The sequence below is a fragment of the Punica granatum genome, chromosome 7, assembly GCF_007655135.1.
Source record: "Punica granatum isolate Tunisia-2019 chromosome 7, ASM765513v2, whole genome shotgun sequence".
Classification (NCBI taxonomy): domain Eukaryota; kingdom Viridiplantae; phylum Streptophyta; class Magnoliopsida; order Myrtales; family Lythraceae; genus Punica; species Punica granatum.
In genome coordinates, this window is record NC_045133.1 from 18166221 (window position 1) to 18308064 (window position 141844).

General features: G+C 38.6%; 13 protein-coding genes, 2 long non-coding RNA genes, 1 other non-coding gene and 1 pseudogene across 22 annotated transcripts in view; 8 read left to right on the forward strand and 9 right to left on the reverse strand.

Moving 5' to 3' along the window:
* The first annotated feature begins 6825 nt into the window (after nt 1–6825).
* Nucleotides 6826–12814, forward strand: LOC116215096 (serine carboxypeptidase-like 25). Its single transcript, XM_031550670.1, has 8 exons — nt 6826–7214; nt 9005–9208; nt 9751–9926; nt 10013–10303; nt 10479–10612; nt 10757–10852; nt 11012–11117; nt 12337–12814. The coding sequence occupies exons 1-8, from the start codon at nt 6950–6952 to the stop codon at nt 12478–12480; spliced, it is 1416 nt and encodes a 471-aa protein (XP_031406530.1). The 5' UTR covers nt 6826–6949; the 3' UTR covers nt 12481–12814.
* A 422-nt stretch (nt 12815–13236) lies between these two features.
* On the forward strand, nt 13237–13310 carry TRNAN-GUU. The gene has a single exon. It is a non-coding gene; the product is annotated as a tRNA-Asn (tRNA).
* Nucleotides 13311–18140: 4830 nt separating this feature from the next.
* On the forward strand, nt 18141–22829 carry LOC116213673 (ribosome biogenesis protein WDR12 homolog). Of its 2 annotated transcripts, none has more exons than XM_031548697.1 (14): nt 18141–18509; nt 18917–19017; nt 19306–19412; nt 19502–19537; nt 19630–19715; nt 20148–20206; nt 20288–20398; nt 20497–20622; nt 20862–21005; nt 21120–21228; nt 21347–21483; nt 21605–21640; nt 21739–21832; nt 22394–22829. In XM_031548697.1, exons 1-13 carry the CDS (start codon nt 18347–18349, stop codon nt 21829–21831), a joined length of 1308 nt encoding a protein of 435 aa, XP_031404557.1. In that variant the 5' UTR covers nt 18141–18346; the 3' UTR covers nt 21832; nt 22394–22829. The 2 variants fall into 2 exon arrangements, with proteins under 2 accessions (XP_031404557.1, XP_031404556.1); XM_031548696.1 differs by lacking the exon at nt 22394–22829 and adding an exon at nt 21930–22349.
* Nucleotides 22830–23006: 177 nt separating this feature from the next.
* Nucleotides 23007–25306, reverse strand: LOC116213674 (ninja-family protein AFP3-like). Of its 2 annotated transcripts, none has more exons than XM_031548700.1 (2): nt 24367–25306; nt 23007–23930 (listed from the first exon to the last, which is right to left on the reverse strand). In XM_031548700.1, the coding sequence occupies exons 1-2, from the start codon at nt 24914–24916 to the stop codon at nt 23599–23601; spliced, it is 882 nt and encodes a 293-aa protein (XP_031404560.1). In that variant the 5' UTR covers nt 24917–25306; the 3' UTR covers nt 23007–23598. The 2 variants fall into 2 exon arrangements, with proteins under 2 accessions (XP_031404560.1, XP_031404558.1); XM_031548698.1 differs by having other exon boundaries at nt 23007–23936; nt 24367–25281.
* A 7484-nt stretch (nt 25307–32790) lies between these two features.
* Nucleotides 32791–34860, forward strand: LOC116215290 (transcription initiation factor TFIID subunit 8-like). 3 transcript variants are annotated; one of them, XM_031550938.1, is made up of 3 exons: nt 32791–33126; nt 33475–33811; nt 33920–34860. In XM_031550938.1, exons 2-3 carry the CDS (start codon nt 33580–33582, stop codon nt 34600–34602), a joined length of 915 nt encoding a protein of 304 aa, XP_031406798.1. In that variant the 5' UTR covers nt 32791–33126; nt 33475–33579; the 3' UTR covers nt 34603–34860. The 3 variants fall into 3 exon arrangements, with proteins under 3 accessions (XP_031406798.1, XP_031406796.1, XP_031406797.1); XM_031550936.1 differs by having other exon boundaries at nt 33475–34860; XM_031550937.1 differs by having other exon boundaries at nt 33478–34860.
* A 1610-nt stretch (nt 34861–36470) lies between these two features.
* LOC116214747 (endochitinase EP3-like) lies at nt 36471–37688 on the reverse strand. Its single transcript, XM_031550187.1, has 2 exons — nt 37235–37688; nt 36471–37000 (listed from the first exon to the last, which is right to left on the reverse strand). Exons 1-2 carry the CDS (start codon nt 37635–37637, stop codon nt 36594–36596), a joined length of 810 nt encoding a protein of 269 aa, XP_031406047.1. The 5' UTR covers nt 37638–37688; the 3' UTR covers nt 36471–36593.
* An 8262-nt stretch (nt 37689–45950) lies between these two features.
* On the reverse strand, nt 45951–47274 carry LOC116214746 (endochitinase EP3-like). Its single transcript, XM_031550186.1, has 2 exons — nt 46824–47274; nt 45951–46571 (listed from the first exon to the last, which is right to left on the reverse strand). The coding sequence occupies exons 1-2, from the start codon at nt 47224–47226 to the stop codon at nt 46165–46167; spliced, it is 810 nt and encodes a 269-aa protein (XP_031406046.1). The 5' UTR covers nt 47227–47274; the 3' UTR covers nt 45951–46164.
* A 2964-nt stretch (nt 47275–50238) lies between these two features.
* Nucleotides 50239–51612, reverse strand: LOC116214454 (endochitinase EP3-like). Its single transcript, XM_031549857.1, has 2 exons — nt 51003–51612; nt 50239–50834 (listed from the first exon to the last, which is right to left on the reverse strand). The coding sequence occupies exons 1-2, from the start codon at nt 51610–51612 to the stop codon at nt 50428–50430; spliced, it is 1017 nt and encodes a 338-aa protein (XP_031405717.1). The 3' UTR covers nt 50239–50427.
* Nucleotides 51613–55051: 3439 nt separating this feature from the next.
* LOC116214748 (endochitinase EP3-like) lies at nt 55052–57116 on the reverse strand. 2 transcript variants are annotated; one of them, XM_031550190.1, is made up of 4 exons: nt 56613–57110; nt 56197–56362; nt 55716–55975; nt 55052–55614 (listed from the first exon to the last, which is right to left on the reverse strand). In XM_031550190.1, the coding sequence occupies exons 1-3, from the start codon at nt 56992–56994 to the stop codon at nt 55924–55926; spliced, it is 600 nt and encodes a 199-aa protein (XP_031406050.1). In that variant the 5' UTR covers nt 56995–57110; the 3' UTR covers nt 55052–55614; nt 55716–55923. The 2 variants fall into 2 exon arrangements, with proteins under 2 accessions (XP_031406050.1, XP_031406049.1); XM_031550189.1 differs by having other exon boundaries at nt 55716–56362; nt 56613–57116.
* Nucleotides 57117–64550: 7434 nt separating this feature from the next.
* On the reverse strand, nt 64551–65815 carry LOC116214745 (endochitinase EP3-like). Its single transcript, XM_031550185.1, has 2 exons — nt 65347–65815; nt 64551–65156 (listed from the first exon to the last, which is right to left on the reverse strand). The coding sequence occupies exons 1-2, from the start codon at nt 65747–65749 to the stop codon at nt 64750–64752; spliced, it is 810 nt and encodes a 269-aa protein (XP_031406045.1). The 5' UTR covers nt 65750–65815; the 3' UTR covers nt 64551–64749.
* Nucleotides 65816–75992: 10177 nt separating this feature from the next.
* Nucleotides 75993–83468, reverse strand: LOC116215464 (2-(3-amino-3-carboxypropyl)histidine synthase subunit 2-like). Of its 2 annotated transcripts, none has more exons than XM_031551182.1 (10): nt 83336–83468; nt 81673–81890; nt 80338–80446; nt 79533–79887; nt 79257–79326; nt 79026–79093; nt 77949–78064; nt 77665–77771; nt 77076–77215; nt 75993–76643 (listed from the first exon to the last, which is right to left on the reverse strand). In XM_031551182.1, exons 1-10 carry the CDS (start codon nt 83420–83422, stop codon nt 76402–76404), a joined length of 1512 nt encoding a protein of 503 aa, XP_031407042.1. In that variant the 5' UTR covers nt 83423–83468; the 3' UTR covers nt 75993–76401. The 2 variants fall into 2 exon arrangements, with proteins under 2 accessions (XP_031407042.1, XP_031407041.1); XM_031551181.1 differs by lacking the exon at nt 81673–81890 and adding an exon at nt 82775–82991.
* A 7072-nt stretch (nt 83469–90540) lies between these two features.
* On the reverse strand, nt 90541–94759 carry LOC116215371 (pentatricopeptide repeat-containing protein At4g01570-like). Its single transcript, XM_031551053.1, is given in 5 exon segments — nt 90541–90960; nt 91077–91178; nt 91726–91882; nt 92172–92821; nt 92824–94759. Coding segments are annotated over 2 exon segments (2385 nt in total). The 5' UTR covers nt 94634–94759; the 3' UTR covers nt 90541–90960; nt 91077–91178; nt 91726–91882; nt 92172–92246.
* A 1129-nt stretch (nt 94760–95888) lies between these two features.
* On the reverse strand, nt 95889–97842 carry LOC116215361 (cytochrome P450 81E8-like). The gene is made up of 2 exons (XM_031551043.1): nt 96946–97842; nt 95889–96777 (listed from the first exon to the last, which is right to left on the reverse strand). The coding sequence occupies exons 1-2, from the start codon at nt 97840–97842 to the stop codon at nt 96148–96150; spliced, it is 1527 nt and encodes a 508-aa protein (XP_031406903.1). The 3' UTR covers nt 95889–96147.
* A 796-nt stretch (nt 97843–98638) lies between these two features.
* On the forward strand, nt 98639–99853 carry LOC116215362. The gene is made up of 2 exons (XR_004158456.1): nt 98639–98890; nt 99091–99853. It is a non-coding gene; the product is annotated as an uncharacterized LOC116215362 (long non-coding RNA).
* Nucleotides 99854–105400: 5547 nt separating this feature from the next.
* Nucleotides 105401–107778, forward strand: LOC116214455 (pentatricopeptide repeat-containing protein At1g63330-like). The gene is made up of 2 exons (XM_031549858.1): nt 105401–105717; nt 105797–107778. Exons 1-2 carry the CDS (start codon nt 105401–105403, stop codon nt 107583–107585), a joined length of 2106 nt encoding a protein of 701 aa, XP_031405718.1. The 3' UTR covers nt 107586–107778.
* Nucleotides 107779–128027: 20249 nt separating this feature from the next.
* On the forward strand, nt 128028–130719 carry LOC116215065 (annotated as a pseudogene).
* Nucleotides 130720–138935: 8216 nt separating this feature from the next.
* LOC116214842 overlaps nt 138936–141844 on the forward strand; it is a 3258-nt gene continuing 349 nt past the window's right edge. The window contains exons 1-2 of the long non-coding RNA XR_004158363.1: nt 138936–139093; nt 140672–140725. This is a non-coding gene — a long non-coding RNA (uncharacterized LOC116214842). The remainder of the gene's footprint in view (nt 139094–140671; nt 140726–141844) is intronic.

A 141844-nucleotide genomic window follows, 5' to 3' on the forward strand; every position in this document is an offset into this window, starting at 1 on the left:
AATATACGCATGGAAGATGTGGAAAACAACATCAACGTTTTCATGAGCAAGGCAGGTTCTCTTTGTGGATTTTGTCTTGAAAATCAATGCAAAAACAGAGAACGGATAAAAATGATGAGAGAGGACATGTTAAATTATCGAATATAATTATTGAGCCAAACGGAGGGAAGAGAAAAGAACTAAAACACATGCTCTTTCTTGTGTAAAGAAATTAAAGACGATGGGCAACAACACAAGTCCAAAAACTCTCAAGAAAAAAGGCCCAAACACAGTATCCTCATTACGTACAACCATCCACCACAAGTTATGCTATAATTTATGCAAGATCACATCGTAATGGCCTCCTTATAAAACACAAGTTCTGTATCTACTAAAAGCACTTTACAGATAGGGCAAGATTATATCTGAATGGGTATACTCAATTAATAGATTGAATATCTTATGAACTTATTAAAATATAATGAAATATTCTTTTTTCCCAATTTATCCTCCAATAGGGGCGAAAAATTTTGTATCCCGCATAAGGATAAGATATGAGGATTTTGTCTGAAGACCCACTTGTTAGTATTTCATAACTCGATGAAGATAGAGTTATCTAAACACCTTTGAGCTATTAAGCAAGACTAGATAATGAATTAATTGTTGTTCTCGAACGTTAAGCTTGTTATTAACATAATTAATGCGTTTAATTATATCCCTTAGTTTTCATTTTCTTCCATTCGACCGCCCAACTTTTAATTTGCTGTTTATCAATTATGAGACATGATATTGCAATAATATAGGGGACTCGGACGACCATAATATAGGGGACTCGGACGACCATAATAGCGAAGCAAGGGGGCCATTGCAACTGCAAGGGAAGCCTAGCTCTCAGAAGATCCTTGCAGTGGCGCGCCGGTAGCACGAGGAAATTCGTGTTGTAGCAGAGCTCACCAGTGTCGCGGCAATGAAGCCTACAAGTTGGAAAGATTTTCGGTGAATAATAGCTAGTATCATCAGCCTATAACTAGCTGAGGTTAATTCCATCTAAGCGTCAGCATGGGCTCTGATCATGAGATGTATTCAGTGCCTTGACACTACAAGATCCGTCATCAAAAATTCAATTTACTAATGAATCACATTCTTATGATTAATTGGAATTTCTTTTTTAAATAGATGCTTTCACACTGTATTTTTTCCTTTTCTGAAAGTTCAATCCTATATAGATGTGTATAATAATCCATATCATTCTACTGAAAAGAAAACTTATTAATTTTAAAATAGTATTTCGTTCATGTTTAGGATTGGCTTTTAAGATTATGTAAGTTCTTACAAATTATTAATCTACGTTCAGATGTTGACTTACTCTGATCATGGAATGAAATAATACATTTTTTTTTGTAAATAGCGTAAAATTTTGAAATGATCACAATTGTCTAATAAAAAATTAATTATATCAGATATAAAATTATTTTATTATTTATTTCTCAATCGCCAGAAGCGATATATCTATATATATATATGTGTGTGTGTATATTGTCAAGTCAATTACCCTTTCCCAAACTGGGTCAATGTTAATTAAATTATGTCGACGACTTATTGACCAGTCACTCCACACATGGGCATTTCTTGAGTGCAATCTCCACTACCGATTTGTGCTGGGATATACATATCAAAGTTTGAACCGCCAACAGTGTCATCACTAGATGCTGATGGGACTATAGTTGGTAAAGAGTCCTAATAAATCATGATGACTTGCAGCACCACGAGAGTTTCAATTGATCGCAGTCGATATTAGGAAAACTCTGCAGCTCTTTCTTTTTTCGGCTTCAATATTTATTCGGAATCTAGAAGGAGCGGTGCCTCGGGGTAGAGCATGAGTCCCTTTCAGTGTTGAGGTGATACTGTCTTACCACTTATTCGGTTTTCATTTATTGAAGTGCTATGAAAATGAAAATTGCCTCCTATTAGTTTAGCAGTTTTTAACTAAAATAATCTGAAATTCGATGAGGAAATGCTTCATGCATGCCAAGGAAAACAACAAATCGAGAGCAAATGCTTCCGTCGGTCAAATCTAAGCAGTTAAAGATACACATGATAATGACATAAATCATTTGTTTGATAGTGGATTAGTTGCAATTTGACTGATAATGACTAAACTCACCCGCAGCCATAACTGCTACATCTATATGCATTTATAGTTCCCTTGAGATGTATATATACATACACTAGGGTGAAAACACCCCGTGAGATGTCGCGGGTTCGAAATATTTTTCATTAATTTTTATGAGTTTGTGTAATAAAGATTGCAATTAAAACTAATGATAAAATTACTTATATACAAATATTATGAAGTAAATGATCAGTCTTTTTAAAAGATTGTACTAAGTTACATTTCATGGCATAAAAACAAACATTTCTTTTTGAAATTTATTCAAAAGACCAACCAACCCACACATTTACACCCCTACTACTATTAATTAGAGTTATTAATAATTATAATTAGAAAACCGTAATCACAATATAATATGACTTAAATAACTCGCTAATTTAAGTTGATAAACTTTACTTGTAATGAGGGTTCGATATCAGTAAAAGTATCTTGTCATAACAGTCAAGAGAATACCTAAGAGAAAAATGATCTTAATCATTAGGATGACACTTGTGGTTGAAGAAAATTCATGGAGAATTTTATCCTTTAATCGACTGACCTCACTCAAATAAATTAATCGAATTTGTTGAGTTTTCCCAAGTCACGTTTGATGCGCATCGAAGAAAAGAAAATTTTATATTTTGAAATTAAAAAAAAACTAAAATTAGAAGGAATAAAAGAAGAAGAATGCACGGTGGGTCCCCTGCCATGGGAAATCCCACCCCATTTGTTCCTAGACTGCAATAGACCTATTTTAATAGCGTATTTAATTTTAGAATTGAGTTGAGTTGAGTTTTAATTTTAATTGGTTTGTAATGATTGTGATGTTGAATTATGAGAAAAAATTGTGAAAAAGTAATGAATAGTTGAAAAAAAGTAATGATTATATTGTTTAATTGTTGAAAAAGTACTTAATAATTGAGAAAATTTATTATTAAAAATTGAATTGAATGGTTAAAAAATTGAAGAAAAATAAAAAAATAATAATTGTGTTGTTGACTTTTGTTGTTAGTGAATAGAGTTAAAGTTAGAGTTAAAATCTTAAAATCAAATTGCGAAATCAAACGGGTAAATGTCTTAAAAAAAACATTTGGAGAGGGAAAAAAAGGGGTTCTGAACTCGCAAATCAAAATTTTAAAAAAATTACATATATCTTAATTTGTAAATTTAATACTCTAATATGAGATGTCTTCCATTTTTTAAAAATAAAAGTTGGGAGAGAAATATTTTTGGAAAATAAGTAATTCGATTGGAACGAAATTCTTCAGATTTTTGTAAATTAAATTGGGGGAGTAGTATTTTTCAGGAATAATTGTTCCAACTGTAATGATCAAATTATTTGGCGTAACGGGTTGATCGAATTATGCGGCACCTTATTTGGTCAGATTTGGAAACAATGGAAAAAAGGGAGAATTTTAGGGGATAAAAAGAAAAAAAAGATGGGGTAAATTTTAGAAAAAGGGAAAAAAGAGGAGACGAGTGGGGAAAGGTGCCAACTCGAAGAAGTGTCCAACTGTAACGATCGGATTATTTGGCGTAACTGGTCGATCGGATTATGCGGCACCTTATCTAGTGAGATTTGGAAACAATGGGAAAAGGGGGGATTTTAGGGAAAAAGAAAAAAAGAAAGAGGGGGTAAATTTTAGGAAAAGTGGCAAAAATGTTCTCACTTGCGCCGCCGCTGCCCCCGCCCCCGGTCAACCATTGACCGAGATTTAAATTATAGTATATAAAAATAAAAATAACTATAATATATAATATAATATAATATATAGTATATTTACTTAGTAAATATATATATAAATATAAAAGCATATAACAAATATAATATTATTCTTCATTTTTTTTACTCGAGTGTTCTTCAATTGCGCACGGAGTAATATGTCAAAAGTGCTTTGACAGCTTTAAAAGATTTCGAATCCGCGATCGGGTGAATAATATGAATCTTTATCTTGAATTCAATGTCCATCGGTTGAGCATCGGTTGACAATAAGATTTTCATTCCGAAGCATATCGAATTCAGGTATCTAAAAAGACTCTTTTATGGCACCGGAATACACGGAAATAAGAACACCAAATCTGAATTATTTGAAGATATACATTAGTACTTTAGATAACATCTCTTATCGTTCTACAGGACCAGGACTTAACTAGGTGGATCTTGGGATCCACCAATCACATTATTTCAATAGCTCCGAATGACATATGTAAGTGATGATCGCTTAAAATGACACTAGAACAACCCGGACTAATCGACGTGTTATTGATTGCGGCCGCAAAAAGATGCCCCTTAATGGAAACATGTGAGGGGCCAAAAATTATTGACATCATCATCATCACCCTTTGAAAAATAAAACAAAATTAATTGGTGCCAAGGGCAGGGAATTAAGCATTATACTATCCCAAGAGAAAACAGAAAAATCCAGAGAACCAGGGGTTGTGCGATTGAATAGGACAATGGGGTAGAAGCGGACGGGATTGGATAAAGGCCAAAAGCCAGTGCGGTCTGGAAAAGGACGGTCAAAGTCTGGCATAGATGAATCCAAAGAGGAATTAATGGAGGATTTATAGGGACTGTTTGTTGTGAAAAACCATGTCATTTTCATATTTCCCATCAAATTAATACATTTTTTTATCAATTATAATATCTATAAATTCAATTGGATCTCGATTAATCTAGTTAAGTTGGGTCAGCCTACTAAAGGGTAAAATTCTCATAGCGAGAATTTTTTACATTCACAAAGATTCAAATTCGAGACATTATTTAAGCGAAACAAACGTCGAACTGCTTGAACCAAGTCACGTTGGTAATTTTTTCTTTTGTTTGGTAGTATGATAGTGTTCGGATGTGCTCGTGTGCAATTTGACTAGTATACTTTGGTCAATCAGTTAAAAACGGACCATCCATGTTCGATCTAGACAAATCCTTGCAATTTAACCAGACAATATTTACAATTATTCTTAAGGGGTCCTTAATTCGAGTATTGCTAAATTGCATGCGAAGATTATAGAAATTTTTTTAATTAGGCAGCCAATTTCTTTAGATTGTACGCAGAAATTTGAGGTTGTTTGATAAGTATAATGAATCACTAGAAATAAGAATGATATTATGAAATATGTTTTAATTTTATAGAAATAAAATGTGAGTCCCTATGACTGTAATCAGAGAATTTCATGTGTTCCGTAAAAGTGATTCTCCACCACAATTGTAAAGTTTTAACTCGAAAAAAAGAAATATAATGCTTAAATTTATAACATAATGTTTGTGAAATACGATGCAAAATTTGAATTTTATGAGGTAAAAGCTCCACTTTACATCCAGATAAGTGCTTCTTTAATCATAGGACCAAATTTCTTAATAATGTTTAATTATACGGGTTCTTTGGCTCGAAAAGATTTGCTATACTATTATTGCCTGCATGGAGAAGAAACATATTTAATTCCAAAGAATGAATTATTAATCGTTCGTTGGATAATGAATTTACGGCAAATACCACAAATAAGCATCAAAACTGGATAACATATAGAAACTTGATATTTCTTCTCCCATGACATCTGATGTCGGCTCCTGATTTTTAAGTTCTTCCCCTTGAATTTGATAAATTTTCTCGCACCTATGACCTCAAGAATATCGTAAACGATCTTACGGTACGATTTTCCCATACTCAAAAAGAGAACCTCACTCGCAAGTACGGAGATGAAACTTTCCAACTTTTTTTTTTTTTCGCATTCTCGTCTCATATGACCTAGTAAACTTGTATCATTGGATCATCTAAGGTTTACACATCATTGATACACAGAAGCGTGCAGCCGCTGCGATCAGTTTATGCGGTACTCGAATATACTAATCACTAGAGGTGTGCGGGTCTAAGTATCTTTTTTTTCACAATATCCGAACCCTATCATATAAGGGACAGACTCCAAGATTTTGAAATTGAACCCTACCTTGTTGAGTCTTAAAACCAGAGCCTATCCTATTGGAACTTGTAAATTTTTTTCTCGCTAAATAAAACTGAAAATGTTTCATTCATAATCAATAATCACATAAAACAGAATGTCAACATGGATTTAAATTTTTTTTAATTAGTAACTATATTTTTTAAATATATGAATATATGAATATAATTATATATATATATGGGGAAATTATTTTTCGGCTAAGGGTATCGATTTCGATTTCGATTTTGGCATAACCTATATGCAAGAACCGAAATCGGAATCAGTTTTCACCAGTTCCGTATTTTAATACCCAGAGTCTATTCTATTTTTAATACGAGTTATTCGGACCCTACTCTAACGGGTAGGTTCTGATCGGTTCCGGGTATACCCAGTATTCATGCACACCCCACTTATCACAACAATAATGAATAATAAGAGCTTATCCAGTCCTTTTAAATAACCGTTTCGGCTCTGTGCAGACCACTAAATCAACTTCTATTAGGGGACCACATAAGAAAAAGTTAATTGGATGACACTTACAAGCGCAAGAGAAGTTCATTTGCATAGACTCATAATTTTCCTTGATTATTTTTTCGAAATGGAAAAACAGCATTATGTATTGAATTTTGGAATTTCTTTTCATTTTTAGATAAAATTACCAAATGTGTGTTATAATGACCTGACTCATCGTGTCCATCGTATCAGCGGTAGACTGAATGACGCGACTCATAAATTTCCCATTGCACACTACTTCTCCACACCCTCCCCCTATTTATTGATCTTCTCTGTCTCTCTCTGAAGGAAGTGTTAAGAAGAAACCGATTGTTCACTTTCTACTTCACGCAAAACACATTCACTACCTCCTCACACTCTCCTGCCATGGCTCCATCAATTGAAAGAGCAATGCTTATCTTTAAGGCCTCCGTGCTATTGTTCTTGACGGGGTGTTCGAGTAGTCGTGGTGCCGATGGAGGCGAAGGAGGAGACCGGATCACCGCTCTTCCCGGTCAGCCCAAAGTCCCCTTCCAGCAGTTCTCCGGCTACGTCACCGTCAACCCCGCCGCCGGCAGAGCCCTCTTCTACTGGCTGACCGAGGCCTACGGCAACGCCATATCGAAGCCGCTTGTCGTCTGGCTTAACGGAGGTTAGACGACGGTTACCAATCCCTCTCTTCCCTATCTCTAGTTCTAACTTCCGTTAGCCTCTCAGCTGCCATTTGGAATCATATTCAAACAGTTACATAAAATGCCTGATCAGTGTTCGAACGGAATCAGTCTCAGTCAATAATAGTCCGAGAATATTTTGCAATCTCACTGATTCACTACTTACGGAAAATTACTGTACATTTTTTAAAATCATGTCTCTCGTTTGGGCATCGCTATGCTAATAATCTTGACATATGAATCTATTGCGGGTGTAGACGAGTGGATCGTGAATTCCGGTGTTAGCCACTAGTGGAACATGCTACATCTTAATCATACATTTATGGCCACTTTCCCCTTATTGAAGATGCATGACCATATATATATTTAATTTTTTTTCTTAGAGTGAAAGGCTAATATCTATAAGTTCAAGGAACTCCGACTAATCCAGTTAATAACATCTACTCAATAAAAAGTAAAATTTTTTCAATTAAAGATTTTTTTCATTTATAAGATCATATTAGTTATGTATGAGATATTTCATGTGGTCATCATCAACTATTGTTTCACACATGGGGGAACTATTGGATGTGAATATCGGATGACGACTCAAACACTTAGACATGACGCCCCGACAAGACCCCCTAACGCGCACGCTCGAGGTCTCCACCCCACCACTAATAATATATATATCACGGCCCACCACGACTAAGATGAGTTTTAGGTACACAAATTAGGAGGATTATGATCTCAAATTAAGTATAGGCAAGAGATTTGTATGTATATGAGTATATGTATTGGAATTGGTGTGGAGTGATCAGAAGAGAACTGAATGCTTTGAAATAGAAAGCAACGGCTGGGAAACGAGAGATGAACAGCTAAGCAACGCCCCACCCCAGAGTCTATATTTATTAGGGGGCCGGACAGGCCGTAGTCTGATGATAGTCATCCATACGCCATAAGAAAAGGGCCTTAGCCTGCAGGTTTTACGGTTACCGGCCATTAATGTCAACATTTGTAGAAACACACCTCCACATACATTAATTATACAAAAATACTCCTTCCATTTCCCAAAGAAAAATATTAAATAGAAAATTCCAGTAGAAATTTTGGGTTTTTCTGAAAATTCTTTTTTAACTATGGAGGCGCCTACAACAAGGAGAAGGGAAATCAAAGGGTGCATTAAATCCTCCCGCCAATAAGAATCGGATTCAAAACCTCTTAATTACACTACACTGCGTACTATTGTTTTGTAGCCTCCTTGGTATTGAATAGAGAACCCCGTGTTTTCCTTCTTTTTTTTTTTTGTGGGGGGCAGCAAAAAGAAGACGAACATATATAATTTCTTCTAATAAAAAGTTGAAAACTTGTCCTTATCTTCCAAAAATAAATAAAGAGAAAATGAAACTAGAAAGGGATGTAAATTGCGTGAGTTCTCAATCATTACATGAAAAACTGTACCGTTTAATACATATTAATCGATACCAACATCAATCGATTAATGCGGTTCAATATTTGTTTCGTTTTAACAAGATCTCGAGTTCGAGTCATTGTAAATGCGGAAAATTCACGTTGGGAGAGTTTTACTTCTAAGTGGTCTGATCCGGTTCGATTGAATTAATCAAGACTTAATTAGGCTTACAAATACCAGATCCATGCAAAAAAAAAAACATATTAGTTGGTGATATATTGAAGTTATTTTCCTACCCATTGTGAATAATTAAAATCAACATATTATTAGAGATTAATGACTGGTTTATTGGAATAACCTGCCACCGGACCGGGAGAACAGGTCCAGGTTGCTCGTCGGTTGCGTACGGGGCATCAGAGGAGATAGGGCCATTCAGAATAAACAAGACGGCCACGGGGCTCTACCTGAACAAGTTCTCCTGGAACACCGCGGCCAACCTCCTCTTCCTCGAGACCCCTGCTGGCGTCGGCTTCTCCTACTCCAACCACTCCTCCGATCTCCTCGACACCGGCGATCGCCGTACTGGTAAGCAATTTCATGGCAATTAATTAATTCAAATTTTTGCTGAGAGATTTTAGACATGAGTCTGAAACTGAACTGATAGAGTCATTCTTTTAAGGAATTATATCCATATTCTGTAAGCCATTAACTTTTTACGGTGAAACTCAATATCACTAAAAATTGATCTGAGATGGAGGAGTATAAAATATGATTTGTTAAGAGAGAATTTTCCGAGCTTATAATGTCGGTCTTCCATAAATGTGCCTTTTGACTTGACTTCATTAATTGCATTATATTATAGTTTCGATGGTTCACAGCATCGGATTAGGATGAAACACAATGGCCAAATTCATAATTGCAACCTGCCATCTCTCATGGAATATTTTGTCCACTTCCATCATGAGAAACGCAAGATATTGGGATGGGCACAAATTTTTCTTTTTCCATAAACTGTATTTTTTTGGAACCTTTATATATATATATATATATATATAATATACATATATATTTTTAATATACTTTTGGTAAAGTTTTTATCATTAAGCTTCCCTCTCCTTTTCAAACAGCTGAGGATTCACTGGAATTCCTAGTAAGATGGCTAGATCGATTCCCACGATACAAGGGCCGAGAGATGTACCTAACCGGAGAGAGCTACGCCGGCCACTATGTCCCCCAGCTTGCTCGGCAGATCATGGCGTATAACCTTAAGTCGAAGCACCCGATCAATCTCAAGGGCATAATGGTAATTATCCCATTCCCTTCCCGCGGTGTGTATGTATGTTGAGCACTTAACAAGTTCATTAAGCAAAAGTCGTGAATATAACGCAGGTGGGGAATGCAGTCACGGACAACTACTATGACAACTTGGGGACCGTGACGTACTGGTGGAGCCATGCGATGATATCGGACAGGACATACGGGCAGCTGATAAACACGTGCGACTTCCGGCGGCAGAAGGAGTCGGATGAGTGCGAGTCCCTCTACTCATACGCTATGGACCAGGAGTTTGGCAACATTGACCAGTACAACATCTACGCTCCCCCTTGCAACAGCTCCGATGGCGCGGGGAGCATTGCCTCCACTCGCCAGGGCATGCGCCTGCCCCACCGGCCTCGCAAGGTACAGGTTCCCTATCTATCGGACAATAATCCTATTATGGAATTTCCATGTTTGTAGTTTTTACCTGTTTTAATATGGTGTTATGTACAATGATAATATAGTTTTCGTAGACAAAAGATTTGACCCGAGGATGTCTTTTTCTTAACTTGCTTACATGACTATTTCATTTTGGTAGGTTAATTTCAGGCGGATTTCCGGGTACGATCCCTGCACTGAGAGGTATGCGGAGACTTACTACAACAGGCCCGACGTTCAGACAGCTCTCCACGCAAACACAACAAGAATTCCTTACAAATGGACAGCTTGCAGGTGACTTGCAGCTAAACAGATTTGCCACCTTTGATGTGTACTTTCGGATAGGAGAAAATCTAACAGACTAGCTAGCTAGCAATCCGTTTTAGCTAGCCATATGTTTGTTCATATCTTGATTCTTCAGCTTATCATTGAAAACAGCGAAGTTTTGAATCGGAACTGGAACGATACAGAAGTTTCCATCCTGCCGATTTACAGGGAGCTGATTGCCAAAGGCTTGAGAGTTTGGGTTTTCAGGTAAATCTTCCTGTCTTTACCCTTCACCAGTAAAGAGCTTTCCAAATTTCTATTTTCAGCCTAAAACGAAATAACTTGAACAACCAAAACACGCTACTTGGGAAGTCTATTGAGATTGTGCTGCAGTTCTGCCTGTACGAATAATGTTTTTGTGTGCAGTGGGGATGTGGACTCCGTGGTGCCTGTGACTGCCACGAGATATGCTCTTGCGCAGCTTAAACTGGTCACCAAAATTGCTTGGTACCCTTGGTACGTCAAGAAGCAGGTCAGTCTCTTTGTTCTTGTTGTAACAACACGCCCAAACGAGATTCGAATAACTATAAATCGAATATAAATGACACCACATATACGTGGTAAAACCCTCAAGGCGAGGGAAACAAACATTGTAGGGGTATCCATTAGATCGAAAACAAGAGATTACAAAAGAGATCACATTCGTGTTTTCAAGTCCCCTTATAAGATCCAACTTGAGAAGAGTCTCCAATCCTCTTAGTCCTCACAACTCTCTTACCTATGAATCCTAGAGCCTCCAAGACAATAACTCGAGGACTTCTCAAAGAAGATTTACACGTGATTCACCCAACATAAATTGTTTTCCAAAACTTCTCCCATATTTATAGTTTACAAGGTCCACATCCATAGTAGGAAATATATACTAATATATCCTAGAATATTTATCTCTAAGAATATACAAGATCACCTTGGAATATTTTTCCTTTTGCATGAATTCTAAGTTGTAACGAAATCGCACCGAAACGCAAATCAAATCTCGAGATCCTCTTGCTCTCGGCCAGCATTGCCGCAGCAAATCACAAAATTGTCATGGCAATTCTGGTACATTGTCGTGGCAATTTTTACCGATTGCTCCTTCCTTTTCTTCGATCGAGTCTTCATTCTCATTTCCAAGTCTTTGTATCTTCGGGTCTTTGGGATCTTATGGGCTTGATGCGAGACATTTCTAATGGCTCTCTTAAATTTCCACCTCTCGGTTAATGTTTTTCGGGAACTTGCATTAGAAGTAGCAAAAGATTCACTGATGATTAAGCAGGGGACATCGAAAACTTGAAATCTTGGAGGGTTAGTCATATCAAAACATGTGAAGAAACAATCCATGAAACTTTTGTAATCACTTTAAGTGACTGCTGCTTTGATTCCACAACCAAGGATAAGTTAGAAGTGAAGCTGGTCCCACTATGTAAAATGATCTTAGCCATCGAATCACTTTAATAAATGAAGTGATCATAGAATTTCCCAAATATAATAAAATGATTTAATGGTAGATCTCCCCGAAATGTTGGGTCAAGGGGGATGGCTGTCATTCCTGTTGCATTTCCTGTCACTGCATAGAATCGCCGTGAAAGGCCGTTTGGTTAGGATTGTATGACCTAGGAGACTTCTCCGGTCATCATGGGCGATCTGATCTTGTTATTTTCCCGGCTTTCTCGATTTAAAGCTTCGGTTTGTTTCATGGCTTGTTGGACTAGGTGGGAGGGTGGACAGAGGTATACGAAGGGCTAACCTTTGCAACAGTGAGAGGGGCTGGACATGAAGTCCCACTGTTCAAGCCCAGAGCTGCCCTTCAGCTCTTCAGGTCATTCTTGAGAGGGGATCCCCTTCCAAAGTCTTGATGGACACAAGAACATCCTTGGAAAATTTCTCGTTTCAAATGTAACTGTAACGAGTTAAAGTCAGTAGGACGTTACGGATCCGGCAGCATATTTGTTGGACATGGTGTCGACTAAGTGTACAAACACCCGGTAGAGGCAACAAGTAACAGTCTTCATTTTGAACTGTAAGTTATTGTTGTGGTGGCTGCAAGAAAGGAAGAAGTGTAATTTTCAATTGTGTTGTCAGTTCAAATCTCACCAGAAAATTTGGGACGGTTGGGTACTACCATAGGCCGGTAGCATATTCGTTGCGTCGACTTTGCAAATTAAATAAATTTTCCGTCCAATTATGCAATCTGAATGCGGTGTTTCGGGATCGTTCCACAACTCTATAGATTGTATATGTCAAGGATTAAACATAAAGATTTACGGGCTTCATCATAAACTCGATTTTGAACTAAAACTTGAACAATTTGTTTTATTAAATTATCCTCTCCACTGTTTTGCCTTGGATCTTTTCATACACTCAGCTTTAAGATTTTTGGATTTTCTAGAATTTATGAACTTATTTCCCAAAATGCAATTTCACACATAATCAGGCAAACGACTTAATTAAATTTAAGATGGGATTAATTAGGATAGTGGGGGTATAATTAAATAAAATCACGAACTTGGAAGGGCATAAGTGCGATGTTTCAAACTTAAGTATACAAAATGAATCCTGTTTAATTGTTGGGGTGCAAGATCAAATTTCTGCCATTTGTCGGATTAAAGGTTGCTGGAATAGCTCAGTTGGTTAGAGCGTGTGGCTGTTAACCACAAGGTCGGAGGTTCAAGCCCTCCTTCTAGCGAAATTAATATTTTTTTTCACAAATTATATTTTTGGCATTTCCAAGAATCATAATAACTAGTTGATCCTCACGCATTACGAGATAATTTTTCATATTTCTACAAAATAGATAATCAGCACATGTGACTTATCAATGAACATATAAAAAGGCAGCCACCTAAGTAAAACTATGATTACAATAAACAAACACGTACATTAGATATATAAAGTGAACAATATGCCTATAGAAAGACCGTAATCTTGTAATATGTATAAGTGTTTAAAAAAAGCATAGCTAATAGAAATACAATGGATAAGATGAATTTTGTCTGATATTTATAGATAATTTAGCACATTGAACTTCAAGTATATTATGTATTTTGATGAGCTATTTTCGATTATCAAAAAACTTTAAAATTTTCAAAAATAATTTATTATATATTATTACATGCAAATAATATGGATAAATCTTTAACATTCATTGAATATAACGCCAATAAGATAATTTCATTTAACTAAACATGTACTCTAGAAATAAAAAGCGAATAATATGCTTATGGAAATACCGTAATCTTATAATATGTACAAGTGCTTAGGAAAAAATCATAGCAAATAGAAATATAATGGATAAAATGAATTTTATTGGGTATTTATAGAGAATTTAGCACATCGAACTTGAAACTTATCACATATTTCAATAAGTTCTTTTCGATTATTGAGAAAACTTTTAATTTTTCAAAAATAATATATTTATATATTATTACATGCAAATAATCTAGACAAATTTTTAACATTTGTTGAATATAACGCTAATAAAATATAGTATAAGTTCATTTAACTAAAAATGAAAAAGTCAATTCGCGTAGAGCGGAAGGTTATCAAATGGAGTGATTCGACAATTAATGACATCTTACCAGGAGCTGAAGGTTCTCAAATGAAGCTGTCACGGTTCCGCTCTTCCACTTTTACATATTATTAAATTCAGACCCATGTGTTGCTCGGGTGTGTAAAAAAATTAAATAAAATTGAGCTTATTCAACTTCTATGGAGAAATGTTTTAATTTATTTAGAGATTTTTTATAATACTTAAATTTTATGGGAAAATGTTTTAATTTATTCAACTTCTTGAAATTTTTTACATTTTTTTCAAGAAATATTTAATATTTATTCAAAAATCAAGATGTTTATTTCACTTTCAATATAATAATTATTATAGTTGGGTAGTTGAAAAGTCACTCAATCACAAACTGAGAGTATTAAAAAAAAGGCTAATGTTCATTCTCCCACTTCCTTCCTCTTCGAATTCGCGAGGGATGGAGCTAACCAAACCTTGGGCAATTGTGGGTTGTTGCACACCAAGCCCTAGTCATTGTGGGCAGAAGGACACTCGGCCAAAAATCGGGAAAGCTTAGGTTGGGCTTTGCAGGGTGGCGGGTGGGACCACAGGGTGGGAAACTTGGAAAGTTAAGGGGAAAAAAAGGAAAGGAAATATTTAGTGCGAGGGAATATAATACTTGAAAAGGGAAATTAATCGGCGGAGATGGATTTATATAATACTTCAAGCATATGAAGAGGCAAATAATCACGACTTGAGGGTTTGCAAACACAAGCGTTTTGGAAGCACTTTTCGGCGCATATATATATATATATATAATAGAATAGATTTCTTCCGGTGAATTAAATTCACTTCTATGGACTCTTAATAGATCAAATTGATCCTTCAATTGGGCTCGATTTTACTGATTGAAATCTATTAACAATTAATTATAAAAATGTGTAATTTTGTTTCACAAATTATTGTTTTTTACATTTAAAAAATCGTAATAATTTGTACAGTGAATTTAATTCACTTTTCAATGGACTCTTAATCAATCTAAATTGATCTGTCAATTGGGCTCACTAATTTGGAATCTATTAAGTAATTATAAAATTATGAAATTTGGTTTCACAATTACTTTTTAGCATTTCCCAAAGTTATAATGATATGTTCAGTGAATTTAATTCACTTCAATGGCTTCTTAATAAATCAAATTCATCCTTCAATCGGGCTTGGTTTCACTAATAGGAATCTGTTAAGTAATTTTAATAATATGAAATTGCAGGCTTCTCAAGGGTCGCCAAGGGTTAACCCCGTTTGGCAGCAACGAATCCCCCCAAAAGATATCCCAATTTGGGTGTCCTTTTCTAGACCGGTGCTTCCCCATCCCCATCCCCCCTCCCCCCAAAACCCACCCACAAAAAGACCGGCATGGTCTCCACCAAGGAGTACCAAAAACCGAACCCCGTCTGCAATTTTTTCTCCTTACTTTCATTATCACTTTTTTGTCTGGTTTCATTACCATTATTAAAGGAGAGATTCTTATGTGATTCTACTTCACTACGTGACGTGAGAAAACACCAATAAAATGACAATAAATAAAATAGTGAGTGTTAATCATTTGATTAATTGTGATAAATATTTTTAATTGAAACAATTTTATTAATTTTTTCTCAATACATCATTGTGAGGAAGGACCATTTAAAATTTCTCTTATTGAAGTCATCCGTTTTTTGAAAGTTCTCTTCAATCAATTTCTTCACTTCCCCAATTCATCATTTAATCAAGTTACCATACTTCATAAGCCTAACCATATTAGAAGGTAAAAGAGATGCGGCTTTCAAGGGAATTGAGTAAGAAGTGTGTGTCATTGATATATATATATATATATATAGGTAAAAAGTTAGGCAAGAGCGATGACAATCTTGCCACCCCTGCTACAAAATGTTAAGACTCTTATTTTCAATCGCGAATATATCAGACAAATTGAATAACCAACGTAAGCACCGTCTTTATCGGCGTAGTATCACCAAAGGCTTAATATAGTACGCAGAAACATATGTGTCCCAAGCTCAAGTGAAAACCACACTTCTAACAATTTTTTTCATACAAAAGAATAGAAGGGATTTAAATCCGGAACATTGGATTACTAAACCTCATGGGAATAAGTTTGGAATTACTAGACCACTACCCTTGGTGGTGTACGTCATTTCTTCTCATGGAGCAAGAGTTATTCCAGTTCAACCTCAACAAGATAGGTAGGACCATATGCTGAACTAGTTTAGAAAAAGTTTAGCTGCCTTATTGAGGAAAATGCAATTTGTCCCCCAACCTTGAGCCTAGTGGCCCTCCGAACTTCAAAATTTGCACTCTACTACCCAATCTATTAAACGAAAGTAAAGTGCCCTTGGATTGGAAGATAAAAAGGGACTTCTAATGCGGAGGAAAGGGGAAGTAAAGACAGGGTCCTCTATTTCGGCGGACTCGGCTTTTATATATGTGCTCTCTACATACAATGGGAGAGCTAAAAAATAGTGGATGAAGGAGAGAAGGGAGACCTGGTCGTCGCCCCGACTGGGGCTGGTGGTCACCACCGGCCCTCCTCTCTCCCTAAAATTGTTATGTTCTGCTCTTCCCTTATTTTTCTTTATTTTTTATGTTTTTATTTAAAATTTTTTGAAATTAGAACTAATATTAAAAATTACTTTTGGGACATAAAAATGTACCTTTTAACAAAAAAAAGTGACGTTCGGATTATATTAGCAAAATGTGAAAGGCTGAGAATGAAAATGATAACAAATAAAAAGGACAAAGTTGTTCGCCTCATAAGAAAAAACGATAAAAAATGAAATCGAGCAAGAAACTAATTTTTTGAACTAAATTTAAAGATTACCTTAGTTGGCTGAACGTCTTTGATTGTGCTATTTATAATGTTCCACAATGAATTTATAAAAAATATAATACAATTTTTTGATAATTTCAGAAGATTTTATAACAAAAAATAATTTGACCATATTGCCCTTAATTGGAGATCACCATAGTATTCAAAAGATTTTTTTTTTCTGTATTTTCGTTTTTTTTCTAAAATGGAATATTATAACCAAAAATAATTTTGAAAGATTTTGTTGATAATTTTATAACCGAAAATAATTTAAAATTTCCTAAACTCAAGAAAGGAGAAAATTCTATTCGAAAACCGAGCGATGTGAGGCCATTTGACCGGGCCAAATTCAAAAACACCTCAGTTAGCTGAACGTCTCTAGTTGTGTTATTTATGATGTTCCACAAAGAATCTATAGAAAAAATATAATCTAATTTTTTAATAATTTCGGAAGATTTTATAACAAAATAATTTGATCATATTGTCCTCAATTGAAGATCACCATAGTATTTAATAGATTTTTTGGTATTTTCAGTTTTTTCTATAATGGAATATTATAACTAAAAATAATTTTAAAAAATATTTTTGATAATTTTATAACCGAAATTAATTTAAATTTTCAAAAACTCAAAAAATAAGAAAATTTCATTCGAAAATTGAGTGTCGTGAGGCCATTTGGCAGGGCCAACCTTGTTCTTGCCTTTATATATATATAAGATTAATAATGAAAATAAAAGAAAAATTACCTATATTGTGAGGATTCCATATCTATAAAAGACAAAAGGATAAGAAATAAAATTCTATTTTTTCACAAAAGGATAAAAAATAAAATTCCACATCTATTTTTAAGTTTTTTCAAGCTAAATTTAAAGAGTAACTTAGTTGGCCAAACCGCTCTGGTTGTACTATTTATAATGCTCCTCAAAGAATTTGTAAAAAATATAATATGATTTTTTTGATAATTATGGAAAATTTTATTAAAATAATTTGATCATATTTCCTTTAATTGGAGATTATCCTAAAATTCAAAATGTTTTTTTGGTATTGCCGTTTTATTTAAATGAAATGTTATAATGGAAAATACTTTTAATGATATAAATAGATATAGATATATATATAAATATATATAGATTATAAATATTTCCCAATTTCAAATTTCAATGAATTGCCCTAGCTAGCCGCCTCTGTGCCTTTTTCGTTACTGATGCCCCAGTAAACCTAATTTCTTCCCTCGCTTATCTCAGAGCCGCACCGGCATCTCCTTCCTCATCCTCACCCAGTGATTTCTGCTTTTGAAGCCATAGCCGCAACACCAACACAGCTTATTCTTCCTCCACTCGGTTTCAGTGAAGCTGCGGAGATGGATATCGATGAGACCAACGAGGAGATGTCGAGGAGAGTCCAAGTTCGGTTCGTCACGAAGCTGGCGGCTCCATTGAAAGTTCCTTCAACTTCGATTGCCATTCCTGCCAACCTCACTCGATTAGGGCTCTCCACCATCGTCAACAGTTTACTGCAATCGAGTACGCTTGACCGCCTACAGATTTCCCTCTCTAGCTCTTGCCAGCGGTTGATTTATTGTTCTCGCATTTCCTGTGTCTGCGAATTGGAAAGTTCAATACTATCATAAGATTGTCAACTTTGTTGGACGAATGATCGATTCTGTCGTTGGAGCGTATAAAATGTTGAAAAATTACCATTTTCGTGACAAAATCGATGATTTTGATGATAAATTACCGTTGAATTTAATGCGGTGAGGTGAATATCCATTATGTTGAAAAATAGAAACAGAAGATATTCGGTTTCGATTTGAAATTGTATTTCTAGGATCACTTGCTTGGGGCTCTCTTGCTATTTGCTGAACAATTCTTGTGTCAAAGAGAGTATAATTCTTTTCATTTCCTCTGTTTCTGGTGGTGGTTATGAGCAGAGAACTCGGAGCGGGAATCTGAGCCTTTCGATTTTCTGATTGATGGAGAACTTGTTCGGATGTCACTTGAGCAGTTCCTTCTGGCGAAGGGCATCTCTGCGGTATTTATCTCATTTCTTTCTGTTGAGCTTATTCTAGTAAAATGTTCTGTTGTTTCTGGGAAATTGAATGGGAGATAGTAGAAGCATTGAAGAATTGTTTCTTGATAAGTCATCCTTGAGATGATCGTCACTTCTGTGTTGGTATGATGGTTTTGTGTTTAATTCGTAACCAAAGCAGTGAATTAGATGCTAACTTTTAAACAGCAAGGGAGTTAGCTTCTGCAATTTTTGGTGTACTTCAACCACGATTGTTTTAAATTCCTTACTGGCTTCATTTTATTGTTACAGGAGAAAATTTTGGAGATAGAATATATAAAGGCTGTAGCTCCACGAAAGGAGGAAGAGCCTTCTCTACATGATGATTGGGTTAGTGCAGTTGACGGTTCTAATCCTGGGTAAGCATGTTGGTCATGAAGCTGGCGCGTGAATTTCCAGATCTGGTCACATGACTTCTCAAGATACACTCTGTGTCTCTATTTTTCAGGTTTGTTTTGACGGGCTGCTATGATGGTTTAGGAAGGTAAATTTGTTTTTCTCAGCTCAATCTTAAGTCGTTGCTTAATTTCTCAGTGCTAGGAGCTTAATTTAAAATTGTCTTTTTTTAATGCTTAGGGTTTGGAAGGCTGCTGGATTGTGCACGCATATATTAGAAGGTCATAGCGATGCAGTTACTTCTGTTAGCGTCATCAATCCGGAAGGTGTGAAGAAGTATTTGCTACGACTTTTAAGTGATGGGTTCTATCGTGAAAATAGTCATATCAAGTTTGTAATTGCTAGCTCTTCTGATATTGAAAATCAATTGAGCTTGGTAATTCAATAACATGATTAATTTTCAATCTTCAGAGCTTTCTTTTATTAAATTCTCATTAACCATACATTTGAAATATTTTGGAGGCCTATGTCTCTGTCTCTTCACTTCCTCTTCTTTCCATCCTCCTGCTGATGTTGGGAAACCATTCTGTCTGACCTTTGGTATTTGATGTAAAGTGGTTGATTTCATCTACTAGTCATGCACTGAGTTTTCTAGACAGCTTCTCTACTGGTGTATGGGTTGATTCATAGTTGGGACCATCCATGGTTGTTTCCTGTGCTACCATTTTTTCTTTTGTAATGACTATTTACATGTTCAGGAGAAGAAAGCATTACTGTAGCCACTGGATCGAAAGATAGGACTCTGAGGCTGTGGAAGGTACGTATTCTGAATCGTTTGTTTTCAGCATATTATCTCTATTCCACTCTAAGACTTGTATATTCATTCCCTTTGTTGCAGATTGATCCTGAGAGTGATGCTGATCTTCCTGGGAAGATAAGGGCCTTTAAAATTCTGCAGGGGCATAATGCGTCAGTACAGAGTGTTGCAGCAGAGGCTAGCGGTGACATGGTCCTTTAAGATTCTTGTACTGTTATAGTGGCATTTATCTATAAGACCAATCTTTAATATTAGCTCACTGAACCTTGCATCCCCTGCATATTTATTAGATTTGTTCTGGTGCCTGGGATTCTTCTATTAAGTTGTGGCGCACTAGTGCAGTGGATATGGATGGTGAGCAAGTGTCAATAAAGAAGAGGAAAGTGAATAATAAAGATGAAGAGAATCAGATGGAGGTATGTCATGTTCCTTAACATTCCATAAGGAACATACTTTTCCATGTGATATTTAAGATGTTAAATTCATGTTTGGTCTCTCTAAAATAGCATCCTAAGAGGAAGAATACCGATAAGTTGAAGTTCAATGCTGTTTGTCAGTGGTTTTTTCTTAAAATACAACCTTTTCTCTGCTTTTGTAAATCCAAGTGGATTTTTTATTTTTTTGAAATAAATTTGTGTGGATATCTTTCTCATAGGAGGAGGCGGTGGCTACATTAGTGGGGCATACACAATGTGTATCTTCTGTTATTTGGCCTCAATTGGGAACAATCTATTCCACATCGTGGGACCACTCTGTTAGGAGATGGGATGTTGAGACAGGCAAAGACTCGTTGAATATAGTATGTTTCTTCCCCCTCTCTCTCTCTTTTGTGTGTGAAAAGCATAATTTTTTCCCCTAAATATCCTTCTTTTTTCAATAGTTGATGTATGATTAATATTCTTATTCCTTGCAGTTTTGCGGAAAGGTTCTGAACTGCCTTGATGTTGGAGGTGAAGCTTCTGCTCTCATTGCTGCTGGCGGTTCTGATCCCATCCTAAGGATATGGGATCCCCGTAATCCAGGTCTGATACATGAGTTTTCACTTTGGATTCCTCTTTCTAGATTTGTGTAACCATGAGTTCAGATGAGCTCCCTCTCCCTCTCCCTCTCTTTTTATAATAGAATCTTTCCCTCTTGCAGGAAGCTCAGCTCCTGTATTTCAGTTTTCATCTCACACTTCTTGGATATCGTCTTGCAAGTGGCATGACAAATCCTGGTTCCATCTACTTTCAGCATCTTATGATGGGAAAGTAATGTTGTGGGATTTAAGGACCGCGGTATGTTGTTTTAATGATCTTGTCCTAAATTGACAGATATATATATATTAAATATATATATATATATACATATATATAATTTATATAAACTGTTCTGATTGTCAAACGTTTCCTGCTGCAGTGGCCTCTTGCTGTCATTGATTCGCACAAAGATAAGGTTGGACATTTTGACTTTGTTGCCTTCATTAATGAAATATACCAGAAATAGAAGACTCACCTGACTGAGTCATACTTTCTATACTGTTTGGGTTGTAGGTGCTATGTGCAGACTGGTGGAAAAGTGACTGTGTGATCAGTGGTGGGGCAGACTCGAAACTTTGCATATCATCTGGAATCCCAGTGCAATGAGGTACAATATTTTGTGGTCTTGTAATATACTGGCCTCTATTACGAATACAGATCGACCACTTGGTATTCAATGTTCTGTTCTGCTGTTGTCTCTGCAGGGTTTATTTACATCCCACAATTTTGTCTCAGCCATCTGTTTCCTTCTTCCTGTAAATTTAGTGATAGCATGGGGCTTCGGTTTCCTAGCAAGTGAGATTTTCTATTAAGCTTTACCTAGGGCGAGGCCGTTTGTCGCCGAGTAGTTGAGCTGTTGATTATGTGTTGAGCTGGAATGCGAATTGTTTAAAGCGGTAAGGAAGTATCCAACCGAGATACAATATGAAGTTATATCTGGAGGAAAGATGAGCGTTATTGATTTTAGTATCATTACATGAAGGATAAGTGTATCTTATTTCGCTAGATCGACATGCACTTATGCATGGTACTATGGTTAATTCCTATTGTACATTTTTTTCTCGGATGTGGATTACGAAATTGTCCACGTGAGACTAATTGTTGTGATTAATTGTTGGAAACAACCATACCCTGATTGACTGAGGTTCTGGATCGTGTTTCAATTCAGTTCATGGCTGCTTGACTGGAAGATGAGTTCACTGAGTGCCAAAACCTTTTGCCGAAAGAGAAACAAGCATGAGTTGTACGCGGCAATTGATCGTGAGGATTACATGATAATTTTATGCATTATGATTGTTCTAGACGATGAGATGAAACATTTGTGTAATCAAGGAGGGTTTTGGAAGCCTCATTTGGCTATCCTGCTTGCTCTTTTCCCATGTCTGAGCTACCAAATGTGGGCTAGTTTTGATCGTTTCATGTGCCGTCATCCGGTTCATGGAGCTGTTGGAGGCCGATGAGGGCTATCAACTGGCTGGATCTAGCCGCTCGCCAGTGTTTGTAATGGCCAAAAGAGGCTGCATACCACTTGTATTGAGGGTGAGAATCCAAGATTATGAAATCTGCCAGGGTCATTGGGCCATAACTTGTGGGCTTAATGGAAACTTCGAGCTTATCAAGACTTCCATGAATGGTGATTCGCAGATTGGCAGCCGAAATGATCAAGCACTTATTTACCAAAAAGTTATGTCTAATCAAATTCTAGCACCGTGGTATTTGATGGACATTGTCGAATGCATGCTGCTACATCCTTCTCCTAGTCAGAGGACCGATAATTTTCGTCATCGAAAATTGACACCGATGTATTCAACAGAGTTTAGCATCCATAGGAACAGGCTCTCACATCAGTTTGGTGTAAATAGTTCCTAGGAACATTAGTTCTAAAGTCGGCAAGAAATTGATAAATACATCATTTAACAGCTTCAGCTGCTTAGAGAACTTAAAAAGACACCCACACCTAAATATAAATATATCTTTTATAGCTAAGACAGTTCATTTACTAACGCAAAACAGCTATATATGCAGGATCAGATGACCTCGAGCTACCTTTGTTTTAGCCTTGGCATTCATCTCAACCTTGTTGCTGGCTGCATTGATGCAATTTACAACGGACTCCGGAATATTACTCCATCTTCTGGTTCTTGTAAGACTTCTTCTCGGATTGATTCCAATTGCGGGAAATGTTAACCGGTTTGCTTCGTAAGTTATTACCAAGAATGCCAGGAATCACTTTCCAGGGAAGGGCGAATCTAGCAAAGCATGGTACTAAAATCGATTCATCAAGCATCAAACAGCGAGATTCTACCATCTTCTCCTCACTTTTATATTGAATAAAAAGTTCAGCGTTCCGGCGGATCATCAATAGGATGATCACTACAGCAAAGAGCTGGGGAGCACGACAATGTGTCTCATCGGGTGCGTGACGTCACCGCCGCCAGCATGCCTCACGAACTCGGCCGGGCTAAGGAAACTCCCGTGGCAAACGCAGACTATCCTCACCTCATCCCCCTTCCTATATCGGTATAGGAACCCTTCTACTCTCTTCCCATCAGGCCCACTCCCTTTGGTAAACACATAAGGCATTTCTTCCAGCACATTTTTCCCCATCCCGGCACCCCCTTTGGCGGGTGATCTGTGGCCGTTCGTCGGCATCGAGCCCTTTGGAAGCGGAGGTCTCTGTACAGCCGGTGATTTGGATTCACTCTCTGCAACTGAAACCCGAGTTTTTAGCATAAAAACCTAACGTCAATCAAGTTCAGCGTTTATGATCTTTCAATGTTTGCAATTATGATTCAACTTGCAAGTGTTCAGAGCCATAAAGCACAATGTCCAAACATATCTAAGAAAGCACTCTACCGCAGGAGCACATCTCCTCGCTTAGGAATCCTGAGATAATCTTGATTCTCATTAGACTACCTGTGTTCCTTTATTTAGTTTTCTGTTTCCATTTACTAGACGCATAGGCCACGATGGTAACCGAAAAAGAAACGCACTCTATATCTAACAGAAGATCAGCGACAATTCGGAATAGTATCTTGGAAGCAATAAACGTGAATGGGAACGTCCCGTGTTAATGTCCCCGAGAAGTCAATTTCCCGACCGGAAAAGCTCGAGATGGAAGAGCAAAAGGGAGCCTCGTACCTTGGATTTGCTGCTGCATATCGGAGTCCGATGAAATCCCAGAAGAGCCAGTGCCACTCCCCTGCGACCCAACTGAGCCCTGCTGCGACAGAGTCCGAGGTTGAAGATGAATCCCATTCGTTCCCTCCTCCATTACCGAATTGCCATGATCCCGAATCGAGCAGGAATTCTGCTTCTGGATCCGTTTCCGCTTGGCCTCCAACCTCCTCAGGCTCTGAATTTCCCTCCTCTTCCTGCAGTCCTCCTCCGTCTCGGCGGGCAGGGAGCAAGTCCTGACGAGCGGCGGACCGAACACCATCCCCGTCGCCGATGACGGGTTCACGAAGTCCGGGATCGAAGACGACCGGCTGATCTTCCTCTCCGCCCTCCTCGGGTCCACGCCGAACCGGCCATTCAGTGAGAGCCCGAGGCTGAGCTCGACTCCATCCCCTGCCTCCTCCACCTCTCCCTCCTCTGTTTCTCCGACTTCCTCCTCGAGTTTCTGCGATAACCCGTGTAAAGGGGGGAGGCTGTGCAGGGCATCTCGTAGAAAAGATGACATCTTGGACATGGGAATGGACGAGTCCGGTGCTTTTAAGGATACCCAAGATGGGAAATCTCTGGTCGGAGGGTAGAGTTTAAGCAGGGGAACTGAGAAGACGAGCTGTCCTCCCTGTGCCTAGTATGAAGCTTGAATGCTTCACGTACAATTTGATCAATCAAGTTGAGGAGAGAGCATTCAACTTGCTTCCTCGACAATGTCAGATTAAGAAATCACAGAGTAAAAAAATGGAGGACCAGAAAGAGACCAAGTGAACACAGCAAGCTCGAGACAGAGAGAAACACAGAAGAGAGAGAAGAGGAGAGAGGAAAGACTAAACCGAGGCGAGAAAATCAACTTGGGTTTTTTTTTTAATAAAAAAAATTCTTTTTTCTTTTTATTTTCATGTACTCTTTTACGGTATCTAAAGCCAGAATGACTATTCCAATTCGAATCGCCTCGGCCTATTAATAAGATAAAATTATCCAGAAATTTTTAGTACTAGCGGGTAGCAATTCATGTCCTCGTACGAAATGTTTTTTGTACTACATTTCGTACTCAAAGAATAATGTTTTGTATATGTCATTTGAGTTACATACAGTCGATTGAAACACACATGCAGTTGACTGAATTCAGATAATAATATTTTGTATAAAGTACAAAACGTTATTATCCCAGTACGAAAACATTTAGTATGAAAACAGCTGTTGAATATTCAGCTTCTGAATTAAAAAATTATCCAAAACTATCATATCATAGATTTTTCTCTTATTTAAAGAGTAGAATTGTTAAACTATTTGAATCAATCTATGTTGATTGAAGTTTTTATTCTTTATTAATTAATTTTGATTTTGGGGGTTAAGCAAGATTTTTTTGTCTACTCAATTACACTTCTGTTCGCTAATCAGGAGTGATTTACGAGGTTTTGCTAATATCTGATATTTCACATATACACAATCACGTATCATGAGCATATGCTTGCAATGTTCTATCCATCATTAAACCGATAGTAAATCGGGTGAAAAATAATCTTCAATGGCACTGCCCCGAAAATGACATGATTTAGATATGATATGATATGATTAGTCTAAATAATCACGTTGACAGCATATCTTCGAACTTGATTGGATATATTTATGACCGCCTCATAGATTCAAGTTGGTGAATCATCATACCATAAAAACGAAAGATGACTAATTTTATGTTGTAGGGCCAGGAATATTCTAAAAAAATGAACTTCACGGTTTACAATAAACTATTTTTCCTCCACTTCAAGCGAAAAAAGAAAAATTATTTTTGTTTTACGAATAAAATGACATCCTTTTTTGTTTGTTTTCTCTATAAGAGAAAAGAGAAGCCTGTGGAACATGAGAAGGAAATGATGCATGATTCTAATTTAAAAATTAAAATATGTTTTCATGGAAGACATCTGTAATTATAATGTCCCTTTTCTCCGTAGAATAAGTCTTTCGGTAAAAATTTTGTCACGATGCACTTTGTTTACCTTAGGTTTTCTTAAATTATCTACACACCTAATCCCTATGCTACTATAAATAGGAGAAGATTTCGTGAATCTAACTCTAAAGTAATGTTTGATAATACAAATTAATTGTTGAAATAAATCATTCCACAATTTTATTTAGGTTAATAACAAAAACAAAAAAGTACAAACTTTTCAAATTTTGACAATTATAGCATGAATTTTTTTAATTGTATAAAATTTCGATTTGATAACAATTCTAATAAGGTGTCAATTTTTCCCTTAATTTGGACGAAATCGAGGCCACATAGGGCGTTGACGACCACAATCGAGAGGAGGGCGCTAGCGATCCAAATTGGGGGGTGTTGGCTGAAATTGAGGTTCTCACCCCTCGAAATCGAGAGAACCCTCAAACTGGGGATTCTCTCCATTCAGGAGGGTGGAGCCACGACTCCAGTCATTATTTTCTTGATTGGAGTAGTTGGCGTCCTCTCCCTGATTAGGATCGCATGTACCCTCTATGGCCTCGATTCCGTTCAAATTAATAAAATATTTAATTTCATACTATAATAGTTATCAAATCAAAAGTTTATTTATTTTTAGGTTAAACAAAAAAATTCGTACTAAAATTGTTAAAATGTAAAAAAATTGTGCTTTTATTATTATTAACCCTTTTGATTCAACTTGTTTGATGATAAACAAAAAGGACTTAACGTAATGAGTCAAGCCAAAAAAACACTTAATCGTTAAGTAGGCCGGATATTACTCAATCATTCGGTTAATTTTTTTTCTTACCTAAAAAATTCTCTAAAAACTTCTACCCTCTTCTCTCTCCCTTTCCCTCTTAGTTCCTCCCCTTTTTCTTTTTTCAAAATTTCACTTCGTTTATTTAATCAGTTTCAATTTTCAAACTAAAATTTCTATATTTCCAGTAGTCAGAGTATTAATAAGACTTTTAATTAGAATAAATGATCGAACTTATGTCAAGTTCGTCAAAAGAATATAACAACATGAACACGATAAAAACATATTTATCTGACAAATTTCACGCATAGTGCTTGTGTGTGTATCTAAACGTATATACAATTACAAAGGAATATTGTGAGATATTATAGAAGCATATGTCATAATCGCCGACGGCTCTTGGTGCAGTAATGCCCTAAATCGAAATAATTCTTGCCGAATCTGCCTTATGAAACTTCGTTCTTTTATTGGATGGTTACATGGCGTCTAATATTTGTTGCACTATGAACAACGCACCTTCTCAAGTGAGTTAAAAGTATATCATTATTTAGATTCCCTTAAGGTAAACCTCTCTTGTTCAACCCTAGAAGAATTTGAACATTAAAATCTCTAAAGCAGAACTTAACAAGTAGACGAATCTTCCAAGGCAATGTATTTATGTAGAGAAAATATTAGATGAAACTACACGTATACCGTAATATATAATTCTTCAATTAGAATTGGACAAGTTATCTTAAGAGACGAAAAATACCTCTTTTCCTTTACATTATTTTTTTGAAATTTGATCTGAATTTACACGTATCCCCTTGATATGTCAATGTTAATTAACTAATGTTTTTTTTTTCTTTTTCTTTTTCGGTTACAAACTGGTGTTTTCTCATTCTGGCAACCTTTCTCTCTCTATTTTTTTCCCCACATTTCTGGCAACCTAAATAACCAGAGTTCGGTAGAGATGGAACTCAAAATCTAATAAATGGATAGAGTGGACCTATGAAAGCACGACACGTGGGGCACATGACGAGCCTTCTCAACGACACAGACGTGGAAGTCTGGAAGGAAGACGACTCCGAGGATGCGGTGGACGCGCGTCTCATCCTCGTTGGTTGCAAGAAAAAGCTGCCGTACCGACAATCAGTCTCAGACTTCAAAGGACGGCTCACGTGTCCTAGTATGATGTGGAGGTGAGCCTGGCTGACACGTGCCCAGCCCTGCAATCACTTTTTCTTTTTCCTTTTCTTTGCCTTTTTAATTTTTTTTTATTGTTAACTTTTTTCTAATACCTATTGCAGCTTGCAAGTCCTTTTGCCTCTCACATGAGCTGCGAATGCGAATGCGATTGGAGCCCTTTTGGTGGAATCGGACACCGCCACGTGGTATAATTACATTGGTTGTTGCCTGATTTTATCTATGAAACTGCACATTCCAATAATTTTATTGCTGGATACACATTTCAATAGTTAGTTGCATCCACAATGAATCGATCCATTAAAAGCACTTCATAATCACGGTTAATCGGCATCCATATGAGATGGAGCCAGAACAATCGACCTTATCATCATTTGATAATCTTCCCTATCAATAATTACTAATTAGAGGAATTTTCTTATATTTATATGTGTAAGATAATCGTAATATTTGCAGTCAATTTTGACTACAGCAGGCTCAAACTCAATCTTGTATTATCGAATTTCGCATTCAAATTAATTAGGATTGTATAACGCGGCGATGGAGATGAAAATTTTCTTTATGTTTTTACAGAGTATAGGGTCAAGTATAAGAACCGTGTTACCCTGTATTCATTGATAAAAGTATTAGGGTCATTTAGTCAATAGAGGCACTTAATTACGCGTAAGAGTCGTATGTTTAGTAGGGATTATCATAACACGTCGGAGCTATATGACTAGACTACACATTAGCGTCCATTTGCCCACATGAGCATGTTGATATAATCTTTTTATATAGTAAAGGATAACAAGGGTTGTGATTAATTTAATTAGGTTGAGCTTGTGGGAAGCCCAGAGAAGAAATATAATTTTTTTTTAAAAATCTCCAACTTGCATGAGATTAATATAGAAAAATCAATACGCACCCTCTCCAAGCATATTATTATTCGATTTCCATCTTTTCGGTCAAAACGATGCTGCCTTATAATATACCGAATTACTATTTATTTATTAGGCCTTTTTACGTATTTTTTTTAATAATAATACTATGTTAATGAGGCAGTCACTAACCATAGTGTTTATAATCATGAAATATGTGCACGTTTCGCTTAGGACTAGCTCGAAATCTGACCTCGGGATTAAAGTATATGATCAAGTTGCAAAAATCATGCAATCAGAAAACGTGGCGGGACAAGTAACAGTGAGGTGTCATGTCATGTCAAACGTTGTAATATCGTGTTGAATAAGAGCTCGTGTTAGTTAACAAGTATTCAATAAATTAGAATTGCTATATAATTTTTTTGAAATCATGAATTATTCTCAATTAATTAGTTGAAATTAATTTTCGTTTGGGTACCGATTTAATCTTGACACTGATCGAGGTGCTTCAAAATGAGTTTCTAATCTCTACAACATCGTAAAAATAATTACTCATGGAAAGTTATATTTACCCTCGGTTAACATTCCCATGATTAAATCGTATAAACAAGGGTCGAATAAGAGCTCACGAGATGTTCCAAAATGAGCTCCCAAACATATGCGCTGTCATAAAAACTTGCTCATAACGAGAAGCTGAATTTATCACTGAAACACGTTCTCGTAGTTAAGTCGGAGTAATTATTCACATCAGATGGTCACAAACGATGTAAGCAAGCCCATTAAAATACGAGGGAGATTTTAACATTCTGTCAATGGTATGGTGCCATTTGCTTTATAATCATCGGAATGAAAAATAAATTAAATGTCGAATTCTTATAAAATCGGCTGTATCAAACCGCTAGTAGGATGCGAAAAGCTCCCTAAAATAGGGACAGTTGCGTCCAACAAAAATCAGCGAAGGAAAAGGAATCTCCGTAGGAAACGCAAAATGGGCAAAGGAAATCTCGGAGGAGATCGCGAATGGAGGCCAAGAGGGCCAACTTGCCAGTATAATTTTCTTGGAGGTCAGTGATCTGGGTGTTGGCCACGTGTCCATGAAGTTGCTGCATGCCACGTGTCGCCTGCTGGTTGCAGGGAACAGCTAAGCATGGGGTGCAAGTTGCTGGATTGAGAAAGAGATTGGTTATTAAATGCCCTGCCCTCTGCTAATAATTCAACAAAATCAAATCACCAAAAGGATTCTATTCTATTCTATTCTATTCTATTCTATTCTATTATATTCCATAAAAGTATCTACTTATTCCATAAATAAATAAATAAATAAATCAAAGGAAGCTCGTCGTATATCTCCATCTCATGTCAAAATTATAGTCCAATTCACACGTCATTTGCTGTTCTGAACAGGTTAGAATTGTCTATACTAGAATATATTCATTCCATGTATGTTTATCTTGTATCGGGACACACACCTGTACACAATCGTGTCTATATATACAAAATACAATGATCCAGAGAGGTCGAGCCATGAATTATCTACCGATTGGGGTTCAGATTTTTAGTCGCGGCGAGTTTTTATTGTCCGGTGACGACGTCAGACGAACAATAATTTTACTTTTTATGATGGGCACGCGAGACCAAGAAAAGTTTGTGTTCGCGGGGAGGTGATGGGGAGGGGACGTGGGAGGCTTTGCCAAGGTGACCAACTTGCAGGGGCAAAAGCTGATGCCTCCTGTAATTGTTCTTTGTCTGTTTGTCTGTTTATATGACCATACGAACATCTTTCGATCCAATTGGGGCCTTCTAATCAAAAGCAAAAAGGAAAAATCTCCTAAGAATACTTCCTTGCAAAAGGCAAGTTCATAAATTATTTTTCGGTTTTCCATGACATTGTCCGACGTCAAGTATCTGCGGATCTTCGATTAACTAATAATAATATTAGTAGGTGAATTCATTAACAAATTGACACGATATAAAAGAACAAAAGGTAAATCCTCTTGTTCGGACGTTGATTTATCCTGATCATGATACATTTTTTGTAAGTTTTGAACCCATACGTTATATGTAAAATTTGTCCACTGAGAACGTAGTTTGTCAATTAATCACGTTTTCATGGTTTATAAAGTTCTACTTCGAACTCTCTATAAATGCACTTTACATGACAAGATGGAGATTAGCGAAGATATAGGATTGGAAATAGTTACCGGACTGGCCCAAAAGTCTGACATCAACCAAGCAAAAGGTAAAAAGCCCATTTTGCATAAAAGAGCTATTCGGCCCACTCAGCCCAAACTCTTTGCCTGCAAAGATTTTGAGAAATTGTCAGTATATTCCCCAAGTTTTGGGGCCATTGGAATGTTACCCACAAACTATCACTATGACAGTTCCTTCACAAACCATGGTGGATGCAGATGTCTCCAAAATGACCCCCCTATCAATGATTTTGTCAGAGTGACAAAAAAAATCCCAAAATTGAAAATAGATTTATGAATTTGATATTAATAAGAAAAGAAAATCATATCATATTGGTGTTGGCAAGTCGGAAGTTATTCCACCTACGGGGCTGGATATTTATTATCACAAATGGATTTTATTAGACTTGAGGACTCTCTCTCAAGTTTCGTGGCCCATTTGAGAGATATGATGTTTGATTTGATATCTCAAGGAATCGCTTAGTCTTCATGCATTTAGCAATCTTGATGAGGTTGAGATTCAGGCTGAGTTAGAAAAACGACTAATGATTAACCATCTAAAGTGGAGCTTCTTCAAATATTTCTATGTTCTAGTTAGACTTTTTTGATTGGAGAAATCATTAACTCTGTTTGGTTTGTGAGTTGTGTTTTTAAAATTTTAATTGTAACTTTAACCATATTCACTACACAACAAAAATCAACAACACAATTATTACGTTTCCATTTTCTTCAATTTTTTTAACAATTAAATTCAATTTTTAATCGCGATTCCGAAACCAAACGGAGCAACGCTTCTACATTGTCTTCAACTTTTGAGAGTAACCCATTTTAAGTAAAAACTTCTATGCTTCTAAGCAGTCTCTCCATCAGTATTTAAAATTTTGTCATGAAAAATTTATTTTATGAATTATTATGCTTATTCCAAAATTATCCTACAAAAATAGAAAATTAAAATTCCCTATCAAGAAGTTTATGGTGTGTTTGATTTTAGAGTTAAGTAGAGTTGGGTTTTGATTTTAATTGATTTGTAATGATTGTGTTGTTGAATTATTAAAAAAAGTGTGAAAAAGTAATGAGTAGTTGAGAGAAAGTAATGATTGTGTTGTTGAATTGTAGAAAAAGTAATGAATAATAGAGAGATACTACCCAATACACTACACAACAAAACTGATGGGGTCCACAAGCTCTATATATTTTTTTGTATTTTTTCACAATCAAAATCAACGTTGCAAATTTAAAACTTTAACTTTGAAATCAAACGCACTGTTAAAGTTTGGGAGTGATTTTTATTTCGACATGTTTCCACTATAGACGCATATCACATTGCTCATCTAAGTCTACTACATCAAGGTCTCGATCGAATAAACAATATTCATTCATAGACACAACTCAAAGATAATGACTTGGCGAGGACTAAAACCAAAATTACAAAGCATATTTTCGCTGTTTAGTCTTTGACAAGCGTTGACCCGAAAACCCTCGAAGCACCGTCTCTCTCTCTCTCTCTCTCTCTCTCTCTCTCTCCTTCTTCCCCGACACTGTACCGCAATCGTCCCTCTCAACATCTCGAAGGGTTTAACGAGGGTTTAGGGTTCAAGAAGCCCAACACTCGAACCCCTTTTGCCCTTCTTAGCAGACCCGCTTGCGATTTTCCTCACCAGCGAGCGCTTTGAGCTGAATCAAATTCAAATATTGAATTGGAGATCCCAGAAGAGCTTCCGTCCCTGCTTCATCTGTTCCCTGGAGTGGCACTGTGATGCAATTTGGAGACAGTAGAAAGCTATGGTAAGTCAAGAGCAATGAATTCATTGCGTGATTGTTGCTTAGTTGGTTAGGATGGGTAGGAATGACGGTGTTTTAGTTGTGGTATGGCGCGAGAACGAAGTCTAGGGTTTGCGCTGTTTTATCGCCTGGCTGTCGATTGATATCTGGTTTGCCATGAAAATGGCGGCATCTCCAATCCGAGTTTTCTTCAAATTCATCTTTTGCTATGTGCTGGTAGTTGAAGTCTATGTTGTTGGATTAAGAAGTAAGATATGTGTCTTCAGATCTTAGTTTCTTGATTTTACATTTATCTCTAGGAGGAAGTCAGACTGAATTCAGGTTGTTTTTCTTTTTTTCGGGTGTCTTCAGCAGCAAAAAACTGAGCGGTGGTCATAGATCTGAGATTGGGAAGTAGGTGATTCCAGTTATCGGTAATCTCTTGAGCTTGGGGTGAAGTGATGTGAGGAGCTGAATATGAGCGATGGAGGCAGGGAGAGAAGGAAATTCCATGAGAGTTCTGACCCGCAAAAAAAACCCGGAACTGATTCGTTCGCACGAGCTATTGTAAGAGTTGGAGTTGGTCAGATATGTGAAAATGAAGGGTTTCAGGCATTCCAACAATTTGCTCTGGATGCTTTATCGGACATTGCAATTAGATACATGCTTGATATAGGAAAGACGGCTGTTTCTGCTGCAAATTTTGCCGGTAGGACTGAGCCCAATGCTTTCGACATCATTCATGGGATCGAACATTTATGTTCAATCGTGGGCTTCTCTGGTGCTTCTGATGTTGATCGGTGTCTCTTGAGTTCAGGTACGGCGAGGGAGATATTGAATTACGTGGAGGAATCCAAGGAGATCCCCTTTGCGTATCGTCTCCCTTCGCTCCCGGTTTTGAAAGATTGGAGGCAGAGTCCAAGCTTCCTGCAGAGCAGAGAGGAACCTCCTCAGAAGCATATTCCTTCTTGGTTGCCTAAATTTCCCATTTGCCAAACTGGTGAGGAGAAAGAACCTGCGAAAGCGGAGAATTCTTTGTCTAATTTGCACCATGGTATCACTTGCAATGGATCAGGACCATCCACGGAGACGAAGGAAGAGAAGAATCCTGGGATCAATCCGTTTCTGGCAGAACCTATTTGTTCTGGGGTGAAAGAAGTGTCTCCGGTGGTTCCGCCTTCCAAGGTCGACGCGCAGTTCGCCAATGAGGTTGTGGGGAATCACATAGAGTGCGAGCAAACATCTGGTGACAAGTCGAATGAACCCAATCTAGGAATGAAGAAGGTTCTTTCAAAACAGAGACCGGCTGTGCAATTCAAGATTAAGAGAAGTAGGAAGCTTCTTGGGTTGGCCCCTGACTCGAGCTTTCGGGATGAAGGTGTTCATGAGAGAGACCGGTCTTCGGTGTATGACAATGGTATCAAGAATGAGAGTAAAAGCGCAGGGAAGGCTCCAAAGGAATCATCAATGGAGAGCCCAAAGGAACGCGTCCTGTTGTAGTAGTTTGTAAAAGTACTTTTTCTTCCGCTAATCTTTTGTACATCAGAGAACTAGCAGCAGCAGCAGAGAAGAGGTTGGTCCATCCTGCAATTTGCTTTTACATGATGGAGAATATACGATTGTAGCTTAGTGCGGGGAGAAAGATAGTTCATATCGATGTATCAAACTGTATATGAGGTGTGTTGAAGTGATAAACCTTGTTAGTTGACGAGCACGATTCATTTCGAATGAGAGTTTTTCTTTTTTCTGCTCTTTCTAGTTAATTTCCATCTCGAAGGAAATGAACTTTTTATTGTCAGGAAAGAACTTCGGGCTGGCACTTCCGATCGGCCGTAGCAAATTGAGCTCGATGCATTGAGATTTCATAAACGGACCATGTCATCGTTGAGAATTATGCACAAACGAACTATCTCCTTTCTATCTCTGGAGAAGCCTTCCTGTCTGCTGCACTTGGAAGACTTCATATTCACAGCGCATATAACTTCATGTTGTCAGTATGATTACGAACTTTCTGATGATTAAATGTTAAAAATTCAATAAAATTATGAAATTACAACGTACAAATTAGAATAATGGTGAAAATAGCTGCATAACAAGGGATATGAATAATAAGATAAGTAAAATGAGAAGAGAACGGCTAGTAGACTGATGGAGGAACATGTACGGGTCGCTCTCTAAGAAGGAAAGAAATCGATTGCAATTTCTGATTTGGGAATAAGGTTTCCATCGGATTTCTGATGAATTTTCGGGCGCTTTTAAGCCATATCCAATGGTTACAGGGGGCGAGAAAATCAGTCGGAATCAGATCTCTGTTTCTCAAGGGAAGACTCTTGGCGGGTGAAGCTCCGACTACATGAAGATCATAGAGCAGATATTTCGCGCAAGAGGAGGCATGACAACTACGTATTGTTTTATGCGTCGAAGAAGGTAGGAGGTCAGCAAAGTTGTGAGCAGGAAGGAAACATCTCATGCTGCCGAGGTGGAATTGAGTATGAGGAAGTTGCCAATTTGGGTGATCTTGAGGAACACTCTTTGCAACTGAAAAACCTTTGTCTATGGACAAAGGGACCTCAAAGTAAAATCACTTTTGACTTTACAATAGTGCGTATTGAGCTAGGCAAAACCTTATTTATAATAACATAGTTTGTCAACTGCATTACATTATATAATTAAATAACCACTGTGTTTAGCCTTGCGATACATAAGCCAAATCACTTTTGTCTGTCCAGCTACCCGCAGCGTGAGTGTCAGTCTAAGCTATAAACGACCTTCCCTTTAGGTAGGCGGCTGTAATATTCCTTTGAGCAGCTTGCGTTACAAGGCCAACAGACGGTTTCATCTTTTTCCCTGTTTTTTTGGATTACACTCGATTCAGATTGCCGCAAAAACCACCTAATTATCCTCGTCCTACTCCTGTATGATCGAAAATGAAGTAGCCCAATGGATTGAGGCGTACGTGAAGCTGCAGGTTGTGCTAATCGTGCTTTGACTATGTTCCTGTAGGTGACCCTGACCTGATGACTAGGGCAACTGCAGCGTTTCGGCACAAACAGGCCTAATGACTCATGATCGAGATAGGACTGGGCAGAGAATCGAGTCCTGATAATCAAATCGTGCCAGCACTACTTGCAGGCATCCATCTTTTGAATTTAACAAAAATCCTCTTACTCTCCTTAAATATCCATCAAACTAATGAGCTACCTAAAATGATAATCTCGTGTATATAAATGCTGCCTCAACAGTGTGGATGTTTGTCAGTGCGGTGATATTATCAAGGCGGCTGGTAATATTGGGACCACGAGTATCGATCCATATATAGAAAATTTCTACCGAATGAGCAGTCGAAAATAATGTTGGCTCTAGGCTGATCAAAGCAAACATATGCATTACGAACTGAGTCGGAGAAAGTTCTTATTACAACTTCCAGCAGCCGATAAGTTCGTTATCCAGTTTTATTCTGAAGCAGAAAAGCTAAGACCAGAGATTATCCCCTAGCAAGTGAGATTGTCCCCAGTATCAACATCAAGCTGTTGACAGTACTGACTGTAATACCCGACCCGGCTTTCAACCGTTTCCTGGTTCTTACCATCGCACTCAAGGTCTCTGTTCATTGCCCTAATCGTGGATCCAAACCCCTGATCCATCACTGAGTGGACGTGCTCCATCCAGTACCACAGGGCCGTCCTAAATGATATCACCGGGTCATTTGCCACAGTCTCTGGTGCGTTGAGCCCGTCGAACCCGATGCTCTCCCCGGCAGGCCCGTAGTTGGAGTTCCAGGACAATTGGATGGGCCCCCGTCCATAGTAGCCCTTCTCCGGGTTGCAGGGGTACTGCGTGACAGTCTCGTCGCAGTAGTTATTGGCCTCACCGTTTATCTCCTCGACGTTGCAGAATTCTACACAACCAAAAAAATTTCTAGCTTTCAGCATTCCCTATTAAACTTATTAGGTATATATATATATATATATATAAAGTTTTATGGTGCAGTCACTTTTCGGTACAATTACTCTTCCCGTGGCAAAAATAAAATCCAGAAAGTGGTTGCATGGACTACTGCATTATTTCAGTGAGTGAACGGGCAGCTAAAGAGTTTAATAATGTCTGTGGGGTACAGATCGAGAGCGCTTACGTCCAGTCTCGTGTGTGACATGAGCGAAGAATGCAGCAACCTCACGCTTCGAGTTTTCCACTGACCCTGTTTTGCCGAACTGAGGGTAACTCTCCAAGGCGTCCAGAAACGCCTGCCTCGAGTAGAATCTCTTCCCGACACAGCTGTCATCTGCTTGCCCGATTATCCCATTGAAGAAATCATCGGTGACGATATCGGGAACCGACACGGGGTCAGTCGTGGGAGCAGCAAAGCACGGCCCGGACTTGCACCCGGTGCCACAGTAGGCATCACTGGTGCCACAGGATCCCCAGTGGCTGCAGCACTCGTCTGAGGAGCATTCGCAGTCCTGGGCTGCCACCCTACTGGGCAGTGCTGCGGCCAGGAACCCGACGAGGGCAATCGTTAGGAGGATGTTTCTCATGTTAAGGGGATTGATCCAATGATGGTTGGTTTGGTTATGGGAATGTCGAGAAGGGAAGGTTTGGTACTTATAGTGGTCGGAGTCAACGGTTTGCTGACTGCTGCGGTCGTCAGATGGAGAAGTCGAACCAATAGGACGCGCTCGTTCATTATGGAAATGTGCTCCTCTCTGATCTTCGAAATTTTCTTATGGGGCCATGATTCTCGGCATCCTCGTTCAAATATCGGCTTGATTCTATGGTTTATGTCTTATATGGTGAGGTCCTCTCTATATATCGGAGTCCCTTGCTTCATTTAATTAATGTCACTCAGCTTACATTATTTGGCTCTGCTCATCAATTATCTTGTCATAGGTCTTTTGCAACGAGATCTATCGATACAGTAGCAATATTTAATTATGAAGATTAGCTGGGTAGTAGACTCTCTTATGTATTTTGAGCTCCTATGTTATGGTTAAAGTCTGCCTGTATTAAAAGTATTTTATTAATTGCATCGCTAGTCTTAAATTTTAAAAAAATTTAATTTGAGCAAGGACCAATTCCAAGTCAGTATCTGACGACTCCTTCTTTAACAATAAAAGACTAATGACCTTGATAAGATATAGAAGGAAAAATAATGAGAATTTCGGACATTCTGCCAATGAGAATTGAATGAAAACTTTTCATTTTGAGTGATTTCAATTTTATGGCGCTTCTTTCAAGGCCAAATTAGATTGGCTAGAATAAACTTGGTGTTAGGTATCCCTCCAATTTGGAGGAAGTTGGACTCAAATCATGTTGGGCTTTTATCGGGCTTTAACAGGCCCAATGACCCACTTTTGTTAGGGTTAATTTTCAGCTAAATTAGAAGGGTAAGAGGCGGCAGAATTGAGATAGCAGAACAGTATAGAGAAGTAGTAGAATACAGAGAACAGAGAGCTGTTTTTCTGTGCGATCAGAGCTAGATCAACCCTCGATCGGGACGTCAAACGAACTCCGATCGGGACGAAATTTTGGCAGCAGCTTCACGACACCTGGGCTAAGTTCTGAACAGTCAGAATTCCTATTAGAGCTCTGTAGGTGCTGTTTCAGCTGACTTTGTGAACCACCCGGTGTGGGTGACGAATTTGGTGTTTGGGTGATCCAAGAGAGTGTTTCTCTTGAGTTTGGTGATCCAAGGGTTTATCCTTGATGAAAGACATTGTATAACCTTCATTTATAGTGGATCGTTGATTTGGAGTTGGTCCCGTGGTTTTTCCCCACATCGGGGTTTTCTACGTAAAATTCTTGGTGTTCTTTTCTTTATTGCTTGTTGGTCGATTTGATTAGTTCCTATCTCGATTACACTAGTAGGGGAGGAAGATTAATCGCTGCGTTGTTGTTTGGTTGAGCACATCCCTTCCCAACAAGTGGTATCAGAGGCTCGGGTTAGAGAAGTTTGAGTTTTTTCGGTGTTTTTGAGATGGAGGAGACTACAGGATCTATGTTCAAGTTGAATGCAACCAACTACTCTATATGGAAGTCTCGGATGGAGGATCTTCTATTTTGCAGGGATTTGTACGATCCCATTGAAGGGGATTCCGCGAAACCCAAAGATAAGGATGACAAGGTTTGGGAAAGCACAAATCAGAAGACTATTGGTTTGATTCGGCAGTAGATAGACAATAGTATTTATCATCATGTAGCTCAGGAGACAAATGCGAAAGCTTTGTGGGATAAATTGACAAATCTCTATGCGAGAAAGACACCGCAAAATAAGTCATTCCTCGTGAAGAAGCTGGTTCATCTTCGTTACCAGGATGGAGGTGATGTGGCTGTGCACATGAGTAATTTTCAGGATATTATTAACCAGTTGACGAACCTGGAGATAATATTACCCGATGAATTGCAGGCTTGTTTACTTTTAGGGACTCTACCGGATAATTGGGACACACTTGTGGTTGCATTAAGCAATTCTGCGCCAAATGGGAAGCTATCGTTGGCCACGGTGACAGACAGTTTATTTAATGAGGAGACTAGAAGGAAAGGCTTGGGGATTTTCATTCAGTCTAAAGCTTTGGTTACTGAACAACGGGGGAAAAGTCAAAGCAGAAATTTCTCTTCCAAGCATAGTAACTCACGTGGCAAATCGAGGGGTAGATCAAAGTCGAAGACGAGGAAAGTGGTCACTTGCTATTACCGTGGAAAAGAGGGACATTACAAAAGGGAGTGTAGAGCTCTAAAGAAAAATCAGAATGGCAACGGTGAGAGCAAGAAGGAAGAAGACACTATAGCAGTGACATTTGATGGAGAGACCTATATCGTTTGTGATGAAGCCTATGTAAATTTCATGTGTCAAGACTCTACCTGGGTTGCAGATACAGGTGCCTCATTTCATGTCACTCATCATCGGGATTTCTTTTCATCTTACACTACCGGGGACTATGGTTATGTGAGAATGGGGAATGGACAATCATGCAAGATTGTCGGTATTGGTGATATTTGTCTAGAGACCGAGCTTGGCTGCAAGTTGCTTCTGAAGAAGGTGAGGCATGTTCCAGAAATTCGCCTTAACCTAATCTCAGCGGGTTAGCTTGATGATGAAGGCTACAGTAACGAATTTAGTAATGGGAGATGGAAGCTCTCCAATGGTTCGTTGATTGTGGCATGGGGTCAGAAGACCGACACTCTCTACAGGCTGCGTGCCAGGCACAATTCCGATCAGGTTAATGTTGCTGAGGTTTATCCTATTGAGCTATGGCATAGGAGACTTGGGCATATTAGCGAGAAAGGTATTCAAATTCTTGCTAAAAAGCAGTCTTTGCCCGTTAAAGGTATGTACTTGAGCACTTGTGATCACTGTTTAGCTGGTAAGCAGAGGAGAGTTTCTTTTGTTAGAAGTCGTCCCTCTAGATGCAATTATATACTTGATCTTGTGCATACTGATGTTTATTTCATGTCGGATAGATCTCTTGGTGGTGCTCTCTATTTTGTGACCTTTATAGATGATCACTCCAGGAAGGTTTGGGCTTACCCTATGAGAACTAAAGATCAGGTGACTGAGATTTTCAAGAACTTCCATGTAGCAGTGGAAAGAGAAACGGGCATGAAGCTGAAATGTGTCAGAGCTGATAATGGTGGTGAGTATAGGTGTCCTTTCGAGAACTATTGCAGGACTCACGGTATCAAATTTGAGAAGACGGTACTGAAGACACCACAACAAAACGGGCTTGCAGAGAGGATGAACCGCACAATTGTTGAGAGAGTTCGTTGCATGGTTTCTCAAGCGAAACTGTCTAAGTCTTTCTGGGGCGAGGCAATGAGGACAGCGGTTGATCTTATTAATCTTACACCGTCAGTTGCACTTGATGGAGATGTACCCCAGCAGGTGTGGACCGGCAAGAAAGTATCGTACAAGCATCTCAGAGTCTTCGGGTGCAGGGCATTTGTTCACATTCCTCGAGATAAAAGATCAAAACTCGATGCCAAGGCAAAACAGTACATCTTCTTGGGTTATGCACATGAAGAGTTCGGGTACAGGTTTTGGGACCCCGATAGCAAGAAGATCATCAGAAGCAGGGATGTTGTCTTCTTTGAGGACCAGACAATCGAGGATTTACAAAAATTAAAGAAGGTCAGAGTAGGCAATCCTCACGAGATCTCTATTCCTGTATCGGTTGATATAGAGCATCCAGTGGAAGAGGCACCTGGTGAGTATGAAGAAACCACGACTGGGGGTGAGATTCCTCAGGTAGATGATGATGTGACTACGGATGATACAGGCTCGCAGTTACAGTTAGAGCATGCAGATAATCTACCTAGACGATTTGACAGAGTAAGACAACCATCTACAAGATATCCGCCTCATGAGTATGTGCAACTGACTGACGGGGGAGAACCTGAGTGCTATGGTGAAGTTGTGGCACATGAGCACAAGGAACACTGGTTGAAGGCGATGAATGAGGAGATGAACTCCTTGTCCGAAAATCACACGTATGACCTAGTGAAGCTACCGCAAGGTAAGAGAGCATTGAAGAACAAATGGGTCTACAGGTTGAAGACAGGGAACTCGCGACCTCGATACAAAGCTCGACTGGTAGTGAAAGGTTTCAACCAGAAGAAAGGAGTTGACTTCGAGGAGATCTTCTCGCCCGTTGTCAAGATGTCATTGATCTGAGTTGTTCTCGCATTGGCAGTTAGTCTGAATTTGGAGATCGAGCAGCTCAATGTAAAAACAGCTTTCTTGCATGGTGACTTGGAAGAAGAAATATATATGGAGTAGCCTGAAGGATTCCGAGTTAAAGGTAATGAGCATTTGGTGTGCAGGCTGAGGAAGAGCTTGTATAGGCTTAAGCAAGCATCTCGACAGTGGTACAAAAAGTTTTTTCATGTTGAGTCATGGCTACACACGGACAACTTCAGATCATTGTGTGTTCGTGAAACAATTTTCGGATGATGATTGTATCATTTTACTGTTATATGTGGATGATATGTTGCTTGTCGGTCATGATATGAGCAAGATTGCAGAGTTGAAGAAAGAGCTCAGCAAGTCCTTTGCCATGAAGGATTTGGGATCGGCGAAGCAGATTCTTGGGATACATATTTCTCGTGACAGATCGAGTGGAAAACTTTGGCTTTCTCAAGAGAAGTACATCGAGAAAATTTTGGATCGGTTCAACATGGGTAATGCTAAACCAGTTTTCATCACCACTTACTTCTCATTTCAAACTTAGCTTGAAACAATGTCCTACAAGTGAGAAGGAGAAAGAAGAGATGAAGAAAGTCCCTTACTCATCAGCTGTAGGGAGTTTGATGTATGCCATGGTTTGTACAAGACCATATATCGCTCATTCTGTTGGTGTGGTTAGTCGTTTTCTCTCCAATCCGGGGAAAGAGCATTGGAATGCAGTTAAGTGGATCCTGAGGTATCTCAGAGGAACATCCAAGATGTGTTTACACTTTGGCACTGGTAGACCAGAGTTAGTGGGCTACACGGATGCGGATATGGCAGGAGATATCGATTCCCGGAAATCCACTTCAGGATACTTGATGACTTTTGCTGGGGGAGCTATCTCATGGTAATTAAGGTTTCAAAAGTGCATCGCTTTGTCTACAACGGAAGCTGAACACATTGCGGTGACCGAAGGTTGCAAGGAGATGTTGTGGTTGCAAAATTTTTTGCAGGAGTTGAGCTTGAAGCAAGAAAGGTATGTTCTACATTGTGATAGTCAAAGCGCCATTTATCTTTGCAAGAATCCCACTTTCCATTTGAGATCAAAGCATATCGATATCAAGTTTCATTGGATTAGAGATGTGTAGGAGTTCAAGCTGGTGAAGCTAGACAAAGTGCACACTGATGAGAATGGAGCTGATATGATGACAAAACCTCTTGCTAGGGAGAAACTTCATGTTTGCCGAAGTATAGCCGGTATGCTCGAAGCCTCCAAATAATTGGGAGGGGGAGTTTGTTGGGTATCCCTCCAATTTGGAGGAAGTTGGGCTCAAATCATGTTGGGCTTTTATCGGGCTTTAACAGGCCCAATGACCCACTTTTGTTAGGATTAATTATCAGCTAAATTAGCTGGGTAAGAGGCGGCAGAATTGAGATAGCAGAACAGTACAGAGAAGCAATAGAATACAGAGAACAGAGAGCTGTTTTTCTGTGCGACCAGAGCTAGATCAACCCTCGATCGGGACGTCAAACGAACTCCGATCGGGACGAAATTTTGGCAGCAGCTTCACGACACGTGGGGTTAAGTTCTGAACGGTCAGAATTCCTATTAGAGCTTTGTAGGTGCTGTTTCAGCTGACTTTGTGAACCACCCGGTGTGGGTGACGAATTTGGTGTTTGGGTGATCCAAGAGAGTGTTTCTCTTGAGTTTGGTGATCCAAGGGTTTACCCTTGATGAAAGACATTGTATAACCTTCATTTATAGTGGATCGTTGATTCGGAATTAGTCCCGTGGTTTTTCCCCACATCGGGGTTTTCCACGTAAAATTCTTGGTGTTCTTTTCTTTACTGCTTGTTGGTTGATTTGATTAGTTCCTATCTCGATTACACTAGTAGGGGAGGAAGATTAATCGCTGCGTTGTTGTTTGGTTGAGCACATCCCTTCCCAACACTTGGCTGGCCATTTTTTTTTATTGGAAACAAGGGAGAGGTTTGTGAAAAATTAATTAGCCCAAAGTCGGCGTATGATGGCATGTATAATATCTCCTAGCTACAGAGTTTGAGCAGTTAGAAATTGACTTAAGAAAATGCACGCCCAAGAAGAGCGAGATAACCCTTTTCGCAAGCCAATTAGCACATCGATTACCAGTGAGTGCTGCATTTGCCACACAAAAACGCACAGAAGGCGTATACTGACCAAAGTGCTTTGCCTGCCTACCCACCCATTACCAGTGAGTGCTGCATTTGCCACACAAAAACGCACAGAAGGCGTATACTGACCAAAGTGCTTTCCCCCCACCATTGAAGTTAGCATTGGTGGCAATCCTCCTTGTGGATTGATCACGAAACAAGTGTTGATCATCACATACAGTAAAACATTTAAGCCATTCTTATAGTTACAGGTTAGAGCAAAAATCAGCCGGAATCAAACTCTGCTTTTCAAGGAAAGACTCTGCTGGGCAAAAGCCAACAAGACGCGTTCGTCCATTATGGAACTGTGCCCCTCTGCGATTTTTGATTTTTTTTTTCTTTTTAATGGAACCGTGAGTATTCTGAGAATACTCATTCATGTGCCAACTTTATTCTATTCTTGCTTCCGATCTATTTTGAACTCCTATATTACAGTTAAAGTTCGCTCGCATAAAATTTATTTTATTAATTGCACCGCTCATCGTGTTTGATTAGTGATGATTTTTAAAATATTGTAATTTGAGCGGACTAATTCAAAGTCAATATTGATTGAACTTTTTTCTTTTTAAACAAGAAAAGACTAATGAACTTGATAAGATATAGAAGAAAAAATGAAGAGAGTTTGAAGTCAGACACTCTTGGGATGAGAATTGGATTTGAAAACTCATGATTTTGAGTGATCTCAATTTTATATAGCTTCTTCGAGGGTAGATTAGACTGGCTTGAATAAACTTGGTTGAGAAAAATTTTCCTTTTTCCTTTTTATTTTTTTTCCCGTGGATAGGAAAAAAGGAGCAAGTCCGAGAAAACTTAATCAGTACATGGACAAGTATGATGGCCCGGTGATATCTTCTAGCAATAGAGAGCATAATTGGTTAGAAATCGAATCAAGAAAATGCACATCCAAAGAGAATGAGATGACTCTTTTTACAAGCCAATTAACGCATCAATTACCAGTCAGCATGTCCCCCACACACCACCCAAAAGCACACAAAGCACAGAACACTAGTATGTCCTATTAATTTGGGAATTGATAACGAAGAACATCACATACAGTGAGCAATTTTAGCTATTTCCCCCCGGGAGGGGGGTCGTTGTGAATGAAGCTCAGTTTCTCAATCAAAGACTCTGGTGGGCGAAGCTATCATGTGTGCAGTATAGGTAAAGTTCGTCGACTAACCGTGCAGTGCGTCAGCTTACACCACATCTTATGGTTAGGAAAAGATCATCTTTAGTCCATCAAATCATAAAGTATCTATAGATAGCCATAAAGTGTTAGTCCAAGCTACAAACCGCCTTCCTTTTTAGGCAGGTGGACATAAAAGGTCATTGATTTATCGTATCGCATTCTCGATTTGGATTCCTGCTAGATCATCTATTGTTCACGTAATTTACTGGAATTATCCTCGTCGGGTTCCTGTTATGGTCAAATCAACATATGAGATCAAGTACTTATTGAAAAAACATATGAGATATCGAGTTTATTGCAAAGAAAATGGGCGACCATTGAAACATAGATTGAAGCAAGAAGCTGCTCTTTGCATTATACCGGCTCCTATTATGTCTGCAATTAACGTCCATCGGCGTACGCGAGGCTGTGACAAGTGCGGCATAGAGGGATTCATGCCTGATATCTTTCTATAGATAATGATGGTATCTGCTCACTATGGCCATGTTCTGTTCGGTGGAATAAATATCTAACAGAATTATCTTTCAGACAATTAGCCGAATTATGGCACAAGTAGGCTTTTGCTCTTGAGATGGGACTAGGCAGAGAATCAAGTCCTGATGATCAATTTGTGCCATAGCCCTTGCAGGCATCCATCGGTTTTAATTTAACAAAAGTCCTCTGCCGGGTTTCCAGCTGAATCTCGGTCCAAACATCATTAGACTAATAATCTGACATTAGATGATAATCACGTGTATAAAAATGTCGCCTTGATAATGCAGATATAAGTTGACACACATGTTGCAATACTATCTAGGCATGATAATATCGGGACAACTGACTGTGGGTCAGTCTATAGAAAATTTCTACTGAATGAGCATTGAAAAGTTAATGTTGGCTAAAGGCCGATGAAGCAAATATATCTATTACAAAGCGAGTCTGATAGAAGCTCTTATCACAGCTTCCTGCAGCCGATAAATTCATTATTCATTATTTCTAAAGCAAAAGCTAAGATCAGAGATTTTAGATAATAAAAAGAAGCTTAGCAAGTGAGATTGTCCCCAGGATCAACACCAAGCTGTTGACAGTACTGAGTGTAATACCCGACCCGGCTTTGAACCGTTGCCTGGTTCTTACCATCGCACTCGAGGTCCCCGTTTATTGCCCTAATCGTGGGTCCAAACCCCTGATCCATCACTGAGTGGACGTGCTCCATCCAGTACCACAGGGCCGTCCTAAATGATATCACCGGGTCATTTGCCACGGTCTCTGGTGCGTTGAGCCCGTCGAACCCGATGCTCTCCCCGGCAGGCCCATAGTTGAAGTTCCAGGACAATTGGATGGGCCCCCGTCCATAGTAGCCCTTGTTGGGGTTGCAGGGGTACTGCGTGACAGTCTCGTCGCAGTAGTCATTGGACGCACCGTTTATCTCCTCGATGTGGCAGAAATCTACAAAATCGAAAAAATTTCTAGCTTTCAGCATTCCCTATTAAACTTATTAGGTATATATATATATATATAAAGTTTTATGGTGCAGTCACTTTTCGGTACAATTACTTTTCTCGACCATTGGAATGCAATCATCGATGGAAAAAATAAAATCCAGAAAGTGGTTGCATGAACTGCTGCATTATTTCAGTGAGTGAACGGGCTGCTAAAGAGTTTAATAATGTCTGTGAGGCACAGATCGAGAGCACTTACGTCCAGTCTCGTGCGTGACATGAGCGAAGAATGCAGCAATCTCACGCTTCGAATTATCCACTGACCCGGTCCTGCCGAACTGAGGGTAACTCTCCAAGGCGTCCAGAAACGCCTGCCTCGAGTAGAAGCCCTTCCCGACACAGCTGTCGGCTGCCTGTGCGATTATCCCATTGAAGAACTCATCGGTGACGATATCGGGAACCGACACAGTGTTAGGCGCGGGAGCAGCATAGCATGGCCCGGACTTGCACCCGGTGCCACAGTAGTCATTACCGGTGCCACAGTATCCCCACTGGCTGCAGCACTGTTCTGAGGAGCAGCCGCAGTTCTGGGCTGCCGCCCTACTGGGCAGTGCTGTGGCTAGGAACCCGATGAGGGCAATCATTAGGAGGATGTTTCTCATGTTAAGGGGATTGATCCAATGATGTTTGGTTTGGTTATGGGAATGTCAAAATGGGAAGGTTTGGTACTTATAGCGGTCGGAGTCAACGGTTTGCTGACTGCTGCGGTCGTTAGATAGAGAAGTCAAGCCAATCGGACGCGCTCGTTCATTATGGAAATGTGCTCCTCTTTGATCTTTGACATTTTCTTTTATTTTCAATGGGGCCATGATTCTCGACATACTCGTTCAATTATCGGCTTGATTCTATTCTCGCTTCCGATGGGAGTTCCCATCATTTCTATGGTTATGTCTTATATGGTGAGGTCCTCTCTATGTATCGGAGTCCTTTGCTTCATTTAATCAATGCCACTCAGTTTACATTATTTCGCTATGCTCTTCAATTATCTTGTCATAGGTCTTTCGCAACGAGATCTATCGATATAGTAACAATATTTAATTATGAAGATTAGCTGGATAGTTAACTCTCTTATATTTTTTGAACTCCTATGTTACAGTTAAAGTCTACCTGTATTAAATGTATTTTATTAATTGCATCGCACGTCGTGTTTGATTAGTCTTGAATTTTAGAAATTATTAATTTGAACAAGGACCAATTCCAAGTCAATATCTTACGACTCCTTCTTTAACAATAAAAGACCAATGACCTTGATAAGATATAGAAGGAAAAATAATGAGGATTTCGGACATTCTGCCAATGAGAATTGAATAAAATCTTTTCATTTTGAGTGATTTCAATTTTATGGTGCTTCTTTCGAGGCCAAATTAGATTGGCTAGAATAAACTTGGCTGGCCATTTTTTTTTATTGGAAACAAGGCAGAGGTCTGTGAAAAATTAATTAGTATAAAGTCGGCGTATGGTGGCCTGTATAATATCTCCTAGCTACAGAGCTTGAGCGGTTAGAAATTAAATTAAAGAGCGAGATAACCCATTCCACAAGCCAAGTAGCACATCGATTACCAGTGAGTGTCGCAAGTATCACACAAAAACGCACAAAAGGCGTTCGTTCATTATGGAACTGTGCCCCTCTACGATCTTTGAATTGTTTTTTCTTTTTAATGAAATCATGATTATTCTCAAAATACTCGTTCATGTGTCAGCTTTATTCTATTCTTGTTTTCGATCTATTTTGAACTCCTATATTAAAGTTAAAGTCCACCCACATAAAATTTATTTTATTAATTGCACCGCTCATCGTGTTTGATTAGTCTTGATTTTTAGAAGATTCTAATTATAACGGACTAATTCGAAGTCAATATTGACCAACTTTTTTTTTTAAAACAACAAAAGACCAATGACCTTGATAAGATATCAAAGAAAAAATGAAAAATGAATTTGAAAACTCATGATTTTGAGTGATATCAATTTTATTGCTTTTCTTCATGGGTAGATTAGATTGGCTTGAATAAACATGGTTGAGCAATTTTTTTTTAAAATTTTAATTTTTTCCCCTTGGATAGGAAAAAAGGAGGAAGTCCAAGAAAACTCAATCAGTACATGGACAAGTATGATGGTTGGAGGACTGCTGGGCCCAGGACTGGATACATACGAGGTGGAAGACGGAGAAGCAAAGTGCAGAGCATGATCAGGTGGGATCAAATATTCTAATGTGCTCAAGGCAAATGAGGCACGACAGGGCGTTGGAGGAAGAGGAGTTAAGGAAGGACTGGATCTTCGAAAGGTCCGCTGTCGGGCCCAGGACTGGATGCAGAAGAGGTGGAAGACGGAGAAGCAGAGTGCAGAGCATGACCGGGTGGGGGATTAGATATTCTAATGCGCTCAAGGCAAATGGGGCACAACAGGGCGTCGAAGGAGGAGGAGTTAAGGAAGGACTGGATCTTCGAAAGGTCTGCGGAGGCGGTCGATTGGTCGGTGAAGTCGAAGTACGGCCTGAAGATGGAGGCAAAGAGGTCCACATGAAGTACGGCAAAGAGGCCTGAAGATTGGCCGGTGAAGTCGAAGTATGGCCTGAAGTACGGCATCAAGGAAGGAAACGACGCCGTTTTTTGCAATTTAGGGGGTGGTTAACGGAGTTAGGTCCAGCTCATTCGCCACGTGAGATTTCTGTCACGGTTGGCACGCTCAAGAAGACGGCAAGACTAAAACATATGACGGAATGGTGATTGAGGGACTAAAACCGAGGCAAAAATTTTTGAGGGACCAAACCCTTAGCCCTGGTATTTTTCAGGGACCAAAACCGTACCTAACTCGTTAAAAAAGATCATCTTTAGTCCATCAAATCAGAAAGTATCTATAGATAGCCGTAAAGTGTTAGTCTAAGCTATAAACCGCCTCCTTTTTAGGTAGGTGGACATAAAGGTCGTTGATTTATCGTGTCACATTCTCGATTTGGATTCCCGCTAGATCATCTACTGTTCATGTAATTTACTGGAATTATCCTCGTCTGGTTCCTGTTCTGGCAAATCAACATATGAGATTAAGTACTTATCGAAAAAACATATGAGATATCGAGCTTCCTGCAAAGAAAATGGACGACCATTGAAACATAGATTGAAGCAAGAAGCTGCTCTTTACATTATACCGGTTCCTATTATGTCTGCAATTAATGACCATCGGCGTATGCGAGGCTGTGACAAGTGCGGCATAGAGGGATTCATGTCTAATATCTTTCTATAGATAATGATGGTGTCTGCTCAATATGGCCATGTTCTGTTCGGTGGAATAAATATATAACACAATATCTTTCAGAGAATTGGCCGAATTACGGCACAAGTAGGCTTTTGCTCTTGAGATGGGACTAAGCAGAGAATCGAGTCCTGATGATCAATTTGTGCCATAGCCCTTGCAGGCATCCATCTGTTTTAATTTAACAAAAGTCCTCTGCCGGGTTTCCAGCTGAATCTCGGTCCAAACATCATTAGACTAATAATCTGACATTAGATGATAATCACGTGTATACAAATGTCGCCTTGATAAAGCAGATATAAGTTGACACGCATGTTGCAATACTATCTAGGCACAATAATATCGGGACAACTGACTGTGGGTCAGTCTATAGAAAATTTCTACTGAATGAGCATTGAAAAATTATTGTTGGCTAAAGGCCGATGAAGCAAAATATAATTATTACAAATCGAGTCTGATAGAAGGTCTTATCACAGCTTCCAGCAGCCGATTAATTCATTATTCATTATTTCTAAAGCAAAAGCAAAGATCAGAGATTTTAGATAATAAAAAGAAGCTTAGCAAGTGAGATTGTCCCCAGGATCAACACCAAGTTGTTGACAGTACTGAGTGTAATACCCGACCCGGCGTTGAACAGTTTCCGGGTTCTTACCATCGCACTCAAGGGCCCCGTTTATTGCCCTAATCGTGGCTCCAAACCCTCGGCCTAATACAGAGTGGACGTGCTCCATCCAGTACCACAATGCCGTCCTAAAGGATATCACAGGGTCATCCGCGACCTTCTCCGGGGCATTGAGCCCGTCAAACCCGATGCTCTCCCCAGCAGGCCCGTAGTTGAAGTTCCAGGACAATTGGATGGGTCCCCGTCCATAGTAGCCCTTGCTGGGGTTGCAGGGGTACTGTGTGTTATTCTCGTCGCAGTAGTCCTTGGACGGACCGTCTATCTCCTCGATGTAACAGAAATCTGAATAAACAAAACATTCTAGCTTTTAGTGTTCGATGTTAATCTTTCGATCGAATGCCATATATCACTCGGCCAGGCCAATGAACTGCACGCATAGTTTCATCAGTAAGTGAACAGGTAGTTGGAGTGTTTAATTGTGTGCACGAAATAGAGATCGAGAATGCTTACGTCCAGTCTCATGTGTGACCTGACCGAAGAAAGCAGCGATCTCACGCTTGGAATCATCCACTGACCCCGTCCTGCCGAACTGAGGGTAACTCTCCAGAGCATCCAGAAACGCCTGCCTCGAGTAGAAGCTCTTCCCGACACAGCTGTCAGCTGCCTGTGCGATTATCCCATTGAAGAACTCATCGGTGACTATATCGGGAACCGACACAGTGTTAGTCGCAGGAGCAGCATAGCACGGCCCGGACTTGCATCCCGTGCCACAGTAGTCATTCCCGGTGCCACAGTATCCCCACTGGCTGCAGCACTGGTCTGAGGCGCAGCCACAGTTCTGGGCTGCCGCCCTACTGGACAGTGCTCCGGCTAGGAACCCGACCAGGGCAATCGTTAGGAGGATGTTTCTCATGTTAAGGGGATAGATCCAATGATGTTTGGTTTGGTTATGGGAATGTCGAAATGGGAAGGTTTGGTACTTATAATGGTCGGAGTCAACGGTTTGCTGACTGCTGCGGTCGTTAGATGGAGAAGTCAAACCAATAGGACGCGCTCGTTCATTATGGAAATGTGCTCCTCTCTGATCTTTGACATTTTCTTTTATTTTCAACGGGGCCATGATTCTCGTCAGACTCGTTCAAATATCGGCTTGATTCTATTCTCACTTCCGATGGGAGTTCCATCATTTCTAGGGTTTAGTCCTCTCTATGTATCGGCGTCCCTTGCTTTATTTAATCAATGCCACTCAGCTTACATTATTTGGCTCTGCTCATCAATTATCTTACTATAGGTCTTTCACAACGAGATACAATAACAATATTTAATTATGAAGATTAGCTGAGTAGTTGACTCTCTTATGTATTTTGAATTCCTATGTTACGGTTAAAGTCTGTCTGTATTAAATGTATTTTTTTAATTGCATCGCACTTCGTGTTTGATTAGTCTTGAATTTTAGAAATTTTTAGTTTGAACAAGGACCAATTCCAAATCAATATCTGACGACTTCTTCTTTAACAATAAAAGACCAATGACCTTGATATGATATGGAAGGAAAAATAATGAGGATTTCGGACATTCTATCAATGAGAATTGAATCAAAACTTTTCATTTTGAGTGATTTCAATTTTATGGTGCTCGTTTCAAGGCCAAATTAGATAGGCTAGAATAAACTTGGCTGACCTTTTTATTTTTTTATTTTTTTATTGGAAACATGGCAGAGGTCTGTGAAAAATTAATTAGTATAAAGTCGGCGTATCGTGGCCTATATAATATGTCCTAGCTACAGAGCTTGAGCGGTTAGAAATTAAATTAAGAAAATGCACACCCAAAAAGAGCGAGATAACCCTTTCCGCAAGCCAAGTAGCACATCGATTACCAGTGAGTGTCGCAAGTATCACACAAAAACGCACAAAAGCGTATACTGACTAAAAGTGCTTTGCATCCACAAACCCACCACCCCCCTTAAAATCGAAGTGGATTGTTTTGAAATTAAAATATGAGTTAGCATTGGTGGCAATCCTCCTTGTGGATTGATAACGAAATAAGTGTTGACCATCACATACAGTCAAACATTTAAGCCATTTCTTTAGTTACAGGGTGCACAAAAATCAGCTGGAATCAAACTCTGTTTTTCAAGGAAAGACTCTGCTGACGCGTTCGTCCATTATGGAACTGTGCCCCTCTGCGATCTTTGATTTTTTTTTTTTTTTTAATGAAACCATGAGTATTATCAGAATACTCGTTCAAGTGTCAACTTTAATCTATTCTTGCATGCGATCTATTTTGAACTCCTATATTACAATTAAAGTCTATGCACATAAAATTTATGAGATTAATTGCACCTCTCATCGTGTTTGATTAGTCTTGATTTTTAGAAGATTCTAATTTGAACGGACTAATTCGAAGTCAATATTGATGAACTTTTTTTTAAAAAAAAAACAACAGAAGACTAATGACCTTGATAAGATATCGAAAAAAAAAAATGAAGGGGGAATTGAATTTGAAACCTCATGATTTTGAGTGATATCAATTTGATTGCATTTCTTCGAGGGTAGATTAGATTGGCTTGAATAAACTTGGTTGAGCAATTTTTCTTTTTTTTAATTTAATTTAATTTATTTTTTTCCCCTTTGGATAGGATAAAAGGAGGAAGTCCGTGAAAACTTAATCAGTACATGGACAAGTATGGTGGCTAAAGGTCGATGAAGGCCGATGAAGCATTGAAAAATTGTTGTTGGCTAAAGGCCGATGAAGCAAATATATCTATTACAAATCGACTTATCACAGCTTCCAGCAGCCGATAAATTCATTATTCATTATTTCTAAAGCAAAAGCTCAGATCAGAGATTTAGATAATAAAAAGAAGCTTAGCAAGTGAGATTCTCCCCAGGATCACTATAGGTAAAACTCTCATAGCATAGATTTTTTATATTCACAAGGACTCGAATCCGATACATTACTTAAGCGAAACAAACGTCAAATTTCTTGAACCAATCCATATTGGTTCGCTTCAGTTACATTTTGGACTCCTATATTTTTTTTGGTATGGATCCTGGTATTTAGAAGCTCAATTGAGCTCAAGCTAATCCAATTGAGTCGAGCCAGCCCACTAAGAGGTAAATCTCTCATAGCGTGAGTTTTTTTTTTTTAAATTTACAAGGATTCGAATCCGAAACATTAGTTAAGCGGAATAAGCGTCGAACCGCTTGAACCAATCCATGTTGATTTTTAGACTCCTATATTACAACTAAAGTTGATCCATATAAAACGCATTTATTAATTGCACCGACCTCGAGTTTGATTGGTTTTGACATTTAGAAGATTCTAATTTACAAGGACTAATTCAAAGTCAGTATCCTCTGTTATCATATACCGACGACTTTTTCTTTAACAACAAGAGACCAGCGATCTTGATAAGATATAGAAGGAAAAATAAGGAGGGTTTCGAACGCTCTGTTGACGATAATCGATTTCCAGAACTCTTGATTTTGAGCAATTTCAATTTTATTGTGCATTTTCAAGGCCAAACGAGATCAGCTAGAATAAACTTGGTTGACCTTTTTTTTTGATATAAAACGAGGCAAAAGTTCAGTGATACCTCATGACAACAGAGATCTTAGACCGTTAGAAATAGATTTATGAATTTGATATTAATAAGAAAAGAAAATCATACCATATTGGTGCTGACAAATCAGAAGTTATTTCACCTATGAAGCCGGATATTTATTATCACAAATGAATTTTATTCGATTTTGAGGATTCTTTGTCAAGTTTTGTGGCCTATTTGAGAGAGATGCTGTTTGATTTGATATCTAAAGGTACCGCTTAGTCTTCATGCTCTCAGGAATCTAGATGAGGTTGAGATTGAGGACGAGTCAGGAAAACGACCAATGATTAATTATCTAAAGTGGAGCCTCTTAAAATATTTATATGTTTACATTTTAGTTTGACTTTTTTGATTGGAGAAATCATTAAATCTCTAGACAGAAAATTTTAATTTACTCTTTTTATATGATAATTTTGGAACAAGCATAATGATTCATAAAATAATGATTCAGAAAATAATTTTGAGGCTGAGTCAGGAAAACGACCAATGATTAACCATCTAAAGTGGAGCCTCCTAAAATATTTATATGTTTACATTTTAGTTTGACTTTTTTGATTGGAGAAATCATTAAACCTCTAGACAGAAAATTTTAATTTACTCTTTTTATATGATAATTTTGGAACAAGCATAATGATTCTTAAAATAAATTTTCCATGACGAAATTTTAAATACTGATTGAGAGACCTCTTAGACGCATTCAAGTTTTTACTGAAAATGGGTTACTCTTGAAAGTCGAAGACAATGTAGAAGCGTTAAAGTTTGGGAGTGATTCTTATTTCGACATTTTTCCACTATAGACACATATCACATTGCTCATCTAAGTCTACTACATCAAGGACAATGACTTGGCGAGGACAAAACATCTCATGATGACCAAGCTAAACAAGGTTCTCGATGCATGGAACAACTCAAAGACAATGACTTGGCGAGGACAATAAAACCAAAATGGCGAGGACTAAAACCAAAATTACAAAGCATATTTTCGCTGTCTAGTCTTTGACAAGCGTTGAAAGATTGGAGGCAGAGTCCAAGCTTCCTGCAGAGCAGAGAGGAACCTCCTCACAAGCATATTCCTTCTTGGTTGCCTAAATTTCCCATTTGCCAAACTGGTGAGGAGAAAGAACCTGAGAAAGCGGAGAATTCTTTGTCTAATTTGCACCATGGTATCACTTGCAATGGATCAGGACCATCCATGGAGACGAAGGAAGACAAGAATCCTGGGATCAATCCGTTTCTGGCAGAACCTATTTGTTCTGGGGGTGAAAGAAGTGTCTACGGTGGTTCCGCCTTCCAAGGTCAATGCCCGGTTCGCAAATGAGGTTGTGGGGAATCACATAGAGCGCGAGCAAACATCTGGTGACGCAGGGAAGGCTCCAAAGGAATCATCAATGGAGGGCCCAAAGGAACGTGTCCTGTAGTAGTAGTTTGTAAAAGTACTTTTTCTTCCGCTAATCATTTGTACATCAGAGAACTAGCAGCAGCAGCAGAGAAGAGGTTGGTCCATCCAGCAATTTGCTTTTACATGATGGAGAATATACGATTGTAGCTTAGTGCGGGGGAGAAGATAGTTCATATCGATGTATCAAACTGTATATGAGGGTGTTGAAGTGATAAACCTTGTTAGCTGACGAGCACGATTCATTTCGAATGAGAGTTTTTCTTTTTTTCTCTTTCTAGTTAATTTCCATCTCGAAGGAAATGAACTTTTTATTGTCAGGAAAGAACTTCGGGCTGGCACTTCCGATCGGCCGTAGCAAATTGAGCTCGATGCATTGAGATTTCATAAACGGACCATGTCATCGTTGAGAATTATGCACAAACGAACTATCTCCTTTCTATCTCTGGAGAAGCCTTCCTGTCTGCTGCACTTGGAAGACTTCATATTCACAGCGCATATAACTTCATGTTGTCAGTATGATTACGAACTTTCTGATGATTAAATGTTAAAAACTCAATAAAATTATGAAATTACAACGTACAAATTAGAATAATGGTGAAAATAGAAGAATGGCGATAAGCTGCATAACAAGGGATATGAATAATAAGATAAGTAAAATGAGAAGAGAACGGCTAGTAGACTGATGGAGGAACATGTACCCGTCGAACCCGATGCTCTCCCCGGCAGGCCCGTAGTTGAAGTTCCAGGACAATTGGATGGGCCCCCGTCCATAGTAGCCCTTGTCGGGGTTGCAGGGGTACTGCGTGACAGTCTCATCGCAGTAGTTATTGGACGCACCGTCTATCTCCTCGATGTAGCAGAAATCTACAAAACCGAAAAAATTTCTAGCTTTCTGCATTCCCTATTAAACTTATTAGGTATATATATATATATAAAGTTTTATGGTGCAGTCACTTTTCGGTACAATTACTTTTCCCGACCATTGGAATGCAATCATCGATGGAAAAAATAAAATCCAGAAAGTGGTTGCATGAACTACTGCATTATTTCAGTGAGTGAACGGGCAGCTAAAGAGTTTAATAATGTCTGTGGGGTACAGATCGAGAGCTCTTACGTCCAGTCTCGTGTGTGACATGAGCGAAGAATGCAGCAATCTCACGCTTTGAATTATCCACTGACCCTGTTGTGCCGAACAGAGGGTAACTCTCCAAGGCGTCCAGAAATGCCTGCCTCGAGTAGAAGCTCTTCCCGACACAGCTGTCATCTGCTTGCCCGATTATCCCATTGAAGAAATCATCGGTGACGATATCAGGAACTGACACGGTGTCAGTCGTGGGAGCAGCATAGCACTGCCCGGACCTGCACCCGGTGCCACAGTATCCCCACTGGCTGCAGCACTCGTCTGAGGAGCAGCCGCAGTCCTGGGCTGCCACCCTACTGGGCAGTGCTGCGGCTAGGAACCCGACGAGGGCAATCGTTAGGAGGATGTTTCTCATGTTAAGGGGATTGATCCAATGATGTTTGGTTTGGTTATGGGAATGTCGAGATGGGAAGGTTTGGTACTTATAGTGGTCGGAGTCAACGGTTTGCTGACTGCTGCGGTCGTTAGATGGAGAAGTCGAACCAATAGGACGCTCTCGTTCATTATGGAAATGTGCTCCTCTCTGATCTTTGACATTTTCTTTTATTTTTGTTGAGATACGTTATCCCACATGAAAAAAATGAGAAAGAAACACAAGTTTAACAAGGTTTATCACTTCAACACACCTCATATACAGTTTGATACATCGATATGAACTATCTTTCTCCCCGCACTAAGCTACAATCGTATATTCTCCATCATGTAAAAGCAAATTGCTGGATGGACCAACCTCTTCTCTGCTGCTGCTGCTAGTTCTCTGATGTACAAAAGATTAGCGGAAGAAAAAGTACTTTTACAAACTACTACTACAGGACGCGTTCCTTTGGGCTCTCCATTGATGATTCCTTTGGAGCCTTCCCTGCGCTTTTACTCTCATTCTTGATACCATTGTCATACACCGAAGACCGATCTCTCTCATGAACACCTTCATCCCGAAAGCTCGAGCCAGGGGCCAACCCAAGAAGCTTCCTACTTCTCTTAATCTTGAATTGCACAGCCGGTCTCTGTTTTGAAAGAACCTTCTTCATTCCCAGATTGGGTTCATTCAACTTGTCACCAGATGTTTGCTCGCGCTCTATGTGATTCCCCACAACCTCATTGGCGAACTGGGCATTGACCTTGGAAGGCGGAACCACCGGAGACACTTCTTTCACCCCCAGAACAAATAGGTTCTGCCAGAAACGGATTGATCCCAGGATTCTTGTCTTCCTTCGTCTCCATGGATGGTCCTGATCCATTGCAAGTGATACCATGGTGCAAATTAGACAAAGAATTCTCCGCTTTCTCAGGTTCTTCTCCTCACCAGTTTGGCAAATGGGAAATTTAGGCAACCGAGAAGGAATATGCTTGTGAGGAGGTTCCTCTCTGCTCTGCAGGAAGCTTGGACTCTGCCTCCAATCTTTCAAAACCGGGAACGAAAAAACTTTTCGTTTTAAGTGATTTCAATTTTATGGCGCTTCTTCGAGGCCAAATTAGATTGGCTAGAATGAACTTGGCTGGCCATTTTTTTTTATTGGAAACAAGGGAGAGATCTGTGAAAAATTAATTAGCACAAAGTCGGCGTATGATGGCATGCATAATATCTCCTAGCTACAGAGCTTGAGCAGTTAGAAATTGAATTAAGAAAATGCACGCCCAAAAAGAGCGAGTTAACCCTTTTCACAAGTCAATTAGCACATTGATTACCAGTGAAATTGAATTAAGAAAATGCACGCCCAAGAAGAGCGAGATAACCCTTTTCGCAAGCCAATTAGCACACCGATTACCAGTGAGTGCTGCATTTGCCACACAAAAACGCACAGAAGGCGTATACTGACCAAAGTGCTTTGCCTGCCCACCCACCCATTACCAGTGAGTGCTGCATGTGCCGCACAAAAACGCACAGAAGGCGTATACTGACCAAAGTGCTTTCCCCCCACCATTGAAGTGGATTGTTTTAAAATTAAAATTTGAGTTAGCATGAGTATGGAACTGTGCCCCTCTGCGATTTTTGATTTGTTTTTTCTTTTTAATGGAACCATGAGTGTTCTCAGAATACTCGTTCATGTGGTAACTTTATTCTATTCTTGCTTCCGATCTATTTTGATTGCATAAAGTTCACTCACATAAAATTTATTTTATTAATTGCACCGCTCATCGTGTTTGAGTAATCTTAATTTTTAGAAGATTCTAATTGAACGGACTAATTCAAAGTCAATATTGATGAACTTTTTTCTTTTAAACAACAAAAGACTAATGAACTTGATAAGATATCGAAGAAAAAATGAAGAGAGTTTCAAGTCAGTCAAATCATAAAGTTTCTATAGGTAGCCGTAAAGTGTCATTCTAAGCTACAAACCGCCTTCCTTGTGACTAGTTTGACTGGTTCAAATCCTGGTTTGACCGGTTCGGGTAACTCTGACCGGTTCTGACTGGTTCAGCTATTTTCTGTCCGGTTATGATGTTATGTAGTGTGTTTTTAAGGATATAAGAGTAGCCAAAGCACCCTATATAAGGCAAATCACGTATAGTTAAACTACAATATAGTTATTAGCATCAAATTGTAATCGAGTCGTGAGATTAATCGCTTTGCCCCAAAGGGTAGTTATTAGTCTTGGGATTTTGATTAGTCTGAGAAAGTAAATTTTGGTATTATGGTGGGATTGTTCTATGCCCAAAGGATTAATGAATAATTTCATCGTAATTATCAAATTCGCTTGTCTCACTAGTAAATTCATGCATTTTTGCGGCCTATCCCCAAAGGGATGAGGAATTGAAATTTACAATATATGGTTATTTCTTATTTTGCATAGCACTTGATTGATGTCCTTGATTTTTTGCAGCACTTCCTCAATCTGTTCTTGAAAATATTGCTTATGTTCCTATACTTGATGGACAAAATTTTTTTGACTGGGAGGAGTCGGTTCTTTTCACTTTGGGGTACATGGACCTGGACTATGCGCTCCGTGAGGAGGAGCCACCTGCTCCCACAGATACAGATGCGCCTGAGGTCAATGAGAAATATGAGTGGTGGGAGAAATCCAACCGCTTAAGCCTCATGCTCATGAAGTCTCGTGTGAGTAAAAGCATACGAGAAGTTGTTGGTGAGGTGACCAAGGCTAAGGATTTTTTGAAGGCAATTAAGGAACAATTTGCCAAATCAGATAAGGCCTTGGCAAGTACCCTGATAAAGAGACTGACTAGCAAGACTTTCGACAGTTCAAAGGGTGTGCGTGCACACATTACGGAAATGAGAGACTTGGCAGCTCAACTCAAGACACTGAAGATTGATATCTCTGAGTCATTCTTGATTCACTTCATTCTCAACTCCTTGCCAGCTGAGTATGGACCTTTCAAGAACTCCTACAACACACATAAAGAGGAGTAGTCCATTACAGAACTCTCGACCATGTGTGTTCAAGAGGAGGAGAGGATGAAACATGACAAGCCTGAAGTTGCTCATCTGGCTACCCGTCCAAAGGGTAAGGGCAAGAAAGATCATGGGAAGAGGCAGTATAAGGTGCCACCTAAGACGGATGGCAGTAAGGTAAAGTGCTTCTTCTACAGGAAGGATGGGCATGTAAAGAAAGATTGCCCCAAATATAAGAAGTGGCTTGAAAAGAGAGGTATCTCAATTTCTTTAGTATGTCATGAATCATTTTTCGTTGAGGCTTCTAAGAATACATGGTGGATTGACTCCGGTTCTTCAATCCATATTGTGAATATCATGCAGGACTTTCTCAACCTAAGGAATCCGATGGAAAGTGAGAAGTTCGTCTACTCAGAAAATAAGAGACGCTCTCAAGTTGTTAGAGTTGGGACATTTAGGATAATTCTGTTTTCGGGATATGTTTTAGATTTGAATAATGTCTTTTACATTCCAGACTTTTCTAGAAACTTGATTTCTATTTCCAGACTGGTTGTATTTGACTACAAGTTTTTATTTGAGAATAAATTGACAATTTTTAGAAATGATTCTGAGATTGGTAGTGGTACCATGATTGATAATCTCTTTAAAGTTGATTTACATCCCGACTTTGAGCAGAATTATTTATGTTTGCATGCAACTGCTAGTATTAAGAGAAATCCTGTGGATGAAAATTCTTCTCTACTTTAGCATAAGAGGTTGGGACATATCTCTTTAGAGAGGATTAAGAGATTGGTAAAAGAAGGAGTCCTAAAGACTCTGGACGACACCGATTTGAAGACTTGTGTGGACTGCATAAAGGGAAAGCAGACCAACAAGAAATCCAAGGGTTCTCGAAGGAGTTCTGAGCTTCTCGAAATCATACATACTGATATCTGTGGTCCATTTCCTACTCCTTGTTTTAATGGTAAGAGATATTTTATCTCCTTCATTGATGACCATTCCAAATATATGTATCTCTATCTTCTAAATGAAAAGATGGAAGCTCTTGATGCTTTCAAATCATTTAAGGCAGAAGTAGAGAAACAGAAAAACAAAAAAATCAAGATCGTTAGATCTGATAGAGGTGGGGAGTACTACGGACAGTACACAGAGAATGGGCAAATGAGTGGTCCATTTGCGAAATTCCTCGAAAGTGAAGGTATAGTTTCTCAATACACAATGCCTGGCACACTACAACAAAATGGTGTTACTGAAAGGAGGAATAGAACGCTTATGGATATGGTAAGAAGCATGATTGCCCATTCTGAGTTGCCACTGTCATTATGGAGTGAAGTTTTAAAGATCGCTGTGTATATATTAAATAGGGTTCCTACCAAGGCAGTGCCTAAAACACCGTTTGAGATCTGGTGCAGTTGGAAACCTAGTCTGAATCATTTACACGTATGGGGTTGTCCTGCTGAAGTAAGGGTGTATAATCCTTACATAAAGAAATTGGACACAAGGACCATTAGCGGTTTTTTCATTGGCTACTCCGTAAATTCCAAGGGTTTCAAGTTCTATTGCCCTTCACACAATCCCTGAATTGTCGAATCAAATAATGCAAGGTTTCTTGAGGATGTTGAACCTAGTAGGAGTAATGGTACTCGAACTATTGAGTTTGAAGAAGCTCGAGAAGGTGTTTCGGTACCTACAATACCTTTGGTTGCATTAAGGCATAATCGATCGGTCGATCATAGAGAGCAACCAAATCAGAAACAAACTGCTCCTGCTGAAGTTATGGTTCAACTAGAAGAGCCAACTTGTACTATTCAAGGCATTAAACAAGTTGATTTAAGGAGATCCTCAAGAACTAGGAGACCTGATATTTCTGATGACTATCTTGTATACCTTGTGGAGTCCGACTTCGATGTTGGGCCTAAGGAAGACCCCACAACGTTTTCACAGGCCATGAGTGAGGATAACTCATCATTTTGGTTAGATGCCATGAAGGATGAGTTAGATTCCATGGTTAAGAATGGAGTCTGGGGTCTCGTCGAATTACCAGAAGGGGCGGTAGCAATTGGCTGCAAATGGGTATATAAAACCAAAAGAGATGCTTCTGGTAATGTCGAATGATATAAGGCTAGACTTGTCGCCAAGGGTTTTACTCAAAAGGAAGGTATAGATTACCACGAGACCTTCTCTCCGATTTCTAAGAAGGACTCGCTCAGGAAAATTATGGCATTGGTGGCTCATATGGACTTAGAGTTACACTAGATGGATGTGAAAACGGCTTTTCTTTATGGGGATCTTGATGAGGAGGTGTACATGAAGCAATCTGAAGGGTTTAATGATGATAGTCATAAAGTGTGCAGGTTAAAGAAATCTATATATGGACTAAAACAAACATCCCGCCAATGGTATTTAAAGTTTCACAAGGTCATCACCTCATTCAGATTTTTTGAGAACCTTGTTGATCAATGTATATACCTTAAGGTCAGTGAGAGTAAGTTTATTTTCTTAGTCCTATATATAGATGACATACTCCTTGCAAGCAGTGACTTGGGTTTGCTGGAAGAGACTAATCAGTTTCTCTCTGCTAATTTTGAAATTAAGGATATGGGAGAAGCCTCTTATGTCATTGGTATAGAGATTCACAGAGACAGGAAACAAAGAACTTTAGGATTGTCTCAGAAAGCCTACATTGATAAAATATTGCAGAGATTCGGTATGAAAGATTGTCGGCCCTCTCCAGCCCCTGTAATTAAAGGGGATAAATTCAATAATGACCAGTCACCTAAGGATGAGTTGGAACTTGAGCAGATAAAGAACATCCCATATGCATCCGCAGTTGGGAGTTTAATGTATGCTCAGGTCTGCATGGGACCTGACATATGTTTGGCAGTTGGATTGTTAGGACGTTACCAGAGTAATCCTGGGATCCAACATTGGGTTGCTACAAAGAAAGTGATGAGGTATCTTTAGGGAACCAAGGACTACCGATTGACCTACAGGCATACCAACCATTTGAGGGTGGTTGGTTATTCGAATGCTGACTTTGCCGGATGTGTAGATTCCAGAAAGTCTACTTCAAGATATGTGTTTTTTCTTGCTGGAGGAGCCATTTCATGGAGGAGTATCAAGCAATCTATGATGGTTACATCTACTATGGACGCAGAGTTTATTGCGTGCTATGAAGTCACGACACAGGCACTATGGTTGAAGAATTTCATAAGTGGTCTTCAAGTTATTGATACCATACAAAGACCAATCCAGATCTATTGTGATAACACAGCTGCTATGTTCTTCTCTAAGAATAACAAAAGTGGCAACAAAAGTAAGCATATCGATATCAAGTACCTCAGTGTGAGGGAGTATATCAAGAAAGGCGCGGTGATTATTGAACACATCAGTACAGATGCTATGATTGCGGATCCAATGACCAAAGGTTTACCGGTAAAACAATTCATTGGTCATGTTGGATGTATGGGTCTATACGCAATGTAATTTTTTCTTGATATGTTTTGGACAATTATGTATTACTTTTGTTATTTTAGAGAATAAAGTTGAATTCTATTTCTCATCAGTTGCGCAAATAAAGTATTAAATTTATTGGGATATAAAGTAGGACCCATGTAACTTATTTTTTAAGTTACAAATTTTTCCCTTTAGTGCTTATTTTGGGAGTGTTGCACATCGTGACACATGGATGGAAAGTACTCTCTCACCAGGTATCACCGCCATGGTTCGTGTGTAGCATTCTCAGGGTAAGTGGGAGGTTTCCACAGTTCAGGGAATATCAAGTTTGGCCAAATAAAATTTATCACTTATAGATATGTGTCATGGGACCAAGTGAGAGAATGTAAGAATATATTATGTATTTACATAATTAAAGAAATAATCTTTTATTTATGTGGCCCTCATGTCACAAATTTTTCGGTTATTTGAGTGATATATTCTATAACTTGTGGATTACAGTTAATATCCTTTTGATGGGAGGATATATAAGGAAATAATATTCTGAGAGGTTCCTAGTTCCGCCTAATTAAAGTGGCCTGTGTCTCCATCTAGACGCCTATACAGAGAGGTTAGGAGTTAGAAGACATGCTCAGTTTTATTTGCAGGTCTATCGTATGACTAGTGGAAAATCATCGACGTCATCAAAGCAATGGCTAGAGGTCAGTTTATTCCGCTGCATAATTTATTGTTATTAGATTAAATATTAATCTTACAAATGATGGTATCTGCTCACTATGGCCATGTTCTGTCCGGTGGAATAAATATATAACAGAATTATCTTTCAGACAATTGGCCGAATTATGGCACAAGTAGGCTTTTGCTCTTGAGATGGGACTAAGCAGAGAATCGAGTCCTGATGATCAATTTGTGCCATAGCCCTTGCAGGCATCCATCTGTTTTAATTTAACAAAAGTCCTCTGCCGGGTTTCCAGCTGAATCTCGGTCCAAACATCATTAGACTAATAATCTGACATTAGATGATAATCACGTGTATACAAATGTCGCCTTGGTAATGCAGATATAAGTTGACACACATGTTGCAATACTATCTAGGCACGATAATATCGGGACAACTGACTGAGGGTCAGTCTATAGAAAATTTCTACTGAATGAGCATTGAAAAGTTAATGTTGGCTAAAGGCCGATGAAGCAAATATATCTATTACAAATCGACTTATCACAGCTTCCAGCAGCCGATAAATTCATTATTCATTATTTCTAAAGCAAAAACTAAGATCAGAGATTTAGACAATAAAAAGAAGCTTAGCAAGTGAGATTGTCCCCGGGATCAACACCAAGTTGTTGACAGTACTGAGTGTAATACCCGACCCGGCGTTGAACAGTTGCCGGGTTCTTACCATCGCACTCAAGGGCCCCGTTTATTGCCCTAATCGTGGCTCCAAACCCTTGGCCTAACACAGAGTGGACGTGCTCCATCCAGTACCACAATGCCGTCCTAAAGGATATTACGGGGTCATCCGCGACCTTCTCTGGGGCGTTGAGCCCATCGAACCCGATGCTCTCCCCAGCAGGCCCGTAGTTGAAGTTCCAGGACAATTGGATGGGTCCCCGTCCATAGTAGCCCTTGCTGGGGTTGCAGGGGTACTGCATGTTATTCTCGTCGCAGTAGTCCCTGGACGGACCGTCTATCTCCTCGATGTAACAGAAATCTGAATAAACAAAACATTCTAGCTTTAGTGTTCAATGTTAATCTTTCAATTGAGCGCCATATATACATATGAAACTTGGCCATATATCACTTGGCCAGGCCAATGAACTGCACGCATAGTTTCATCGGTACGTGAACAAGTAGTTGGAGTGTTTAATCGTGTGCATGAGATAGAGATCGAGAATGCTTACGTCCAGTCTCATGTGTGACCTGACCGAAGAATGCAGCGATCTCACGCTTGGAATCATCCACCGACCCAGTCCTGCCGAACTGAGGGTAACTCTCCAGAGCATCCAGAAACGCCTGCCTCGAGTAGAAGCTCTTCCCAACACAACTGTCAGCTGCCTGAGAGATTATCCCGTTGAAGAACTCATCGGTGACAACATTGGGAACCGAAACGCTGTTAGTCGGGGGAGCGGCATAGCATGGCCCGGACTGGCACCCCGTGCTGCAGTAGTCATCCCCTGTTCCGCAGTATCCCCACCGGCTGCAGCACTGGTCTGAGGAGCAGCTGCAGTTCTGGGCCACCGCCCTACCGGGCAGTGCTCCAGCAAGGAACCCGACAAGGGCAATCGTTAAGAGGATGTTTCTCATGTTGAGAGGATTGATAGGATGACGTTTGGTTTGGTTATGGGAATGTTGAAATGGGAGAGTTTTTACTTATCCAAAAAAGAAAAAGGGCGTTTGGTACTTATAGTGGTCGGAGTCAACTATTGCTGCGGGCGTTTGAAATTGATAAGTCAAACTAGGCCGCCGAAATCAATAAGAATCTTTTTTTCGGTAGGAAATAAAAAATATATATATTGATTAAGTATTCGTGAATGAGTGACAGCCGATAACTAATAATTAATTAGAATATTTATAAGTGAAAATTTGTGAATATTTTGTGAGGTTATTTTTTTATTTGTAGGTGTTTCGAGTGGATATTACATAACTATATAGTCAAATAATACTCGCTGAATATTTGTTTCGAAACATTATGGATTTGTTCCCCTCTGTGATTAGTCTCTGACTTTTCCCCTTTTTCTTTTTTTTTTCTCCAATGGAACTACTGGTATTCTTAGCATACTCATTCAAATGTCTAAACCTATTCTCGCTTTCGTGACTTTTTTTTCTATCTGAACCTAAATATTCGGAAGTCCTAATCCATAAGAGTTAGATCGGTTCACTATTGGTAAAACTCTCATAGCATAGATTTTTTATATTTATAAGGACTCGAACTTGAGACATTACTTAAGCGAAACAAATATCAAATTTTTTAAACCAATCCATATTGGTTCACTTCCGTTACATTTTGGACTCCTATATTTTTTCGGTATGGATCCTGGTATCTAAAAGCTCAATTGGGTTCCAGCTGATCCAATTGAGCCGAGTCAGCCCACTAAGAGATAAATCTCTCATAGCGTGAGTTTTTTTACATTCACAAGGATTCGAATCCGAAACATTATTTAAGCGGAATAAGCGTCGAATCGCTTGATCCAATCCATGTTGATTTTTAGACTCTTATATTACAAATTTACAATTAAAGTTGATCCATATAAAACGCATTTATTAATTGCACCCACCTCGAGTTTGATTGGTTTTGACATTTAGAAGATTCTAATTTACAAGGACTAATTCAAAGTCAGTATCCTCTGTTATCATTCACCGACGACTTTTTCTTTAACAACAAGAGGCCAGTGATCTTGATAAGATGTAGAAGGAAAAATAAGGAGGGTTTCGAACGCTCTGTTGACGATAATCGATTTCCGGAACTCTTGATTTTGAGCAATTTCAATTTTATTGTGCATTTTCAAGGCCAAAGTAGATCAGCTAAAATAAACTTGGTTGACCTTATATATATATATATATAACGAGGCAAAAGTTCGGTGATATCTCTAACAACAGAGGTCTTAGACCGTTAGAAATCGAATTAATTAATTAACTGCGCATCCAAAAGGGACGAGATAACCCTTTTCGCAAGCCAATAAGCATGTCAATTACTGGTGAGTATGTTCCTCAAGCACCACCGAAAAAGGCAAAAAAGACGGGGTGTGCTGCCCAAAGTGTTTTTTCCCCCCTCAAAATTAAAGTGGATGGATTGTTACGAGAAAGATAGTATAGAGTAGTGGTATAAAATCATCATCTGATAATCAAAAAATTTCAGATTAGATTCTCGTTGTAGGACGCGTGCACCTTTATTAGTTTTTAGAATTTATATTTGTACACTCTAACCGAAAAAATAAAGTAAATCATTTTAAAATGAAAATATAAATAAATAAGTATTTCGTGGCAACCTTAATAACTTAAGGATTGATAACGAAATAAGTGTTGACCATCACATAGTCAAACTTTTATGGCATAACGATGGTTACAGGGTCCAAAAATCGATTGCTCAAATTCTGTTTCTCAGGGAAGATTATGGTGGGTGAAGCTCCAACTCCACGAAGATCATGGAGCAGTCTCTTCTCGCAAAAGGATGCACGGCAACTACGGTTTTATGCATTTAAGAAGGAAGGAGATTTGCAAGGTTGCCGGATTACGAGAGGAGGCGATCAAGCAGGGGCACATCTCATGCTGTAGAAAGTGGAGCCCTAAACTCACAATGGGGGAATTGAGTATGAGGAAGATGTCCATTTGGGTGATCTCAAGGAACATTACATGTATACAATCACACTAGTATGAGCTTTTATAGCTAGTGCAATTGAAGAACCTTTGTACGTGGATGGAGGAAGGGACCTCAAGGCAAAACCATTTTAATATATATATATATTGCAAGTGTGTGAATCGGTGTACTATGCAGGTAAAGTCTGCCAACTAACAGTGCAGTTTGCCATGCCGCACCACATCTCATAGTCAGATAATACATAATGTATCTATAGCTGGCCACAAAGCTTCAATCCAAGCTCCAAACCTCCTTCAATAATAGGTAGGCAGCCTGTAGTCCAACTTGTTTAGCATTATAAGTAAGTTTTCAAGCATTATAATTCACATAGCTTGAGTTTTAATGCATAAAGTCAGTCTTAAACTTGAACCCCTGAGAGCTTGATCTCTTGTTTCTTGAATCCATAGGCGCAGGCTGAGGAAGAACTCGATCCTGCGAGCTTCGAAGCGTCGTTAATGAACTCAGCTTTCAGCCTTTTATTATTATTTTTTGAACTCGAGCTTCTTAGGTCCTTCTCAGCCTCCGGCTGTTTCTCCAGGGTCGAGTTCTTGTGTGTGCAGTTACTGCTCTATGAAATCCACTTCGGAATCCACTTTTCTATAGGATGGGGCTGATTAGTTCGGCGTGCTTTACTTCCCCAAGCCAGCTGTGGTGAAGTCTGCGACTTGATCATCACTTGTAGAACTAACTTTGCACAAGCCAAATATAATATATTCTCATTATTTAGCTTACGAAGAAGCCGTGTTAACTCCTCAATGGCCTCTAAAGAGATGTCATCTTCTGGCTTTCGCCTCGAGGAAATTAGCCTCAACTTAGCAGCACCGGCAAGAATAGGTTTCGTGGTTGGGGAGGGGGTAGTTTTAATGTTAAAGGGCTTCTCTTTATTGCCCCAACTTCCCCCCATTAATGAAGTAGAAAATATTTCGTACTTGAGACTTGATTTAGTCACACCGATATCGGCATTAGCTTGATCTTCAAAATTAGCTGGAGATGATTATTGCTCAGCTTCTTCTCCAAGTTAGTGCTAAAAAATAGTGTCATTAATACCATGAGGCTCGAATTCATCGACTCTTAGAAAGAGTCAAGAAGAATTAGCCGCACTCGACTCTTGCGGCGAAATTAGTCTCGGAGGAACGATCTTGTCTTGTGTTGACAGTCTATGATTGACCGTTTCCTCTTCAATTGGATGTCCCTCACATGGAGGCTGAGTTGAAAGTTCCTCGGTTGAATTGGTTTGTTGTGGAGGAATCGATTCATTCGCTAACTCGACTTCAAGGGGCTGAGTTAACTCATCCACCCTACCCCCGAGTGTCGACTGTGAGAATCTTGACCGACTCCTTCCTTCGATGAAGACGGTGGTGATGCCGGAGCGGATGGAGTTCATACCAGAGGCTGAGATGTAGACAAAGGCTGAGTTGATGCTGGAAGCTGAGATGTAGACGAAGGTGCTTGGTGAGCTTTTGTTAATTGTTCGCTCGCTGTTGCCTCAAATATCTCCTTCTTTATTTCATCAAAGCTTTGCCTAAGGTCTTTCCAATCTTCATGAACCTCCTCCATCTTCTGTTGTACAAAGTAATCAAGCAGCTGAGACGTTGACTACGAAGAACAACTTGACGGTGGCACTAGGTAACTCGTCGATGTTGATGAAGGCAACTGAAATTGAACTTGAGGTAGAGGTGGTGCTTGTTGCACTGGTGGGTGAAGCTGAGTCTACACCGGAGGCTGAGCCCGTGTTAGAGGGTGAGCTTGGATTGAAGGTTGAGCTTGTGCTGGAGGCTGAGCCACAGCATATGGTGCCGTATACGGCAAGGTATGGGCGAGATAGGGTTGCATCGAATAGCTCGTCATTGCTTGTGGATAAATCTCCAATGAGATCGAGTAACTAGTCGATAGTGCCGCATAACTAACTGTTTGTGGTTGCAAATAATTATAATAACCGGATGATGGCAAATAGTCGGTCGATGGTGACGAATATGTCGACCCATTGAATTGCCAGCTGATGAATAAGGTCAATAAGTATAATTGGAATTTGACGAAGGCGAATAGTCGGTTGAAGAATATGGTGAATACTAAACACCTTCCATTAAAGTAGCACGACTTTAGTATGTCCCACCTGGCGTGCCAAATTGTTGATCACGTCGAAAATCATCGACGAATAGATAACTAGAAAACCAGGTGTGCCAGGGCACCGTCCCAAGAAAATTATTGACACAATACCAGTCGACCCCATCGATATAGAGCGTCCTACCACGGTCTCGAGAGTTTGGGGGACTGAATGGTGGCTGGGTTTCAAGTAAATGAAGTAAACGGTTGAATGCGTCTTGGACGATCTTGCTGCTCGGGGATTTAGCCATTACGAATTCTCCACTATTTCTTCGTGCTTCGAGTGATCTAAAACCGAATAGGAACGACTCGAAAGCCTTCTATTAATATCGACTGAGTCAACTCAAAAAGATTGAGTTGTGAGAAGGTCAACTCGCGTAGTCACACATTGGTCGTTGCCAAGCAAATCCTTTAGAATTCAATCACATCTGCTGCTTGTGCCAAGGAGTAGGAAAATTCTGCCTTGGATGACCCAAAACAAGAATAATAAGGCACGACTAATAAAATCGTGCAAGGAATGGTTCTCCGCCTTTAATGACCGAAAAGAAGAATTTAGGCCGGAACCTAAACTCGATGGAATAGACAGCTCAGAAGCCGATCCTAAGAATGATGCAACCACGAACCCCCAAAAGATTTGTAGCGCATGGATCTCGGCCTCGCAAAATCGAGAGAAACCTCACCTAGGTCTGAAAGTCTAAGCTTGGGTGGAAGCCTTTCCTCGCATGGAAGCTTGAAAAGCGGTAGAAGGGTAGGCATCGAATGAATGGCAGCTACAAAGAATTAAAGGTGCATGGATATAAAGCACTAGAAAAGTAGATATTGAAGGTGCGATACTACAATTGAGACGAAAGTAAAGTATTAAAAGAAAAGGTAGAAAAAGTGTAATGCGATTGATGTGCCAAAGGGGGCTACAATGAACTCCGAATCACGTATTTATAATCGTGAAATCCTAGAGAATATATCGTAATCGAATATGCTTATAAAATATGATATCATAATAAAATTCAAATAGGAAATTGACTCCCTAATTTACTTAAATTACCTAAAAGATATAAAATCAAAAATCAAACGAGATAACACGAGAACATTGCTTCCTTGCTCCATAAATAATATTCGACTACCACATTCAATTAATTCTACCGCCTCTAGACATGAGATGGATGTCCATACATATATATGCCATATATGTATATATGCATATAAGCATATGTCTTCATATGTGGCAGTCATTCGGCCTCTCTCATTGACTCTTGGACTTGAGCTCCTGATTGAATTGGCCTATGCAAAAATAAACACGGCCCGTTCCTCCAATCCGATCCAGCATGTCCAGAACCCCGAGAAAATTATTAGAATTACGGAATACATATCATGACCAGGCAATCTTTACGAAATATGAAAAATGGGTGAAAAGAATTTGATTACCTAAAAACAAAATATCTACTTAAATTAATCGTCGCTCATGTGTCAGTTTGGTTCTGTTCTCGAGGTTTTTTAATTACGTTTTGAACTCCTATATATACTATGGGTAAAATCCATCCAACTAACGAACCCACTTTTTTGTCCTAATATTTACTATGGTATTTGGATGTCCAATGAGCCTCCACTAATTCAATTTGAGTTGAATTGATCTATTAAAGGATAAAATTCTTCCGACGTGGATTTTCTCCATTTCGAACACTTAAATCTAAAATCTTATTTAAAGGATTAAGCGTGAACCATTAGAACCAACTCATATCGGTAACTAACGCATTTTATTATTTGCATTACATGCCGTGTTTGATTAGTCTGACTTTTAATATTCTAATATGAACATGGAGGGACCATTTCCGAGTAAATAAGCTCCTTTATCGTTCATTGACGACCTTTTTTTTTAAAAAAAAGAAAGGAAACAGACGACCAATGACCAAAATACATAGAACAAGGAAAAGATAAAGAGGGTTTAGAACATCAGGTTGAATTCAGAAACTCTTGATTCCGAGCATGATTGCAATTTTGTTTTGCTTTATATACACTGTGAGGATCGGATTATTCTACAAGGCCAAATTAGATTTGGCTAGAATAAACTTGGATGATCAAAATATTTTTCACCATAGGAAACACTACAAAGTCGGGATATGATAATCCCTACAATATCTCCTAATAGCAGTGAATTTAAGCCGTTTGAAATCGAACCAATAAAATGTACTTCTGACGTGAGCGAGACAACCCTTTCAGCAAGCCAATCAGTGCGTTAGTTATCAGTGAGCGTGTTGCACATGCACCACTCAAGAATGCACAAAGTGGGGGTACGAAAATCCTAATCTATAATTTGGGAATTGATAACTAAATAAGTATTGAACATCACATGCAACCAAACCTTAAATGAGGAACTTGCCCCATATTTATCTATCTACATCCTTAAGCTAAAGAGGAGTTATAAAAGTAGCTCTCCTTTAGCCTCATTATTATGTCGTAAAAAAATAATTCTTTTTGTGTATCCTAATTCTAAAAGTTTAATGAACCTCAACTAATTTAGTTATTAAAAAATATATATATTTTAAAGTTTCTTACTCTCTACTCTTCTAAGTTACGTAAAGGGAACAATCATCTTGCTTTTGGTTTAAAAATCTCAATTCTACTTCATCCCGCTGCACTTCATTCTTTTCTCAATTCAACAACATAATCATTATTTTTTTTATCTTTTTCTCTCATTTAATAATAAATTCTCTATCATTCATTTTCATAACCATTTTTATAATCAAGTTTTTAATAATAATTTTCGATTTATTCTTCCATATATATATATATTTTTTTTTCATCCATCCATATATTTGTCAACACTTGTAACAATTATTTTTTTGACTTTCTTATTTCAAAAATGGAGTAAATAGATTAGCAATTCTACTCTAAAACCAAATACGGCAATATAAAAGTACAATTAAAGTGTTCCTCTAACTTTTCTTCACATTTTACTTGCCCTTAAAATAGTGATATTACAATTTTACCTGTGTACTCATTTTATATAAACAATCTCAACTCTTTAAATCATCATACCTTTTAACTAAGGACATATGTCCGCTCCTTAAAAAAAACAAGTAAATGTACTTAGTTTCTTAAAAGGCCCTTGCATAGTTTATGGCTAAATAAAATTTACATGTCATTTTTTTTATTGGAAAAATATTTCTTTTAGTGTAAAAATTATAAAAAGAAAACTACAATTTAATTAGACAATCAAATCTAATAATTAAATGAGTGTGAATATAATTAATTATCTTAAATGGCATAATAAAATAAATATATAATTTACTATTTCATAGTCGAAGAAAAGAAGAAATGAGATTGATGAAATGATGTGATCGTAACCTAAAAGGACACGACTATTAGAAAACCCATATTTACTCCTGCTACATATACCTTCAAGTTTTCCAAAAGACATGGAAAACTTTTCATACGTCCCCCTTCTCCCTCTCAAAATTTTCTCCTCAATAGTTCATTGAGATGTCTTAGGAAATTCTTGGTCTTGTCATTTGAAAATCTCATAGTGATACAAAAAAGCATCTAACCTCTTGTAAAATATCCATTTCATTTAAGTTAATAGGTCATCAATAGAGGATATTTCCGTGTGGTCCTATAGTTACCCAATATCTAACATTCTTCATAGTTTGTACTTTTTTCCTGGTAATATATCATAGGTTTTCCTTATGTTCCGAGATTATTTGATCGTCTCTTGTTTCTCTCTCTTTCTAATTTTTCTACATATTCTTGATGCTATTTTATTTTTCTTGGGCCACTTGTTTCAATTCTTATGTAATCTCAAGTAGAGAAGAATTTCATTCTTATTCACGTCTTTATATGATCTTGAATTACAAATGGCCACTGAAGATAGGTTGATGCAGAGAGAAGTTAAAAATAAATATCTGTATTTAAATACCTTCATCTTAGTTTTTTATCCTAACTGCACAATTTCATTCAATTTTGTACTCTTTCTTTAGTTTGTTAGGTTAAGCATAGTGAGAAGTTAAAAATGTCCACCGCATGTAGCCCACCGATGAGCCTCTGCTTCTCAACCTCAAAAAGAAGAAAACAAATGAGAGAATTGGAGCCATGAGACAGGGTTTGGCTGGGATTTGCAGAGAAGAGAGGAGGATGGGGAGAGAGAAGACAAAGACAGCAATTTTTCTTGAAGAGGTAGGTCACAAAGGAGGGAATAGAGATGAGTTTGTGTTTTTTCTTTCCCTTTTGTAAAAATATATGTAATGACTGTGTTAATGGAGTGTAATATAAAAGGAAAAATAGTTGGCCCTTGATTTGAGTTGGCAAACTCTCACCAATATTTCTTTACCACATGTAAATTTGTGCTGGTGAAGAGGACTACCCAAGGTTTTGTAGTTACATTTTATAATTTTGTCTAACTCCTATATATTACGTCGCTTTTTGAATTTGTCATGATTATATTTTATGTGACAAAGATATCAGAATAAAAATTGAGAAAAATTATAATTTCACTCACTTTACACTAAAAAGAAGACTAATTATAAATTAATTAGTTTTGAACTTATTTCAATTTTTATTTTAGCAAAAAATTAGAATTATAAACAATGAGATGAAACACTTAATTCAATTTCGTTTTTGTTTCATAAAAAAGAATATTCTGTTTGTTAAAGCCGCAGCATTTATATTTCTTAATACTTCAACGTAGACAAGTTTAAGTCTTCATTGGACTTTGATAATTTAATTAATGTGCAGTTAAATAGTAAGCCTTCCATTCCATAGATACAATATTCAATTTATGAGCACTACATCTCACGAGATTTTAGTTCAAGTAATTACATGCAAATGAAAGGAAAGCAAAAAAGACAGATGTTAAAAGTAATTGATGATATAAGAAGTATGATTCAATATTAATATTATTTTATAAATATAATTATATATGTAAATTGACTTATTTGTCAGTTTTGGTTACAACATTTATTTTTATTCAAATAGAAAATTTTATTAATTGATTTTAATGATCCATTAGTTATTTATATATGCTGATTTGGCTACACTTAATTTATCAATAAGATAATTGAGCATGTTATATGATTAAATTCTTTAATGAAACTTAAATTATGCATATATTAATGAAACTTAAATTATGTATATATTTTTCAGCATTTTATTAATATGTATTTACCTTGATCGCCAAAAAAAATCACATGCAATGCATGTATAGATAAACTAGTTTAAAGAAAAATTCCTTAAATAAATAAGGAGAAAAGTATAAAAAATATTTTTCTAGTTTTCCTTTTAATTTCTTTTTTCAATATATTTTCCTTTTGGTTACAAATGAGACTCATAAACTAGAATAGGATATATAGAAAAATTAAAATAAAGGAGCACGGTGAGTCCAACGGGCAAGAATCAAACCTAGGATTTCTTATTCAATATTTTTTTGATAAAATCACGATATTCTCATCCTATTGATAAGTGTAATATATATGATTATTTAGGTCTCCATATAACATAATCATCAATCCTAAGTTAAAAGAGCTTATGCCATTATAGTTTCATTATTAAGTTGCAGTAATGTGTAAGTTGCAGTAATGTGTCAAAAGAACTGCAATTTAAGCTCCCACAGTTATTGCAAATGGATAGAACGTTCATACATTTTGTGAGTAGTTTATGAGCTTGTGGATTTGAATCCCTCCCCTTTGGTGAGGCCAACCACATGTGCTTGCACATGAACTATCTTGATTCATGGATTTGTGGGTTATTTATGGCCTGGAGTGAATAAAAAAAAGGCCACTACCCTCTTAGTGCATAAAGAGAAAATATGTATTTTTTAATGAACAGTATATAACGAGATTACATAAAAATGAACTCGTAATTTATCTTAACACAGGAAAGTCTTCAAAATATTATGTTTTCGATATGTATTACAAAGTATATTAAGCAAAAACTTGATCCCCCAAAAAAGGGTATTGTTCAAAAGTATGGCCACTGCCAAAAGTCCGATGGTGTAAAGAATTTTCACTAGAAAACGGATTAAAAAGATTTTTATTTACTGATCTTAGCTTTTGCCCTTTCGATTGAACACTCCCAAATAAGCCATGGACGAGAGTTATAAGATGTGAAAGAATCACCCGATGACACTGTGAATTAGAAGCAATAAAATTTACATATGTTATCTTCGACACTGCACAGTAACGCATTTAAAATTACAGGGTTTCCAAACTTTAATTAATAGTTCTAAATATTCGAAACAAAATTCTATACCGCAGATCTCTGCATCTCTACAAAGCCGATGAGTGAAAAAACCTTACACTACATTGCTCAGAGGGAACCTCTAAATCATGTGGATCCCTCAACATCCAAGGGCAAGTCCACACAATCAATGTGGATTAACGCGGCGATTAACTTAAAACCAACTCAGCCCGTATAAGAACACCACTCAACAAATCGGAACAGCTGTTTCAAACAGGGGGGCCAAGAATAAGCACATCATGCCTCCTCCCGGAGAAATTTTGATAAAAATCTTCTACTTGCTTCTCTCGTCATCATATCCCGATGCCCTCCCGCTTCTCCCCCTCACAAAAGTCTCCGGAGAAGGATTATGACTCTCCATGTCCAGGCCATGGTAAGATCTCGTTGCAAAGAATTCAGCCCCTGATTTAGCGATACCCTTGACGACCGAGTTGTGGCTTCTATCATGCAATTGCAGGGTCTTCTGGGTCTCATTTGTCATTGCAAGAACTCCTTCAGTTTCTTCCGAACCATCATCTGTTAGAGCAGCAAAGCGAGATCATTTGTTGCAGAGAATGCCAAAAGGGAAAAATTTCTTCAGACAGCAGCATTGTCACTAAGTATTTCTTCTGAGTGGAACGTCAAGGGCTATCAATTTGCATCAGGCTTGGTAATTTATCTGGTTTACTGTAAGATTATATGCAATTCGATATTTTCAATGGGCTTTCAGAAGAAACATGTATTGAACAAAAAGTTATCCTTTACTAGAGATGAGAAAAGATAATTCTGCCGAATTAATTTTTGAGGACATAAGATGCCAGCCTTTTAAAAAAGGAAGAGAACAGGGAATATCGGTTCAGAAAAGAATATCGATAAGATCATTACCATGAACAGTAGATAAAAAAAAGTACCTGCAGAATTCTCCTCACATCATCATAACAGAAACATACAGAGGGGAAAAACGAGTACCTTGCAAATTGTGATCTTCCACATAGCCACCCTGAAGAAAGGAAAACCGAGCTTCTTCCGATGGTTTTGTCCCCTCGACTGGAGACAAATCAATTAAATCTCGGAATTCCATGACATACTCTCCCGTCCACTGGCCTCCACTGAGGAAGAATGCGTACATAGAGTGAGTGTAGACTCCAGTGAATATAACAAGGAATAATTGTCTTCTACTTAACAAGCATGAATCGCATGCATAGCTTTAAGCTGATCAACCTACTCCTTGAAATTTGCAAATTTACAAGTCGCCTGTAGTGGAAAAGATAGTGCAGCCTGAGGGTTCTCAATGAAAGGATCTTACATCAATTAAACATTATAGAAACAATCCTCTACGGTTTACTGATAAAGGGAGACATCGGTCAAGTTAGAAATAAAATAACATACAAAGAAACATACACTGAAATGTAATAGCTGTTGCTATATGGTCCACATACACATCTTTGTCCTCTAGTTTAATAAGAAGAAAGACTTTAACAAAAACATATCAGGTGCTGCCATAATTTAAAAGCAAGGAAACTAGAAATAAGTAGCACGTGATATGCATGGAGATTACCTCTTAAAAGCTAGCATGGCTTCAAATGGCGTTATAACTGGAGCCAAAAACTCTTTGCTGTCCAACATAGCGGTTTGGGCACATGAGACATATATGAACACATCGCACTGCCACAAAAAAGAATGTGTTATAATGAGACTGCTGATTCCTTCATGGGTTCAATCCGTTAAAACTCTCTCAGGCAATCTACTGGGAAGTGATAAAATTATTAAAACTATTAAAATTTATTGCAGTGAACCTGTCACTACAATTATGAAAGTTATTATTTATATTCAGATTCTTACCTCAGGGAAATTGGCAAGTTTTGCAGGATTTGGCCTCCCCATTGCAAGAGTGTATGCCTTTTTCCCAGCTCTTGTTACAAGCTCCTTCATTTGATCAATCACATGAAGATAACCAGCTACAATGCAATACACACTCACTGTAAGAGATACATGCTAATATAATTTAAGAAGTAATTCGTGAGATAAACTGTTAACTGTGTATAAGAAACTCAAGGCTCACACCATCCCTAAGATTTTGAACAGTAGCGGACTGAAAGATGCCAAATAATTCCCTAATTACACAGAAAACGATTACACATGATGTTCATGCTCGCGCTTGTCTTTGGTAACAACGGTAAAAATGTTCACTTGGGTCCATCACAGCAGAGAAAGAACAAGAATTGCATTGCCAACTGTTTGGGGGGGGGGGGGGGGGGGGGGGGGGGGGGAATGAAAGAAAAGGCTGAGACGAGAAAGTACTCATTATTAGAACTTTGATGGCTAAGAATGACAGTTTCAAGAATACTAATACTTTTGACATATGTTCTATAATTTTGGAGAACTAAGTAAAAAGGCTGCATGGGTTCATAGAGCATCAGAGAAGGCATCAGAATCAGGACCTTCAAGACTACAAAAGGGGAAACACTAATCTACCTGCTACCAGGCAAATGAAAGGAACTAACAACATTACCCCATCACTACTCTCACATCTATACATGTTTTGCGTTTTCAAAAACTCCAAAAATCTACAAACCACACCAAGTGGCCCTTTTAATTCAGTGATATAGCATTCATTTATCATGTGATTTTGTTAAAACAGAAGAAAAGGATTTTGAAGATTTAGATTCTTCACATAGCTTAAATTTTATAGAAGCAATATTGAAACAGTTCAGCCCTCTGACTATCCAACAGTCACATGACAACAAAACTTCCACGAACATGACTATCAAGAATGTAAAGATGCCAAACACACCCTGATGACATTATCATTATCCATTACCTAAAATATACAACTCCGAAAAACTATTATGAAGGAAAAAGAAAATAGACTATAGAGGCGAATGTGGCAAGCTCATATTAGTTCATCAGAAAACCTACCGACACCAAGAGTACCCACCAAAATCCCAACCATGTTAGCATCCTTAGCTTTCTCCACAAGGAAATATCTGGAAAAAAGTTTAGTATCAGTAACAAAATTATGCCAAACACAGATAAATATATAAGGAGGGAAAAAGAGTCAGTTGTCCCAGGAAATTTTGATAGAAGAAGTTGGATGATTATGGAAACTGGAAAAAGAGCAGATATGATATAATAATTCAACAAAAATACCTGCGCTTCAGAATTCTTCTCTGGCGAGAAAAATCTGTGACTAAGTGATCTTCTGTAGCGTCATATCTGACTAAGCAAAAACAAACAAATAGTGCTTTAATTTAATACGCAAAAAGAGAATGAGACAATTGTCAATATGCATCTTCATCCAACCTGCAATTAGTAGCATCCAAATTTAAAGGTATATCAAAATTTCAACACATAAGTGCACCGACTAAGAAGTGATAAATTACAAATGCACTCTAATAACAAAAATGATGTTTCATAATGACTCACCTATTTCGCAACCATTGAATGTGAGAACCACATTTGCAAACGCCGGATTTTCAGGGCCAATCCAAAAAAGTAAGTAATCCTCCATTTTGCTTCCCAGAGGTAGATTCCAGGTCAAACCTCCAATTCTATAATTATTGATAGTCAATGCAGTCACATCATTGTCTTGACTAGAAAAACCAGAGAGTCCTCCAGTTACACTGTGGCTATCAGAATTTTCTGATGGATTTATGGATGAACAGATGACATCAGCAACATGAATTTCTAATTTTGATTTGGAGACAATAGACTTGGTTGCTTCAAGTAATGCTTCTTTTATATCCAATATTACGTGCGTATAGTCCAAACCATAAAGGACCTGCAATCAAGCATTATAAAAATTCCTTTCAGAAGAGGACTAAAACATCTTAGTGACAATCCAAGAGGAACATTTCAAAGCAATAGCAACATAACTAATTCCTACTGAACATGAATCAATGAGATAAAGATCAACATCAATTTGAGACCAACTTAACCTCCTTTGGTGAGTATTGCTTCAGCTATACCAATCACATGGAGGTTTCATAAAGGCACTAATTTCCTTATTCATTAATATATGAAATTGCTTACAGAAAAAGAAAGTTCACATATTAAAATGTTTTTGACAAAGCACTTTGCGAAATTGCTCAATGTTGAGCTATTCCCATTTTCCCCTCTCCATAAAACGAATGGATGTGCAGTAATGCATCAAAAAGAAACAAGTCGAATCAGAAAGAGCATTCCATCATTCAAAAGGAGCACAAACAGAATATTATCGTTTTTAACATACCAGAACAGGCTTGCCAGCAGCAGATGCGTAGCTCAGTAGTTTCTCAGCACAGCTGGAAATACTTATAGGAGACTTTCCAAACACAAAAAATGCTGGAAGTTTTGACGTGCTGCAGAAAAGACAAAAAATTCATTCTTATTATGGAACGATGTGGCGATAAGCTTTTAATGAAGCGCATGAGTGCATAATAAGATATGAGTTAGTCTAGCATCATTAAACAAGCAACTCCACTTGTAACCGCAGTTATCCATGGTAAATACATGTGGAAAGACCATGGCATGCTCGGATGCACCTAGTGGGGGGAGAGGGATGGAAAAAGAGAAGAGAAAAGGGGATGCAAAGGGAGGAAAAGGAAAGTGCTCTCTCTTATTGATGATCTTAGTAGGAGAGGAGAGGGGAGGAGAGGTATGGAAGGACGTTGTGCCATTGCTCAACAATGACGATTCTTTGAAGACCTTCCGTTATATTTTAGGGGGGCCAAACTACCCTATTTGTCATTTCTTGTGAGAATTAGGTTTCCTCTCCCTCCAGAACTGACCAATTCTGAGGCCCAGAAAATAAATGTTGTACAGCTTCCTCTCTTTCTATTTCTCTATACCTTCTCTGGCTAAGGATAATATTTCCACTTGGATCCATCTGCTCTAATAAAGTCTAAACAAGACTGTACACAATAAGGGATCCACATAATCTCTAAATTAAACTGAACGCATGAAATATTCACCCAGCAGTATACTTTCTGCATATGCTCCAGCTTCACCCTGAAAATCTTCTTGCAGTATGCACATCATAGATTTCGATACACACACACACACCCAGGAAGATATAACAAAGTAGGATTAACGTCATGACCTTCCTAGGACTCCAATGCAAAAGATCTTTGCTTTCCTATATCAGTGAGCCCCTTGCAATCCAGATTGACCCGACTGAATTTCTTAGCAAGCACAACAGCCTCTTCTAGGGGAATCCGGATACATTTGTAAAAAAAGGAAACCCCTCAGACCACTGCCCTTTGTTATCTACTATGCCACCCACATTGTCATGCTATCAAAGTAGCTATAGAATAGTAAGTTAGGGTAAAATAATCTAAGCATGAGACCATATTGCTGATTTCTTTGTGTGTGTGCGTGTGTTTTTTTTTTTTAATTTAAAACAGCTGGGAAGAGAAGCAATTACCTAACTCTGAACAGCAAGTCCACATCTTTCTTAATCTAGTATTGGCAAAATGATGCGCGCATAATAAATGTGTAGAAAAATATCTCTGTTCAGTCCTCTTTACTCCCCACGAAACATGCTCATCAGTGCAAAATATAAACTGAAAACGATCAATTTACTTACGAACTAAGGCAGGTGTGGCCATAATGTATGACACACTCAGCATTGATATGCAACGCACCAACTTCGTCAACACAGCAACTGCCGAATGTTGTGTCAGCCATCACAAACAACCCCACATCCTCGAAATCTCCACCACCATGAGATGCCTTCAATGAGCAAAGCTTGTTGCGCAGCGAGCTCACTACTTTGGTTGAATCTTTCAGCAGCTCATCAGGAAACTGCAATCACAAAGCAGCTAAAATCAGAAGACCCATAAACATAAGAATACCGTACTCTCCCAAAACTGAGTCCACTGGATGCAAAAAGGGGGGTGAAAAAAATAAAATACAAAATCGAAACTTGCATCTGAGACAACTCTCATCCTAGGCAAAATCCCTGGTTTCAGTGAATTCTAAGAGCAACACTAACATGGGCTCGTTTAGAATTGCAACTGGGGTTGCTGGAAAACAACAAGAATTATCGACAAGCAGAATCTGACAGACAGAGAAAGACAGGGTCGTAGGTACTTAAGGCATGCTCCAGCTTCACCCTGAAAATCTTCTTGCAGTATGCACATCATAGATTTCGATACACACACACACACCCAGGAAGATATAACAAAGTAGGATTAACGTCATGACCTTCCTAGGACTCCAATGCAAAAGATCTTTGCTTTCCTATATCAGTGAGCCCTTGCAATCCAGATTGACCCGACTGAATTTCTTAGCAAGCACAACAGCCTCTTCTAGGGGAATCCGGATACATTTGTAAAAAAAGGAAACCCCTCAGACCACTGCCCTTTGTTATCTACTATGCCACCCACATTGTCATGCTATCAAAGTAGCTATAGAATAGTAAGTTAGGGTAAAATAATCTAAGCATGAGACCATATTGCTGATTTCTTGTGTGTGCGTGTGTTTTTTTTTTTAATTTAAAACAGCTGGGAAGAGAAGCAATTACCTAAACTCTGAACAGCAAGTCCACATCTTTCTTAATCTAGTATTGGCAAAATGATGCGCGCATAATAAATGTGTAGAAAAATATCTCTGTTCAGTCCTCTTTACTCCCCACGAAACATGCTCATCAGTGCAAAATATAAACTGAAAACGATCAATTTACTTACGAACTAAGGCAGGTGTGGCCATAATGTATGACACACTCAGCATTGATATGCAACGCACCAACTTCGTCAACACAGCAACTGCCGAATGTTGTGTCAGCCATCACAACAACCCCACATCCTCGAAATCTCCACCACCATGAGATGCCTTCAATGAGCAAAGCTTGTTGCGCAGCGAGCTCACTACTTTGGTTGAATCTTTCAGCAGCTCATCAGGAAACTGCAATCACGAAGCAGCTAAAATCAGAAGACCCATAAACATAAGAATACCGTACTCTCCCAAAACTGAGTCCCACTGGATGCAAAAAGGGGGGTGAAAAAAATAAAATACAAAATCGAAACTTGCATCTGAGACAACTCTCATCCTAGGCAAAATCCCTGGTTTCAGTGAATTCTAAGAGCAACACTAACATGGGCTCGTTTAGAATTGCAACTGGGGTTGCTGGAAACAACAAGAATTATCGACAAGCAGAATCTGACAGACAGAGAAAGACAGGGTCGTAGTACTTAAGGCATGAACTTGATTACATGGGAACTTTAGGGCAGGGGTGGAGCAGTTGATACCTGCAGTGCGACTCTAGTGAAGTTCCGGCGGTGGATGTAATCGGCGGTGCGGGATATTTCGAATCGTAACTCCAGCTCCGACTCCATAGCCAGAAAGCTTCGTGTTTTCGTCTTCCCCAACTTGCAGACGCGGAGAAGCAGTAGAAGGATGGAACGGTAGGGCGAGCACTGATACAGGGGGAAAGTTGCAATTTCAATAAATTTTGCAGCCGCGCCACAGATTTAGGATAATTTCATTTTGGTCCCTGTGGTTCGGTCCGAAGTCTCAAAATGCTCCTCCATATTATTCGGCCTCGATTTGCAAAGCCATGTCGAGCATCAAGCAGAGGGATCTGTTAGCAACAGGATCATTCCACACAGTTGACATGAGGAAATCCGATTCCCTATCGATTCGCTAACTCTCCTAAGGAGGAAAATTATCGTTCTCCTGAAAATTTAGATTTATATTTAGCATTTGGTTATGAACTTATCATATAACTGAAAAAAAATAAATTCTTATGTATATATTTAATTTATATTTGATTAGATCTTATATAATTTAGTTGCAAAACCCGTGTGTTGCACACGAAAGAACATTATATAATTTTGCCGGCGAATAAATCCGTGCATAACATAGGCATACATCTAGCGTTGTTAAATTACAAGCCAATGACACTACATAAAACAATATTCATCTTCACGTTCAAATCTTCCGAAGCATCATCATGATCTTTGGGTTTTGAACCATTAAATTTGATACGGGGACCACTTTTTTCCTTAAAGTTAAGGAAATAAAAGGCACGAGATGATTGACCGGGGAAAATAGTTCCAAAATCTTTTAGGTCTTGGAGAAACTCATCTAAATATTTAGAAAACGAGAATAATAACAATAAGGGAATCAATCAGAAAATTGATTGACAGAAACTGCAATCGCCATTCTCAATGATAAACAAGATCAATTAACTAATAAACCGCATATATTTAGATGAGTAATATTTCTTAATTGCTAGTTAAGAATCATTCATAAAAGAAAAACAAATTGCTTGTTAAAAATAATCTCTTTCAACAGGAGAGAGTTTTGGTGACCAAAAGGAGAAATGAGAAGTCCAGCATGAAACATCACCACTTGGACTATCCCTCGATAAGGTTCCGAAACCGATGTTGCCCGAAAACTGGAAAGCGACCTTCAGGCCATCGCAGTAAAGGGTTACTGGACTGCCTTCATGGCTATGGCCATGGCAATGCCGATAACAAATTTCTTCCCTGAAGTGGATACCGAGGCCGAAACTCAAGAGTCCCTGTGTCCTGCAGCTTCCGGCGAATACTCTCCACCAGTGCAGCCTTTCTCATATCTGATATGCTAAAGTTCGAGACTGCAAAGTCTTTGAACGGAAGGTGCCATACGTCGTCCGTGGGTTAAAATAGCATACTACGATATCAAGGATATGAAGAAGCAGAAAATATAATCGCCACGGCAGCAGCGAACTGATCACAGCGCTCTAGGGCAGTGCATCTTTGGGTCGATGATGAGCGAGAGTGGTCAGGGGCAGTGGGGTCGTGCCATCCCATAACTTGAAGATCGACGCCTCCACTGGAAGTTGGCGCGGCACAGGCATGGCTGCTAAGTGATATGTAGGAATATGATGAGGAGGAGGGGGCATTGCGTCGACAGTGGCCCAAGGTGACCTCGCCACCAGCACACTAAATAGGATACGGCCACAAGATCCATCCTAGTTTCTTTTGGGTGAAAGATAATTCTAGGCAGGCGTATTCTTTTAAAAGCTGAATAGATCAAATAATTACCTACCCACTTCTTCCACATTCTCTCTTTTCTTTTTTAACTTGCCTTTCATTTTAAAAATTAACATGCCAAAAAAAAAATGAATTAAGTTTGATTTAGTTACCAATCTTTTGTACATTATTTTTTTTGGTCATAACCTTTTTTTTTTTTGCATTCTTCAGTTACCATTAACTTTTTAACTGGTAACTGAGGAGGGGGGCGGTGGTGGCCCCCGTTGGCGCCGCCACCCTCTCGGTCGCCGGTGCCCATCCTCCGCATACAACCCCTCTTTTTTCTTTTTACATTTCTTTTTATTTTTTCAATTTCTAAAATTGAAGTATTTTAATTTTCATAGTGATTATATTGCTCAAATATTTCAAAATACAAAACATATTTATCATTATTATGTTATTATATTTATCTTTTTTACTACACTCACTATTTATTTTATATTAAAATATCTATAGTGCGTAATTTAAAAATAATTATTTTTACAATAAATGATTTTTATTTTACAATATTTATCTTACAATATTAAAAATAATATTTTATTTTTTATTACTTATTTTACAAGATAAACTAATATTTTTTTAATAGTATTTATGTGACGCCGAATTATTGGGTCTCGGAAAAAGCTAAAATACGAGGATAAGAGATTTAAAATATTCATGCTTATCCATAAATCCATAATATATATAAATAATGAAATAATACATGATTCTTCTATAAATAATTTGTAAATAAAATTCAGAGTCAAAAAAATAAAATATATGAAAATCCATTAATGCTTCTAACGTGCCCGTTTGGTTTTAGGATCAATTTTTAAAATTTTAACTATAACTTTAACTCTACTCACTACACAACAAAAATCAACGATACAATTATTACTTTTTTCTTTTTCATCAATTTTTTAATCATTCAATTCAATTTTTAATACTAAATTCTCTCAACTATTCATTACTTTTTCACATTTTTTCTCATAATTCAACAATACAATCATTACAACCCAATTAAAATCAAAACTCAACTCAACTGAACTCTAAAATCAAACACCAAAGTTTCAATTGTTTTTCATTTGTTGATCGATTGATTCTAATCCTTACGTTATTCCCTTTATTTATAACTTCACAATATGTATTAACACATCAACAAGTTTAATCCCTAAAAAGAAAGACATTCTAAATAGAATGGCTCATCCCTCTCCTATACAGTTTCTTAATCCCTTAATTCACGTTTATTCCAATGTGTATTATGATCCAATCTAGTATATGAAAAGGATGTTTATTTCCTATCTAACACGCTAGTTCCAACTAATATTATATGACAGTCGTCCAAACCCGTATACATAATGAAAATTATTTTTCACGTACAATATGCACTCAAAGACTGCAAATGCTTTATATAATTGATTTTTTTGGTTAAATAACTCGTAACTGGACATAAATATCTAAAATAAATTAAAAATAAAATAATTGTATATAAAGTTGAAATGAAAAATAAAATGATTGTAAATTATTGAAAAATAAAGTTGAAAATAATATTCTTTTAATATAAAATAAGCATCTAAAATAAAGTTTCTTTTTTATAAAAGAAAAAATATATAAAAAATTTGTTTTTACAAAATAGAATAAAACCACAAAGTTGATTTTCTATAATTTATAAAAAACAAGAAATAAAACAAGTATATAAATAATTGTAAAACAAATGAAAGAATTATTTTAAATAATTGTATAATATTGTGAATTATTCTTTAATTAATTATAAAATTAATTAATTTTATAATTAATTAATTTTACAGGGCTAATGACCCCCGCATATATGTAACAAAAAGTATTATAAATAGATAATAAATTAGGAAAATAATATGCAGAAAAACGAATTTTCCTATCGGATATTATTTTCCTCTAATTCTTTACGTGTTGTTCACGTCCAGTCCTTTTTTGACTCGATTTTCATGGTCGGGTTAACATGTCTTCTTGATACTAAATAGTCCCAGAGCAGTAACTTCTCCTCTCCATTGTGGTTGTTCCTTATTCAGATCGAATTGTTCGGAGTTGAGTTCGGTTGGTTTGTGAATGTCTATGATGGGCAAAGTCGTGTTGTATTTATAGGGAGTTTACTAATGGTTTTCCTCATCTTCATCGGGAAGATCACCTGATTGATGCATGTTTTTGATTGACACGATTAGTCATCTTTAATCTTTTTTTGACTGGGACATTTATCTTCTCGAATTCTACGTGTACATGTATTTACAATATATTAACGTAAAAATGGACAAATATATTAATCTCTAATTGTATAGCCGGAATATAATGTACATAGGGAAGACTAATTGCGATTAACGCTCGAACGGTTAAGCTCAAGACTAAAGAAGCACTACTCGCCCGGCATATAATTACTGCATTTAGGCATGTGGCCTCGAAGACGTAATAAAATTTCACATCGGTTCATGTTTTGGTCTGAATTCCGCACCTCCTTATGTCTAATCTTCTTATGTTTGTCATCATGACGGAGTCGAGCAATAATTTTATGTAACAGAGTGAGAACATTCGCTTTGTTTCAAGGCTCATTTTCGAGAAAGGGGAATGATTTTGACATTAATCATGTCATTCGATTGGCCATATCTACTTAATTTTTCTGAGAAAATATATAGAAAGTTGATCAGGAAAAAATAATAATAATTCTTGCGCACGAAACAACCTCTTTTTAAATGTGCAAATGAAATGTCATTCAATCATGAGCCGAATAATTCTCCTATTTTATAAGTAGTTGAGAGATCTCAATTTTCAAATAGAACTCTTACGATCACAGTCTCTTGCTTTTATATATTATATATTGATTTGTATTTTCATAAATCCTCCGTCAACTTTCCAAATTCCCCTATGTATATTGGGCTAGCTTTTATCTCCATTCTAGTGGAATTTGTCTTCTCTGGACAATAAGTACATTCGGGGTATTAAATGTGTCATATTGAAATTTATCCAAAATTAATTGAAAAATAAATATTTCTCTGTGGTTGTATATGCGATCGTGGAATTTTCTCCCTATTGCCTTTCGTTTGTCAATAAGCCTCTTAAAGTATATTTATCTTATTTCTATAATTTTATTCATTTCTTCTAATAATTATAAGGGTGGGGCTATTTCTACCCCATCGATGGCTAATCCACCATTCTACAATGCATGAGACTGATGTACTCTCCAGTTTCTTTTAGTAATCTCCTAATTAGTATTGTAAGACAATCTGTTGACTCTAATCTAATTGCTTCCCAAAACTAAGGATCAAAATTTACATTTTTATCTTCTAGACCTAAAGAGCAATCTCTTTCTCCTTATTCGTAGTAATGAAATGGCACCATACATATGTTCAACCAAAAACGAAAAATAATTTTCACCTAAAAATAAAACATAATTACTGTTTCAGAAACCCCATCTAGTGGCATATCTTTTTTTTTCCTATTGAAATTCAAAAAATATTATTTAATCAAAAAAATTCATGTCATCAACCAAATGACTTCTCCATTATTTGTATGTGTTTATCATACTGATAAATTGCTATATAACCCTAAAAATGATGTGGAACGGAACATATTAAATTCAATCATTATTTTTTGATTGACAAAAAAGTTATTAACTATATTGAAATATTCAACGTACTAAATGATGGTGGACATACAACTACGAAATGATAATCGTTTGATTTTATTTCTTATTCATTCTAACTTCGGTATTTTTACTATGTCATATTTATCAAAAGAGTCGTGCACATGCTTTGATTGTTTTTAAATTGCATTATTTATCTTTTCTTATGAAAAATATTTTTTATTTATTGAAATATGGATTTAAGTGTGTAAATCAACAAAATAATTGATAATTGATAAAGAGAAACATATTGATTGTCTTTTTTTTTGGAAATTAATTAAAAGGACCCATATAAAAGAGCGATTTAAGGGATTTCGTGAATTAATAAAGACAATGAGAGTATGAAGGTCCTATAAGTCATAAAAGCAGTGTATTAGTCAAAATGGGTGTGGAAATAGTCCCACCCTAATTATAATTGGTTATAACGTCCTCTAGCATGTGTCTTTAAAGGGAGTCTTTCACTGTCATTTCGGTAAAAAAAAAATAGTGAGAATGGAAAAGATAAGAGAGGGAGATGGTGTGAGGAATAAAAAGAGAGAGTGGTTCTTAAACGAAATTTTCAACCAGGGATCCTTCCATTGAATTGGAGGGCTTATAGGACGATGTAAGTGGTCGTGGATTTTATTAGTGCTCTCGAAATAGAAATTACTCGGGAAAGAAAATGCTTTTCTAAAAATGATATTGCTTTGGATTTATTGTTTGTAAAATTATGGGTCATCTGTAAATACAATTGATTTTATGAATATGATTTGGTACCGATAGTTGTGGAATTTGTTTGTATATGTGTATGTTTGTGCGTGATCTTTGGATTTGTGCTCCACAACCAAAATATATGTCTCGTTATGAGATAAATTATTTGTCATGCATGATCCAAATAGTATTAGTCATTGCCGCTAACTAATATTTCTCTCTCCTAGATGTCTTTCCGTTTTGTTTTAATTTCCTTTTTTATCCAATGTTTTGAACCTGTGCCAACAAGGTACTAGTGTTACCCGATTAACCTGCCAATTCAAATTATTCGATCATTATAATTGGACCAATTATCTCTAATTTCTTTTGCCTATAGATTTATCCCTAATACATGCAAGTTCTTCCTTTTTTACGAGTACTATATATAAAAATAATCTCGCTAAAGCAAACTTTTAGCATTCACAAGTAATGTATGTTTTTCGCTCATATAATTACAGGCTTTTTTATTTTTTTTCCACGATCATTATAAGATTTGACACAATGTCTTTTACTTTAATCTCTCTATCTACATTACCTTTTCCTAAGAAGTTACATGTATATCTTATACTTCTCTTTTTTACAAACTTTCATTCACAAATATAGACTTCCCCTTTATCTTTCCTAAGGAAATATAATAATTATACTCATACTTTTTAATTATAAGTAATATATTTTCCCTTATGTATACGAGCGGACTCGTATGCCTTCCGATTATTATAATCATATGTAAATATAATATAAGTGGATCTAAGAAATAATAATTTTTTAATATTACATCAGTCTAACAAATTATTGAAGGAACTTCTGTACCAGCGGCGAAGCGTAGGCACCTGCCCTAGTATTATATGTAAATACTTATCGAGCTTTTGGCGTGGGAGATAAAGTATAAAGCTGCCTCTTTATTCTAATAATCTGACTACATCGTATCGTTTCCAGGGGGGGGGAAAAAAAATCCGACCACATCGTTAGGACAAGACCCTCAAACAGATGGGTGGATTTTTGGATATGCTCCTGTTCTAAGGTCACAAGCCTGACGGTGGTAGATGATTAAATTCCATCATCCAAGCAATAAGCGGTATCGGCAACGACAAAAATTGAACAGGTTTACATATATCACTTACCAATGAATTGAGGGAATCTGGAGGTGTTTCCGAGCCTCTAATTCGATAAAGTTTTTAGAAAGACCAACTGCGTCGACCCTCTGGACCTCCCCTATAGAGCCAGTCTCCAGTGGTCCAGTTTGAAAGTTCAGCTTATTGGAAAATAAGCTATCAAAAATCTTAAACTATATTAAAAAAAATGACAAGAGGACGTGATAGAAATTAATTTCTAAAAGCTCATATGAATAAAAGGGTTTAGACTAATCCCTTTAAACTCTTCCAAATCCCTGCAGCCTTATTGCCTGCTGCATACGATGAAAAATTATCATCCACAAGAAGTAACCAGTTGGATCACCTCAAAGTGATAGATCCTTTGCAGACCGAGCATTCTTCTCAACCTACAGCAAGGAAACATAGTTTTTGGGAAAGAAGCGTAACCGGAAACTTGCAATGATGAAATATACGGGAATGAAATCTCATTTTGCATTAACTTAACAGCCATCATAGGACATACCTCAACTATGTTTCTCCAACAAAACTTCCATGTTGATCGATAAGTTTTTCTGCTGATTTTCTCCAATTTCTGACATCCGGCTATTTCCTTCACTTCGAATATCTGGAACAAATCAAAACCAGTGATACATCGTATGCCATAAAAAAAAAGACTCATTATGCTTATAATTTGTTGCCATTACAATGATAGAAGCCAGAAATCTCTGAGTTCTTGTTTCGCAGCTTCCATATATCAACACAGGATTTTCTCCACATGCATTTTCTTTTTATAACTGAAACAATTCAGAAAATTAATCATATAACACATGTAAAGATCATCCTGCGAGAAAAAAATGTTATTGCTGTGGCCCTTCACTGGTCATTTGTTTATGCATGAAATATCATATGAATTTACTACACCATTTCACATAACATACTGAACCAGCAGAATATGGCAACTCTTGGAACAGAAAGCTCGTGTACACTTAACAGACTACGGAAATTCATCTTAAGATGGCTTAGTTCGTTTGAGCAGTGCTAATTTCTATGTCAATTCGGCGCACTGAAATAATCATGCCCCGCCTTTCCGTATAGTGTGGACTTTGTATGGCAAAGTATCCTAATGATATTATTTTTCTATAGATACATAAATTATGTCAATCCCCTAGTACCTGGTAATTGTCCCCAGTGTTGTTTTTGCTCTTAGTCTATATTCCAAACTGATGTGAAAGTCAGTCCATGGACTGGATCCATGGAATGCTTGCCAGTTCAATCACATAGCTATGACCCCCGCAGTCCTGTCATAGACTTGATCCAGCACGAGGATTCCTACAAACTTGCAATGACAAAATTATTAGATTTACCAGAAAAAGCATACTCACCCACACGAAACTTTTGCACAGCAAGCACTCCAATTGAACACCACACAACTTTCAAATATTCAAAACTTGACATTGAAAAGGTCAAGAGTATTTTCAATTAAACAGTAATTTCACATGCAACAATTTTTTTTCTGTGTTATAATATATTTCTGATAAATGGGAAAAGACAACAGAGAAAATAAAATGCCGGTAACTACAAGAAAATGCAAAAAGCAAGTGAGCTTATCATTGACTACCTGCTCACCATCTCCAAGGGTTTGTTCAACAAAGGTCCAATGGAACAGCAAACTTGATGAAAAAGTAAATCCTCTTTAGTTGGAATCATCTTCATGTGGTCCCATGATTGAAGCTTTTCTATACCTCAACTTCTCAATTTCCCTCCCGAGCAAATCCAAGGTGGTGTCTGTCACATGATTCGGGGAGCAACCCTCATCAAGCATCATCCTCAAGAACTTATATGCCTCCTTCAACTTACCTGCTTTTGTGTGAACCTTAATAAGGGTATTAAAGGTCACGACATCAGGCTTTATTCCGCTGGCCCTCATTTGCCCGAAGAGTCCACAAGCTTCCTCAATCCTCCCAGCACTTCCCAATGCATTTATCAGAGTGTTATACATAACGATGTCTAAGTAACCCCCGTGCTTAATCAACTTATCATGGACTGAACTTGCAAGGTCAGCCCTCCCCATCTTCCCTAGCCCCTGAATTATTGCATTATAGGTTGCTATGTCCCAAGGGCAAATTTTCTCGCCCATCTCATTGAGAACACTCCACGCTTCGCTGAGATAGCCCTTTTTGACGAAAGAGCTCATGATGGAGTTGTAGGTATAACTCGTGGGGTCTACACCCATGTCTGTGAATATCTCAAACAACTTACAAGCCAAGCAATCTTCCCTTTTGCCAAAAAGATCGACAAGAAGGTGTTCACCATATCAATATCGAATGAATCCACTCCTTTACTTAAAACTCGTTCAGCCTTTGGAATTGAAAAAAGCTGAGGTGCCAGGTCCCCTGACTTCGCTTTACTGGCGAGTTGGTCCATATACGGAGAAGATGACCATTCGTCATTATCATCAACATTGACAGTCTCCTCAACTTCTCTTCCTAACTCAGAGGAGCTGATTAAACTCATTACCTCACTAAGGTCACCCCGAGATGGAAATAGAGGAGTGTAATCCTTTCTCCTACTCTGCGGGTTCTTCATCACAGCCTCCATATTTGCCTTCCACTTGAGTACGTTTGGCACCAAATTTCCATCCCTAATGTGCTTCATTAGCATCTCTGCGCCATCCCAATAACCATGTTTGTGAAACCCAATTAGTAGGGAAGTTACAGTCACCAAGTCAACGACAAAACCCCGGGCTTCCATTTCTTTAACCAAGTCAAAGGCTTCGTCGACCAGACCTTCTTTGCAAAGCTGAATTACCACAATGCTGTAAGTAATGCCATCCACAAAATGACCCTTCTTCTTCAAGTCACAGAACAGAGTATAAGCTCCCTCGGCCCTTCCGTTCTTAAATAGTCCATCAATTAGGATATTATAAGTGCAACATGAAGCCCTAACTCCATCCTCGACCAACTTCTCAAAGAGTCCGCAGGCCTCCACGACTCTCCTGGACTTAAGAAGACCATCAAGGAGAGCATTATAAACTACCACGTCAGGCCGAAACCCGTTATACTCCATCTCACCATGAATTCTCATGGCATCATCCATCCGGTACGACTTTGAGCATCCCTGGATCAGGATCCGGTACGTGAACGAGTCAGGCTCGTGGCCTGAACCCTTCATTTCCTCATAAACTGTGAGCGCGTCTTTCACCTTGGCCGAGAGGCAAAGCACCTGAATTAAGCTATTGTAGGTGCACAAGTCGGGCCCGAAAGAGCCTGACTTGAGGCTCTTTGCCTTCATCTCCTCGAAAAGCTTCAACGAAGTGGTCAAATCGCCCCAACACCCGAACCCATGAATGCAGATATTGTAACCGACTGTATCCAACTCGAACCAATCCTTTTCCCTCAACTTACAGAACAAATCCCTAAACTCTGCCCTCATATCAGCTTTTTTAAGTGCACCCAACAGCTCATTGCACGCAGTCAAACCCGGAACCGATCCAACATGGACGCCATCGGTAGAGCTAGAATTAAAATCAGACGCATCCAGTAGCTTGCAAAACATGGATAGAGCTAGACCCAACTTACCTTTCCTAACGAAGGCGACGAGGACGGAGTCATACATGCGGGAATTCGGCTTCACGCCGAGCTCCTCCATGTGGCCAAGGATATCGAGCGCAGCGTCGAACTTGCCCGCGCGGATCAATGAGTCGAGGACCAACTTGAAAGTCCAAGAATCGACGACGACGCCATCCTCCTTCATCAGGTTGATCAACGGCGGCACTTCCTCGAGGTGATCGGAGCGGCAGAGGGTGTAGAACATGAGGGAGTAGGTGCCCGCCGAGTGTTTGTAGAAATGCCCGAGAGAAGGGACGCTTCTCGCCCATGCGAAGAGCTCGAGCTTCTTTGAGGGGTGGAGGGAGGGGGAGCGGAGGACACGGTGGAGGAGTGACTCGGAGAGCGGGACGCTGTGCGGGTCGAGATCCCCGGTGCCGGAGACGGCGAGGGATTTGGTGACGGAAGCCTCGAGGAGGATTTCGGCCAGCTGGGTCGTCCCGTGCTTCCGGAGGATGTTCGCGTTGACGGACATGGAGAAGAAACTAACCGTAGTCAAACTGTTGACAGTCGCTGAGCTGAGATACTGAAACGGGCATTGCCGTTGACTTCTTTTTTGCAGTCGGCCAATTTGATTCGGTTCACTGAAAACAGAGGATTTCATGCCGGGGAAAAAGGAAAAAAAAAAAACTGATCTTAATTTTCAATCTTTAAAAAATTTATTATAAGAAATTTCAAATATATAAATAATATTTAATACGAATTTATAGTTTTAATATATTGACAAGAAAAAAAGTTTTATTTTTATACTATAAACCTTAATACGTTAAATTTCAGATCTACAATAGAGTACTTATTTGAGAGTTTATGAACAAAAAAGTTATGTAATAAATCCATATATATCATTTTAAGCGTCAATCTAAGTTATAAAAAAGTAGCTTTTAAAAGGCTGAAAATTCAAACTTCTAATTTCATTTAGTAAAAGAATAATAATTACACAAATGTGGAATTTTTTAAACGTCAATATTAGCTTGTGATTTATTCTTACTCATATTTTATATATTAAGTTGTGTGAATATTGAATAAATTTAGATGAATCCATCCTATAACCACTTTGAGAGATTCAGTTAATTGAGGCCTAATGAGATTAACTATAACTAGGTATGAACTTGAGTGTTTCATAGGTGTGGCTCATACAAAATAAAGCGACGTGATTTGCCAAAATTAGAATAAAGAAAAAAAGATTTTAGAGAAGTTAGGATTATCAAAATGAAATTCCCACGTTACACAACTCACAATTTATATTCAATGATTGATAGAGGTCATGGAGGGGTTTGAGCACACGGCCAACCGGGCTTAAGAAGCAATCCTGCAACAAATGACTGGGTCCCGAGCGACGAACAAGATCATCATCAAGTATAGTCCGACGCAGACATGATGAATTAGATCTTATGCTACATACATAGTCAGCTACTAGCTGAGGTATATATATATATAGGCGATGGGTAACACAGTTGATATTTCCACGATCCATCGGAAGCTTTCTCAAGTAAAGATTTTCTTTCGGGATTCTTGCAGGTCTGCATCTCCTCGAAGCCAAATCGGAGTGAGGGATCTAATTAATTTTTGGATAGAAGAGAGGATGAAGAAACAAATATTGGACCATGCCCTTTAGCCTTCGACCCTCCTTGTTCTTATCCTTCTGCAATCAATTGTATATTTACTTTGATGGGACTTCGGTGGACGGTTGCGTCATTAGTAAAGATTGTTAAATTAATCAATCACTAATGTCAATCATCAGTCATTTGTTTATTATTTGTAATGTAGTTCAAGATAAATGAAGAACTTGGACATCATATGTCTTCCTCACCAAGCCTCAGCCGAGACCCTTATTCATCTCGGAGAATAACGTGAAAATGAAATTACCTACTAAGCACACTAATAAATGATTCTCAAGTTATAACTCATACGACTAAATCAAATCATGGATCGTCCCCAATCTAATTGCACGTCTGAGGACATCCCGAGCTTATTCTCCCTTAGTGGTCATCATTCTTCGGAAAGCACCCTGTCTATGACTGTGCGAACTCTGCACATTGCTTCCAGTGGCACTGCCTTAGGCATGGTCACGCCTTTGCCTTCACTCAGGTCGACCGGTTCCCCACTCACCCTTTTCCAGTCGAAGCACTGAATCAGCGACCCCAAGGTCAGGCCCACCACGCGCTGAGCCAGGGGTGCACCAGGGCAGGCCCTCCTCCCGAGCCCGAATGGCATCATCAGCTTGTGAGCTTCTTTATTGATTTCTCCTGGTCCCGCCTCGAACCTCTCTGGCTTGAAACTGGTAGGGTCGTCCCACAGTGTGGGGTCCCTGTGGATGGCCCAGGCATTGACTAGAACCATTGAGTTGCGCGGCACATGGTACCCTCCTATCTGGCAGTCCTCAGATGCACGGTGGGGTACTAAGAGCGGGGCTGCCGGCTTCAGTCGGAGGGTCTCAGAGATTATGTTCTGGAGGTAATGCAGCCTCGAGATATCCGGTTCGTCGATCAAGTGATCTTGACCAATATGTGCATCTATCTCGTTCTTTGCCTTCTCAAGCACATCCGGGTGATTCAGCAGATAGGACAGTGCCCATTCCAGGGTAACCGACGAAGTGTCGGTCCCTGCTAGCAACATGACCTATAAGAAAAATATCATCCCGTTCATAGAGTTATTTAAGAGCAAGTCATTCGTATATATATAAAGGGAAATTTGATGGCCATGAACATTACTTGTTCACATGAGCCGTTATATCAAATCAAAGTGATGCACACATAATTCACCCAAAAAAAATTGATGCATGCATACCATTATGAGCCCTTTGATGATTTGATCCGTGTAGTAGTCCGGGTCTGATTCTTGCAAGCTGAGTAGATGATCGATCATTGTGTTCTTGATCTCTGAGCCGTCGATTTTCTTTCGTCGGTGTTCATCGATCAAGCCCTGCAAGAACGCGTCGGTCTTCCTAAAGAGCCCGACCATCCTCTTATTAAACCCGTAGCCCATCCACCTCAGGATGGGCACAAACTCGCCCGGGTTTGTGGCCCCGCCGTTCTTAACTACTTCCTTGACGATAGACCTGAACTCTTTTGACTCCTCGTCATCGACCACGTCGTCTCCGAAATACCGCTTCCCCGCCACCATTCTCATCATGATATTGAACGTGAGCTCGGTCAGCTTTGACCTGAGCTCCACCAGGTTGAACTCCCGCAGGGATGCAAGGGACAGCTTCCGGACCAGCCTCCTGATCTCGTCCCTCCGGATCCCCATCAGCAAGTTGAGGCGGTGGGTCGAAAAGATCTCGATGGCGCTGACCTTTCGCAGGTTCCTCCAGTGGTCGCCGTAAGGGGACGCCAGGATGGTGGTGAAGTTGTACCCGAAGTACTTCCCACCGGTCCTGTTGGGGCGGTTCGCCAACACGATGTCATTCTTGGTGAAGCACTCCTCGGCCACCTGCAGGGACGAGACGATGACCGTCGGCTGGGCGCCGAACTGGAGGAAGAGCACGGGGCCGTACTTGTCAGCGAGGGAGCGGAAGGTCTGGTGGATAGGGTTTTTGAGGTAGTGGAGATGGCCAATGATGGGGAGAGAAGGGGGGCTTGGAGGAAGGTTCTTCTTGTTCCTTGGAAGCTTATGGGACAACAAGCGCAGGACAAGGACGAGGAAGGGAAGAGAAAGGAGCAGCTGAAGAAAATTGAATTCCATTATCGCTGTTTGTATGTGTTTTGATTAAATGAATTGATAATTTGGACATGTATTATATGTTATATATATAGGGGATGGACTATGGATGTGTGACGTCAGTGATTATTTATATATGGATATGGGGGTGTGCTTGAAGAAAAAGATTCAAAGGGAAGGTTTGACTTGAATTCCTCTTGTTTGTTTCCTTGGCTGTGGAGTGGTTATCTTTCATTTGCTTTCCTTCTCTTGTCCATATATAGCTCAATTATGCATCGAATCATGGGCTTTTACATTAACAGCCGAGGTATATCTTCTTTTGATGTTTTCGCTCTAGAATTTTTGTTTAATTATATAACAATCATGTATTCAATATCAACAATAGAATTACATCTTCTTTCACTTGTCGAAAAGCTCTACAAATAATTTAGAAATTGTGTATCAGATACATTTTCACCATAACATCGGGGGATGAAAACCGGAAGTAATCGTATTATTAGGAAACAAGATAGCTTGTACGAGAAATTGTATATGTGGCTGCATATTGTACTCCCAACCAATCAATCAACCCTTTCCAACCCTCCCTCGAGTTAGATATCTATCTATCATGGAATATCTTTCCAGACACTGCTTTCGCGAGTATATCAGCTAGCTGAACTTTTGATTTAACAAACTAGAACAGAATAATCTTCTGGTCTAAATTCTTGATAAAATGACGATCAACTTCAACATGTCCTGTGCGATCATATGTTATGCAATTTCAGTGGCAGCCTTGTTATTGCACTAAAGAGTTTCACTAGGCACGCATTGTATCCCCAAATCTTTTAGGATGCTCTAAATCCAACAACCACTCGCATAAACCATACTTTGAATTCGACCTCTGCACTCGGCTGCGCCTCAACCTTTGCTTTTTACTTCTACTAGTAACCGGATTTCCTTCCATGAAGATAAAATAACCTGAAGTAGATCGTCTTGTTGATTCATCCCCTGCCCGATCAGCACCTCTGCATCCTTCAACGTCCGGGGTGCCGTTCTTTGAGAATAATAGTCGCTCTCCCAAAGCCCCCTTCAGGTATTTCAAGATTTGGTATATGCAGTCAATGTGTTCATTACTTGGTATATGCATGAATTGACTCGAAGCATTCATGCCTGTATATACCTGGCCTTGTGTGAGTTTAATAGATTAATCTCCCAACGAGTCGTTGATAGTTGTAAGAATTTGCTCTGGGAACGAATAGAGTTTATGGTTCATCTGCATCGGACTCTCTACAGGTTTACAGGCAAGCATTCCAGTTGGCAAATCGGAGACAGCGATTCTGGACAGAAGTGATGGAAGGAGGAGTAAGTTGTCTTGGGTTCTCAATTATGGAAATAGGAGAACCGTTATGGCCACCATAGGTAAGCGGAGCCATATAATAAGAGCGCAGTGAAGAACAACAACGGTATACTGCATCAGCCTGGAAACAAGACATCAAGCACAGGGTTAAATTGAACAGGGCATGAGACTAAGCCACTGGATCGAGCAAAGAAGCAACAATGATAGATTGCTCAGCAGATCGAAACAAGATATATCTGAACACGAGATGGAGAGGGAAACAGAAAAGCTTGCTAGTTTGGAGGAGGAAGAAAACTGAATATCATCGAATTTGGTTACTTTTTATTGTTTGAGGATTACCTCTGAAAGCCGAGCAACATATTTGCCACAGATTCAAGAGCATACTGTTTATTTGCTCGATCAAGACTTTCAAAATTGCCAAATTTGGATGTAATTGTGAATCGACTTTTATGCAGCAACCCGTGGGATATCTTATTACCAAATGAGCAGCACTATATATTCGGCCGACGTAAATTCTTCTCAAATCCCGAGCACAGACTTATCTAAATTTGCCACACACGCTAAATGGCAACTCCAGCAACAAATAATTTTTCAAACGGCGATATTAATTATCTCAATCTATTTATTCATAAGATGCAATCGGTTTCTACATAGACTAGGAATACATATCATACAATATCGGTGTAATTATCGAACGAAGATGAAGCCAAACCAACATCACAGATCACCTCTGTTTTCATCTATCCCCGGAATGTAACCATAGCCAAATCCTCATGATTAGCAGACAAGATCTAAATGCCTTTGCCTACACGTCATCCACCAAGACCGCCCCGATATGTAATGGCAAAGTCATCTCTTCACAAGCCTTTCATCTTCAGTGGAGATCAAAGCAGCATGGTGGAGATCAAAGCAGCATGGTGGAATCAACAGCACCGACTACCTCCCTTCGTCTAACGGTAATATGAGTTTCCTTGACCTTCCCATATTCCTTCTGCTGCTCTTTATGGTCAACACGAGGCCCTTAATTCTGTGAGAAAACCTGAAAAAGAAAGCATTTTGTGGCCAACCCGTACAGCAACTTGGCTGATCTTTATGCCACGTCCTTTGAAAAAAAAAGGTAAAACTTTTGGAAACAGATCATGCCATTCCATTCCATTAAAAAATGACGATTTGAATAATGACGATATTGTTGATACGGAGTTTTAGAAATAGAAAAGAAAAAATTGTAGATATTTAAATGAAAAAAAAGGGAGTGGGTGGGGAAACCCATCCTACTTGCCTTATGGAGCCAATGGACCGGTAATAATGTATTACTATAACTAGAGAACGGGCTTGCGTATAGGCACATGCTAGAATTGTGCGATAATTAACAAAATTATTGTTATAAATTCTTTCATTATAACCTGATTTTTGTTTATTCTCCTGCACATCCATAACATTTTATGGATGTAATCTCTAGTTGATTAGTTGAATGATCTTAGTACTCAACCAACTGCAAGAATATATCAATTCTCCCTAATTCAAAAAATACTCAAATGAATATATTTTATTTCATATATCCAACAAAAAAATAACAAAATAACAATATAAAAGATATTTCATATATTGGATGTATCTTATCTAATAGTTCATCAATTGTTTGAAAAAAAACATGATTGTTACTTGATATAAAATCATTTCCGTATAAATCTATGTCCAATATAATTCATTTACCTCAAGATGATGAATAGCTTTAGCCTTTAGGATTCCATTATATTTTGGTTTCTATGTTAACTAATTAAGAACTTTTCTATCCTGCTAAAATTTCCCTCCATGTCAAAGATCGTAGACTTGACGGTGGGAGTTGCTGGCTGGCCATCGCCCTTGTGCTTTGTGCCCTCGACGAAGTTTGTGTTGGTCGTGACACCTTCCAGCAACCTCGCATGGGATGGGTGGATGTCGCCATCTGAAGAGTTCCCAATTGAATGGGTGGTTGCAGTTTACCTATTTTATATGTAACTTGAAGTTAAAGGGATGTCATATACGTAAGAAACGCGGTGGGCGGTCACTCGAAAAAAAAGAAAAAAGAAAAAAGAAAGATAGAAGTGTGTGAGACTTAATTTTATCGTGTTATTCTTGTCACTTGACATGTAACAATAGTAACAGATATTTGTTTTTCCTTTTCTAAAATAACATTTTTTCTCTTTTTGAAATAATATTATTTTCTAACATAATATTAGATAAGGTATATTACTTTCATTGACAAATATGTGCGATGAAATAATAATAATGATAATAATCACGCTCATACCACCTCAAACAAGCACGGGGGGAATTTATTAAAAGAAATTACATATTTCATACCAGAATCGGAAAGAGGTTAGATTCAAATTGCAAATTGGGAAGGATCATTGTTCATAACATGATTGAAGAGGGCTCATTCTCCCATATGTAATAATTACGGAACTTCTTATTGACAAATACATTAGGACGTATATATATTTACCTATATTTGTTGGTATTTTTTTTTAGACATTATGTTACATTCGACATATTTTATAATGTAATAATATTTTAGCTTGCAATTTTTCTTGACTAAAAAAATGATTGCCATCTTTCAATATCATATTTCTAGGTGATACTTGTTTCGATTTTAGGACAAAGCTGGCTTTGTACCCTAATAAAATTATAATTTTTTCTTTAACTAGAGGCATTGGCAACTTGACTCAAATATCATAACGCTCTATCTAATTTTTTGGATAGAATATAATTAAGTTTCAGTCCATTAGTTGATGAACCTTCAAATCCAATACTGCAATCATGGCAAGTGTTATATAAAGCTTGTGAATTGTGTTTTCGTTAAATAAATTCATATGATATATCAACCATATCAAACGATGAACAAACTTAAAGAGTTAAAACGAATAGTAATATATACATATATAATTATTTTTATCAAATCCACAAAATTTCGTTACTTATTATTGACATTGTACACTCAAAACTCACGATCATAATTTAATATAATAAAATTATGGAGATGCAAAACACATGTAATGCATGTGGCCATTCAATTAATATATTAAAAAAATCTTTAAAAGTATTATTTTCTTAGGAAAATTAGCATTTACGAATCCTGGCTCTCCTTCACGGACCCTTTCTCCCTCCGGTCTCCTGGCCACACGTCACCGCTCTTCCTCAACCGTCTCTGCCACCACAGTCACCATTCCTTCACCGTCATTGTACTTCGGACTCACCAGAGTTCAAAATATAATTAACACATTAGAAAAAGAAATGATTCACCATTTCTTCGTTTGTTCATTGATTGATTGATTATAGATCCAATCCCAGTCAATTCAAACAAAGCAAACCCTTCAACCAAAAAAAAAACAAAAGAAAAGAAAAAAGACAAACGGACTTTCTTTTTTGAACTCAAATCTTCTAACACCTTCCATTCCAAGCACCTGTCTTTACTTAGATCTCTGCAGATTGGCGACTTTGTCTCACCCCAATTTACATTAATGAACTCTACTCTCTATGTACAGTTCAAATATTTTTTTTTTAAAAAAAACCTCATATCAAATACTTGGAGAAGTCCTCTATTTCTTGGACGTATCGCCTAGTTCGACCATATTTTACAAACTAAATTTAAGTCTAGCATTGCATGTATCGCAGGTCATACTCTAGTTTTATCAAAAAATATATACATACTAGCGTGCAACACCTGTGTGTGATGCCGTCGGTCCGAATTTTTTCAGTTTTTTAATTTATCATAATAATTTGTGTATAATAAATGACAAATAAAGTATAGGAAAATAAATAATAAAATTACTTATGTATAAAAATTATGAACTCTCCATTGACATTAAATGATTTAGAGTTTTCTAGAGAGTTTTCATTTCACATGGCCTTAAAGCTAAAATTTCACTATTTTTAATTTGATAATCATGATTGCAATATAATAGGTCTTGTGTACTCCCCTAATTTTAAGTGGACAAACTTTACATGCAATAAGAATTTGACTTCATTAAAAGTATCTTATGGTCATAATCAAATCCATTGCCAACTGAGATTTTGTTTTGATCAATAGGCTATTGAAACCTTGCATGTAAGTGAAAAAACAAGGAAATTTCTAATGTTATATATAAAAAGAGACAATTTACAATTGTGGATCGGCGTCACTCGAGTCTAGGTTAATTGGACATGTTGGACTTTAGTGTACTCAGTCACGCGCAATAAAAAAAGTAAGTATAATTTATATGTAATTAAATTAAAAATTTTAGAAATAAAGAAATTATAAAACTAAAAAAATGGAGTGGGTGGGCCCCATGGGTGGGGAACCCACCCTACTTGCCTTATGGGGCCGTGGACCCATGATAATGTATTACTGTAATCTAGATTAATCAGTCTCATTGGATTTTTGAGTAATCGGTGGTGCGCAATAAAAAAATAAGTATATTTATGTAATTAAATTTAAAAATGATGATATTGAGGATAGTGACGATATTCTTGATACAGAATTCTAGAAATAGAAAAGGAAAACTTGTAGAAATTTAAAGGGGCAAAAAGAGAAGTGGGTGGGTCCCTGTTGGTGGGGAAACCCACCCTACTCACCTTATGGAGCCGATGGACCCGTAATAATGAATTTTATAACTAGATAAACAGGCCTGTGTACATGCATAGGCTAGAGCTGTGTGATAATTAACAAAATTATTCTTATAAATTCTTTCATTATAACCTGATTTTTGTTTATTCTCCTGCATATCCATAGCATCTTATGGATGCCATCAGTTGAATGATCTTAGTACTCAACCATTGTAAGAATATGTCAATTCTCCCTAATTCAAAAAATCCTCAAATGAATATATTTATTTCATATATCCAACTAAAAATAACAAAATAACAAAATAACAAATATTTCATCGATAACATCATTGTATCTTATCAGATAGTTCATCAATTGTTTGAAAAAAATTTTGGTCGTTATTTGATATAAAATCATTTCCCCATAATCTATATACAATATAATTTATTTACCTCAAGATGATGAATAACCTTATGATTCCATTATATTTTGATTTATGCCGTTAATTAATTAAGAACTTTCCTATCCTGCTCAAATTTCCCTCCATATCAAAGATCGTAGAGCGACAAAATGTTTCTTTCTATAGAACGTGACACTCCATTAAGTCCACTATAATGAAAACCAATTCATTATAAATAATCATAAATATAAGATTGATGACTTTTTCATAAGTTCAAGTCTTTTCAGATTCAAGTCTTTTATGCACCAATTGTCACGTTTTCGTTAGTGGTGATATAAAAGGTTTTTCAACCAAATACATGCTTCGACTTACGTGGCATATTCTTACGCATTGCTCCGGCTTTTATTATTTTATATGGGCAATTCTTGGGTCCAACTGTTGAATATTCAGTCGTAGCACCCGTTCGAGGAATAATGTTGCGTACAAGTACAAAATATTGTTATCAGAATCAGTCGACTATATGTACAAAACATCAGTCGCATATACAAAACATCAGTCGACTGAGTCATAAAATAATGTTTCGTACTTATACAAAACGTTAGGCCCCGTTTGGATTCAAAAAAATTTGATTTTAACTTTAACTTTAACTTTAACTTAACATACACACAACAACAAAAACACGTTTCCCAAGTCAAATTTATAATAACATCTCATTTGTCCTTTTCCACAATTAAAATCAAAATTAAAATCAAAATAACTTTAACTCTGAATTCAAACGGAAGTCTTCCAGTACGAAAATATTTCGTACAAGTGCGGTGGCCGAACGGAGAATTTGCCTATTTTATATAAATAGATGTTTGCTTTCAAGCATTCATTTCTGGTCCACGTACAAATTATCTCAATAAAAAAAGAAAAACTACCATCTCGCCCCCTTAAACTATGAGGTGATAGGAATTTGTCCCACAAAATTACTTTTTGAGTATATTTATTCCCTAAACTATTTGTGGAGAGCAAATGTACCCCTTTTGTTACTTTTTCATCGAAATCAATAGAAAACATTAAAAATTAATAATAAGAGAAAATTTTGTTTGGCCATGGCCAATTAAACCACCTCCCCAACCACCACTGTCCCACGGTGGCCTCCGACAATTTTGCCTCTGGTGGTTGTGGTTGCGCGAAAGGTCAACGATTGCAGGAGAGAGAACGAAGAGGAATGGTCAACCAAAGAGAGAGAGAGAGGGGTGATTCAATTGCACCACCTGCCAGGCAGCCAACTACTATCATGGGGCCGCCGGCAATTATAATGACAGAGGCAAAGTTTCTCTTTGCCCATAGTACAAGTTTTAGAAGCGTTTTTGACAGTGCAACCAAAGTTTTGGGATGGGATTTTCAGTTTATAAAGTTTAGGGAGTCGAATGAGATTTTGCCCTTTTTTTCCCTCTCTCCTTCACCTTCGTTCCTCAGCTCAGTTAAGCTGATAGCCAGTGTCGCACATTTCCTCGTCTCTCGATCACTCTCGTCACTCTGCCGAGCCTGCGGATATGATGGCGCTGAGGCTGAGAAGATGTGTTTCCTCCTTTCCTTCCGTTGCTTCAGCGGGTCTTCGTGCTTTTAAACGGCTTCTTCTTCTTCTTCTTCTTCTTCAGCAGCCCGTAATCCCCCGTCTCTTCCCTTGCAGACCTAATCTTCCCCTTTCGTCCCCCTGCTGTCGCGATTTCTGCACCAAAACTGCAATTTCTGAGGTGAAGAAGGCTGAGCTGTTCTTGGATGAAGTGAGGTACCGATGCAAGAACGGTGGATTTAGAAACCTCGACGAAGCATTGTCTTGTTTTGAGGTGATGATCAGAATCCGGCCCTTGCCTTCACCCGCTCATTTCACCCTGCTGTTGGGGGTCATTGGCCGGATGGGGCACCACGCTGCCGCCATTGGTTTAATCAAAAAGATGAATGATGCTGGTAATAACTATAACGTTCATAGTTTCAATATTTGGATGAACTGTTTATGCCGTTTGAAAAGGGTGGATCATGGTTTTGCTGTTATGGGCAGTATGCTCAAACTCGGCTTTAAACCAAACGTGGTGACCTTGACCACTCTGGTCAATGGGCTCTGCATTGTGGGAAAGCTTTCCAGAGCCGTGGAGTTAGTTGATGTTATGGAGGACAGAGGGTTCGAGCCCGATGCAGTCACGTATGGAGCGATAATTAAGGGCTTAGTTAGAACAGGCAAGACGTCTCTGGCCCTCGGGTTGCTTGAGAAGTGGGAGGGCAGAAGAAGCTGCGGGGTGAATGTTGTTACATACGGCACTGTACTCAAGGGTCTATGCAAGGAAGGACGGTTGATGGAGGCCTTGAAGCTCTTCCACAGGATGATTGATCAGGGTGTTCAACCCGATGTTGTCACATATACCACCTTGATTCAAGCTAGGTGCTTTGAAAGGCAATGGGAAGAGGTTGAATTGCTCTTAAAAGAAATGACTCAAAGGGGCATCACCCCAAATGTTCGAACCTTTAGCACAATACTAGATGCATTTCGTAAGGATGGGATGCTTTTTGAAGCAGAGTCCACTCTTGATGCTATGATTCGAAGAGGTATTGAGCCGACAGTTGTCGCGTACAGTTCTCTGATTGCTGGATACTCTCTCCAGAATAGAATGGATGATGCTGAGAATATATTTCGTTTGATGGTGGAAAGGGGCTGTTCCCCCGATGTTGTTACTTATAGCACACTGGTAGATGGATATTGCAAGGGGAAAAGAATGGACAAGGCAGTGATTGTGTATCGTGAAATGCTTCACAAGGGTTTGGTTCCAAATGTCGTGACATATAGCACTCTTATTAGTGGCTTCTGTCACATTGATAACTTGCGTGCTGCTGAGGAGCTTTTCAAGGAGATGGAAGATGCTGGTCATCCTCCAAACCTTCAAACGTATGCAATCCTCTTGGATGGATATTGTAAACACGGTGATCTCAATAAGGCAGTGGCGTTGTATCGACAAATGGAAGAGCAAGGGGTCAATCCCAGCATTATAATCTATAATATCCTCATAAACGGCATGTGCAATAATGGGAAACTTGAAGATGCCAAGAGATTCTTTAGAACCTTGCTCGGGAAAGGGTGTCAACCTGACGTCGTGATGTTTAACACTCTCATAAACGGATTATGTAAGGAAGGCCATGTTTACGAGGCCTATAAGTTGCTCCAAGAAATGGGAGAGAGCGGATGTTCTCCGGATTCTGCCACTTATAACATTCTAATTAGGGCTTCTCTTAAGAACAATGAAGAGAGGGCTGCCCTAGAGCTTATCCGGAAAATGCGTGGTAGCGGCTTTGCCGTAGAATCCTCGACAATGGAATTGCTCTTAGATGATAGATTAGATCCGAACATTCTAGAATGCATAAAAAGAGCTTCCATAAAACTCCTTTCTCTACTTTATTGTTTTTTCCGGAAACCAAAGGGATATATTTGACAGTGTTATCGGCTCTTTCTGATTATATCACATGATGTCGTAGCTGATATGGAGTCCCATAAGTAGAATGAACAAATGTACATTTGCATTGCCCCTTAGATATACTGAAATAGATTGGATAACAGATATACTGAAATAGACTGGAAACCTAACATATGCATTTTCCAGTTCTGTTCTCAGACAAATTGGTGGAGATCAATTTCGTGTACAGGTTTTAAATAATTAAAACCGAATTTTTAGTTCAAACAAAGGTGCTGTCAGCATTTGAGTGCCCCCAATGTGGTTACAGGTTTTAATTAATTAACATTGAATTTATGCGAGAATTGTTGAGGATATTTGAGTGCTATCTCAGTACTCTCCAAAAAGTTGAAGTTATTGAAGCCATACTTACCCATACCAGAAGAAGTTCAACTGGAACATTTTTGGAGATATATTGTGCAGACAGCGGTTGAGGTTATTGAAGCCATAAGGATTGGATGATGCCGGTCTTTTGATTAATATGAATATGGGGACTCAACTTCTTCATATTGGTCTTTTTAAACCTTGAAAACCGCTTGAATTTTGTTTTAGTTTGCTCTGGAGGCCTATGATTGAGCTTGAAAATTTCGTTTTTCCACTGCAATATATCCATGCGAATATTAGAAAATTAAGTCGACAGAAATAGAGAGGAGCAGGAAAAGAGCTGGAGATGGAATAGAACCGAGAGGCGAGAGAAATGGACTAAGGTAACTCATCAGAACGCCGAAATTCGCAAGATTGGGCTTACAACCTCTGCACTCCATATCAAACATGAGATTTTTCACCTCCTTTTATTTACCAATCGAGCACAAGCCTTACATTAAAAGCACATAAGTTGCTGCGTTGGCGCGAGTCCCTTTCACCTTCATGTCCTCAAGCATGCTCATTGCTTCATCTACACGGCGATTCCGACACAAGAACCCAAGGAGGCTCTTGTAAGTTACAACACTAGGATATACCTTCCTCTCAAGCATTTTGATTGAACACCTCGCACGCGGCCTCCCACTCACCTTTCCTGAAACAACCTTTAAATGATAATGTTATAGGACACCGAGTTCAAGCGAAAACCCATTTTCTGGGAAGAACCCAACAATGCAACCGCGTCAACCAACCTATCGTTATCTGTTAATTCTCTCAAACTCTCACTCTCTTAGTGTTTCTCTCAATCACTCACACACGTCTGCAGCACAAAGAATCTGCAGAATTTGCAGTTCAAAAAACTGAATAGAGGGAGAGGAGAAAGAAATTAGTTCATTCATACCTCTGTAGAACAAAGTCTATGGAGTACAAGAACAAAATGACTCAAACTCACTAACAAATTGAACAAGCGTGCAAATATATATGCAGAAGACTACCTCTGCACAACTGCCCCATATCCTTTGAAATAAGCTAACAAAGTAACTGTAAAGATAACTGCACCCTAAGGACTAAATTGCAAATTAACACAACATAACAGACTAAATGACACAAATAACAACGGCTCTGAGACAATATCCAACATTATCGACAAGAACATTGAAAGTGAGTTCCTTTGATTTGATAGATAGATCTTGCCCTTGAGCAAATCATCATCATCCAACACGCTTACCAATTTACTTCTGACAAGAAAAAAGAATGCTGGTTGAGAAATGTAATCCACTCTTCTACTCTCATCACATCTTCCTCAGTACAATATAATAATATAATCCACTCTTCTATGACATATATATCCGTATATATAGAGAGAGAGAGAGAGAGAAATAAAAACATAAAAGCTGCATCACTTCCTTAATTTGTATGTTTCAGACATATCTCCTACTACAGGAAGACAAAATACTGCAGCTCCTGCACTATTAGTTCCTGTAAAACAGAAGGAAAAGGTTAAAACAAAGCTGTCTCCTAACTCGTGCCCACTTAACCCATTCCAAGCCTTAATAATAACAGATATAAAGGAGGAGAGAAGAGAGCAGGGTTTTCCCCGCCGGGGGGGGGGGGGGGGGGGGGGGGGGGGGGGGCGGTCGGTTTGGGTGGGGGCAGCGCTGAGGCTGAGAATGTTCCTCCCTTAATTAATATTCTTCGACAACACTCCCTGCGAAACCCATGACAGTATGAAATTTCCGTTTTTTCAGGAAAACAGAGTAATGGAAGATTGTCTTTTGCGAAAGGAGTAACTACTTCCTTTTCGTGTACTACTGCAGTGTTTTTTCCTCCCAATTCTACTTCTAACGGGTGATGCTCTCTAGGAGGAGTAGACAACCCTTGAGAAGAGTTGATTCATAGCAAGTCAGAGGCCCCATCACTGAAACTTATATGATGTATCTTTCTACCGTAAGGAGTGTGCGCTTTTTCTGGCGTCTTTCCATTCTATCCTCGCACTGAAAATGAAACACAAAGGCAGAAGTAGAAGTAGAGGTTGAGGCTGGAAAATGGGCCATGAACACAGAGGCAGAGAAAATAAAAACCGTTGATATTAAATCTTGGCCAAGGGGAAATCTGAGTGGAGTTGGTGCTCGTCCTCTCCATCGCTGAACAACATAGAAGGGAACGCGCCAAGCTTGCGTTGACTTTCCTAGACCAGAGTCCTCTTATATAGGCAGAATGCACATTCATGTCCTTCACCGAGTCCAATCTTCCAGTCTCCTTGATCACATCTTCCTTCTCGTACGGATTCCTCGATGGATAAGTGATATTAAATCTTGGCCCGAAAAATGATGGAAAAAGTGGTCGATGGTGCACTTTGCTTCTTTCTAAATAGATCAAGAGGCAGAGTACACCTTTTTAAAGGTTAGGAAGCACTTTGCCGTTAGGTCCAAAGGTCGAAGTGCAAACTTGTTGGGGTTAGGGATTTACTCAATCAAACAATAACGCAGTAATTAATCTTCATCCCCTACTGGTGTAATCGAGATAGGAACTAATCAAATCAACCAACAAGCAGTAAAGTAAAACAACACCAAGAATTTTACGTGGAAAACCCCAATGTGGGGAAAAACCACGGGACCAACTCCGAATCAACGATCCACTATGAAGGTTATACAATGTCTTTCATCAAAGGTAAACCCTTGGATCACCAAACTCAAGAGAAACACTCTCTTGGATCACCCAAATACTAAATTCGTCACCCACACCGGGTGGTTCACAAAATCAGCTGAAACAGCACCTACAGAGCTCGAATAGAAATTCTGACCGTTCAGAAGTTAGCCCCACGTGTTGTGAAGCTGCTGTCAAAATTTCGTCCCAATCGGAGTTCGTTTGACGTCCCGATCGAGGTTTGATCTCCAGCTGCGCGCTGCCCCTGCTCTTCGAATTCTGCTGTCTGCTCTTCCCTGGTTTTGTGCTGCTATGCTGCTGCACTTCTGCCGCTCTACACTAATCTGCAGTTGTTCTGCTGCTATTTATACCTCAGCTGATTTGCTGAAACAAAAACCCTAATAAAATGGGTTCTTGGGCTTATTAAGGCCCGATAAAAGCCCAATACAATTTTAGCCCAACTTCCTCCAAATTGGAGGGATACCCAACAAACTCCCCCTCCCGACTATTTGGAGGCTTCAAGCATACCGGCTATACTTCGACAAACATGAAGTTTCTCCCTAGCGAGAGGTTTTGTCATCATATCAGCTCCATTCTCATCGGTGTGCACTTTGTCTAGTTTCACCAGCTTGGACTCCAACACATCTCTAATCCAATGAAACTTGATATCGATATGCTTCGACCTCGAATGAAAAGTGGGATTCTTGCAAAGATGAATGGCGCTTTGACTATCACAGTGTAGAACATACCTTTCTTGCTTCAAGCTCAACTCCTGCAAAAACTTTTGCAACCACAACATCTCCTTGCAACCTTCGGTCACCGCAATGTATTCGGCTTCCGTTGTAGATAAAGCGATGCACTTTTGAAGCCTTGACTGCCATGAGATAGCTCCCCCTGCAAAAGTCATCAAGTATCCCGAAGTGGATTTCCGGGAATCAATATCTCCTGCCATATCCGCATCCGTATAGCCCACTAACTCCGGCTTACCAGTGCCAAAGTGTAAACACACCTTGGATGTTCCTCTGAGATACCTCAGAATCCACTTAACTGCATTCCAATGCTCTTTCCCCGGATTGGAGAGAAAACGACTAACCACACCAACAGAATGAGCGATATCTGGTCTTGTACAGACCATGGCATACATCAAACATCCTACAGCTGATGAGTAAGGAACTTTCTTCATCTCTTCTTTCTCTCCTTCTCACTTGTAGGACATTGCTTCGAGCTAAGTTTGAAATGAGAAGCAAGTGGTGATGAAACTGGTTTAGCATTACCCATGTTGAACCGATCCAAAATCTTCTCGATGTACTTCTCTTGAGAAAGCCAAAGTTTTCCACTTGATCTGTCACGAGAAATATGCATCCCAAGGATCTGCTTTGCCGGTCCCAAATCCTTCATGGCAAAGGACTTGCTGAGCTTTTTCTTCAACTCTGCAATCTTGCTCATATCATGACCGACAAGCAACATATCATCCACATATAACAGTAAAATGATAAAATCACCATCCGAGAATTGTTTCACGAACACACAATGATCTGAAGTTGTCCGTGTGTAGCCATGGCTCAACATGAAAGAGTCAAACTTTTTGTACCACTGCCGAGGTGCTTGCTTAAGCCCATACAAGCTCTTTCTCAGCCTGCACACCAAATGCTCCTTACCTTTAACTCGGAATCCTTCAGGCTGCTCCATATATATTTCTTCCTCCAAGTCACCATGCAGGAAAGCTATTTTTACATCGAGCTGCTCGATCTCCAAGTTCAGACTAGCTGCCAGTGCGAGAACAACTCGGATCGATGACATCTTGACAACGGGCGAGAAGATCTCCTCGAAGTCAACTCCTTTCTTCTGGTTGAAACCTTTCACTACCAGTCGAGCTTTGTATCGAGGTCGCGAGTTCTCTGTCTTCAACCTGTAGACCCATTTGTTCTTCAATGCTCTCTTACCTTGCGGTAGCTTCACTAGGTCATACGTGTGATTTTCAGACAAGGAGTTCATCTCCTCATTCATCGCCTTCAACCAGTGCTCCTTGTACTCATGTGCCACAGCTTCATCATAGCACTCAGGTTCTCCCCGTCAGTCAGTAGCACATATTCATGAGGCGGATATCTTGTAGATGATCGTCTTATTCTATCAGATTGTCTAGGTAGATCTGCAGGCTCTAACTGTAACCGCGAGCCTGTATCATCCGTAGTCACATCATCATCTACCTGAGGAATCTCACCCCCAGTTGTGGTTTCTTCATACTCACCAGGTACCTCTTCCACTGGATGCTCTACATCAACCGGTACAGGAATAGAGATCTCGTGAGGATTGCCTACACTGGCCTTCTCTAACTTTTGCAAATCCTCGATTGTCTGGTCCTCAAAGAAGACAACATCCCTGCTCCTGATGATCTTCTTGCTATCAGGGTCCCAAAGCCTGTACCCGAACTCTTCATGTGCATAACCCAAGAAGATGCACTGTTTTGCCTTGGCATCAAGTTTTGATCTTTCATCTCGAGGAATGTGAACAGATGCCCTGCACCCGAATACTCTGAGATGCTTGTATGATACTTTCTTGCCGGTCCACACCTGCTGGGGTACATCTCCATCAAGTGCAACTGACGGTGTAAGATTAATAAGATCAACCGCTGACCTCATTGCCTCGCCCCAGAAAGGCTTAGACAGTTTCGCTTGAGAAAGCATACAACGAACTCTCTCAACAATTGTGCGGTTCATCCTCTCTGCAAGCCCGTTCTGTTGTGGTGTCTTCGGTACCGTCTTCTCAAGTTTGATACCGTGAGTCCTGCAATAGTTCTCGAAAGGACCTCTATACTCACCACCATTATCAGCTCTGACACATTTCAGCTTCATGCCTGTTTCTCTTTCCACTGCTACATGGAAGTTCTTGAAAATCTCAGTCACCTGATCTTTAGTTCTCATAGGGTAAGCCCAAACTTTCCTGGTGTGATCATCTATAAATGTCACAAAATAGAGAGCACCACCAAGAGATCTATCCGACATAAAACAAACATCTGTATGCACAAGATCAAGTATATGATGGCATCTAGAGGGACGACTTCTAACAAAAGAAACTCTCCTCTGCTTACCAGCTAAACAGTGATCACAGGTGCTCAAGTGCATACCTTTAATGGGCAAAGACTGCTTTCTAGCAAGAATTTGAATACCTTTCTCGCTGATATGCCCAAGTCTCCTATGCCATAGCTCGATAGGATAATCCTCAGCAACATTAATTTGACCGGAATTGTGTCTGGCACGCAGCCTGTAGAGAGTGTCGGTCTTCTGACCCCGTGCCACAATCAACGAACCCTTGGAGAGCTTCCATCTCCCATTGCTGAATTCATTACTGTAGCCTTCATCATCAAGTTGACCCGTCGAGATTAGGTTAAGGCGAATTTCTGGAACATGCCTCACCTTCTTCAAAAACAACTTGCAGCCAAGCTCGGTCTATAGACAGACATCACCAATACCGACAATCTTGCATGATTGTCCATTCCCCATTCTCACATAACCATAGTCCCCGGTAGTGTAAGATGAAAAGAAATCCCGATGAGGAGTGACATGAAACGAGGCACCTGTATCTGCAACCCAGGTAGAGTCCTGACATGTGAAATTCACATAAGCTTCATCACAAATGATGTAGGTCTCTCCATCACATGCCACTGCTGTAGTGCCTTCTTCCTTCTTGCTCTCACCGTTGCCATTCTGATTTTTCTTCAGAGCTCTACACTCCCTTTTGTAGTGTCCCTCTTTTCCACAGTGATAGCAAGTGACCACTTTCCTCGTCTTCGACTTTGATCTGCCCCTCGATTTGCCACGTGAGTTACTATGCTTGGAAGAGAAATTTCTGCTTTGACTTCTCCCCCGTTGTTCAGTAACCAAAGCTTCAGACTGAATGGAAATTCCCGTGCCTTTCCTTCTAGTCTCCTCATTAAATAAACTGTCTGTCACCGTAGCCAACGATAGCTTCTCGTTTGGCGCAGAATTGCTTAATGCAACCACAAGTGTGTCCCAATTATCCGGTAGAGTCCCTAAAAGTAGACAAGCCTGCAACTCATCGGGTAATATTATCTCCAGCTTCGTCAACTGGTTAATAATATCCTGGAAATTACTCATGTGCGCAGCCATATCACCTCCATCCTGAAAACGAAGATGAACCAGCTTCTTCACGAGGAATGCTTTATTTTGCGGTGTCTTCCTCGCATAGAGATTTGTCAATTTATCCTACAAAGCTTTCGCATTTGTCTCCTGAGCAACATGATGATAAATACTATTGTCTATCCACTGCCGAATCAAACCAATAGTCTTCCGATTTGTGCGTTCCCAAGCCTTGTCATCCTTATCTTTGGGTTTCGCGGAATCCCCTTCAATGGGATCGTACAAATCCCTGCAAAATAGAAGATCCTCCATCCGAGACTTCCATATAGAGTAGTTGGTTGCATTCAACTTGAACATAGATCCTGTAGATTCCTCCATCTCGAAAACACCGAAAAACTCAAAACTTCTCTAACCCGAGGCTCTGATACCACTTGTTGGGGTTAGGGATTTACTCAACCAAACAATAACGCAGCAATTAATCTTCCTCCCCTACTGGTGTAATCGAGATAGGAACTAATCAAATCAACCAACAAGCAGTAAAGTAAAATAACACCAAGAATTTTACGTGGAAAACCCCAATGTGGGGAAAAACCACGGGACCAACTCCGAATCAACGATCCACTATGAAGGTTATACAATGTCTTTCATCAAGGGTAAACCCTTGGATCACCAAACTCAAGAGAAACACTCTCTTGGATCACCCAAATACTAAATTCGTCACCCACACCGGGTGGTTCACAAAATCAGCTGAAACAGCACCTACAGAGCTCGAATAGAAATTCTGACCATTCAGAAGTTAGCCCCACGTGTTGTGAAGCTGCTGTCAAAATTTCGTCCCAATCGGAGTTCGTTTGACGTCCCGATCGAGGTTTGATCTCCAGCTGCGCGCTGCCCCTGCTCTTCGAATTCTGCTGTCTGCTCTTCCCTGGTTTTGTGCTGCTATGCTGCTGCACTTCTGCCGCTCTACACTAATCTGCAGTTGTTCTGCTGCTATTTATACCTCAGCTGATTTGCTGAAACAAAAACCCTAATAAAATGGGTTCTTGGGCTTATTAAGGCCCGATAAAAGCCCAATACAATTTGAGCCCAACTTCCTCCAAATTGGAGGGATACCCAACAAACTGCATTTTACTCTATTTATAATTTCAAAATATGTATTGATACTTCAACAAGTGTAATCTAGAGATAGAGACTATCAAGGACAAAAAAAGAATCTAATAGCTTGAATAATTCATTCGTTTTTCCTATGCAGTTTCTTAACACCTAAAAGCTTGCGTCCCGCCACGCTCTTAATTAAGGAATTTTTGTTTGCTTAAATCTCTATTGTGTTGTCCAAAATATTATATTCTCTCTACCAGTTCATGCTTCAAGAGCAGAAACAAATGTTTGAATCAGGTCCACTCATTTGTTTTGTGGTCAAAATAATAAGTAAAAAAGTGTATAACATTAACATGGGACCTATACTAAAATTGATATCGTTATGATCATTATACGATAAATTCTTTTGCTTTAGACATTGGTTAGAATGTTACTTGCTCAAACTAATATGTTCAGTACAAAAGGGATATGCCGATATGTTCGTGCGAGCCAATTGTTAAAATTTAAAATACATAATTGTAAATAAAGTTGAAAATAAAAAATAAGTGATTGTAAATTATGAATATAAAAATAAAAGCAAAATATAGTTACTGCAAAGTAAAGTTACTTTTTACACAATAAAATATACATATAAAATAAAAATAATCTAAAATGAAGTTTTTTTTTGTAAAACAAAATAAATATCTAAGGTTAAAAATTCTAAGATAACGGTATTTTACAAGATAATAATATAATATAAATAAGAATTTTATTTTAAAATTATAAAATAAAATATAAAAAATTATAAAAAATAAAATAAGCACTTTAAAATAATTGTAAAATATTTTTTAAAATAATTGTAGAATAATTAAAATAAATAATTGTAAAATAGTAAAAATAAATTATTCTGAAAATACCTTTAGAAAAAAAATGATCGAGGTCGATGCTTTGGATCGGGTTTTAGAAAAGACAAAGTATTATTAAAATGATTAATATGAAATTAAAGTATCTTTTGAATTTAAAAAATCTAAAAAAAGAAGAAGTTATAGTTCTGGTGTTGCACGATTTGATTTTTAGGCCTCCGCTCCGACTTAGAATTTTGTTAGTCCGTATTACTTGGGTTCCAGTTGGATTGGAGTCGCCACTATATTGTTTACTTGGCCGAGGAGCTACCGAGATTACCTAAGGGGTCAAGATACTAACCACCTAAGGATTTGAATTTTCAGTTGGTCTTCGATCCAAAGAACTAAGTAAGGGGGCTTTGTTACAAGATTAGAAGTCCGCAAGCTAATAACTTGTCCTTTTGGTACTCTTTTGGGCTCCTATCAGTTTCTAACACTTTTTCTTTCAAAGTCTAATTGTTTAACCTAGGGTCTAGGCCTTATTCGCAGGTATACAAAGAATGAAATTTCCAAATTATAGACTCCGCATGCATTCGCGTACTTATGTACAAATTATATATGCCAACTCTTAAATTGAGCCACACATTCGGACAGAAAAATAAGAATTGGCCCTACTTTTAAGCCAAGATATAAATGGGTCGTACATTCATGCTAAGACATACATGGGCCATACATTCAGGCCAATTCATTCACATTGGGCCAAACGGGTCAAAAAGTGGGTTTAAGACCCGAAGAGAGGAAAAGAGGCCTATGAACTCCTAACCTAGAAAAATTCTAAGTCTATTTTCCTATATCTATACATTTTATTCCCAATTTGTCCCATTTTATTCCGATTTTATTATCACGACTATATTTATATGACTTAGCCAATTAAGCCTTAAGAATCTACAAAAATGGTCCTAATTCCCTCAAGGTCAGTATGACCTTCAATTTGGATCATAAGACTTAATTAGTGGGTTCATTACCCTTAATCCCCTTGATTCATGTCAATTTACATGATTAACCACTTTTAAACAATTTACACACTAATTTGGATTTTTTTATTCAATTAATTCTAAAGCTAAGTCAAATGATGGACTATCATTGGTTTAAGGGACTTCGGATCCTGATGACCCACCCTTAAGGTCACAAAGACCTTCTTAAGGACCTAGGATACTCTAATTAGTATCTAACTACCCTTAGTCCCCATGTGATTAAGTCAATTTTACATGATTATTACAAATTAATACATTTTTTTTTGTGAAAGAAGCAAATGCATTAAGGATTAATCATCCGCGCACAAAGCGCTTACAGATCTTTGGGTCGTAAGCCCCATAAAGTCCTCGAGTAAGAGCTTCTTAATAGAAGATGGGGGGTAGGATAGAATAACAAGGCTCTGCGGTAATCCGACTCCTAAATTAGCAAGGTGATCTGCACACTTGTTGGCCTCCTTGTAGGTGTGTCTCGGGATGACGGTATCAAAGTGATGGCATAGAGTCCTGCAGTCATCAATCAAATTTGTTAGAGCCTTGTTGGAAGAGTTCCCCCATACCTAGCTTAGAACTAGCTTAGCATCCAATTCGACAATCAAGCGTTGAACTCCACATTATTGAGCAACTATCAGCCCTTGTCGAAGGGCTTTGAGTTCAGCAATTGGACTTGTAGTACTTCCAAGATTCATCCAAAAACCCCTAACCCATCTTCCTAAAGAGTCTCGAATGAGGCCCCCTACTCCAGCTGAGCTTGGGTTACCTTTGGAGCATCCATCTGAGTTAAGTTTATGAAAACCATGAGGTGGTGGCTCCCAGCGGACTTGAATGCTCGAGCTAGAAGTTGTTGAAGTGGGTTGGGATGCATAGAACTATATAGAAAACTGGATGGTGTTATCGATCAGGTTGCCATGGAGAGGTTTTGAAGAGAAGACAAGCAAGTTTTTGTTTTTCCAGAGATTCCAAATAGCAAAAGCAAAAAGAACACCCCAGGGTATATGGAGATGTGAAGGTTGGGAAGAAGAGAGATTGTATCGGATCCAATCCTTGACAGGAGCTAAGAAGGTGCCCAACCTTGATTGCGGAATCTTGAAGTGATGCCAAAAGGATTGTGCTATAAGGCAGCCCCAAAGAATATGTTCGATGGTTTCCAATTCAGAGGGGCATCTAGGACAATAGGGGCATCTAGGACAATAAGGTGGTATAGGCAGACCGCGGTGGGTGAGGAGAAGTGCTGTGGGGAGCCTATCCCTAATGGACAGCCAAATAAAGTAGTGGATTCGAGGGAGAGTGGGATATTTCCACAACCAATCTCACTTGTCCTTGGCATTGTCTTGGTGATCGAGTTGAAGGAGGTAGGCTGACTTATTGGTGAACTTCCCATCTGGAGAGAGACCCTAAATGATAGAGTCTGGTGTGTCATGCTTAGGCCGATTGGGAGCCCTTCAATTGAGTCCTGGATAGCTTTGGGTAGATCAAAGGGGAGGGAGGAGAATTTCCAATTTCTGTGATGTGAGAGGACGGAGCTAACCAGCTGATGCTTGTCTTGTGTAGGTAATGGTCCATGTATCAGGCTCCTGAGTGGTGAGGTACTGACCCAGCGGTCGGTCCAAAAGTGAGCTGATACTCCATCGCCAATCAGCCATTTGGCTCATTTGTCCCACAGATCCATACCGATAGCAATTGCCTTCCAATTGCTGGACCCTTGGCGAAGTCGAGCTGGGGAGCTTGATACGAATTGGTGGCGGAAGAGGCAAGCCCATGGGTATTGGGAGGATGATGCTCTGAAGACTAGGTTACCAAGGAGGGCTTTGTTGCGTTTGTCCATGTTGGGGATGCCAAAACCTCCCACTGCTTTTGGTTGAGTGACAATCTCGCAGGATACAAGGTGGAGTTTCTTTTTATCAGAGGTAGAACCCCATGGAAAATCTCGGTTGAGCTTATCCGGAATGGACATAGTAGCATTTGGAAGCCGGGATGGTTGCACAGGTTGAGTTTATGAGCACGGCTCGACCTGCCATGGACAACATGTTGGACTTCCATCCTGCGAGCTTGGCCTGGATCTTTTCGACAATGAAGGAAAAATCTCTTTCCTTATAAGGGGAAAGGCTAATGGGGAACCCAAGATACTTCCCAAGGTCTTCAGTTTCTTGGATGTTGAAAGCTAAGCAGGTCTCTTCTCGATGAGTCCGACATGTGTTCTTAGAGAAGAGAAGTTTGGATTCCTCCAGATTAATCTTCATACCAGACTCTTTACAGAAGGCTTCGAGGACAGATTTGATAGAGCTGGTTGTGCTAGGGGTGGTGGTGCCCATTAGGAGGATATCATTAGCAAATAAGAGGTGTATCAGAGAGAGTACACCACGAGCTGGCCTTACTCCATTCCAAGATCTTGTGTGTACTTTATTTTCAATGAGATTGACTAGATATTCCATACACAGGATAAATAGGTATGGGGAGATGGGATCTCCTTGTTAGATTCCACGGGAGGGTATAAAGGTATCAAGGCAGCCTCTATTGAGAAGAATGGAAGTTGATGTGGAGGTCACACATGCCATTATCTAGTCAATCCATTCATTCGAAAAACAGAAGTGTTGGAGGATTTTGCGAATGAAGCACTATTCAAGGCGGTCGAAGGCTTTTTCTAGATCAAGTTTCAGGACAAAACTCCCCCGTATCCCTTTACATTTTCTGAAAGAATGCATGACCTCGCGAAGGAGGATAACATTATCTGCAGATCTTCTACCAGGTAAGAAGCTACACTGGAAGGGCGAGATGAGGTCGTTGAGGTGGGGTCACATCCTCCTCACAAGGATTTTGGAGATGATTTTGTAGATAGTGTTGCAAAGACTAATAGGTCAGTATTGTGAGATGGTTTCTGGCGAGCTGCGTTTTGGGATGAGCGAGATTAGAGTGTGATTAATACCTTCGGGAAGCACAACAGTATTGAAGAACTGGAGGACAACATGCTGGACTGAGGGCCCAACAATGTCCTAACATCTCTGGTAGAAGCAGGCATGGAGGCCATCTGACCCTGGGGCTTTGTAGGGTTTGATGGTAAATAGGGCATCTGTAACTTCTTCACTCAGTACAGGACGTAGAAGAGAGGCAGCCTTAGAGGGATCTAAGGTTTTTATCCAGCCTGGGAAGTCAGGCACAATGAGTGGGCTCGAGATTTTGTCGGAGCTGAACAGTTGCTGGAAGTGGGATTGGATTAGGACTGTGAGGGAGAGGTTATCAGTGGTCCATTCACCAACCGAGTTTCGAAGGGCAGAGATCCTATTTCGACGATGGTGGACTATTGTGGATACACGAAAGAATCTGGTATTCTGATCACCTTTGATAATCTAGTTAGTCCTCGCTTTGAGTGCCCATAGCTCTTCCTCCTGCATTAGAATGGTAGAGTATTCTTGTCGGAGCTTTTTCTCGAGCTCGACTAAGAATTGATTGGGGCGATTGGCTAGTGCGCGTTGTATGCCAGCCAGGCGTGCTATGCAGGTGCGTTTCCGATGGAAGACATTACCAAAGATCTCCTTGTTCCAGCACTGGATGTTGGGTTCAATGAACGTGATGGCCTAGTTGTGGTCGAAGTTAGCTTGTTCCCACGATTGGAGCACTAGCTTCTTGAATCCGATGTGGGAGAGCCATTTGGATTCAAAACGGAAGGGGCGATTAGGGGTAGTCTCCATAGCAGGATTTAGCTTTAGTAATAGAGGGCAGTGGTCTGAGTGTATATGGGGTAAATGATGAACTGAGGCTTCCGGGAAGAGAAGGTGCCAGGTGGGGTTTGCAACCGCTAGATTAAGTCTTTCCATGATAAGGCTTAAGGAGGAGTGCAAGTTTGTCCAAGTGTGTCTTGGTCCCGTATAGCCAAGATCAGTAAGGGAGCAGGTGTCCAACATGGTATTGAAGGCCGACATCCTATTTACATTAACAGCTCGGCCACCTATCTTATCAATACTACTGGCGACTTCATTGAAATCCCCAACAGCTACCCAAGGCATATTCATGGATTGAGAGACTGTACAAAGATTTTCCCATAGGATTTCTCGTTCCCGTGGGCGAGGGCTGGCGTAGATAGTAAAAAGTAACCAAGGAGAAGAGATAGGATGGCTCACCTGGGCAATTGCGTGGACCTCCTGTTCAGTAGAGCCCGTGATGTCAAGTTGAACTCGATTGGTATGCCACATGAGCTAGATTCCTCCGAAGAGCTCTCGAGTTTCTGTGCAGAAAAAACCATCAAATTGGAACGTACTGGCAGCCTGAGTAGCTCGATCACCAGACAGCAGAGTCTCGGTGAGGATAACGATATCTGGATTGTGCGTGTTCACGAGGTCTTTCAGAGAACGTCTGAAGTTGGCATTACCAGCTTCCCTGCAGTTCCACACTAGCATGGTCATATGGAATTGACTTGGATTAGTCATGTTCGTAGATTGATTATTGTTTGTATCCATTGGTGTGTAGGGAAAACGGTGCCTTATGCCAGTTACTGGGGTCACTTGAAGAGAGGTTTCCACCTCCTCTTGTTGCATCAGGCAAGTTGTCGCAGAGATTCGCAATTCCCGAACATGGAAGCTCGGGAGAATCATCATGATGTTCACCTCTGCACTGGCGGTTGCCGTCGTGACTGGAACATTTATCATCCTCCTGATGGTTGGGGTTGATGGTGTTTGATGGACCTGCCTAGTGGACTGCTGCAAGAGGGTCGAGTTCCTTCGTTGGTGAAGACAGTGAAGATCCGATATTATTTTCGACTGAAGGGTTGATCTCCAGAGCCTCGGGGCATTGTAATGAAGGAAGCAGTGTGCAGGGGTTGTTACTTGAAGCATGTATTCCACGGTGCGAGATGGGTGATCTGCTCCTACATCTCGTGGCCTTATCCAACGAATCCCCATCCAGGCATCGTTCTGAGGGAGCCCCTGCGGTCTTTTTCCCCTGTTTACCTGTCCCGGGATAAAGGCGATCATGTCTTCTTCTACTCTCAGTTGGAAGCCTGGGGCAGTCATCCACCATTCCTATGTGGGATTCTGGAGTAGTCGACTCCAATAGCTTCGAGGTAAGTTCATTTCTCTATCTAATGCCTCGATCCTGGTAGAATGTCCTCTTTGTGCTGGTGAAAAGTTCCTCCTGCTTGTCGAGGAGGTGTTCCTCCTGCTTACTCGAGGGGTGGTAATCCTTTTGTCCGGCATGTTGAGGGAGGTTTGCCTCCAACAGATTTTGAACGTCGGTGTGAGGAATGGGGAGCTGCGAACGGACAGATGTAGATTGGGGGAGGGATTGGACCAGAACCTTGACGTACCCCTCATCCGTACATTGCATGGGGGTGAAGGAGCTATTGGGAATATTCTCGATAGGCGGGACAGGTGCTGCAGGATGGGTGTGTGTCCTCGCTTGCAGACAGAATGGGGATTCCATTTTTTGTACATTGGACCTCTCCTTGTGTGACAGGTGTGGTGAATAGTACTACATTTTTGTCCTTACCCCTATTGTGGCCGTTGCTGGCATGCTGACGAGGCAGTCGGTGCTGGTTGTGCCTAGAGCTCCCTACCGTTGCCGGCCTGCTGACAGAGTGAGGTAGCATTCCGACCATCGTCATCATCATTCCCTTACCTGGGGCTGCTGTTGTGGTAGTTGGATTGTCTGGGAAGGTAGGATCATTGGTTATGACAGGGTTGCGAGAGGGGGTAGCCGCGACTGGACTATGGGAGGTAGGGGCCAGAGACGGTTGGGTGCGAGAGTTTCGACTAATAGTGTTTGGGGTTCTTTTCCTTCTGTTTTGGACCATGAGCCAGGGACCATAGGCTGGGTCTTCAGTTGAAATGGGCAGAGCATCTACTTGTGCAGTCGGCAGGGGTGAGGAAGGGGGGGTTGGTACTAGATCAGGGCAGGTTGAGAAAGTGTGGCCGACGATGCCACAGTTGAAGCAGAGCTGGTCTATACCTTCATATTGCAAAGGCTGCTCAAAGTCACCGATCCAAAGAGTGGTTGGGAGTGGCCGCATAAGGTCGACTTGAACACATAACCTGGCATATTTACCTCTCACTTTGAGGTAAGTGCGGCTGTCAATGCGAAGTAGAGGGCCAATGCGATTCCCTATCTTACTAAGTAGTTTTTCAGTGTAAAATTCAATGGGAAGCTCAAGGAGACGGACCCATATGGCTACTGCAGAGAAGGTGGCTTTCGAGGGCCGAAAACATGGCTCCCAAAGACGCGTAGTGAGGAACTGTCGGCCAGAGGGGTACCACAATGACTTGAGCCTCTGGGTAAAGTAATGTAGCTCGAAGAATTTGCCAAATAGTTTGATGATGAGAGAAGATATCCAGGGTTGTCTCAAACTTCTCTTTTCATCACGAGTCAGAAGGACATGGAGTTGGCCTTCATTGGAGGAGTCCATGTCCTCTACATCATCATCGGAGTCATCATCTTGGAGGCCTCGCTCGAGGCAGAAAACGCTTTCATAGGCACCGGAAATGTGACCGACCAGCTTTGAGAGGTACGTCTGGGAGTTGGCGTCTTGGGGTGCTTTGGGAATATCGGGTGCATCATGGGGGTAGGGGGGGACATGGTTGAAACCATGGCCGGAGAAGGAAGGTTGAGGTACTGTATTCTCAGGTTGAACAAGAGGATGAGCTACAAATTAATACATCAATTCCATGGTTTGGCCGATTTTGACTCGATTATTTACAGACACGTTCTGCCATACTCATATATACCCACAAAAAATGATTATTCACACTAATCAAGCCTAAAGTCGTTCAATTAGATTCAATTAGATTTCAATTCCTAAGGCTGAATACTAATAAGGTCAATTTTACCCTAATTAGTCTAATTCATCCTAATTAGACTGTAATTGAGCAAAATTGAACGATTGGACACTAAACGACTCGGCCATATTACCATCAACATCACTGAGGGCTCCGTGCATCTATTGAAGTAAAAGTCAAAGCATTTGGCCACAATTAGGCCTTATTACACAAGGATATTGACAAATTGACACAATTAGTCCATAATTAAGCCTAATTGACCTCTAAATCATCCAATTGACTCTCGGGGCAACTAAGCAAAAAATTTCCAGCATGCTTAAAAGATCAATTTTGAGCTAATTAAGGCCAATTGAACCTAATTAAGCTAATCTCAAGCAACATGAAGTTAATTACCCCTAATTAAGCCTAATCAAGTCACAAATCATCAAATTAACTCACCTAAGCGTAATTTGTAAAAAATTAAAGAATGTTCACAAGTTCAATTTCATGCTGATTTTGGCTAATTAAGCAAATACAAGTCTAATTACTTATAGTCGTGTGAACCATTAGTCTGATTACACACAATTTGACCCAAATTAGACTCACATGACCCAAATTGGACTTGGGCATGTCACGATCAGAACATAACCATGAGCAATTAAGTGAGATTAAACCAAATTAGAGCCTATTTAACATGCCATGTTTAGCATTATGGGAGTGCACTAATATAGCAAAATCAACCATATTTAGCAAGATATAACCTAACCTATTGATTAACAACCTAATCATACTCTACAACATCGTATCATCACGATATTAGGCATATCTACATCTAGCCTATGATCAATCACCGTAAAAATAACCGAAAATCCTGATTTTCAACTAAAAATGTGCACGTCGGACACTAAAAAACATGAAAGGAGGTGGGATTCGGTCCCGACCTGAACCATGAGGCTTAGATCAGTCGCCACTAGGGGCATTGCAGCCCACACTGTACCTTTGTCTTGGTTCTTTTGGGAAAAGCAACCTTCAATTACCTCACCGGGATCCCTTAACGATTGCCTTCTCACTTAATTAAGTGAGTAATAATGTAATTAGGGATTTTTGGGTGGTCAATATTTTGGCACAACCTCAACACATGAAGTTGGCCAAAAAGTCCATTCTTCTGCAATGACCTTCTACTTATAGCTAAAGAGGAGTCGAAGACCGTTTTACAAATAACGAAACATCTAGGATTAGAATGAAAAATAATTTTGAAATTTGAAAGGTCCAGACCAGCCAGCTGGGAAGCTGGGCGCGGTTACTAACCGTGCCCAAGCTCCAAGGCACAGTTCTCAACCGCACCCCGTCCTAAAATTCCCGATTTTTTGGAACTAGTTCAACTTCTTTGGACTAAACTGGTTTTGTTGGGAATAATAGCGTATCTGTTCTCAAACTTGTCAGAAAACTTCATTTTCATCCATTTTGGGATTGTAAAGCACATTTGAGTGGAGAAGGAATATCAAAAAATATCCTCAGGTTCAGAAAGTAATTTTTGATTAAAGACACACTGACACGAATATTTCTCATTACGCGAGAATATTGATTTCTCTATCTTGAACTCTTTTCCTATTGAATAAATTATGAGAATCAAAAGGGTTTTACTCAGAGGAAATTAAAGTGTCCCTTTAAGTAAAAAAATACGAGTAATTGGAGTTTAAAATAAGATCTCTGGAGAGTAAGCATCATGTTTCAAAATTCGTTTTACACGCACTTCCTAGGAGAAGGAAATTTTGCCAATTATCCCGTATTAGTTTGAAAAATGGCATTGAAGTTAGAAACTAAGTACTTAGCACTCGCGGACTTTTTTGTTTAATCTTGAAGGTTCGTCTTCGGATGAGTGATCCCCATGTGGTTTCATCTGCTATCTGATTCAATGTGTTCCTTGGATGGTTGACCTAACTCGGGCCAAAATGTGGAGGGAGGAGGTGGTGGTGGCTGCTCCGGCATCGGCCACCACCCCTTTAGACATGGTTGGCGGTGACTTGTCTGGGCTGGGCGGTGATGGCAGAGTCGAGGACGCCATTGCTCGACTCTTCCCCTCCCCCTCTCTTCTCGATTAGTGTCGGAGGAGCCGCGACCACCCTTCCCTCATTTCTTCTTGCAGACATACGTCTGCCTTTTCTTTAGAATGTAGCTATACGTGATGTTTTCAATATATATTTCTATTTTATTTTTACTATTCAAGATGTATTGAGTAAAATACTTACCTACAGTAGGACTTCTAAAAAAAAAAAAGTAAATAACACAAGGCTCTTTTTCTATGAATGATGGTCACATAAAAAGTAAATATTTAATTAATGAAAGTAAAGATTTGACAATATATTATTTAATTTTTTTTTCCAAGATCAAATTTGTATATTTGCACTGCAAAGTTGTAATGAATCTGAATAATGTGAAAGATTAAATAAATAAGTAATGCATTTAAATAGGGGAATTAAAAGCAAATTTGCACTAAACTATTTAAAATTAGTCTAATATATTAGGTTTGTAATTTAAAATATTTAATTATTGTTGAAAATTCTCATTATACTTCAAAAGTAAATTTATTTTCAAAAATTATGAATAATTATGTTGAAACAAACTTGTGCAACGCACATGTTATAGCACTAGCGTAATTGAATTATTTACTATATTTGTTGCATTAAACTATTTAAAATTAGTCTAATATATTAGGTTTGTAATTTAAATATTTAATTATTGTTTGAAAATTCTCATTATACTTCAAAAGTAAATTTATTTTAAAAAATTATGAATAATTACATTGAAACAAACTCGTGCAATGCACATGATAAAGCACTAGCCTAATTGAATTATTTACTACATTTGTTATCGAGTTGACTTAAATATACTAATCTTTTCCAAATTTAAATAATTTATACAGCGAAAAAAGTAGCCGAAATGGCAGCAGTGTCATAACATCCAGTAGCATCACCTCTAACATACTATACATTGACATGACTAATCTCAATATATTCTAGATGAAGTGTTATCACATATGGATCATTACCCAGTTCCATTCAGGTTCGAATAATTTTTATATCAAAAAAAGTAATTTTGAAAGTCGTCGGTCATCATAACATCTAAATAAAATTTAAAGATTTGTATAATTTTCATGTTTAAGAAAGTAACTTTGAATTTGGTCGTTTTAATATCTAAATAAAGTTGTAAAGACTATAAAAGCATCTCCTCTCAACATATGGATAAGTTAATATATGTGTGATAGAACCTACAAACCTCAGTTTCATTTAAATTTGAATAATTATTTGTTGGAGAAAATAATCTATACCGATCGTCTTTTACGTTAACTTTCACCGATATACAAGTTGTTAACTTTTAAACGGTACATATAGATGTGAGCTTCAACTATTCGGAGTGTCGGAGCTTTCATTGAATTGTAGTCCATGTATGTCAAGTGAAGTTATTCAAAAATAAAACTTCTGGACTTGGCGAAATTTTAATTTATTTTTTTTTGGCATGGAGCGTCAAACTTCCTCTATATATAAGGTTAGGATTTGAACAATGTCTCCATTCTTACGGAGCAACAAGTAGAGAGAGTCAAATAGAGAGAAACAAGGCGAAGAAAGAAAAGATGGCGAGGCCAAGGTGTTACTTGGACATCAGCATTGGTGGGGAGCTCGAGGGGAGGATGGTGGTGGAGCTCTACAATGACGTCGTCCCCAAGACAGCCGAGAACTTCAGGGCCCTCTGTACCGGGGAGAAGGGCATAGGCCCCAACACCGGCGTCCCCTCCACTACAAGGTCCCCTGCTCCCATTTCCACTCTCCACCACTCAAACTACCATTTTGTTGTGTATCTACGTGCTAGTGCAATTTTGCAGTATATTGATCCTCAATTATGATGAAACTTATGCTTTTTCTGATGGTTGTTCTATATCGCTTCTGAAATTGAATGATCACATTGAGTCCTTTGATAAAGCTGATAAATTTGGTAGTCTCTACTGGATTTCTGTTTGCCACCATGTTTGGTAAGAAATGTATGATACAATAATTATGGAGGAGACTATAATGTTCCACTGACTTAAGAAATCTATGAAGTTCTAATAAACTGATGTGCTGCATTCTGTGATACAATCTGTGATTTTTTACTAGTGTAATTCACATCCCGAGGAAACTCTCAGGCACCTTTTTTTTATCTGCAATGTGTTTAGGATTAACACATTTGAATGATTCTTCTGTGTTTATGGGTATAGGGGGTGCGTTTTCATCGGGTTATCAAAGGATTCATTGTCCAAGGTGGAGATATTTCTGCTGGAAATGGAAATGGTGGAGAATCGATTTATGGTTTGAAATTTGAGGATGAGAACTTTGAGTTGAAGCATGAAAGGAAAGGGATGTTGTCAATGGCTAACTCTGGCCCAGACACAAATGGTTCACAGTTCTTCATCACGGCAACTCGCACATCTCATTTGGACGGAAAGCATGTTGTGTTTGGAAGGGTTATTAAGGGATTGGGAGTGGTCCGTTCCATCGAGCAGGTGACTACTGACGATGATGACAGCCCTGTTCCTGATGTGATGATCGCTGATTGCGGAGAAATTCCTCATGGACAGGACTACGGAATTACTAACTTCTTCAAGGATGGTGACACATATCCTGATTGGCCAATTGACCTAGATGAGAGTCCCAGCGAGTTGTCCTGGTGGATGACTTCTGTGGATTCTGTGAAGGGATTTGGAAATGAAAATTATAAGGTATAGATTCCATTCAGCATTCTATATTAATGTTTTATACTAAAAATGAGAACCTCTTGTACCGCGAAATTTTCTCTGAGTCTCTTGAAATAATGGAATATGTCTACAACTTGCAGAAGCAAGAGTACAAGATGGCTCTTCGAAAGTATAAGAAGGCATTACGCTATTTGGATATATGCTGGGAGAAGGATGGTATTGATGAAGGTGGACCTCAGCTCTTCAGTCGAATCTCTTTCAGCCTTGATAAGCTTCATCTTATGCAAACTCATCTAATACTATTGCTGATATGGCTTTTGTGCAGTTAAGTATGCTGCTTTGAGAAAGACTAAGTCACAGATATTCACGAACATTGCTGTAAGTAACTTCTGTCAAAACAAAACAAAGATGCAAACTTCTTGTTCATTTTGTTTTGGTAAATCTGACATCCATCTGAATTCTATCGCAAGTTGATCTCCAAAAACGATTTGCCCTATGTTTTATGATTTTCAACCGTGAGGTTGATTTGCAGTTGGTCAAACTCGGTAGTTTGAGTTCAGTCTCTTATTTTGTCAAAATCTCTTGGATTTGAGGAGTACCTGACATCATTCAGTTGTTTTTCTCCTTTCCTCTTCCTTGTCTTCCAACATTTTGATCCAATAACTGATGTAAGATGCATCGATACAGGCTTGCAAACTAAAATTGGGGGGACTACAAAGGAGCACTTTTGGAAACTGGTTTTGTTATTCGTGGCGGAGATAACATTGCGAAGGCTCTGTTTCGTCAAGGCCAGGTAGGTTTGCTCTATCATGGATTTGTGATTATACCTTGCATTTTATTACTCAATTGAACAAATGCTAATCATCAGGTATATAAACCTGTCAGGCATACATGGCACTCAATGACATTGATTCTGCAATTGAGTCATTCTCTAAGGCATTGGTACTGGAGCCGAATGATGGTGAGCACCATAACTTTGTTTTCTTTTTCATTTTTCTTCACTAGTACTTGTTGGTGATTTAGTGTTGCATGATTTTCTGCACATGGCTCCTTATTCGATCGTCAATGGGACCCCTTACAGCTCCAACAATATATGGAAAGTTCACCAACAAAATTTCCTTTTTCGAACTTTTAGTCATTAAAACTATGTATATAAGTCCTCCGTGTCTAATATAGGAGTTCATAATCATGAGCTGGTCTACTGTATATACGAAACCAAGCTAGTGATGCATGTTTCAGTTGAGATATTCATATATCTTTTACCCTTTTGAATGAAAGAACATTGAACAAAAACGAGGTCTCAAGGCCTTAAGCAATATCAGTTCTGCAGTATTTCTAAGAGACTACACATTGGCTTACATGAACATGCTTGTTCTTACCTAGGCATTGATTTTCATTTATGTTACCTTTGCACCGCAGGTGGAATCAAGAAAGAGCTTGCTGCTGCTAAGAAGAAGGTTGGTGAACTGTGCAGTAAATTTATAACATGGCAGCAAATACACACTGTAAACATTTGTGAGCCAATCTCCTTTTCTTACAGGTTTTTGAGAGATCTGAAAACGAGAAGAGGGCATACCGAAAATTGTTCCAGTAAGAGGTTCGTATAACAGATATATGATAGATAATTGGTAGTAACAACTCACTCTTTCTGTGCTGAAATTCATGTGATGTTACTTTTATAGGCTGCTCTGAATTCGAGTTTCCTGCTGTATTAAACCCCTGCCAATTCCAAGGATCTATTTCTTGTCATAAAAATTCAAATGAAGAGCTTTTCAGCAAGCAATTTTAAGATACGTTTAGGTCTTATATGGAACATGAGCAATGAAATGAGAATTTAATCGAGTTTGTCCGAGGTGTTTGGCCATTGAAAATTTAAACTTGATTGATGAAATAATTTGTACAATTTTCTCACTAAATTGATCGTTGGTGAGAATTTGATCGATTTTCCTCATTTCTTGACTTCCAGGTTAAGGATGGTAAGCATACAGGAGATTGTCAACGTACAATTTTACAAATCTGGGGCTGTTTGGACAGACTTGATTCGAATATATAGAAACAGTTAGGATCTAGGCCTTCTCCCCTCACCTTTGAGACTTCTAGCTTTTTTGAGAAACTTATGTTCGAGTCTTGTCCTAGTACTTAAAGTTCTTCGGCCATGGATGAAATAATCTTTTGTGGAATGCCATATTTATTTTGGTCATTTGCAGTGAGATATTAAATGCCTATTGCTTCAATAAATTGATTTTCCATGTAAGGGAATCATGAAATTTCGGTTGGTTGATATCGAAACTATTTCGGAAAGTCGCTTGAGTCAGTTAAATCTTTTCGGATTTTATGCTCGCTGGATCACATTGAGGGTGTTGTAACCTCTTTGCTGTTGCAATTATCTTTATGCCTGCTTGCCACTAGACGAACAGCTGCTCAACATAATTTGCAGAGAAATTGCCATATTACTTTAAAAAATAATTATAAAATTGTAATAAATTGGTAATTTTATTTTAGTAAAACTTAAATTACAATTAGTTCAACATTGAAAACACAAAAACCTGTAGGAGCCATCTATATTTAATGCATTATACTAACTATAGCTACTAATTTAGAGCTTGTTTTGCCTCTAGTTCTTATTACACGATAAGTATAATCATTATATAAATAGGATTTGAATGAATAAAATATAGTATATTGATTTTTTGGTGATGAAATAAATTTGAATTTATTTCTTCCTTTTATAACTGTATTTTATTTAATTTAATTTTGATGCCAACTAAATAAAAAGTACAATTAGTTCAATATTGAAAACACAAAAACCTGTAGGAGCCATCTATATTTAAATGCATTATACTAACTATAGCTATTAATTTAGTATAATCATCAAATAATTGCATTTTTACTATGATTGTAATTATAATTATAAAGAAAAGAAGTAAATCTAAATCTATTAATTTAATGTAATCATCAAATAATTAAGATATAAGTAAATAAAAATACAATATGTTACTTTTCAAAAATATTATACAATCTTCATAAATTGGTAATTTTATCTGAGTAATATTTAATTTATTTTATATAAATCTATACAATTTCACTATGATCGTAATTTTTTTTGGATAATTACTATGATCGTAATTATAATTAGAGTGTGTTTTGCTTATACTTCTTATTATATGACAAATATAATCGCTATATAAGTAGGATTTGAATTAATAAATTGTACTATATTGATTTTTTCCGGTGATAAAAAATTGTATATTGTTTTTTACCTTGAGATTTGAATTTATTTCTTTCTTCTCTAACTATTTTCTGATTTAATTTAATTTTCATGCTAACTAGGTAAAAGATACAAAGGAAAAACCTGCAGGAGCCATCTATATTTAAAAGCATTATTCTAACTATAATAAATGTGGTCTTAGGAAGAGTAATCTCCTTCAATTAATGAAAATCTTTATTAATTCGTATATTAAAAAAGTTTTTGGTTACGTTTCTTTCATTAATTTTGAATTAAACCCATTAAATAGTATTAAAAGAGATCAAAACGAAACTCGCTGTATAAACCTCAGAGCATGGTAACGGACACATTCTTCTTCTTTCTCGGGGAAGTCTCTTTGTAAGAAAGTGGTTAAGAAATAACCCAATCTTTTCTTTATTCTGCAAATCTATACATTTAGTTTGGAAGGACGAGGTTTATGATCATAAGTTTTGCAGAAGTAATATTTAGAAATGTTATTCGTAGTGCGATCAAATTTAGCTATAGGGTATACTTCTATTTCCATGTAAATGGTGAATAATTACAATTAAATTCTATGAGTCAATATTTTTATGATATTTTTATAGCATGAACTATTACGCACATTTTTCCTATTATAAGGCTTTCAAAATAAATAAACTATACAAGCAACCCATTTTCTTTTTTCTTCTTTTTTTTGGATAACGAGAAATTTAATCTCTCCAGGCCCATTAACACCCCACAAGCTCATGGATCCAGGTCAGTCCATTTGCAGCCACATGTGTCGGTGGCTTCAATAAGGTCTAAGCGCGCAAGGGGAGATTGAATCTACAATCTCGTGAACAACTCATAAAGTGTACACACATCCTATACGCTTGCGCTATTCTTGGGGTTTCAAGCAACCCATATTCATTCTCTTAATATTTTATTTTATACCATATATATATTATTGTATATCTCTTCCCCTCTATCCATTATATAAAGTTGAATACAGTGTAATAAAATATGATATAATAGCAAATATATATACAATTAGGATTAAAAATGATAAATTAAATGTATATAAATTAAGAGTTTATAAATAAAATTAATAATAATTTTAGTATGTAAGCATAAATATATTTGAAAATTTTAATTTTAGTATATTGTAAAAAATTATATTACCTACAAACTTATCCTGAAAACCTACGGCATATTAATTTTTTACTGAATTAGAGAAATAATAATTACAAACAACTTACATCACTACTCCTTTTCCAATATAGTATTAATATATGAATTAATCATAATTCCTTAATATATTATGATAATATTATTATATGTTATATACTATAGGAAAAAGAATAATTATTTATGAAAATTTTGAAATTTAACTAAAATATTTATAAAAATAAAGAGCACTTAGAAAAAAATCAGATATAAATAGAAACTTTAAATAAAAATCCAAATAATTAAATAAAATTACCAAAAAATTATGAAGACTCTAAATTGAAAATTTATACAATTTTATGAATTGGTTGAAAATTGATACAATTTCCTCTAAAAAAAACCATTCATGAAAAGCGTAGACAAACTAAGTTAATCAATAACGTCAACTTAGGCAGATCACGCTTGAGGTAGTTCAACCACAAAAAAGGGATAAATTATACAAAAAAAATTAAGTTTTCACTTTTATCTCAGTTTTGACACTACTTTTCATTTTTTACATAAAAAATCACAAGATTTTATTTTCATCTTAATTATGGCATACTATTTGCCTTCTACGACATTTTCTGTCTAATTGCTTATGTGGACGATAACCCCGTCAAGTGGACCTTGGTTGGCCAATGGAAAAGTGACACATGTAATATTATCTTTTGAAAAATAAAAAATGTACCCCTTATTTTCTTAATTTTATAAACTTTCCCCAACTATCTCCCTTCCTAGCCCCTTTCTCGTGCAACTTACTCTCTCCCATCTCTCTCCATCTCTCCTCTCACCAACTGCCACCAACACCATCGCCACCTCCTCTCTTTTTCTCCTTTTAACTTCCACCTTTGGTTCCCCCTCCTAGCAGTATATGTGTACGTCAGATCAAAGGGTCTCACAGACAGTGAGGGGAGCTATGTGGTGAGAGCTGTCGATCCACATTGAAATGAATCCTTATTCGATTCATGAGAAATTTCATTGAATCTTAATATTTATGATAATGTCCATTGATGATTGTAAGCTAAAATTTGAAAAATATAATGCCCGACTATGTTGAAAGTGTGACATATGTCGGACCCTTGAGCATGGCTACCATGGCAGCCCTCTTTTCCGTCCCAAGAGCAAGGAGCCCCTCCCAGAGTTCATGATTGATCTTCTTAGGCTGATAATGCATAATCCAAAGTTGTTCCTGTTTTTGTCCTTCCTCATTGCCGCTCACAATAAGGGTCCCCTAAGCTTTCTCGGAGGAAAACGCTATGGTTGATGGGAACAATTTCCACCCGAGAAAAACTCCTGACCCATCGAGCTTCATCACTAATCGGTTTATCTGTGTTTAGAATTTGAATATCTAAAATCCCAAAGTTTGAAGTCCCATGATCGCTAATATCATAATCAAGAGATGGCACATGGAGGAAACAAACGGGAAAGAAAAGGGGCGGGGGAGGGGGGGGGGAGTGGAGCAAGAGAGAGAGAGAGAGAGTTGCATAAGGGAGGGGCTAGAGAGGGAGATAATTGGGGCAAGTTTGCAACATTAAGAATAATAAGGGGTCCATTTTTATTTTTTACAAGATAATATTACATGTGTTACTTTTCCATTGGCCAACTGGGGTCCACTTGATGGTGTTACATCCACAAAAGCAATTAGATGGAAACCGTGACGGAAGGAAAATAACATACCATATTTGAAACAAAATAAAAACTTATGATTTTTTATGTCAAAATAAAAAGTAGTATCAAAACTGAGCTTAAAATTTTTTTGTGTAATTTACCTAAGAAATTCAGACAATTTTCTCCAACTTCGCCAGATTATTTAGCTCAATTTGAGTTAAGCTACCGCGTAAAGACAGCTTGCCTCTTGTTTCAGGAAGCTGGTCTCACAGAGATTGCAATGCCTTGGCTGATAAGGTGGTTGTTAGAATAAAAAGTTGGACTACTAAACATCTTTCATATGCTGGTAGAGTTCAACTTATAATTCAGTCATACTCAGCATGGTTAATTATTGGTGCTTGAGTTTTATATTACCAAAACAGGTGATAAAACTTGTGCATCAGAAATGCAGAAGCTTCTTGTGGAAGGGTAATGAGCAGGTGTTGAGGTGTGCAGCTAAAGTAAAATGGGAGGAAGTTTGTCTCCCTAAAAGTGAGGGTGGCCTGGGTATTAGGGAACTTGAGGTTTGGAATAAAGTATGTGTAATGAGGAATGCGTGGTGTTTGCTTCCTAACTCTGGTTCTGTAAGGGTTGCTTTCAGGGTCCATCAATATTTGATCAAGAAGAGGTGTTTTTGGATCCTGAATATTCCAAATGATTGCTTTTGGAGTTAGAGGAAGTTGCTGAATGTTAGGAATCTCATTCGTCCTCTTGTTAGGTGGTCCGTTGGTAATGATAAGGGAGCGTATTTTTGGCATGATGCTTGGTTGTTGGATGAACCTTTGTTTGTTCACTGTTCAAGGAGTTTCTTATGCTTCCCTACCATTGGGAAGTCAGACAGGGTTAGTTCAATCCTCAAGCAAGGTGAGTGGATTTGGCCTAGAACAGCAGATCCGCAAGCTGAAGAGTTAAAAGATCTTATTCACTCTCTGCAGCTACATAATCATGATACGATGAGGTGGACTGCAACATCCTCGGGTATATTTTCAACAGCTTCAGCTCAGAATCATTTGCGAGCCAAGATGCCTAAGGCTCAATGGAGTCAGGCAATTCGGTTTCCTCAGCACATACCTAGCGTTTCCTTTGTTTGTTGGTTAGTTTTGAAGCATAGACTTTAGTAAAAAGCAGAGGTTACTTTATTGGGGCATTGCTGTGACTGCTCGTGAGTGCAAGTTTTGTGGGCAAGTTGTGGAAACAAGGGAAAATTTTTCTTTCCTTGTTCTGTTACTCAAGCTGTATGGAAAAGTTTACTTTACAGGAGCGAGAGAGTGACAGACTGGTTTTCAGAAGTCACTTGGGCTTGTCTTCTTAAGGGTTGAGACTTGACTCTGCAATCTTGCGCTTGCTTTGGAGTTGTTACATTTATCAAATATGGAGGGAGAGGAATAACAGAGTTTCCAAGAGAAGGCGAGCTTGGCTAAAGCCATTTTGCTACAGATTTTGCAGCTTGCTCGTGCTAGGGTGCTGACTATTCCGAAGTTAGATTTCAAGTTGCGATCTCCTTTGCCAGCTAAGGCTCTTGATCGGGCTTTGATGTATTTTGTGTGTAATGGTTTGCTTAGGTTTTTGGGTTTTGATGTTTTGTTAATGGTGTGCTTGGACATGTGTAATCTGAATAATTCATTTTGGGTTTAATGGAAAGTCTCGACAGTTATCAAAAAAAAAAAAAAAACCGAGATCGACAAGCTACAGATGCCTTCAAAATATGATCCTAAATCTTATTCCTTAAACTTGGCAAAAGACATGGTAAATTACTCTCCAAACTATCATGGGCTCTCCTGAAGTGGCTACAATTGTGAAAAGACATGTCCATATTACATTGGGAATCCAGTGGTATATACTTGGATAGGTGGTCGAGTTTATCGTTGCAACTCTTCAAGGTAAATCTCAACTGAAATATGCCTAACTTTGTCCTCGTGAGCTAGTGAGACCCTCCATTAATATTTGGCCTTGAAGCAGAAAATGATGACAGGGAAAATGTAACCAAGTATCGCGAAGTGGACTCTTGCCTCGCCCCCAAAGCTGTAATCTAATTGGGCCCAACATGAACTCAATGTAACCAAGTACCCCGGTGTGTTTGTAGAGCTGCTGGAACTTCCAGCGCAGCCCATGTTTGGTACACCGCAACAAAATAAATAAAACTGATAAAATTCTCCCCTTGTCATTATTATTTTGGTACGTCGGGAGGAGTCTTGATGTTACTATATTGAGGCTCCTCTGGACAATTTACATTTACCAAATCAGGAGAAAAGGGAATTTGCGAGTTTTTTCAGCAACAGCGCAAGGACATTGCACATTTGCTGCAGGAGGTGATGAAGATGGCGAGAATGAAGATTATATCTCTGCCTATGTTTGCTTTCATATGTAGCTAGGGCTTTAGGCCTTGCTGTCTAGGCTTTTTCCATTTGATTATGGGTTTGTAAACTTTCTTTTGGATTTGTGGACTACTCTGTACATTCTTTTTTTGTCTAGCCTTGCCGTTTAGGCTTTTTCGATCGGGATTTTGGACTACTCTGCACACCACTTATCCAAAATAAAATATTCTCCCTTTTCTATTTGATTTTTTTTGATAATTTTTTTATTTATATTTTTTGAATTTTATCAGTTCTTTTAATTATAGAAAAAACTGATAAAATTCAAACATGTAAGATGGTGGTTCAGAATGATCCGATCCTGTCGTGGCAAAGATTAGCAAGACTCATGGAAAACAGTTTTCCAATAGAAATAGTGTATATTTGTTCGAGAAAATTTTACATTATAGAATTTCGGATATGCGCATATTTCATTAACACAAGTTTGTGTTCCTAGCTACTTACAGACAACAGTTTCTGCAAATGTATCAATAATTTTGTGTTTAGACAAATATCTGAAGTAGTTTTAATGGGCAAGTACCATCTTATTTAGTTATTGTCCATGCCATGAGCATATAGGCCTTGTCTATAGCTGCATCTATCCCGTAAACTCGCATCAAAGTAAGATCACAACATTCGATCTGCATATCCTGTAGGACATAATTATGTCGTCTTTGGGTCATGCTTCGAAGAGTTGAGTACTTGTTCATGAACACTACCTACATTGCTGATCCTTTATGGCAATGACACATAACCGAAGGAGTATAATAAAGTGCAATGAATGATAGCAAATGGTCGAATACTCCGCATATCCTGTAGGACATAATTATGTCGTCTTTGGGTCATGCTTAGAAGAGTTGAGTGCTTGTTCATGAACACTACATACATTGCTGATCATTTATGGCAATGATACATAACCGGAGTCATATAATAAAGTGCAACGAATGATAGCAAATGGTCGAATACTTCGAAAGAGATCGTGTAATTCCATTCCAATCATTCACATTTTGTACACAAAAAAAGTGGTCTCCCAGGAATAAATGAAAGAAACGAATCTTTCTGTGCTCATCAGAAGACGCCTATTAATAAATCTGCCATGAGATTGACAGTAAGATATTTCAAAATCAGAAATTCTGACAACAAATTCAAGTTCTTTAACTCGAAAGCAGAGAGATTGTGTGAGAACTGACATTATTTTATTTTATTTTTTTATTTCACATAGTTGGTATATATGTATACACACACGTACACTTACTTACAGGGTATACATATATATATATATATATATATTATATACGTGTGGCTGGAGTTTAAAAAGAAAAAGAAGAAGATGCGTGGAATGGGCTCCACGTGGTCCTAAGACCACTTCCCTTTCCACCGCCATTTACTTCTTTCTATTTCTATTTCCTTCTTTGTTCTGATTTTGGGCTGGAAGAGTCGAGAGAAAACAGAGAAAACAGAGAGAGAGAAAGGGATGAGTGGCAAGAGAGAGAGAGAGAGAGAGGCTGTGAGCTGGGGACAAAGCAATGGAAATCGGAAGAAGATGGGGTACAACAGAGGTAAGAACCGAGTAGTTTGAGAAATTGTTTGAGTTTATGTTGTTCGAATTCTTCTTTTCATTAATCATTTCTCTTGAAACCGGGTAATAACCTGTGATTTCTTGGATTCTAAAATTTGAATTTGAGTAGAGCAAGGATAGGTAATATGCATGAGTAGAAGGTCGATAGTGTTTATTTTGGTTGAATGGGAAATTTAATTGTGCATGCAAACTGAAGCTGATGAGCGTCCTTGACTCCGTAATTGAAATGGTTATCTTTGGGGCCGTGATGATGACATGCAATGAGATCAAAATGTGAGGTAATATATTTAGGGAACTGTCTGTATTTTGGCTTCGCAATTCTGAGGCAATTCGCAGACAATGCAAGGTTCCATACTCGGTTTCTAGAGTCTAGAAGGAGGAACTTGGTTGAGGCTCGTTAATGGCAGCTTGATGTGTAGATGTTATTAGTTCGGAAATTTGATATGGTTAGGCTCCTCTGATCATTTGAATGGCGTGGCTTTTTACGGAATTTGATTTCGTTATACGGTTTGAAAGTTATCGCGATTTCAAATTCTGAAAATCATAACGAAATGTCAACTTCAACCGGCATTTTTGAACTGATTTCTTCATGTTTTGGCATACCGTTTGTTTCTAAAACATAGCCCACATTGTAAGCTTTCCAGAGACTCCAAGATTGTGGTATTCGGAGTTATATAGAGAGAGAGCCGAACTTCCGAAGTTGGGCCATCGCACAGCCCGGGTCTGTTCCGTACAGCCCGCATCAGCAACTTCGGGAGGCTCGTTAGGCTCGCTCAGACATCGGATTGCGGTGATTTTTGTTTGTACAGATTCGTGTCTGAATCTACTAGTTTAGATAATTTTTTGGGATTTTTTGTAATAGCGATACTAATTGTCATATTTTTCCGTAATGAGTGGGTTTATCGAATCTTCTTTCCTCAAATCCAAAACTGACCACTTTCATGTTCTTTAAGCTCAATCTTCCTTGCTGGTCATATCTGATTTTTGGTGTTTGTTAAGTCGATTTCTATCTTTTCAAGTTAGAGATGTTATTTTACGAACATTTGGACTTTTGACCGCAAAATTCGTTTTAAAGGTGCTGAATCCTTGTTAAATGATCAGAGGAAGTTTTAGGGTTCGGCTTAACGGGAAGAGACAGAGGATGAGAGAAGAGAGTGTAATCGAAGAAGTCGGTGGATGGTGAAATGAAATTTTCTTTTGTTGTTTGCCTTGTTAGATGATACGAAGAATAGAGGTAGGCTTAAATTACTTAATTTCAAAAGTATAATTTTTAGTACTTAATAAAATTCTTCTTATGAATTCAGTCCTTTATTGATTAAACTATCCTATTAACGGTCAATGTGAAATCATCTGTTTATGTACTTAAATAAGGTGTCAAATGGAGATTATTAAGTGGAGCTTGAGCAAAGATGAGAAGATTATAAGGCACAATGAATAAAACATAAATAATTTTGCATTGTATTGAAACAATAGGCTCTAAAGGAGATTGTGGGAGGTGCGGGAGGCCTATAATAGTGCTATGTTAATTATTTTCTAAGTTTATGTTTGCAAATTATAGGAATCGAGGACTCTGAAGGTTCAACCCAGTGAGCTATCTTTCTGGGAGTTGTTGGTGAGTACTTCATTCCATTGTGAAATGATATATATATATATATATTATGTGAGTACTCTATTCCCTTGTAAAATGATGTATTATAGTTATATAATTTTTTTAAGAAGAATATAGTGATAGTTAGATTAATGAATCGGTCTTGCTATGTGGTGTGAAATGATTTGAAAGGTATTGCATTTTATGTTTATTTTGATTTGAGATATGCAGTGTGATTGTATATGTTGATTGTGTATGAGATATATGATGATAATGTGGTACCATTGTAATGTGATTGAGATTGTGCTCGTGTATGATGATATATGAGGTGCGATGGCATGGTTGCAATTGTTTGTGCTTGTGATTGTTGTTTGATTATAGCCATGGGACCGCTGATCTGGCGGGATACAAAAAGGGACGCCTAGACTGCTGATCCGGCAGGATACAAAATGGACGCCTAGACCGCTGATCCGGCGGGATACAAAAAGGGACGCCTAGACCGCTGATCCGGTAGGATATAAAAAGTGACGCCTAGATCGCTGATCCGGCAGGATACAAAAACGGACGCCTAGACCGCTGATCCGGCGGGATACAAAGACGGACGCTTAGACTGCTGATCCGGCGGGATATAAAATGGACCCCTAGACTCCTACTGCCGGAGGATAATGGGCAGCCCCCGCTTATGATAAATGAAAGGAGGAATTTATGGATATGAGTGCGGGGTCACGGTACCGTCACAACTTTGTTGCGAGGAAATGCAACCCTATGGCTATATTGATTAGTTTGTATCGTATATTGTTTGGCTGGTATGATTGTTGGAGATTTGTTGATTATTGAGATTGTTGGAGGTGTGATGATTGTTGAGATTGTTTGAAGTTGTTCTATGAAAATTGTGTTGTTGCTAGAGTTGGATCTGTCAATTGATTGTGTTGTGAGTTGCTATGGAATGCTAATGAATGAATGTTTAATGTTTATATAATATTGGGTGTTAAAGAAACGGTTGGAAGGATTGTGTGAATTGGTTAGTAGAACTTAAATTTAGTTATTATATTGATATAATTATTATTACAGTTTGTGTATATATATATATATATATATACTGTGTATGTATGCCGAGTGAGTTGATAGTTGGATTGAATGTGA

Bases quoted from the DNA above. Each gene is read 5' to 3' on its own strand.
- LOC116214745 (XM_031550185.1), bottom strand. From the start codon at position 65,749: ATGAGAAACATCCTCTTAACGATTGCCCTTGTCGGGTTCCTTGCTGGA. The intron at 65,157-65,346 runs GTAAGCATTCTC...TTGTTTATTCAG, and splicing joins GGTCACACATGAGACTGGAC to ATTTCTGTTACATCGAGGAG.
- LOC116215096 (XM_031550670.1), top strand. From the start codon at position 6,950: ATGGCTCCATCAATTGAAAGAGCAATGCTTATCTTTAAGGCCTCCGTG. The intron at 9,927-10,012 runs GTAATTATCCCA...AATATAACGCAG, and splicing joins TCAATCTCAAGGGCATAATG to GTGGGGAATGCAGTCACGGA. The intron at 10,853-11,011 runs GTAAATCTTCCT...TTTTGTGTGCAG, and splicing joins TTGAGAGTTTGGGTTTTCAG to TGGGGATGTGGACTCCGTGG.
- LOC116214454 (XM_031549857.1), bottom strand. From the start codon at position 51,612: ATGGCCCCGTTGAAAATAAAAGAAAATGTCAAAGATCAGAGAGGAGCA. The intron at 50,835-51,002 runs GTAAGCATTCTC...TTGTTTATTCAG, and splicing joins GGTCACACATGAGACTGGAC to ATTTCTGTTACATCGAGGAG.
- LOC116213673 (XM_031548697.1), top strand. From the start codon at position 18,347: ATGGATATCGATGAGACCAACGAGGAGATGTCGAGGAGAGTCCAAGTT. The intron at 19,018-19,305 runs GTATTTATCTCA...TTATTGTTACAG, and splicing joins TGGCGAAGGGCATCTCTGCG to GAGAAAATTTTGGAGATAGA. The intron at 19,538-19,629 runs GTAAATTTGTTT...TTTAATGCTTAG, and splicing joins TGCTATGATGGTTTAGGAAG to GGTTTGGAAGGCTGCTGGAT.
- LOC116214747 (XM_031550187.1), bottom strand. From the start codon at position 37,637: ATGAGAAACATCCTCCTAACGATTGCCCTCGTCGGGTTCCTGGCCGCA. The intron at 37,001-37,234 runs GTAAGCGCTCTC...TTGGTTGTGTAG, and splicing joins TGTCACACACGAGACTGGAC to AATTCTGCAACGTCGAGGAG.
- LOC116214455 (XM_031549858.1), top strand. From the start codon at position 105,401: ATGGGGCCGCCGGCAATTATAATGACAGAGGCAAAGTTTCTCTTTGCC. The intron at 105,718-105,796 runs GTCTTCGTGCTT...CTTCCCTTGCAG, and splicing joins TCCTTCCGTTGCTTCAGCGG to ACCTAATCTTCCCCTTTCGT.
- LOC116215361 (XM_031551043.1), bottom strand. From the start codon at position 97,842: ATGGAATTCAATTTTCTTCAGCTGCTCCTTTCTCTTCCCTTCCTCGTC. The intron at 96,778-96,945 runs GTATGCATGCAT...TTTTTCTTATAG, and splicing joins TCATCAAAGGGCTCATAATG to GTCATGTTGCTAGCAGGGAC.
- LOC116213674 (XM_031548698.1), bottom strand. From the start codon at position 24,916: ATGTCCAAGATGTCATCTTTTCTACGAGATGCCCTGCACAGCCTCCCC. The intron at 23,937-24,366 runs GTACGAGGCTCC...CTCGGGTTTCAG, and splicing joins TATGCAGCAGCAAATCCAAG to TTGCAGAGAGTGAATCCAAA.
- LOC116214748 (XM_031550189.1), bottom strand. From the start codon at position 56,994: ATGAGAAACATCCTCCTAACGATTGCCCTCGTCGGGTTCCTAGCCGCA. The intron at 56,363-56,612 runs GTAAGAGCTCTC...TCGGTTTTGTAG, and splicing joins TGTCACACACGAGACTGGAC to ATTTCTGCTACATCGAGGAG.
- LOC116215290 (XM_031550936.1), top strand. From the start codon at position 33,580: ATGAGCGATGGAGGCAGGGAGAGAAGGAAATTCCATGAGAGTTCTGAC.
- LOC116214746 (XM_031550186.1), bottom strand. From the start codon at position 47,226: ATGAGAAACATCCTCCTAATGATTGCCCTCATCGGGTTCCTAGCCACA. The intron at 46,572-46,823 runs GTAAGTGCTCTC...TCGATTTTGTAG, and splicing joins TGTCACGCACGAGACTGGAC to ATTTCTGCCACATCGAGGAG.
- LOC116215464 (XM_031551182.1), bottom strand. From the start codon at position 83,422: ATGGAGTCGGAGCTGGAGTTACGATTCGAAATATCCCGCACCGCCGAT. The intron at 80,447-81,672 runs GTAAGTAAATTG...TCTTTTCTGCAG, and splicing joins GGCCACACCTGCCTTAGTTC to CACGTCAAAACTTCCAGCAT. The intron at 76,644-77,075 runs GTACTCGTTTTT...CTGCTCTAACAG, and splicing joins GGAAGATCACAATTTGCAAG to ATGATGGTTCGGAAGAAACT.